The sequence below is a fragment of the Dreissena polymorpha genome, chromosome 2 (genome assembly GCF_020536995.1).
Source record: "Dreissena polymorpha isolate Duluth1 chromosome 2, UMN_Dpol_1.0, whole genome shotgun sequence".
NCBI classification, from domain to species: domain Eukaryota; kingdom Metazoa; phylum Mollusca; class Bivalvia; order Myida; family Dreissenidae; genus Dreissena; species Dreissena polymorpha.
This window is the reverse complement of record NC_068356.1, coordinates 92,403,229-92,547,407: the sequence shown is the minus strand read 5'-3', so window position 1 is coordinate 92,547,407 and position 144,179 is coordinate 92,403,229. Positions and strand designations below refer to the sequence as shown.

Genomic DNA, 144,179 nt, shown 5'->3' with positions numbered 1-144,179 from the left:
TCAAATGAAAAATATTTCATTTAATTTAATAAAATGTTTATTTAAGGTGTCAACGTGTTTTATAAAGCAACTGTATATTCAATTATTTCGGCATTAAAAATTTGGCTTAAATGACTGCTCAGTATGACAAGAGATGACATAGAGGTATCATAAATTGTGTTTAATGACCACATGTGGTTTATGCAGAGCCCCAAGAGCCCCAGCTGGCTTTATGACACCGTGTTTTCTTTGTCTGGACAATATCCGATCATAACGAGATAATCGGTTTGTGATGAAGAAAGGGGCATTCAAATACATATAGAGGTTCAAATCAGCTACTATATGTTGCATATATTAAAATTTAATGGTTGTTTGTTTTCATCCTTATTTGTGTTCGTTCATTAAATTAAAGTTATTATGAAAGAATCTCTATTTCTGGGTATTTTTATTCTAAAAAATGGTCGCGAAGATGTGCCTTAACTAAAGAAAATTGTGAGCAGTGTTAAATATTTCAATGCAAATAAAATGGCGACAGCGCTTTTGTTTTCACCGTCGTCAAGGGGCATGTAACTCTAACTGACGCAAGTGCCCGGATGTTGCGATAAGGTCAATATCACTGATTATGAGGTGTTACCATGGTTATTATTCATTAGTAATTTGTCAATCATTTAATCAGGAGAAAATTAGGTATTTGTGACAACATACTTCTTTCGTTTTTTATACAAGTATGTCCTCTTTATCTGAAACATAACACATTTTATACTTTTTCAAATAGTTTCATTATAAATGATGTGTGTTGTACTTTTTTGAGCTCCAAATCCACTGGTAATTGCTGCTGTGCCTTGCTGGAAGCCATCTTGAATACCTCAAAGTAGAAGAGTATTCAAACGTCGGAAAGAAAATAAATTGTATGAAAGGAAGTAGTACTCAAACTTTCAAAGCATGCACGGTAAGTTTTGCATGTAATTGCTATTTAAACATATTCTTAACAATGCAATTTTATGTTTTTATTATTTTAATTGTATTTATTGGCGAATTGATGAAACATCTTTCTGGGAAATATTTCTTTGATGTTAATCGCACTTTTGCACACGGCCCTTACAAGAAAAGTCTTGGTTGAAACTCAAAGGTTAAGAATGGAGACCGCCGGAAAGGTGAAGTGGATTTTTTATGTAATTCTTGCCCGTTTTACTCAAAGTCATGAAATTAAGACTAATGTATTTTTATTTTAACTTTCATATCTTTGAAAGAGCGTTGCAATTGTTATGAAGTTCTTTTGTTTAGTGTCACTTTTCGACAATGGTTATTGACACGATTTACCCAAATATACCGAAATACACCCCCAAATACACGATTTATCAAAATACACACAACCACTACCGAAATACCGAAATTTTGACTCATTATGTCGTGTTTGTCCATATTTTTATGCCACCCTTCGAAGAAGTGGGGGTATATTGTTTTGCACATGTCGGTAGGTCCGTCTTAGCTGAAATAATTCGCGTTCAGAATAAATCTGAACGCTGAAACTCCGGTCTGTAAAAACCATAACGAAAAATGAATACAATGCTATTATATCAAAATGCTTAATATTGCAAAATAACATAACCAACTCATAAAGTTTTAGTTAAGAAGTCCATTTTTACCTCAAATAGCGTCGAATTGAAGTTAAAAGGCATAATTTGTTTCAGTTAAACTTCTGCTTAAACCACAATACAATCAGTGACCTCTCGTCATGTTATGAAATATTTAAATATCAACCAATCAGAAGAAGGCATTACAATGTAATAGGCTGCGTTATCGATTAAAATCTACCTGCGGGATACAGCGGGCACAGCGATTGGAATGGAAAATGTGAGTAGTGTGTTGATTTAAATTGGTCAGGCGTGCAAAATTGAAAGATTCATTACATAATTCTTACGGAACATTATTGAGAAATGAATTATCTACACAGGTATGTAAATATTATTGCAATCCGTTGATATTAACTGTCTGATATCGGGGCTTGAATGTTGCGCACCAAATTCCTTGCGCATCAATATAGACAAAGAAGGAAAACTTTCGCTATTAAAAAGATAGAGTGGACTATTGACGCCAAGAGTCTGCCACAGCAAAAATCATCAAAAGACTCTATGGCGGCAATTTATATTGACTAGGTCCGTCTGTCCGTCCACAAGATGGTTTCCGGATGATAACTCAAGAACGCTTAGGCCTAGGATCATGAAACTTCATAGGTACATTGATCATGACTGGCAGATGACCCTTATTGATTTTGAGGTCACTAGTTCAAAGGTCAAGGTCACAGTGACTCGAAATAGTAAAATGATTTCCGGATAACTCAAGAACGCTTACGCCTAGGATCATTAAACTTCATAGGTACATTGATCATGACTCGCAGATGACCCCTATTGATTTTCAGGTCACTAGGTCAAAGGTCAAGGTCATGTTGACTCGAAACAGAAAAATGGTTTCCGGATGATAACCCAAGAACGCTTACGCCTAGCATCATTAAACTTCATAGGTACATTGATCATGACTGGCAAATGACCGCTATTGATTTTCAGGTCAAAGGTCAAGGTCACAGTGACTCAAAACAGTAAAATGGTTGCTGGAGGATAACTCAAGAACGCTTACGCCTAGGATCATCAAATTTCATAGGTATATTGATCATGACTGGCAGAAGAGGGGGTATATTGTTTTGCACATGTCGGTAGGTCGGTCTGTCCGTCCACCAGATGGTTTCCGGATGATTACTCAAGAACGCTTAGGCCTAGGATCATGAAACTTCATAGGTACATTGATCATGACTGGCAGATGACCCCTATTGATTTTGAGGTCACTTGTTCAAAGGTCAAGGTCACAGTGACTCGAAATAGTAAAATGGTTTCTGGATGATAACTCAAGAACGCGTACGCCTAGGATCATGAAACTTCATAGGTACATTGATCATGACTCCCAGATGACCCCTATTGATTTTCAGCTCCAAGGTCAAGGTCACAGTGACTTGTCACAGTAAAATGGTTTCCGGATGAGATATCAAGAAAGCTTACGCCTAGGATCATGAAACTTCATAGGTACATCAGGGATTTCAATAGACGCAGAATCCTGCGTTTTGACGCGAGCAAATTAAAAATGACTCATTTTTGACGCAACCCTTTTTTCTGCTGTGCGTCATTTTGACGCGTCGAAAAATTGACCCGTGCATCAGTCAGTTAACATCTCGAGTTCCATGGTAATAAATCCCGCTGTGCTCCTAATTGAAATTAATGTTTCAGTATTTGAAACTCGGTCTATAATCGAGGGAATACCCCGGGCGTTGTTTATCTTATCTCATCTCTTCCAATACACATGTCACTGTCTAAAGAGTGCGTGCCCACTAACTGGGTAATTAGCAGCAGTGATTACGTGATAATTGATTGACCATCCGATAATTGCAGGTTTTTTGCAGACTTTTCAGACGACACGGTTAAAGAAAGACGGCAAAATTAATTAAAGTAAAAACCATATTGATCAAAGGTCTATTTATTACGTAGATCCAATAGTAGATCTACAGTAAGTCCAGCGAGTTTTGTCAGTTGTTAATCCATCGATAATTACGAGTAACACCCATCTTATATAAACTGGAATCACAGTTCATTTTTTATACTAACAACTAATAATACTACACATAAACATTGAGAAATCACATTTTCTCGATAAGATATAAATTATCCGAGTAGAATTAAATTGCTGCGTCATGACCTTCGACATTGGAAATGGCGGATCAACATTCAACCCGCGTTCATTTCAAAGCTGGCGATTCAAATTGCAAGTAATGGCGATTCAATAATGGAGAAAGCATTAACTGGATTTAACAAACATTTGATAAGGTTTGTAAAACCCGATAACAACAAGAAAAATTTGGATTATTAAAGGAAAACTACTACAGGTAAGGCATTCCAAAGTGTACATATTTCGGACATGTATAGTATTCGGATAAACAGTAATAGATGTTCCATGCATTTAGATTGTGTTTTGTTAGAAAAGCTATCATAGGGGTGATGATAATATAATGACGATAAATATGTGATGAAAAGGTGCTACCGGTACATATCTTAAATTATTTAAATGTGTTAAAAGACTTAAATGTGTTATAACTATAAGTAAGTATATTTAATGTACCAATTCATTAAAATATGTTGTGTTATGTATCATGGTATTGTTATTTAATAAAGAAGTATTACTTTTTAAGATATTGTGTTACTCTTAGAGCATATTTTTATCTAAAAATTTGAATAATACAGACAAAAACACAACACGCTTCAAAATTGACCCCACCATTTTTCAATTTGACTCCTCAAAATTTTAGTCCAGGGGTCATTGACTCCTGGTTTTTAAAATCTATTGAAATCCCTGGTACATTGATCATGACTCGCAGATGACCCCTATTGATTTTCAGGTCACAAGGTCAAATGTCAAGGTCACAGTGACAAAAAACGTATTCACACAATGGCTACCACTACAACTGACAGCCCATATGGGGGGCATGCATGTTTGGCAAACAGCCCTTGTAGTACTTTTTTTAATCAAGTGAAGCAATATTAAGAAAAACATGGTACATGTATCTTAAAAATTAAAAACCTAACCTAACCCTATTAAACCCTAGGCTAACCCTTATCAATCAATCTATACTGTCTATCAATCTAGACTCTAACTCCCCTTGCGGGTATTATTGACAGTTATTATTTTGCAGTATCATTGTTTCTTAGCCATTTCAGTGGGAATAAAATTTTGCACCTTTGGACAAATTAGATGCTGCATTGCAACTATCAGCAACCCTTTGGGTTATAAAGCTGAGAGTTGAATTATTGTAACTACCTGAACGGTCCGCATGTTAAACTAAAGGGACCTTTTCACAGAGTTTGTCGTGTATTTAAGTTTTTCATCAAATGCTTTAAATTGGTAAATGTTCACATTTGAACTTAAAAGCGCCAGTTAAAAACTATAATATATTTTTAAAGTAATCCTTAACCGGGCTCGAAACACTGACCCTTGGACTAATAGTCGAGCACCTAAAACACTCTGCCATCTGTGCAGCCGCTCATGCACTTATTGGTGTGTTTTATATAATCAATCCTGGTAATGTCACAAAATATAACAATTATAACAGAACTCTCCAAATCATTAAATTGTGCGTGTTGTGATGCTTTATAATTTTCAGGGTTTTGCATTGTTAAAAGATGCATAATGGATATTTTACAACAAAGTAAATGTTCAGTATTATTCGTATCCTTGCAAATATTATAACTACAATTAAAATTTGCAAATCTGAAACTATTTTTTAATTTGGTCAAAACATAAAAAGGTGCCTTTAACAACTCGCCCCTTATTAACACGGCTGTTTTCGGAGAAAACCCGATGTATTGTCATAGCCAGCTGCCGGCGTCGTGCTAAAACCTTTACATTTGCTCTTAAATCAAAGTGCTTCCACCTACAACTTTGAAACTTCGTATATAGATGCACCTTGATGAGTTCTAAACGCCACACCCATTTTGGGGTCACTAGGTCAAAGGTCAAGGTCACTGTGACCTCTAAAAAGATTAAAATCTGACAAGCTTTCAATTATTTTAAAATGTACCCACAGCCGAGCGTTGGCACCCGTTATGCGGTGCTCTTGTTTTATAAGGACTCGCCCCTTATTACATAACGACTCACCATAGCGAACATTTTGATAGCAACTTGGTGTACCATTATTTATTTTATGTAGTCTGTGGTTGAACAAGTTTATGAAACATACGTCGTAATATATTATTGTTTTTACTTGCATTACCTAGTTTTTCTTGAACGCTGTGGGCTTTCATGAGTACCGGTATAAACATATAGCTTTATTCTCAATATATGAAAGTCAAGTCATCAACTGGGAATTTAATAATCTACTGAATTATTTTTGAATTCCTGTTTGAAGTATTTCCCACTCCAAACTGCCATGGCAAATCAAAATCTTTCTTATTATAGCAGGAACTTATGTATATCAATATTCAATAATCAACTACATACTGTGTATACCCAATACAAGTTACTAAAATTGAACAATTGAAAGAAATGGAGATTCTTACATGTATGTAACTATTTCTAGCATACTTAATTAGAACTTGGAAAACTTCAACTAAGCTACTGTAGATATTTGAAATTTCCATTACACAAACAGTAGACTTATGTGATTATATAATGGGTATATGCAATTGTTTATTGTTGATAATTCTTTTTTTAGCCAATCACATGTCGTGCCGCTGTAGCCTGGGAGGCAAAGAAGCCACTCTCCATAGAAACCATAGAAGTTGCCCCTCCCCAGGCTCATGAAGTCAGGATTAAGGTACAGTACTAAACAGTGTATTACACTCAAAGCTCCAAATAAGAGGCGTATCTGCGTATTTACGTATTGAAAAAATAAAAAAACGCATTAAACATCGGCCCAGTACGTAACAAAACCAATACAAATCTTGGTACATGTACGTATTTTAAATCGATTAAAGTGCGTAGCCAGTTTAACCAATAATCCAGTTGAGTTTTTAGTGTAAGTTAATGTTTGAATCAGAAGTAAGTCAATCAAAATAAGCTTGTAATAAAAATGGCGGCCCATCATTTTGTGGATAAAAAAAGGGACGTTTTAAGGGACCAGCGGCGCCTGCGGGAATATTTTTAAAGAAAGTCTGTTCATACTGTCATTTTAAATTCATTCTGTTTGCATTTAATAATATAAATAACAAATAATAATATTTCTAGATTAAACACGCCATTTACTTTTTCAGCTTTCTATGGAAATGGAAAATACACCTAAGTATTCCTAAATACCCATTATGGCTGAAACAAAGGAGTAAAATAAGCTTTAACAATAATATCAGGGGGTGAAATACCCTTTAGACTAAATCCTTATCTGGAGCTCTGATTACACTCGGTTTTTCATCCTCGAATTTAAATTCAAAAGATGGTGTGCATTATATATTGATAAAAGGCAACCGTTACTGCTAAATTGCCAAAAATTCATTTTGCCATCGTAAATATCCATATTAGATGCAATGTTTGTTTGTTGTGTTTCTGCATATGTTAGGGGTTTTAAATGTTTGAAATGTGCTTTAAGTCCATATTCCTAAAGTGCTTCCAGCTGACAAAAACAGGTCACCCTTTCTTTCCTTGTGGTTGCCTTTGATGTTAGTTTCAATTATCAAGTAAGATTCCCATGCATATTTTTATTCTATCCACAGAAACTTTAGTTAATGAAGAGCTTTTCTCTAAATGAAAATAATCCATAAAAGCAGAGGGCGTCGTCGCTGATGAGCCTGTGTGTACTGCACAGTCTAATTTGGGAAGACACTTTACACAGTCATGTGCATGAAGCCCAGTTTTCCAAGAAATATATGATAATGCACCTGCATTATAGATTCTTCACACTGGGGTCTGCCATACAGACGCCTACACCCTGGATGGTCATGACCCGGAGGGCAAGTTTCCAGTGGTTCTTGGCCATGAGGGTGGGGGCATTGTTGAGAGTGTTGGAGAGGGCGTAACCAGGGTTGCGCCAGGTAATTCAAGTAGATTTTTTTCATGCAAACAATTTCTGCTGTTTGCCAAACTATTTACTGCAGTCATTTGCAATAAGGATTATTTCCACAAAATATCTCCATCTTTCCGTCTAAGGACTTAAGGACAAGGACTAAGTAAATTTGATACTGTCATTTCAGACATTGCAACTAAAATTAGAATTGATGTGTCAAGGACAACTTTTTAAAAGCTGAACCTGGGGTATTCAGAGATTTTATCATATGGAGAGTATTTGAGAAGACATTGCCAGGATGACACCAAGTAAAACAAGTAGATTGCAACAATCCAAAGTTTACATGTTAATGTTTGTAGGAATACTTTGAAATGGAAATTTGGGCTAGTCATAAGTGTTGTCATAGTATTGTCTATTTACTCCGTCATAAGTGTTGTCATAGTATTGTCTATTTACTCCGTCATAAGTGTTGTCATAGTATTGTCTATTTACTCTGTCATAAGTGTTGTCATAGTATTGTCTATTTACTCTGTCATAAGTGTTGTCATAGTATTGTCTATTTACTCTGTCATAAGTGTTGTCATAGTATTGTCTATTTACTCCGTCATAAGTGTTGTCATAGTATTGTCTATTTACTCTGTCATAAGTGTTGTCATAGTATTGTCTATTTACTCCGTCATAAGTGTTGTCATAGTATTGTCTATTTACTCCGTCATAAGTGTTGTCATAGTATTGTCTATTTACTCCGTCATAAGTGTTGTCATAGTATTGTCTATTTACTCCGTCATAAGTGTTGTCATAATATTGTCTATTTACTCCGTCATAAGTGTTGTCATAGTATTGTCTATTTACTCCATTTGATTGTTTTATTTTTTCAACATATTTGAATTTTGCAAGAATTGTATTTTGTTTTAAATAATTGCAACTGCAAACAGATCTGTTATAATGAAAACCAAATATCTCAGAAAGATAACAGTTAAGTGGAATCCGTTGTCTGAGGCAGTTTATTAACATGTTTGACATATTTTTCTGTTTTTGATAAATACGTTTGTCTTGTCTGAAACCCTTTAATGTTTTGAAAATAATCTAACTGTAGGTACATATTTATCATCTTCGGTATTTTCACACCACTGAAAAAATATTAAAATGTTTACTTTTATATTCACAAACTATTACTTTTGCAGGGTCAAATGAATCTCTGATTGGTCATTGATTATCTCAGCTTATACACATATTTACATGTATACTTAGCAATTTAATTTAATGATCTAAGTTTCAAGGTTGTAAAATTGTCAAAGAAAAGGCTTTACAAATTTTATTTTAAGTTTTGTATGTTTGTTTTCAGGTGATCATGTTATTCCACTGTACATCCCACAGTGCAAAGAGTGTAATTTCTGCAACAATCCGAAAACCAACCTGTGCCAAAAGATCAGGTCTTGGAATTATGAATTAAGCCATGCTGTTTGAAAACAGGGCTAAATGGATGTGCTTAACCCTTTCAGTGCGGGAACCGAATTTTGAAGGCCTTTGCAAACAATTTGGATCCAGATGAGACGCCACAGAACTTGGCGTCTCATCAGGATCCAAACTGTTTGCTATTCTGATAGTATTCTTTGAAAAAAATCGAAGAAAATGCTAATTTTGAAAATTCAGCAGAGGACATTTTAGCAGACTACAAATTTCCCAGCATGCACAGGGTTAAAGTCCGCACAGGCTAATCAGGAAGAACACTTTCTGTTTTTATTGAATTTTTGTACAATGGAAGTCTCTTCTTAGCTAAAATCTAGTCCATGTGGAAAGGATAGTGCCAGATTACCCTTCTTCACTTTCCACACATGCATTAAGCCCTGTTTTCTCAGAATGAGTTTTTTTTATAATGACCATAAATTTATAATTTATAGATTGCCAAAATATCTTGTTCAAAATTGACCCGGATTCCAATTAGAAGTTATGCATTATTTACAAACTACCTAAGAAACACTCATGTAAGAAAATATTACAAACTAATCATTTTGTTTATGGATTGTTTAAGATTGTGTGTAATTGACATTGCATTATAATGGAACACCAAAGTTACAAGGCCAAAATGCAAAATGATAACTGCATTAAATTTTGTTCTTAAAGGAAGTTACATTTTAATCAAATGAGCAGTATGGAATTTAATTCTGTTTTATTTACAAACCTTTTAAAATGTTATAACATCATACATTCCAGAATTTTTATGTCCATATTAGGACATTCCATGAAAAATGTCGGGACATTTGACCAAAAAGCGGGACACTTAAAACAATCTATCATGCCACCTTTATTGTTGTTAGTAATCAGTATTTTATGGCAAAAACTCATAATATCTGGCCAGTGTTGACGATAAATATGTTTTAGAAGTTCATGAACACAAACATTCTCCATTTTCTGGAAGTACACACGCATGTTCTTTATGCCGATGAATTCATAAAAAGAAATGTGAGCAATGCCTCTATTTGACATCCAATCTAGACAGAGGCCCAAAATTTACATGTTTAAATCGTTTTAACGCGATGTGCAAGCATCTAGCATTGTTTTTATTCAACCAATCATCAATTAACTCTAAATTAAGATTGTTCAATATGTTCTATTTTCTGAGAATCAGTCGAAAATGAAAGTAAATTTATGTGAATCTTCAATGTTTATCGGTCAGCACTCAAGTTGTTTGATATAAAAATTGTCATTTTGACAGGTTTTTTAGCCTTAGGTGCTATTAGACACATATCCCGAAATAGTATATTTGGACTTGATTGTCCATTAAATACAAAGTTGGCTTTTATTTCACTATGATGCATCTAATGATAGCAATTTACGACCCTATCATTAAAGCTCCATAGTTTGAATGCCTGATACAATCAACAATTTGCTGATAATTGATTGATAAGGTGATAAATTTCAAAGGCTTCATTTCCAACCCTAAGACACTGATTAGCAGCTAATGGCATAAAACCTGTCCAGACTGCAAGTTTCTGGCAGACTGCTATGGTTTTATGCTGGTTGCAAATAGCCTTTGTCACACTTATCTGAGCTGGAAACTGTTTACTACTTGCCAGGGAGACCCAGGGTGCTGGTGTGATGCCCAATGGGACCTCACGGTTCACTTGCAAGGGGCAGACCCTGTTGCACTTCATGGGCTGCAGCACGTTCAGCGAGTACACTGTGGTAGCAGACATTTCTGTGTGCAAGGTAAGCAGGGTTTTCAATTAAGCAGAATTTTGCTTTTTGATGCAAGCATATTGCTATTTTCTGACCTTTGAACCCTGCAAATTATCTGCCTTTCATAATTTTCAGGCAAATATAAACAGAAAGCTAAATAAATAGTATATTGAATATCATCAAAAGTGCTTTTTGAATTGTTTTTCACTCAAATGTATGTTAAGGTATATTTTCAGACCTTATTAGAAATATGCAGAAAGAAAATCAGTCTGGACTTCTTTATTTTGCGCCCTTAAAATTTAATTTAACCCCTGCGCATGTGAGGCACTGGGTCATTTGACTGATGTTTTTCAAAATCTATTGAAATCCCAGGTGAGACATAAATGAGAGACACTGGATCAATTAACTGAGTTGATAGATCACTAGACTATGAATACGACAGTTGAAGGATCCATTTGCGTTCCAGCCTCATTATTTGTGTGGAGGTTTTCATGCAACTTTTTCTACTGCAGTTGTCAGTTTCTGGAATAAATATGTGAACCAAGTACTGGTATACCAGCTTACCCATGAGGAGTGTAAGGTTTACTGACCACCTTGATATAACTAAAATACTGTTAAGTACAGAAAAAAACATTATAATTAAACAGAAACTATGCATGTTATCAGTTTAGTTTAAATTTTGATTGATAGCATTGGAAGCCAAAGACCTATTAAGACACTACCAAATACTTGATGTCTGAAGGGAAGATCATGTAAACTTTCCGAAACTAAAGATTGAAACCATGCACTCCTGGTTGCTAGGCAAACCCCTTACCCAAAACACCACTACGGCTAGTATTCAATCTATCTGTATCCGCGTCTGTATCCGCAAAATCATAATACGGACGCTATATTCCATTTATCCGCATACGTCGAACGTATCTTTCTTTTTTGGGAACAAAAATATATGGATAAAACTGAAAATTATAATTGAGATACTTATTATGAAGGACAAGCATGACTTTAAGTAGATATAAGGTACAAATTCTGCCTGTAAAAGAATACAAATGGTAAATACCTGAAACATCTTCAAGTGCCTTGGCTATGCTTTTCCAAACATTTGAAGTGAAATCAGAGTCCTGATATGCAGAACTGCGTTGGTTGTATAATTTTCCACGAATTTGATTAGTTTTTCAGTTGATTTTTTAGATGACAGCTTCCCTGATCATGCTTAATTCTGTCCGTAACTTGTCCGCATCCGCATTAGAATGCTCACTTGAGCGTTCTTTTGCCGACGCCTATTGGGCATGCGGATATGCGGATGAATGGAATAAGCGCAGTGCATTTCAACTGGTTCTATTTTTTTGCGGATGCAGATATACGGATGCGCATACGGACAGATGGAATAGTAGCCTACAGCAAAATTTTTTGTCTAATAGTGAAAAGTATCGGTGTTATACCAATTGTGAAAAATAAGTGCGAAAACCCTGAAATTGTTTTTAAAAAAAATCATTAAATCTTCAGATTAAGAATTATGGGTCTTTTAAATTGCTTCATTTACATTCAATTTGGCTTGCAATGTTCAGTTTCAGTGCTTGTTGTCCCCTACCGGTTTCACCGGAGGGGACTTATGGTTTGCGCTCTGTGTGTCCGTCAGTCTGTCACACTTTTCTGGATCCTGCGATAACTTATAAGTTCTTGATATTTTTTCATGAAACTTGTAACATGGATTGATGACAATAATGACATAATGCACGTGATTTCATTTTGTTCCTACGTCAAAAATTCTGGTTGCTATGGCAACAAATATGGAAAAAAAAAAATATAAAATTCAGACAATGGTGGAATTTCTGACAATGGTGGAGCCGGTAGGGGACATACATTGCTTGGCATTAGTCTTGTTTTATTATGCTCCTCAAAATAAAATTTCGGCGGAGCATATAGATGCCAGTTTGTCCTTCCTTACTTGCTTCCTTACTTCCTTCCGTCACACTTTTGCTATCGTTTCTCATAGCGCCTTCAATACTTTACCAATCGCTTTCATATTTGGCATGTAGGTACCTTGCATGGACCTCTACCTTTTGATGAGGTAACTGGGGTCAAGGTCAAGGTGACTGAGGCTAATAATAGACTTCCTTCTGTCACACTTTTGATACCGTTTCTCATAGCGCCTTCAATACCTTACCAATCGCTTTCATGTTTGGCATGTAGATCCCTTGCATGGACCTCTACCTTTTGATGAGGTTTGAGGTCACTGGGGTCAAGGTCACCGAGGCTAATAATAGATTTTTTTAGGTGTTTATTAACACATACATTGACAAAGCGCATCATCGGGAGCATCCATCAGTTGCACTGATATTCTTGTTTGTTAACTTGCAGATAATGCCTTATTGGAACAAAATTTTCCTTTCTATTAGAAATTGTTCAGACTGCAATCTGGAATTTGTTGTTTTTCCTCTATTGAGAAAGAACATTTACAGGTACTTAATAAAGAAGAATAAAAAATTGCTGCACTATAACCGTGTATCGTTTACACTTTGTGACTGTTATGTTTGGTACACTGTTTAACCACAAACAGGCCATTATTCCTCTTATAGCAATTGATAATTGCTTACATGCATATCAAGCCTTTCATAAATATATTTTTTATGCCCCCAGTAGGGTGGCATATAGCAGTTGAACTGTACGTCAGTCAGTATGTGTGTATGTCAGTATGTGTGTATGTCAGTATGTGTGTATGTCAGTATGTGTGTATGTCAGTATGTGTGTATGTCAGTCTGTCCGTCTGTCCTAAAAAAACTTTAACGTTTGCTTTATTGAGGATAGAAACTTGATATTTGGCATGCATGTGCATCTCACGGAGCACATTTTTTAGTGTGGAAGGTGAAGGTCAAGGTCATCCTTCAAGGTCAAATGTCTAATATATGGCGTCTGTCCGTCCGTCCAAACACTTAAACATTTGCCATAATTTTTTCACTATTGAAAATAGCAACTTGATATTTGGCATGCATGTGTATCTCATGGAGCTGAACATTTTGAGTGGTGAAAGGTGAAGGTCAAGGTCATCCTTCAAGGTCAAATGTCAAATATATGGCGTCTGTCCGTCCGAAGACTTTAACATTGGCCATAACTTTTTCAATATTGAAGATAGTAATTTGATATTTGGCATGCATGTGTATCTCATGAAGCTGCACATTTTGAGTGGTGGAAGTTAAAGGTCAAGGTCATCCTTCAAGGTCAAAGGTAAAAAAATAATAATAAAAAAAAATCAAAGCAGCATTCTCATGAAGCTGCACATTGTGAGTTGTGGAAGCTCAAGGTCAAGGTCATCCTTCAAGGTCAAAGGTCAACAAAAAATAAATAAATTCAAAGCGGCGTTCTCATGAAGCTGCACATTGTGAGTGGTGGAAGTTCAAGGTCAAGGTCATTCTTCAAGGTCAAAGGTCAACAAAAAAAATTACCAAAGCGGCGTTCTCATGAAGCTGCACATTTTGAGTGGTGGAAGTTCAAGGTAAAGGTCATCCTTCAAGGTCAAAGGTCAAAAAAATAATAATTTCAAAGCGGCGCAATAGGGTGCATTGTGTTTCTGACGAACACATCTCTTGTCTATAACTACTTGTGAAATAAAATTAAATCATTCACCAAAAGCAACAAATACCTCTTTATATTAGTATGTTTATATAATAGGGATGCAAGAGGTTAACTGGTTAACCTAACGAAACAACCAGTAAAACTGGTTACATTTTCAGGAAAAGGTTTAAAGATTTTTTCATGGAATAATTTATTGATTTTCCGTTTTGCTTGCGACATACTGCAAACTTGCGCTGGTGACCAGATTAAGCAACATGCAGCACCATCAATGGCAATAAATAACGTGTCACAAAACAATGTGGAGTAATAAATCAGTACCTATGATTGTGGTTACAAGCAAGGGGTATGTTTTGATAATTGGCACTATTTTGTTTTAACATTGGTTCAAGTTATGCGATAACTTGCAATATTGAAGATAGCAATTTGATATTTGGCATGCATGTGTATCTCATGAAGCTGCACATTTTGAGTGGTGAAAGGTCAAGGTCAATCCAAGGGAAGTAATAAGCTTTTAAGGGAGATAATTTCTAAACCTGCCAAATGATATATTGAAATTTTATTTTAAAGCGGCGCATTGTGTTTCTGACAAACACATCACTTGTTTTAATACTTTATTAAGAAACTGATATGTTATAAACGCAAGCAATCTCAAACTATTTTCATTTCTATATAGTACATGTACGAGCTGTATGACATTTTTAACGTTTACTTAACATTTTTACTACTTAAGGTTTTTCGGTGAGCGGGTTTATAATGGGTCACGGCAAAAGGTTAACCAGTAAATGTTTTTGTAACCTCTTGAATGTATAACATGACCTTTCATTTTAGGTGAATCCTGAAGCCCCCCTGGACAAGGTGTGTCTTCTAGGCTGTGGGATTTCTACTGGATATGGGGCTGCCCTTAACACCGCCAAGGTAATGGCCCATGAACATTCTCAATGTTTATGCTCAACTGAGAATATAAGAGCTGGAAGTCTACTACTCTGAGTATTGAGAATATCAGCTCATAAACAATCTCAAATCTTAGCTATAAGAATATGCAAATATTGCTCCTAAAATCGGGCTTGAGTCAGGCTAAAAACTATTATGTGAACACCAAATTTATACACCTCATATAAATAAACAAATGAAAAATAAAAGTGGTATTAAAAAAATTAAGGTTCAACTATTAGAGCTGGATGGGAAATGAACCAAGTGTTGAGATTTATTCTAAAATAATACAAAAAAATCAATTTGGTACTTTTTGTGCCATTTGGGAAAAATATGTACTTTTGTTTTATTGGGAATGGGCCCCGAATTTAAAGCAAAAAAAAAACACTGGTCATTTACATGAGTAAAGAATTATTAACATACTTGCCAAAAAAAATGTATAATGCAATATTATCATATTGCCTCTGGCAATTTATTAATGGCATTCACATATAGGTTGTTGAATTGATTGAAAAAATACCTACAATGCTGTTCCTCACTGTGAGGCTTTACAGCAGCAGGAAATACATAAAGAGAGCTTGGTAAAGGCTGTTATTTCTACAAGACCAACAGTCGCTTTCATCTGGCCTACAAGAATAGGAAGAACTTAACCAATCTATGTAGAAAGGGTTAATATTATTTCTTAACCCTGTCCCACTCCAGGGTTTTTTTTGGCCCGATTTTATAGCCGAAATTCGGCTATGTTCCCAATCCCAAAAAGTATACTTTTTCCCAAAATGTGGCAAAAAATTCCCAATTTAAAAAAAAAAAAAAAAAAAAAATTTTTTTTTTTTTTTGAGAAGTCTAATGTGTATTTTATCTCAATTTTAATTCAATTACATATAACAAAGTATTATATGATTTCGTTCTTTTAATTTTTTAATTTGAATGATTATAAAGGGTTATATCAAATTTAGTATTTGCCTAATCAGTGGACTTATCGTGTGGAAAAAAAGGCTAATTAATTTATTTTCCCAATTTCATGAAAATGCCGATAAAATTCCCAATTCCAAAGCCATGGGCTATCTTCCAAAAAAGTGGAAAAAAAACCCTGCACTCAGAAACTCAGTGAAAATGGCTATGTGTAAGCAGCATAAAACCAGAATAGCCTGCAAGTAACTCACAGTCTGTTCAGGTTTTATGCTGTTTGCTGCACATCAGTATAGAAGGGTATGAAATAAGGCCTTTAAAACTTGAATGTAGTAAGTATATAGTAAGGTCTTTAATGAAATTTAATTTTCTAAAGGACTACAAAAGCGTCTAATACTTATCTAAGTGGGAAAGGGTTTAGTTTGTTTCTATCATTAGGTGGAGCCAGGCTCAACATGTGCTGTGTGGGGGCTAGGGGCCGTAGGGCTGGCAGTTGCTGCGGGTTGCAAGGCGGCAGGAGCCAAGAGGATCATCGGGGTCGATTTGAACCCAGACAAGTTTGAAGTCGGTAAGAAGCCATCTGAGGGGTTCTTTTGCTTCCTTTATGACGTGACCTTTGTTTAACTTGATGAACAAATGAGTCGTTAATGTTTTAAAATAGAATAAAAATAAGTCGTTAACTTAAAAAATTGTGAAATTGATAATGTAATGTATTTGTATAGTAAAAGATTGTTTAACCCAATGACAGTGATATAAAACATAAGTTTGAATTGTAAAGAGGCAGTTTTTGATAGTTTTGAGCACAAAAAGATACATTTTAATGTTTCACAAAGGCAGTATTGTTAAATACTATGGCCTTTGTTTTGTTTTTTTTGTGAAATGTCCGTGTCGAAATTGTGAAATGGCCGTCAACAGACATTCAATGGGATGGAAAAAAAAATCCCTGAAATGGGTCTTGTTCATAGCAGTATTTTTACAATTTTGTTGAACGATACTCTTCATATAAGCCAAGTTAATACCAATAGCTAAATGTTATTTGCATGAAAATTGATAAACGGCTGAGTATAATCTGCGGAGGATTTGGTTTTTTTTACAGTTTGTAAAGAGATAATAAAATTTTAATTTCCAGCCATAGCACGATGTTTTCATTTCAGCCAAGAAGTTTGGCTGCACTAAATGAAAATTGCTGACATTGAATAATCTTTTGTATCAACAGATTCTTAAGAGCTAATAAAATTTACATTTCCAGCCAAGAAGTTTGGCTGCACTGAATTTGTGAACCCAAAGGAGCATGATAAGCCTACGCAGGCTGTGATTGTGGAGAAGACTGGGGGTGGATGTGATTTCACCTTTGAGTGCATCGGAAATGTAGCCACTATGGTACGCGAGTTTTGAGTGCTTTTTTTCTGGTATGGTGATTAGTTAATAGAGGGTATACTGGAGTCAATTTGTTGGTCAGTTGGCAGAAAAGATTTTTTTTAAGTTTGCGGAGCGGACTTGATCAAAATTTTTAGATGATGAAATTGAAACTTCAAATAGGTCATCACCATCAAGTGTAGATGTGCGAATAGCTTTTTAAATACCCATTGATTTAAACATTTTTAAGTTGTTTTTCCTGAGGACATAGCTGACCAGGCAAGGTGTGGGTGTATGCCACATTTGTGACAAAGGTCTAGTGACTTGGTGTGTAACTGGCATACTAGGATACAAATGTGAAATGTGGAAAGTATTTTAGACATAGAACTGTTTGTAGTTCTAGCCAACTGTCATTAAAGTGTGTTTTTAAAATCTGAAAATGTAAAACTTCATACTTTATTTTTGGATTTTGAAATATTCAATTATGCCCCCGGTAGGGTGGCATATAGCAGTTGAACTGTCCGTCCGTATATCAGTCCGTCCGTCAGTCCGAAAACTTTAATGGTCATAACATTTTCAATATTTAACCTAGCAACTTGATATTTGGCATGCATGTGCATCTCACGGAGCTGCTTCCATTTTTGAGTGGTGAAAGGTGAAGGTCAAGGTCATCCTTCAAGGTCAAATGTCAAATAAATAGCGTCTGTCCTTCCGCCCGAAAACTTTTAACATTGGCCATAACTTTTTCAATATTGAAGATAGCAACTTGATATTTGGCATGCATGTGTATCTCATGGAGCTGAACATTTTGAGTGGTGAAAGGTGAAGGTCAAGGTCATCCTTTAGGGTCAAATGTCAAATATATGGCGTCTGTCCGTCCGAAAACTTTAACATTGGCTATAACTTTTTCAATATTGAAGATAGCAACTTGATATTTGGCATGCATGTGCATCTCATGGAGCTGCACATTTTGAGTGGTGAAAGGTGAAGGTCAATTTCATCCTTCAAGGTCAAGGTCAAATTTTGCAATATTGAAGATAGCAACTCGATATTTGGCATTCATGCATATCTCATGAAGCTGCACATTTTGAGTGTTGAAAAGTCAAGGTCATCCCTCAAGGTCAGATGTTAAGGTCAAAGGTCAAATTTTGCAATATTGAAGATAGCAACTCGATATTTGGTATGCATGCGTATCTCATGGAGCTGCACATTTTGAAAGGTGTAATGTCAGGTGAAATGTCAAGGTCATCCTTCAAGGTCAAAGGTCAAATATATGGCCTCAAAGCGGCGCAGTAGGGGGCATTGTGTTTCACTAACACAGCTCTTGTTATTTTTTACATTGTTGACAATTATTATTTATAGAATTAATTTGTTTGTTAATTTAAAATACACTGCAATAAACATTTTGATGCAATCAGGCTATTAAAACGAACAACACATATTTTTTGGGGGATTGTAAATTTCAACATTCAACATGTAATGTCTTCAAAAAGTTGCTTTACCAATGCAAACCATTTCAGGACAATGTCAAAGAAAAAAATGTCTAGCCGTTTGTTTTGTATAATAAGATCAATGCTCTGAGAAAACCGGGGTAAAATGCTTGCGCTTTAAGTGCCATCCCAGATTAGCCTTTGGGGACTGCACCGGCTAATCATGGACATAGTCCTCCTTTATAGCTTGTCAGTTTTTGGAGAAAACCCGAGGTATTGTCATAGCCAGCTCGTCCGGCGTCCGGGTCGTGCTGAAACCTTAAGATTGGCTCTAAAATCAAAAGTGCTTCCACCTACAACTTTGAAACTTCATATGTAGCTGCACCTTGGTGAGTTGTACACGCCACACCCATTTTTGGGTCACTAGGTCAAAGGTCAAGGTTACTGTGACCTTTAATATATATATATACAAAAAATCTTACAAGCTTTCATTTATTCAGAACTGCAACCGCAGCCGAGCATTGGCACCCTCTATGCAGTGCTCTTGTTAAAGAAATATAACACAAAAGCAGAAAGTGTTTTCACTGATTAGCCTGTGCAGAATAAAAAGGCTAATCTGGGACGACTATTTAACCACATGCATTTAACCCCGTTTTCCCTGAGCAAGGTTGTTTTATTGTTAAGAAAAAGATGTTAAGCTACAGTAAGTTTGGTGTATTTGAATGATTGTTCATTCAGGACGACACTTCGTGCACATGAATTAAGCCTTTCCTGACTAGCGTCTAGAAAAAACAAACAGCGTGGACCCAGATGAGACGCGGCATGATGCTGGTCTGCGCTGTTCGCTTAAAGGAATTTCTGTTTAGAAATATTCTAAATATAGAAAAGAATGTACTAGACATCCCTAATTTTGGAAATAAATTGATCCAATTTAGAAGGATGGAAGAGTCCACTAGGCATAAATGTGTTAAGCCTTCTTTTGCACATGAATGATACGAGACTTAAATGCAATTCTCTCATTTCAGCGAGCAGCCCTGGAGGCATGCCACAAAGGCTGGGGCGTGTCGGTCATCATCGGCGTGGCAGCTGCAGGCCAGGAGATCTCCACCAGGCCATTCCAGCTGGTCACCGGGCGCACCTGGAAGGGGACAGCTTTTGGGGGTGCGTGAAATTAGGGGTTATTTGTTTTGAAGGTCACTGGGTGTACATGGAAGGGGTCAGCTTCCAGGCGTGCATGGAACTTAAGGGTTATTTGATTTGAGGGTCACTGGGTGTACATGGAAGAGGACAGTATTTGGTGGTGCAAGAAATTAGGGGTTATTTGTTTTGGGTGTCACTGGGTGTACTTTGAAGGGGACAGCTTTTGGGGGTGCGTTCAATTAGGGGATTTTTAGCTTGACTATTATATATGAAATATATATAGGGGAGCTATCTTACTCACCCCGGCGTCGGCGTTAGTGTCTGCGTGCAAATGTTAAAGTTTTCGTACTACCCAAAATATTTTCTTTCTACCTTCACATATTGCTTTCATATTTTGCATACTTGTTTACCAACATGACCCCAACCTATAAACAATAGCAGACAACTCTTATCAAGCACTTTGTCATAATTATGGCCCCTTTTCCACTTAGAATATGCAGCAAATGTTAAAGTTTTCGTACTACCCCATTTATTTTCATTGTCCCTTGACATATTGCTTTTATATTTTGCATACTTGTTTACCTACATCACCCCAACCTATAAACAAGAGCTGACAACTCTATCAAGCATTTTGTCATAATTATTGCCCCTTTTATACTTAGAATATGCATATTATTGATAAATCTATGTTAAGGTTTGCGTACTACCCCAAATATTTCCTATGTATTTTGACATATTGCTTTTATATGTTGCATACTTGTAAACCAACATGACCCCAACCTATAAACAAGAGCAGACCACTGTATCAAGCATTTTGACATAATTATGGCCCCTTTTACACTTAGATATTTGAACATTTTGCTTAAATTGCTATAACTTCTTTATCTAGGACCACATTTTATTATTACTTTGACAAAACAACAATTACCTGAATACCACAATGGATTGCACCCAAACAATACCCCACGCCCCTACCAGAATCCCCCCCCCCCAACCTCACCCCCCCCCCCCCCCAAAAGAATGTTTTTTTTTTAAACATCATCTAATAAATTACCACATCCCACATTATACCCTCCTCTCACCCCACCCACTCTACCCCCCCCCCCCCAATTTTATATTTTTTTTAAACATCATCTAATAAATTACCACACCCCACATAATACCCCCCCTCTCACCCCCCCCCCCCCCCCTACCCCCCAATTTTTTTATTTTTTCTTTTTGAAAGATCGTCTAATAAATAATTGAATATGAACAATTTCCCCATGATGGCTTACGTTATACTGTCAAGCACTCGAATAGTCGAGTGCGCTGTCCTCTGACAGCTCTTGTTGTTTTGGGGGTCACTGGGTGTACTTTGAAGGGGACAGCATTCCAGGGTGTGTTTAATTAGGGGATTTTTGTTATGGGGGTCACTGGATGTACATGGAAGGGGACAGTATTCGGGGGCCAGTTGAATATAAGGTATATTTTGCTTTGGGGGTGATGTCAGGCCCTCTAAGCTTTTGATCTAATAAAAATTAGTTTTTATGCCCCCAGATTGAATGATATTGTTTTTGGCCTGTCTGTAATTGTATGTGTCTGTCTGTCATTCTGTCCCAAAACTTTAACCTTAGTCATAACTTTTGTAATATTGAAGATAGCAATTTGATATTTCACATGCATGTGTATCTCATGGAGCTGCACATTTTGAGTGGTGAAAGGTCAAGGTAATCCTTCAAGGTCAAATTTATGGCTTTGAAGCGGCACAGTAGGGGGCATTGTGTCTCTGACAAACACATCTCTTGTTTATTTTTATTTTAGGCTTTTGTTTCTTACACATTATATAATGTACTTTTGTGGGGATAATAACGTCTTGACACCAAAATGACAGCAGCATTAAAAAAAATGTTGATAATTTTCACCAGTATTTAATAGTTTGACACTCTGATTCAGCAATTTTAACTCACTGGTATTTCCTTCCAAAGTACAATCATAAAATAGACATGTTCACCTTATTGATAATATTCCTTACAAATAAATGCACATGAATTGTTTGGTATATGCCTTACCGTTGAACCATCCTCTGGGAAAACAGGGCTTAATGCATGTAATACAATGTCATCAGAGATTTGCCTGTGAAGTACGCGCAGGCTAATCAGTGGCAACACTTTCCCCCATAACTTAATTTTTTGCTTAGAAAAGACTTCTTTTAAACGAAAAAAATAAATACAAAAAACAGAAAGTGCCGTTTTAGATAAGCCTGTGTGAACTGCACATGCTAATCTGGGGCGAAACTTTAAGCACTTGCATTCAGCCCAATTTTCCCTGAACAAGGCTAATTTAGGTAATAGTCCTTACAAATTGTTGCAAATTAATGGTTAATTTCATCCCTATGGGTGCAGGCTGGAAGAGTGTTGACAGTGTGCCGATTCTAGTAGACCAATACATGAGGGGGGAGGTGATGGTGGATGAGTTCGTGTCGCACAACATGCCTCTCGGTGAAATCAACGAGGCCTTCGACCTCATGCATCAGGGAAAGAGGTACAGTGGGTTATTGCATGTTGTTATTATCCCCCGCCATAGGCAGAGGGATATTGTTTTGGCGTTGTCCGTCCGTCCTGCTGTCTGTCCGTCCGGCACTTTTGTGTCCGGAGCCATATCTTGGAAGTGCTTTGGCGGATTTCATTGAAACTTCGTATGAGTATATATATGCATAAGAGGATGATGCACGCCAAATGGCATTGTACACCATCTGTTAAAAACTGAGTTATGGCCCTTTGTATCTTGAAAAAATGCTTTTTACTATAGGCACTTTTGTGTCCGGAGCCATATCTTGGAAGTGCTTTGGCGGATTTCATTGAAACTTGGTATGAGTATATATATATATATATATGCATAAGAGGATGATGCACGCCAAATGGCATTGTACACCATCTGTTAAAAACAGAGTTATGGCCCTTTGTATCTTGAAAAATGCTTTTTACTATAGGCACTTTTGTGTCCGGAGCCATATCTTGGAAGTGCTTTGGCAGATTTCATTGAAACTTGGTATGAGTATATATATGCATAAGAGGATGATGCACGCCAAATGGCATTGTATACCATCTGTTAAAAACAGAGTTATTTCCCTTTGTATCTTGAAAAATGCTTTTTACTATAGGCACTTTTGTGTCCAGAGCCATATCTTGGAAGTGCTTTGGCGGATTTCATTGAAACTTGGTATGAGTATATATTCCCCGCCAGAGGCAAAAGGGATATTGATTTGGCGTTGTTCGGCTGTCTGTTCGGCCGTCCGTCCGTCACTTTTGTTTCCGGAGCCATATCTTGGAAGTGCTTTGGCGTATTTCATTGAAACTTCGTATGAGTATATATATGCATAAGAGGATGATTCACGCCAAATGGCATTGTACACCATCTGTTAAAACCAGAGTTATGGCCCTTTGTATCTTGAATAAAATCCTTTTTACTATAGGCACTTTTGTGTCCGGAGCCATATCTTGGAAGTGTTCTGGCGGATTTAATTGAAATTTGGTTTAAGTATATATCCCCTGCCAGAGGCGGAGGGATATTGTTTTGGCGTTGTCCGGCTGTCCGTCCGTCACTTTTGTGTCTGGAGCCATATCCGTCCGTCCATCTGTCAGTATGTTCATCTGTCCGATTTGCACCCATCCTCAAACAAAGCATATGTTGCGGGGGATATCAATTCTACGAATTTGCTTGTTATTCATTGTTTTATATGGGTAACTTAACCCTATGAACTAAAGCAGCACCAAAAAAGGTAGAGCAGAGGATTGCACGTAATGTTTTCTTCCTAAAAAATTACTTGTTTCTAAAAAGTGTACGGAGTACAGTGCATATAATGTTAATGAGCCTCACTCTGGCAAAAACTGGGTTTTTGGCATGTGGGCTAAGAGTCATCCAAGATAAGCCTGTGCAGTCTGCACAGGCAATCAGAGACAACACTATTTGTCTAAACTAGATTTTGCTAAGAAGATACTTTATTTAAAACGTAAAATATCACAAATGCAGAAAGTGTTCTCCCTGATTGGCCTTTGTGGACTGCACATGCTAACCTGAGACGACACTTTACTTACATGCATTAAACTACGTTTTCCCAGAGCAATGCTAAGTTTCAGTGAGGATATCCGGCATTTTTGAATCAGGGTTCGCACAGTGCTTGAAAACGAGTCCTAGGCTTGAAAAGCTCTTGAAAAAAGGTTGGCCTTGAAAAAGTGCTTGAAAAGTGCTTATTTCATGTAAAAAAGCCTTGAAAATGTTTATTTCTGCTCAAAACTACTTTTAGCATCGCTTTAATTATAACCTTAAATTGTTCTTAAGGGAAATATTACGAAAATTTATCATAAATTCCTTTGCGCAAAATGTAGTTTGAGATTTCTGTTTGAACCATGTGAATGGATGTTCGCATTTTCCAAGCTTACTTTAGAATTTTGCTTTATTTTGTTCAAACAAATGATTGTTGCAAATGGGCTTTTACTTTGTTATTAAATTACTCATCTTGAATCATGACAGGATACTTGCCAATCCTTAAAACCTTCAGTTTTAATATTTTAAACTGACCTGTAGATGCAGATAGGAGATCATCAAATGGAATGTTAGTCCAACATAAAAATATCACTCAAAGTGAAGTTGATATTCATGGCTCTGATTCAAGCACGAAAAAAACGATTCTTCTTTGTACATTCAATGATTTTTGTCTTTGTGTATTTCAGCATTAGAACAGTGGTGGCGCTACAGTGACTGCTTCAATTGTGAGAGATTTGCAAGACTACAGTCGTATGTTGCTTTGTTGATAGCTGCAGTGTATGTTAAGTAAAATTGCGAAAAAATATTTGCTGATTTTTTTCCTGAACGTGTGAATACAGTTTATTTTGTTGACAATTATGATTGTTTATGTTGATTTCAGTATGTATATGTTTCATGTGTTGTTTTGCAAAGAGATTTTCATCACACTAAAAAATAATATGTACCAATGATTCCAAAATTGAAGAGAAATTGAGTGGTTCTTATTTAAAATATATTTTTTACAAGGCACAATGTTAATAAAGGTTTTGTTTTTAACAGTGTTAAAGTGCATCGTTTTAAACTAAAAACACCAGTATGTGTGAAAAGTTTGCTTGATAGATTCTTAAACATGTGATTTTATTTTATGTATGGTGATTGATTTATACAATGTGGGCTTGGTTAAATGGATGTGTGATTGATTGATATACCCAATGTGCTATTTCTGTAAAGTATGTGTAATTTATTGGTTTATGAAAAATGTACACTGTTTAATTCCTATTACATGTAATCCTATCACAACATTTAACAGTGTAGCAAGCAGTGTTAGATGTATTCTTTGTGTACTGGTGAAAATTTTGAAGTTTCATAATATGTATTATGTTTAAGATACTTTTGTGTAAAGTAACATCAGTATAAGTTCTACTGGTCATTAAAGTAAAATAGTTTTAAAAAAAAGTGTTATGTTTTATTCATAGACACTTCGTTATAGATATAGAATAACTCTTTCCAGATAATGTTCATTCCAAACTAATTGCAACAGCTCATCTAGAAAAAAGAACATGCATATTATACCGAGTCTTCCGAATCCAAAACTTAAGTGTTAGCATTCCTAGGCATAAAAAGGCTATTCAAGCAATACCTAGCTATCAATTCACAAAGCGGTTAAGGGATAACTCGACAAGATGTATACTCTAGCGAGTAAACATGTGAAATATATGGTTTTATGATGTGAAATCATGTTTTAAGCAGGCCGCGTTTATAAGTTGTTGGTTGAAAAACATGAACACCAGACGATCCAAGTAACTGTACATAAATATAGTGAAACATAGTGAATACGCTCACAATGTTTTTGTCCAATCTTTAGGAAACTTACTTAAATCATTAGGACTGTGCTCTGTGAAAAATGGGTTTAATACATGTGCGTAAAGTGTTGTCGGCACTTTCCTCTTTTAATATATTTTTCATTTAAAAATGTCTCTTCTTAGCAAAAATACAGTTTAGGCAGAAAGTGTTGTCCCTGATAAGCTTGTGCGGACTTCATAAACTGATCTGGGATGACACTTTACGCACATGCATTAAACCCCCTTATCACAGAGCGCGGATCATTTGTTCTAATGACATGCAATTAATCGACAGCCCGACCATGTACAGTCCGCCCACATCGGCATAACCATCCACTCGATATGACTGCAAAACGACATACCAGTTGCTTTCAATTCATAAATTGATTTCTTGGTATCCGCGAATTACACCATACTCGATGGCATTCATTACATTCCACACATGCCTGGTTGATAAATTAAACTGTAAACTTTAACGTGACAATAAAGAACAAGACAAGATAATCTACATGTTCATTTATTTGTATAATAACCTGTGCGATGTTGATAGTCCATGGTTACTGACATATTAATGTTTTTCTTGTGACATGCGCTCAATTTCACTTCTTTGTCCCGAGCCGAACTTGGATTTGGGGAAATAGTCTTTGTCCCTTGGTCTGTCTGTAACACGTTCGTGTCCTATCAAAATATATCATACACAATTTGACAGATTGTCATAGAATTTTCCTCACCTGTTAAACAGATAGTCGGTTAGAAGATTGCATGGCTCGGTTACGCCGTTTCAATGTCAGTGTCAAAGATTAAAGCTTCCGCTTTTGTGTCCATTCCATAATTATCTTCTTTGCCATTTGACGGATTTTCATGAAATTTACCTCAAATCTTAAGTGCAGTGATACAATTTGCAGAAGACCTGCGTCAGTCACTCGGGCTAAAAATCAAGGTTGTACTTCCAGGTCAAAGGTTTGCGGCTCCATTGTGATGTGTGCTCCATATTGTGTACATCATTTTAACGCTGTTTTCAGGGAACTTTGATAAATAATATGTTTGATTCTTAAAGACGATACACAGGAAGCATGAGCAGGTTATGAGTAGGTTATGCCGGCCTGAGATCAAGGCCATTCTTTATGTTTAAAAGCTAGAGTCTCAACTTCATGATCGCTCTATATTTCGAATCCCCTTTGGAATGTTTTCATGAAACAATGTTAAGGTCATCGAGACGATGTACAGACGGTATTAGTAGGTCATGCCTACTCAATGTCAACAGTGCAGACGGTATTAGTAGGTAAAGCCAACTCAAGGTCAAGAGTGCAGACGGTATTAGTAGGTCACGCCGAGTCAAGGTCAACATCACACTTAAAGGTCAATAGTTTAGGCTTCTTTATTTTGGTATACGCTTAATATCTCCTGCATCAATTGAAGGATTTTCATTAAAAATCAATGTCATTCAAAAGATCTTCAATAACATTTACTCAAAGTAAAGGTCAATACATGGAAAACACCCCTGTTTCTTGAAGTGCATTGATAAAGTTTCTGCTAGCAACAATACACTTGATCGATGTCTAAGGCAACAATACACTTGATCGATGTCTAAGGCAACAATACACTTGATCGATGTCTAAGGCAACAATACACTTGATTGATGTCTAAGGCAACAATACACTTGATTGATGTCTAAGGCAATCATGAATCGGTATTTTGCTGACTGACCCATTGACTGACGTTGAAAAAAAGGTCAACTCTCTTTGCCAATTTAACATTGAAACTATACAAACACGCAAACGGCATAGAGATTGAGCGATAACAAATTGTTTTATATCATACTCCTTTCAATGAAGTTTCGGGATTTCGATTATGTCAATAATACATTTTCTATTAATTGTTTTCGCACCCCCGCTCGGACAGCAGGTTGTGTCGCCTGTAGCCTATGCTCTCCACCAAGCGAACGTCACAAAGCTTTTCGGAGGAAGATCAAAACTAATCATACCGTAGTTAGATGGATCTTTGATTGTGATTGAAACGCTCTCGTTAACGTTGGTGTTAATAAAGTTAGCTCCGACAGACACGCCAAACTGTTCGCTTGACGTGTAAAATATTGCCTCAACGTCATTATCCTCAGTGAAGTTCTTGGTGTACGATAAAATTCTTGACCCTGGTTTAACAAATTTACTAAAGTGAGCCATGGCGTAGAACATGGGCTGCTTGTAAAACTCATCCTTCTCGGCATCTACGATTACAGGGCTGTCGGCAAGATTGTTCTGCCAGTTGGGTCCGCCGGTGCGATCCAGGGCGAGGTTCCAGTCCACCCAGCCGCTCACGCCGTGCGCCAGGTCCTCAAGGATGTCCCGGAAGTAGCGCTCCCCGCGGTACCAGTTGCCCAACAGCACGGAGCGATCCTTGTTCACCAGGTCCTGCTCGCAAGCCTCTGTGTTTAACAGGAAGTACTTATCACCGAACTGTTTGTATGTCAAATCCAGGGCGCTGGTTGGTACGAACAGGTCCTCGTACCAATGGACCGCGATACCAGCTACGTACTTGGCCGACGCTGGTTCCTTCAGAACCACTTCCGCCCAGTACGGCAGCCACACGCGGTCGTCGTCGAGAATCATTAGCTTCACGTGACCTAGCCCAGCCGCCTCAAGTGCCGGGCCTAGGTCACTGGCAATGAAGTCCCTCTGCATTTCCGGCGTCCAACCCATACACTGAAACGGGAAGTTGGTAATCATACCGTCGCTGGGCTCGTTCTGTGCCGTGATACCCCATATGTCGATGCCATGGTCTTTATAGGCTTGGATGAATTTTACAAAATATTGTGCCCATGCTTTAAAGTACGAGCCTCCTGGGCTACCCTTGAGGGTTCCCTTTCCGGTCATGTTGTTGTTGGTTTTCATCCACGCAGGGGCGCTCCAAGGACTTCCAAACAGAGACAAATTGCGCGGGCTTACCGACATCGCGTCTTTAATAGCGGGGATTTTGAAAATTATGTCTTCTTCAGTTAATGAAAATTTGTCCAATGAAAGATCGCCATCTGTATCATCGTACGAATATATTTGTTTTGAAAAGTCACAGCTTGCCATAGGGACTCGACCTACTGTATACCCAATACCTGTTGATGAAAAGTAAGAGTTTAACAAATTATTACGCGTGTTTTTCGACAAGCTATTCATTGTTATGGTTGCCGCGTCCGTAAACGCACCGCCAAAACCTAAAATGGTTTGAAATGTTTCGTTTCCTGCCGTATACACATATTTGTTTGGTTGGAATTTTCCAAATGACCCCATTGTGTAGTTAAGTCTTTGCCCGTCTCGCGAAGACGTCCAGGAGCTGAAATACATGATGGGGTTGACGGGAGGCGGAATGCCGTCACTTCCGGCGATCGAGTCACAGTAGGTTGCGTTACAGACACATACGACCGAGTCCTGGTCGAATTGGAGGGGTGCGCACGGTCTGTCATCGGAAATGTCATCGGAAAACACAGAGCGTATCACCAGCAACAACACTGCATAGGGGAACGTGGAGCCCATAGTGGACCCTGCAATAAGACACATTCAATATTATCATGAATATAAACAAACAATATAGTGACGTGGGTAATCTTCGAATCGAAGTGCACATTGCGGTGTTCAGTTTGGGCCACTCGTTGTTTCGCACTTTAGACCTATGAAATACAATATCGACAATGCGATAACACAAAACGAAGAAGTGAAATCACGATCCGAGAGCACGAGATCAAAGTGGGAGGGGGCGAGAACTAGATGGAAAATTCCATCGGGCCGCTATGTCGGCAGCGGGCCGATTATAGATGGCTCTGCCGTGTTTTATTGTCTAAAGAACACGAGATCATAATGCTATTGTGATATTAAAGGGACCGTCAACCGCGATTGGCGAAAAATTAGTTTAACTGGTATATAACATTACTTGAAAAAAAGTAAATATTTTCAGTATATTCGGTAATAAAATTTCGCGATGTGAAATCGAAAGTACATCGCGAAAATAGGTGACATAACGATATACACAATAAATAACGCAAGAAGATTGATCGTTATATATATATATATTATATGTACAATTTACCACGCATGCACAATTTGCATTCCTTGGTTTACCACGTGACGATAATGATCAATCTACTTGCGTTGTTTATAGTTAACTGAAAGTTACCTGGTACCTGTACCCAGTAAAATGTATTACCGAATATACATGTACTGAAAATATGAAAACTTTACAACTTTTTTCAAGTAATGTAATATACCAGTCGTGATATTTTAATCAATATAAACTAATAATTGTAAAAAATACGGTATTTGAAACTTTTCTTTACAACTTCTTTTTTCGTCAATCGCGGTTGACGGTCCCTTTAAAGCCACACAACTTACTTGGCATAGTAAATTTAAGTATAAATAAGAAACATATTTTATCTTTGCCAATTAGAATATATCTCTTGGTTACAAGGTAGAAATCCGTCTTTTTGCGCTTTAAAACTTAAAAATAATCGCGTTTGTCGAAATGGACGTATACGTCTCGAAATCTTACTTTCGGTTTTAAAAGCGGTACCGTCTGAAAAACAATAAATTACTTGCTAACTACCCGTACATAAGACGTATTACATGCAGTGTACTCTTGCTGCGAATATGATGTGCATTTGCTGCGTACATGAAATGTACTTAATTCATGCTTTTAAATTGGTACGCAGCATATACACGGCAAATACACCTGATGTACGTTTGTACAAAGTACACTTTTCAAATGCAAATGAGCTCTGCAGTGTACTTAATGCCGCGTACATCCTGCATACTCTTAGATATGCATACACGGAAATACACTGGTAAAGAGGCTATAGGCTATAGATTTAATTTTATCTATGCCAATTAGAATATATCTGGTGGTTACAAGGTAGAAATCCGTCTTTTTGCGCTTTAAAACTTAAAAATAATCGCGTTTTTTTTAAATGGACGAATACGTATAAAAATCCTACTTTCGGTTTTAAAATTAAAAAAAAATACTTGCCAACTAGGCTATAGATTTAATTTTATCTATGCAAATTAGCATATATCTGGTGGTTACCAGGTAGAAATCCGTCTTTTTTGCGCCTTAAAACTTAAAAATAGTCGTTTTTGTCGAAATGGACGTATACGTATAGAATCCTACTTTTGGTTTTAAAATTAAAAAAAAAATCAAATTAATTACTTGCTAACTAGGCTTTAGATTTAATTTTGCACACTTTCATATAGCATCTATATGTATTGATTAACATGTATTTCATTTCAAGGTGTGTGGCTTTAACTTGACAACCTCTCCTTCCCCTTCCATGTGGCAGGCGAGTAAGTTTGGTAAACTCTCTATAATTTGGAAAAATGAAAAAAAAAAGTCATACAGGCAACTCGCCAATAGGGGGTCACACCAATAGGGGGTCACTATTGTGTATTTCAGGAACAGGTATGATCAAATAAAAAACAATTGTTGCATAGTGTGTCCCTTGAATATATGTACAATTTTACAAATTTGTGAAAAGATGCTCCAACTGTTGATCTGACAGGGGAGATTATGCTGTAAATAGTGATCCTTTATTGGCAATAGTGAGTGCTTTTGTGTACACCACTTTATTATAGCTAATGTTTATTTAGTTTCAATGAAACCTTTTTAAATCTGAAATATGGTTAAATGACAGCGTTATAAACTGTTTATTGTATATTTTTTGTGATCATATGATATTTTTTACATTGTCGTACTTTCATTGGTCATTTTTGCAAAAAATCAAAAGTTAACTGCGGCAAAATAATTATACTGAAAAATGATATAATAGCATTTATTTTAACATCTTGTCATATATACACAAAAGCCAAAAAGAAAAAAATCTAATGGAAATATTTAACATTTTTTGGCATGTGATTCTCTATTAGCAAGTTGATAGTAGATTCGGAAAATAATGTTTGCATACTTTTCAAACAAGAGGAATATTAACCCTTTGCATGCTGGGAAATTTGTCGTCTGCTAAAATGTCGTCTGCAGAATTTCTAAAATTAGCATTTTCTTCGATTTTTTTCAAAGAATACTATCAGAATAGCAAACAGTTTGGATCCTGATGAGACGCCACGTTTTGTGGCGTCTCATCTGGATCCAAACTGTTTGCAAAGGCCTTTAAAATTCAGCTCCAGCGCTTTAAGGGTTAACGGAATGACGGTGCGTAAATATGTAAACAATATCGGTTCGTTTATTGACAATCATCCAATAATTAAGCGTTTGCAACACTATGTCGATATAGTAATGTATAATCGTGCATACGAGTAGTTTTGGAACAGTGAACGACAAATCGTACATATTCAAATTTCCACCTCGTCGCGATTGCCGTCAATTCAAGGAAAGAAAAACGCATAATTATGTGTTTACTGTTCCGATCTTAAGTGAATTTGTATTCGACATCTGATCGGGTAGTTTTTGTCTTCGGACGGACAGGCGGATATTCATGGTGAATCCAGTATACGGCATTTCGCAACTTACCTTTAATTAGAATAGGTTAGTTGAACGTTGCTGGCATAGGTTATATCCAATTAGTACCGATACATCCCTTGGTTATGCTAGGCTATAATACTTAACCGGCTGTAAAAAAAAATCCGATAATTGTTTCAATACGCCACTTGACCGGCAAAGCGGCGTACAAGGTACACACAACGACCAAGGCTATGCAAAATGTGATGGAGGGTTCATCCCACTGATAGTATGGTAAACAAACTGATCAGAGATAAAAGAATAATAGGTTGGTGATGTTGTGGTTGTTAAATCAAATTGTAAATAAATACATTATAATGTGCGTGTTATTCGAACTTAAAATATAATGGTCAAAGAAATAGAATGGCGTCTGATTTTAAATTATACAAGTTATGTTAATTAATACACTACTAAAAGTAAAAAAATAATATTTACTTTCAATCGCGTTATTTTAGTTCGTAACTACGTACACAAAAATGTATGTGTGTTCGCGGGTGTGCGTTTCGAAGTGTAAGAGGTCCATTGGCATGATGTATGGACCCGGACAGTGTCCCCGCACTCGTAGCTTATTAACATAATAGACTTAGGAAAGTTGGGACGAATAAAGAATTACAGCTGAATTGTCTAGCTTGTTCTTGTTTACTGAAAGATGTTCAATTGTGGTGTTGTCTTCTGTAGGCGGAATGCGGAGTACCCGGAAGACACCCCACCTCTCCGGTATGGTGACTACCAACTACGCTCACATACATCGGAAGCGGAAACTGAACTCGGGCATTTAGGTGAAAGGCGAGTTTACCATCGAAGATAATTGTGTACTGTTGAAGTATCTCACCACTACGAAAAGCGGCTACGCTTTTAGTTTGCAAATATTTAACGTGGATAATATACATTAAACAACTTCATTGGCGAGAACGCAACAGTGGCATATTAAGAACCGCATAAACGTACTGGGAACGCATACTGATTTCCGCAAATTCTTTAGACAACTATGCAAAAATTCTCGGAGTTTATACGGTGCCTCTAGCACGTCTGTACCGAGTCCCTCTTACATTCTTCGCGTTTCTAACGCATTGGTGGTTTGGTCAAATGATGGGTCAAATTCTTTGAGTTTATACTGCGACTCTAGCACGACTATACCGACTCCCTCTTACGTCCTTGAAGCGAAATTTCGGCGTCCTAGCAAGGGTGCCAAAGAACGCCGAACCACCGTTTTTCTTTTAACCAAACTCGCCGCCTTTGGGTGCCTTTTTATGCGTTCCTACTACGTCCCTACGTTTTCTATACGACGTCCATAGCGATCCTAAAGGGTCCTGGTACATTATTTACTATGCGCAGTTTACTATTTGTATACAGTATATTTGCGGTTTGATAACTTCCGATGGGAAGTTTTTTCATTATCTATTAATCTCGATTAAAACAAGATGTGTGCTCTACGCATTACATGGCGAATGACTGACACAGAATGGAACTGAAACGAGTCATCATTTGCTTTTCAAACAACGAACATCTTTAAAAAGTAATCGTGACTAAATCTTACCGGCTTTTCAATTTCCTGTTCAGTAATCTCCCTTAGACACTTCCCAAAAAAGAAATACAACCAGCTCTCCTGCAATTTTATTTCCGTTATTTAAGAACACAATACCAATACAAGTTACGCTATTTACTGTTATTTGTTGAGAGGAAATGTAATGTTACTTAGTGTGGACAGTTCAAAGCTCCCACTTTAGTGAATGTAAACCCTGAAGATAAGCATTTACTAAAGTGTCAACGTTGTAGCGAGTAAGGGGAATAACTTGTCACATTTGTTAACCAGCGAGTGTGATTTTTCTCCCTTGTATTGTTTGCAAGACTGATAACCAGCCCGATCGCCCAAAGCACTACTGAGCTGTTGCCATTGAAGCGTCCAAATATCGCACACTTGGTGCAAATCAAAGTACTGGCAGTACTGGTGTGACGATGCTTTTGAAGAGGATGGATATAAAACATCAATTTAAGTTTATCTATATCACCACAATTGTGTATGTTGATACGAACATTTGGGTACGATAAAAAATTTGGGTACGAACATTTTGGGTACCAAAAAACATTTGGTACGAAAAAAATTTGCGTACGAAACATTTTTGGTACGAAAAAAAATTTAGGGGTACGGGGAAGTAGTACCCGTGATAACTTGACCCATTGAGCGAAACTGAGAGGCGGGTCACATTCTTGTTCATTAAGTATGGCAATACATTCATGATGATTCTCGAAAGTAGGTATGAGCACATAGCCGGACCATGTGAGCTCAATCGTATGAGCACTTGACTATCCGAGTTCGCCCACGAACATATGGATAAGTTAACTAATAGCGAAATGACCTTATACATGTATATGCTGAAATCTAACAATCGAACGAAATATCAAACATGGTATGTACACTTAGGTGGTTGTGTAATTTCTGTTAGAATATCGTATTCAATATGTAAATTTTAAATGATTGTGCCCGCACTTGAGTTTGTTGCCTTGTTTGAGTCTATACGCGCCTAGGCTGCACCCAGTGTGTGTATTTGTGTTTTTCCAAGGTAATGAGTTACCTCCGCGCTGAGGCTGCATAGTGTTGGGACCCGGAGTGTGTCCAGCACTCCTACCTAATAAGATTAGATTGACGACAGTTGGGACGAATTTTTAATGATAGCTGCAATTTCCAGCTATTTGTTTTGTACTGAAATACTTTTTAATTTTTTATATGATCAAATGCTGCAGGGGATGAGATTTTCAGGAAAAAAACAACTGTCAGGAATGGTGACCACAAAACATACAAAATAAAACATTGCGCTGGGAGCGGGAATCGAACCGGTGTCGTAAAGGTGAAATAGCGAACGTCCTTACCACTGCGCTAGCGGGACGGACAATTACGCAAAGAAATGTTGTTTTATCTATATATATCATAGCAGTGCAGCGTTTACAATTTGCAGGTTCGAATTTTAGACATGTTTTCATTCGCAATTTATTTACTAAATCGAGAACAAATATCAAACAAACTAGAGAAAATATATAGTTGTTTCATTGGTCCATAAAAATAAAATGGGTGTAAAATTACTAATTTGAAATTAACGTTCTGATACACTTATTGAATCTGTTTACCCAGGATATGCTGTTCTATTAATATTTACCTTTATCAACACGAACGACAACTCTGCTAGGAGAATGTTATCAATGAAAATCAACGAGCAATCTCCTACGCAGTGGCGAATGCCAAGGGAAGTAACTGAAAAATCGAGTTATCTCAATCGGACTGGCTCGGTCTTTTACATAGGTCGCCATTGTGAAGATTTTTTTTACTGGTTATCAAACCTTAGACGCTGCTGTTCCAGCATCGTCAAAAAGGCACCATATGACATTGAAATAAGAAGGCACATGGTACCTTTTTGGACCAATGGGGCGATATTGACATATCAATGTTTTCCGCTTTTTCACTGCAAAAGTTTTAATAGAGTATCTGCAAACTTGTTGACATTTTTTGTGACACCATGGCTTAGTATCATAAACATACTTAAGTCAATATTATGATTCAATTTTGAGTGTTTTTTCCCAATATTTGAGGTGAGTTTGATTAACATGCTCAAGTTGGTGTTCACTAATTTATATGTTTATTTTTGAGTTTTGAGCTGAGGCTTGAGATTGTTCGTGTGCTTACCGACATTCTCAATACTCAGTGAAAACTCAAATCTCATCTTCTAGGGCAAGCTAAAAAATTGAGACTGTTCATGATACTGGGCCCATGATTGATAAGCAGTCTCGTCTAATGGATCACTTCTGAAGTAAAGACTATGACGACTACGCCATTGAGGCATTCTGTTTAATTTTTCCAAATGATACCATTGACAGTGTTTTTGTCTTGAGTATTTTCTGTGCCAACGTTCAACGTTTAAACCACAAAGTAATACACCCTTCACCGATCACCGATCAATGTAACACAGAGTTTTAAACGAGCAAATTTTATGACAACTTGGCACTCTGCTTTTGAAATCGTCTCCACAGTTTGACATATAACTGATTTTAATGGCTGTCATAGAAAAGTACAATCTATAGATCCGATAGTGCTTTATTTAAACACATCTTTGTTGGAAATGCGAGCGACTAAGGAATAGCCTTCCGTTAACAATACGTAAACAATTTAAGATTATGCCGAGCAGCGTTTTGGAAAAACTGGGCTTAATGCAAGTTCGTAAAGTGTCGCCCCATATAAGCCTGTACAGACTGTTCAGGGACAACTCTTGCCGCCTACTGGAGTCTCGTAAGGAAGAGAAACAAATGTTATAGTCTGTAAATAGGACTATATTGGTCGTTGTTGGTTCAGGTACTGCTTTAAAGTAGCATGGTAACTCTACATTGTTACCCTGGTTCGGAAAATACGCTTCCAGGCACCCGGCAATACTCTAGGTTAGTTTTTAGTATATTTTATCAGGAACGAAACTTTCCACTTTTATGTATTTTTTCATTTGAAGGAAGTCTAAATGAAATTCTAGTTAAGGTGGTTAGTTTCGTCCCTGATTAAACTGTGCGGAATGCAGGGTCCATACAATAACCGAAAAGCACCGAAAAGCACTCAATTTCTCTATATATATATGCAATATATCGTTTTTAGTGTATGTTAACGAGTTTAATTAGTAATAAATGGCTATATGACTGTATGTTTATACTACATTGTGCCCAAAATGGTAAATATCGGCAATTACCGACCGAAAAGCACTTCATGTGGAAACCGAAAAGCACTCAATTTCTCGCTATATATATGAATATTTGCGTTTCTATTGTGTGTAAACGGATTAAATTAGTTATAAATGGTTATATTTCATGCATATTTATACTACCTTGTGTTTATTATGAGGTATTAAGCCCCAAAATTGGATAAATATCGGCAATATACCGACCGAAAAGCACTTCATGTGAAGACCGAAAAGCACTCAATTTCTCGCTATATATATGAATATTTGCGTTTCTATTGTGTGTAAACGGATTAAATTAGTTATAAATGGTTATATTTCATGCATATTTATACTACCTTGGGTTTATTATGAGGTATTAAGCCCCAAAATTGGATAAATATCGGCAATATACCGACCGAAAAGCACTTCAAGTGAAGACCGAAAAGCACTCAATTTCTCGCTATATATATGAATATTTGCGTTTCTATTGTGTGTAAACGGTTTAAATTAGTTATAAATGGTTATATTTCATGCATATTTATACTACCTTGTGTTTATTATGAGGTATTAAGCCCCAAAATTGGATAAATATCGGCAATATACCGACCGAAAAGCACTTCATGTGAAGACCGAAAAGCACTCAATTTCTCGCTATATATATGAATATTTGCGTTTCTATTGTGTGTAAACGGATTAAATTAGTTATAAATGGTTATATTTCATGCATATTTATACTACCTTGTGTTTATTATGAGGTATTAATGCCCAAAATTGGATAAATATCGGCAATATACCGACCGAAAAGCGAGACATTTGAGACCACAATATTGTTACATCAGGTGACATGTCTTTACATCCCCTACCCACAACACGCCGTGTTAAGACTTCGGACGTATAGTCCGAGAATGGCTGAGGCGGATAGTACGACTTAATGCATTTTTTGATTACTGCGCTTACCACAAAGATTAGCTCGACGACTGACCAAGTGTATAGACCTATAACACCTTTCAACAAATTTGAATATTCCGCCTTAAGTATTCTGTCATCGGCGAGGAACTGATCAGATTTGTAGTAACTTTCGTTTTCAATAAGTTCAAGAGCAGATAACAATCTCAACAAAATATGTTGCTCTTCACTACCATTCAAACATTTTGAAATAGATCTAAACAGACAGTTGCCGTCACCGATTGTTTTTATAGGTGTGTAATGCCCTATCATTGCAGGATGAAATTTGTGCAGAATATTGATCGCCATCTTGTCCGCGTCTGAAGACGGGAACGTAACATCAGTCTGCTGTAATCCCACATTATACGCATCTAATAGTTTCCTTTCCGACTTAGCAGCATTTATCAATGCATTTTTCTTTTTTGACTGTAATGCGGCCCGAAGTCTGTAAAAAGAGGGTGTCCCGAAGAGTTGACTAAATTTCTACAGCTAACATTTAATCAAGCGCGTAAACTTCTCAAAAAACGATATTTCCCTATTTCCGTTCACATTTTAAAAATGTATGTATTAATGGCTTACTAACGCTCGATTGGTCATTGTCGGCTCGGGTACTACCTACATGTACCCGGTCGATATTAGACTGTACCCCAGTTGTATTTCCCGCCCAAAATCCGATGTCGTAAAACGCGCTAACGATTATCTTAAATAAACTTCTGTTAAAAGAAACTGCATCAACATGAGTATGAGTTACTTAAGAGTACCCGGGGTACATGTAAGTTACACCCGAGCCGACAATGACCAATCTAACAGTAAAATACCCAACAGCGGTATAATGTTATAGATTTATTTTTGCATTAACATTAATTCAAAACATTTTTAGTTCAAAATGTTATTCACGTTAAATAAATACATCAGTTCTTCTGTTCATTTGCATCAAATTAAAGGTTAAAGTCCGATTGTTTTTAAAAAAACTGCTATTTTATGAATATATCAAGCATGTACACTTAACAATAATGATGTTTTAAAATTTTGTGACGTGCGCGGGCCATTGAACGTTGAGATAAGCAATGTTGCGAATTAAATTACACATAATTAAAAACTTATTTATTGTAGGATACCGATTACACGGAGCTTGATTACGCTGCGAACTAGAACTATGCCGCAATGTATCTCCAATGAAAGATGTAACATTAATTCAAGCACGTATACTTAACAAAAAAAAAGATATTTCTTTATTTCCGTTATCAGTTTAAAAATGATGGTATTAAGGTGTTACTAAACAGTAAAATACCCAACAGCGATCGGGATTAATGCACTTGGCCGCTAGACGAAAAATTTTATACAACTATTCTGGGCAAATTTCACTTTCAATAAATACATCAGTTATTTTTATCAACCAAATTCCTGTTGTGTGCTACTGTTTCTTATCAGAATTATATATATTACAATACACCATCAGACCCGAATGAATACACCATTTATCCCAAGCAGGTAAATAACAATTACTATAATAAAACAGTGGAAGTCTACACGGTGTATTAGCAACCTGCTGTGGTGATCTTATCAGTTCAATACACAGGAACATGGCTACTGTACTGGAATTGGATTTACAGCCAAAATAACTGTTTTCATTTCAGTCTACACTGTGTATTAGCAACCTGCTGTGGTCATCTCAATACACATGAACATGGCTACTGTATTGGAAATATCGGATTTACAGCCAAAATAACTTTCATTTATTGCTGAAGTGGTGTGCACTAACAATTGATCCACCTCACCGTTGCACTTTTTTTAATACATTAATTAATTTCCTGAGTCGGCGCTGCGCTAATAAAGTGTGATGGTGGAAATTAAGAAATAAGATATATTTTCGCATGAAAACTGAATACACATGATACATGGATAAAATATATATAAGACACATTTGAATCTTTCATTTCTCCAAAAATTAGCACGTAGTCACATATATATAAGATAGATTAAATACCATAAAACAACATTTACGTATAAGATGATATACACCATGAAATGCTTTTCGGTTGGTACATTGCCGATATATTTATAACTTGCTACCTGTTTTTTATAAAAATATATATTATATTCGATTTTTAACATGAATGTCTCAGTCCTCTAAACCGAAAAGATCCGTAACATAAAATAGTGTCTTTGTGTCGTATGAACGAATCTGCACTAAAACTAAGATTAGATTCACATCGTACATCGAATAAATAATTGAGCACATGTAAATCAACAAAACTGTACATTAATTCACACGAGCCGCACTGTTCGGACATGAATGAAAGGCGTCGATCATAACACAACTTCTCATCATTATCTGGAATATAATTAATTGAAGGTGCGAAAATCTATTTCCAAACTGCTTTGTGCTGATTAAAGAAGCGTACCGGCCGTTCGTTCACAAGTTGTTAATGATGACTTCAGACATTAAAATTAAGTTTCAATATGAAAAGACTTTGACTAAATAAATATGTACATCTTTTCAATCCATTAAAATCGGCCCTTATAGTTAACTTGCATGTATATATAGAGAACTTGAGTGCTTTTCGGTGATTCTCTGCTGTCGCGGGAGTGCTTTTCGGTCGGTATATTGCCGATATTTAACCAATTTTGGGCATTAATACCTCATAATAAACACAAGGTAGTATAAATATGCATGAAATATAACCATTTATAACTAATTTAATCCGTTTACACACAATAGAAACGCAAACATTCATATATATAGCGAGAAATTGAGTGCTTTTCGGTCTTCACATGAAGTGCTTTTCGGTCGGTATATTGCCGATATTTATCCAATTTTGGGGCTTAATACCTCATAATAAACACAAGGTAGTATAAATATGCATGAAATATAACCATTTATAACTAATTTAAACCGTTTACACACAATAGAAACGCAAATATTCATATATATAGCGAGAAATTGAGTGCTTTTCGGTCTTCACTTGAAGTGCTTTTCGGTCGGTATATTGCCGATATTTATTCAATTTTGGGGCTTAATACCTCATAATAAACCCAAGGTAGTATAAATATGCATGAAATATAACCATTTATAACTAATTTAATCCGTTTACACACAATAGAAACGCAAATATTCATATATATAGCGAGAAATTGAGTGCTTTTCGGTTTCCACATGAAGTGCTTTTCGGTCGGTAATTGCCGATATTTACCATTTTGGGCACAATGTAGTATAAACATACAATCATATAACCATTTATTACTAATTAAACTCGTTAACATACACTAAAAACGATATATTGCATATATATATAGAGAAATTGAGTGCTTTTCGGTGCTTTTCGGTGCTTTTCGGTTATTGTATGGACCGCGGAATGCACAGGCTAATCAGAGACGAAACTTAACGACATGCATTAACCTCAATTGTCCCAGTACATGGCTCGTATAACGAATAACTACACTTGAGGATACGTCACTGTCTATGTCTGCTGGTCTTCATATTGTTTTGGCTGACCATCGGCAGAGCGACACCCATTCAAGCAATCACAACTCGTGTCTTCATTCTCGGACATGTTTGGATACACTTCACAATACCAGGCTACATGTCACTAAAATTGCTGGCTGCAAAACCTATGGAGATTCATCGCAGGGGTTTCTGTTTATTGCTGTAAGCAATAACCGGCTTTCACTTTTTGTTTATACCATGTGATGAAAATATCATCTCATTTAATGCAACACTCTTTTCAATAGTAATGCCTGTACCATTTCCAAGGCATTCATGGCCATCTGTGTCATGGGTAAATGTGTATACAGTCTTTCTGAACTTGCTCTTGTTTTATACTCAACTAGAATAATTGCTAGATAGAAAAACGTAAGAATTACTCATAAGCATGTAACAATGTGCTGGTAGGAATGAAAGTATTTTGGTGTGTTAAAGGGATCTTTTCACGGTTTGGTAAATTGACAAAATTGAAAAAAGTTGTTTCAGATTCGCAAATTTTCGTTTTAGTTATGATATTTGTGAGGAAACGGTATTACTGAACATTTACCATAGTCCAATATTGCCATTATATGTATCGTTTGACGATTTGAAAACCTAAAAATTATAAAGCGTTGCAACGCGAAACGATTGAATAATTTGGAGAGTTCTGTTGTTGTCGTTTAAATTTACGAAGCTACGAAGATTACTTATATAACGTATAAAATACTTGTACTGTGTAAACTCGGCGGAATAGCCGAGAGGGTTAATGCGTTTTTACTTCAGACTAACTCTAGGACTCCGGGGGTCATTGGTTCGAGCCCTGGTACCGGCTACTTTTTTTCCTTTTTTTAATTTTATTCTTGATTTTTTACTGGAGCTTTTAAGATCCAATGTTTACATTTATCAATATAAAGCATTTAATGACAAACTTCAAAATATGCCAAAATCTGTGAAAAGGCCCCTTTAACGGTATAGAAAAAACTAAGATGAACAGAAATATACATCAAGGTTTTCTTAAAGGGAGGTAAGCGTGCTTACACGTGACGTGTCAATTTATCAGAGTTCTTCACCTGTATACAGACGAAACACTCAAATAGTTTAGCCAAAATCCACGGAAAACATACCGATGTGTTTAAACGGCATCAGTTCTTGTGTAAGTAAAGTACGTCCATTTTACGGAAAATGTCCGTTCCTTTGTTACAAATTCATTAAAAATATTTTGATTTTCAAACTATTAATATTTTAATGAAAAAGCACAAAAACATCTTTTAAATTAAAAAACAAAAACATGGCGGGAATGACAATTGATTTTTTTAATAACTATTTTCGAGCACCAACTAGAAAGAATCGACTGGATATAAGTGAGATTCAAATTACACTTAATCAGTTAGCTATACTTAGAGATTGTATACCATCCTCTGGATTCTACAGTAGCTATTTAACACAAGAGGGTCATAATGGGTACAATTAAGTAAGGGTCGATTGGTCGTTGTCGGCTCGGGTACTACTTACATGTACCCCGGGTACATTTAAGTATACTTGCATGTACCCCGGGTACGGTAAATATACTTAAACGTACCCGGCCGATATTAGACTATACCCGAGTTTAATTCCCGCCCCAAATCCGATGTCGTAAAACGCGCTACCGATTACTGTCATTACGAAACAAACTTCTATTTATTTATTTTTCTTGAACATGCTTTTTGAATATGAGTTTCGATCATATAGAGGCCATTTAATAGAAAATTGACATAAATATAACCATGATTTTTTAAGCCGACAACGACTGATTTAGCGTTAAAATTCCCGGGGACGTTTTAGTGTATTTACCGTACCCGGGGTACATATAAGTATACGTAAGTGTACCCGGGGTACATGTGAGTAGTACCCGAGCCGAAAATGACCAATCGAGCGTAAGTAAGGACAGCGACCAGCTCTGATAGCTGAATGGCTATTACGACCACATTGTCGATGATATATTATTGTTGCTTACATTTGACAAGTATGATAAAGATGATCAACACGCTAACCGGTAATTGTTGACGACTCTGATATCCCTGGTCTGATTCTGCTTGTTCTCGACAAATTCCTAGAATTTAATGTCAACAATATGAATAATGTAAATATTGCAATAAATTGAAGTCTTTATTATGTCAGTGTCCCAGTTTAAAATCGCAAATAAATGACAACTGCTCAGGTTTATTGACTGTAATCTGGACCATTTTTATGTGGTTGAAGTCACACGCTTATCAACCTGCTCTAAAAGTTTGATAAAGGTCGATGGAAAATAAATCTAAATAAGAGTGTAAGAAGCACATACTCCTTTTGGAGCATTTTTATCATAAGAACGGCAATTCTTCTGGTGTTCCTGTTATGTTATGTTATGTTATGTTATGTTATGTTATGTTATGTTATGTTATGTTATGTTATGTTACGTCACGTCACGTCACGTCACGTCACGTCACGTTACGTTACGTTACGTTATGTTATGTTATGTTAAATGTATGTTATGTTTACAGTTATGCTATGTTATGTTATGTTAAATGCTTGTAATGTTATGCTATGCTATGTTAAATGCATGTTATGTTATGTTATATTATGTTAAATGCATGTTATGTTATGTAATGCCATCTTATGTCATCTTATGTTATCGTATGTTATGTTATGTCATGTTATGTCATGTTATGCTATGTAATGTTATGTCATCTTATGTCATCTTATGTTATGTTATGTTGTATGTGTTATGTTGTTATGTTATGTTGTGTTATGTTATGTTATGCTATGTTATGTTATGTTGTGTTATGTTATGTTATGTTATGTTATGTTATGTTATGTTATGTTATGTTATGTTATGTTATGTTATGTTATGTTATGTTATGTTATGTTATGTTATGTTATGTTATGGTCATGCAAGTTTGGTAAAGAATGCTTACAATGTTTAGTTTGCGTCCGTCTTACCAGACGGCATACACAAGAGAGGTTCCCTTAACTTAGTATTCAGGTGATCTTAAAAGGCTTCTCTTAAATGTGTATTTTTTGTTGCATTAATTCTAAGTCAGATATCTTTTTCTCAGTGAAAAAACAAACAAAAAAATTGTTTATGGCTGATACATTTACCTATTTGCAGTAATCAATCATGCCCGTATCTTATTTACTTTGTTCCTATTTCAATTCATTTAAATTATATGATCCAATTCTAATATCAACGACGAACACTACGCTACTCGGGTATTGACGTAACAAGATGTGACAGCAACAGTGCTATGAACGAGTTTTATTTGTACGATATGCAAGCGTTCTGTCATTGTGGTATTTCTGCCCTGGCCTTTTTAAAATAAATTTTACCGATAAAAATGAGACAATTGAGTGCAAGAACTTGTAATGAAGTTATCCGATAATGCTGTCGTTAATTCCAGTTCGCCTGTTTCAGACCTTTTTCACCTTGGGCGGTTTAAGGGCACACGTAGCGGTAGAAAACGAGTTGAAGTCAGTACAGGGCCACGGCGGAGGTTTAGAACGGCATCGAAACCTGTTATTATCTCGATTTATGTTGTGTGTAATTTTAAAAAATACAAGTAGTCTTTTCATCCCCGACTGCGGACTTTGCGATTTTGCACAAAGTCTGTCAAATTAAAATGACAACTTGGCTCAGCTGTTGACCTGGTTACGCCTTGCCCTATAATAGACTCAGATGACATTTCTGCAATTTGCTACACTGCACGCACGTGTTCATAAGTTTAATAAACTGGTTACGACGTAAACATCTTTTTCTGTTTTTCAATTTTTAATTATTCGAAAAAAATGTCTGCTCTCGATATATAAGAAAGAATAATGTGCCCTCTTCTCGTATGGAAGTTTTGAATAGAAAATTCCTTCTTATTATTTTATAATGACTGTTTTATTTAAATAAATAAAAAAGAAATACATGATTCAAAATAAATCTTTTTTTGTTCCATGAAACATTTTTTAAATACGATATGCGAAATGCATCAAGCTTATTTTTCGTATTATTTACAACTACCGGTTCTCTGTTTTTGGACTGTAAGAAACAGATTTTGTAATTACATCCAAACAATAATACACTATCAATCTAAACAAAAGAAACACGATCAAATGTGGTACTGTGTAAATGATCCTTTGCGGCAACATGGTGTTTTTAGTAAAGATACAAAACACAGTTCCAGATTGTTCACTCTTCCCTGTTTGTTAGCGTTTTGCATTAGTTTTATCCAATAAACACACAATTATGTTAAGAATGTAAGCCGGGCTCTGGGAAAACCGGGCTTAATGCATGTGCAGTCCGTTTCAACGAAAATCAAGTCTAGACGGAAGGGGACGTCCCAGATTAGGCTGTGCGGACGACACCGGCTAATCTGTGACGACTAGTAAGCACACGTATTTCGCCCCGTATCCCAAGATCGTGATTCATTTGTAAATTAAATTTTTCTTAAAATATTTTCAAACGATATGTAAACAAAATTAGACAAATCAAAGAACCTCACGCAAAATAAAGAACATCATTTATATAGACTTGTTAACGAACATACATGAACTAGATTTTAAAAATCCGGTTGCAGGCGTTGTTGTTTCTTTGCCCCACACACTTATGACACAACAATATTGGGGAATACCAACAACATGATTTACCTCTCTATCAAACGGGAACTCAAACCATAATTACTCGTCCAGCGGCTTTGCCCGACCCCATTAAGGCAGTCCGGCGCTTTCGCATTATTTCCCATAAGAAAAACCAGATAGTCTATTTGTTCCGCGCGGACAATCTTAATACGAATGTCATAGAGTTGGTCTTCATTCCGCCCATATGACAGCTGTACTAGATTTCAATCCCTGCTAGAGACCTTCCAATTGAGCATTTCATGATTGGTTTCAATGAGACGGGATTTTGGAACGTTTTACAGCGTTTCGTGAGTCAGAAAACCGTCCGGCGTGGTTTAACCATTAAAAGTTCAGCCATTTTACATGCAAGACATTGCTGGCATAATTAAATTTGATTTCGGGTGATTTGATCTGATTTATTCTGATTTTTTGCTTACTATTCAACATACTAATATCTTATTTTGCCTTAAGCACGTGATGTCTACAGAACATTTTAATTCGCGGCCTAAACACCAAGGGGTAAAGACGGTGACCACATTAAAGGGGACTTTTCACGTTTTGGTAAATTGACAAAATCATATAATGGTTTCAGATTCGCAAACTTTCGTTGCAGTTATGATAATACTGAACATTTACGATGCTCTAAAATATCCATCATAGGCATCTTTTGACGATTTAAAAATCTTAAAATTATAAAGCGTTGCAACGCGAAACGATTGAATAATTTGGAGAGTTTTGTTGTTGTCGTTATATTTTGTGATACTACGAGGATTGCTTAAAGGGGCCTTTTCACAGATTTGGCATGTTTTGAAGTTTGTCATTAAATTCTTTATATTGATAAATGTAAACATTAAATTTTAAAAGCTCCAGTAAAAAATCAAAAATAAAATTTAAAAAAGGAAAAAAGGAGCCCGCAGCAGGTCTCGAACCAGTGACCCCCGGTATCCTGAAGTAAAAACGCATTAGCCCACTGAGCTATCCTGCCAAGCATGCATAAGCTGCGTATTTTATACGTTATATAAGCAATCTTCGTAGTTTCACAAATTTAAACGACAACAACAGAACTCTCCAAATTATTCAATCGTTTCGCGTTGCAACGCTTTATAATTTTTAGGTTTTTAAATCGTCAAAAGATGCATATAATGGCTATATTAGACCATGGCAAACGTTCAGTAATACTGTTTCCTCACAAACATCATTACTAAACAGAAAATTTGCGAATATGAAACAACTTTGTTTAATTTTGTCAATATACCAAACCGTGAAAAGATCCCTTTAAATACCGTATAAAATACATCTCTAAATGTATCAGGACGGATGGCCGAATGGTCTAAGCTGTAGATTTTGACTCCAGGAGTCAGTGATTCGAGCTCAGTTGAAGGTTACTTTTTTCTTTCTTTAATTTTATTCTAGTTTTTTTTAATGGAGCTTTTTAGAAACAATGCTTACATTTATCAATACAAAGCATTTAATGACAAACATCAGTACATGCAAAAATCTGCGAAAAAGGTAATACGAAATAAATGATCGTCAAGTATACGGTATAACTTATTTCATTTTATGGACTTAAAGGGATCTTTTCACGCTTTGGTAAATTGACAAAATTGAAAAAAGTTGTTTCAGATTCGCAAATTTTCGTTTTAGTTATGATATTTGTGAGGAAACAGTAATACTGAACATTTACCATGGTCTAATATTGCCATTATATGCATCTTTTGACGATTTTAAAACCTAAAAATTATAAAGCGTTGCAACGCGAAACGATTGAATAATTTGGAGAGTTCTGTTTTTGTCGTTAAATTTTGTGAAGCTACGAAGATTGCTTATATAAGGTATAAAATACTTCAAGTATATGTACTCGGCGGAATAGCTCAGTAGGCTAAAGCGTTTTTACTTCAGGACTCTGGCAGGACTCCAGGGGTCACTGGTTCGAAACCTGGTCCGGGCAATGTTCTTTTCCTTTTTTTAATTTTATTCTTGATTTTTTACTGGAGCTTTTACGATCCAATGTTTACATTTATCGATATAAAGCATTTAATGAAGAAGTTAAAAAATGCCAAAATCTGTGAAAAGGCCCCTTTAAATCCCTTTTCATCGATTTTGCTTCGTGTCAGATGTTATTTTATATATTGAAAAGTCAGAAATCAAACAACCATTTTCTAGTTCGTAGTTCTAGGCAGACAATTGTGTTCACTGCCGATTGAAGACAAAATCCATTTGTATTGCCTGGGTAGTTGTGCGTATATTTTGAATGAAACACGTTTTGACTGGGTAGGAAGTTGGAGTCTTCGAAGTTCATTTGATCATGTCGAGCCTTCGATGTCCTCAAGCCATCTCTTCAAGACTTATCTCCACTTCAGGATGTCATTTTTTTCCAAACGGTATTAGGATCTTGATTCGTCAATCGGTCAACTGACGAAATACACGAAAATTAATACCTAACAATTAATAATGGTTACACACTAACACATGACTCACTCATTCGCAGCGTATCACTCACTATACATGCATGTCACAAATTCGACAAGATATGGACTTAACTGATTCATATTAGCAACAAAGTTTATCCCATTTATGCCTAGCGTCTAGAAAAAAGGCCTTGGCAAACAGCGTAGACCCAGATGAGACGCAGCATGATGCGGCGTCTCATCTGGGTCTGCGCTGTTTGCTTAAAGGAATTTCTGCAAGAAATATTCTAAATAAAGAAATAAATATACTAGACATCCCTTATTTTGGAAATAAATTGATCCAATTTAGAAGGATGGGAGATTCTACTAGGCTTAAATGGGTTAACAATCAAATCCACATGACAATCCACCGTTAATGAGTTTATCAAAATAGGTAGGACTTATTTACGTTAATTTGTTTAAGGCAGCTATTAGATGCATTAAAATATCATCAAAGCCACATGTGTCCATGCGCCCTAATCAGTTTATAACGAGGAAGTGCGTTGCTATTATCTAGATTATCTCGTTCACATGCTCTTTAAGGGGCCTTTGCTTTATAAGGTATTTAAATTAAAGAGCGTTCTTGCGTGATGTAACTCGTCATATGGGATTTATCTTCCACATATGAACACGCTGTTACATTGCTCATTGTTCATGAATTCTTAATAGTAACATTTACAACTGCAGAGGTCTTGCGGCGCTTTGTGAGTTTTATTCCGTAAAAAGCATTATCGAAGGAAGGCATTGTCGTACCCAATGGTATTTGTAATTGAATGCAGTCTTCCTGTTATACTTCGAAGTTCCACTTATGTTTATATGAATTTTGTTTTATTATGGCTGAATTATAATAAAAGACTCGAATGGGGATTTCATACATTTATAGTTTGTACATGTTGTATGTCTGCGATATATATATATATATATATATATATATATATATATATATATATATATATATATATATATATATATATATATATATATATATATATATATAGATCCTTTAAAATCAAATGTGTACAGTGTCTCAGATTTTTATCACATATTTGACCTTCCCAACATCTCAAACGTGCAATATTTGACTACATTTTAAACAATTTAAATAACTTGAGCGCACTTTAATTAATGATATAATCACATGTACCACTTTCCAGATGAGAATTAGTAATTTTATAAAAAACAAAACAAAAACATTGTACGATATCTAAAGCACATTACTGTATGTTGAGTTGTCTCTTGTTTTTATTTATATGTTTTGTTCACGTGTAATTGCGATGCCATTTTTGACGATGCTGCGAAGCATCGTCTCAGTTATCATATGAAAAAATTCTTCACAATGGCAACCTATGTAAAAGACCGAGCCAGTCCGATTGAGATAGCTCGATTTTTCTCATCGGCATACCTCGCTGATTATCATTGATAAAGGGTATAGGAAGCTCAGCTATAAATAGGACAGCATATTCTGGGAAAAGATTTAATAATAGTTTGAAAACGTTAATTTTAAATCAGTTATATTCAATCCATTATATGTTTATAGATCAATGATACAACTATGCATTTCTGTATTGTATTTGACATTTGTCGTGATTTAGTAAATAAATTGCAAATTAAAACGTGTATAGTTAACTTTCAACGCGATCATGAGTGTAAAGAAAACGAATTATTTCGAACCTGTCATTTGTAAACGTTGTAGCAACTATGGTATATAAACAGCATAATAGCCGTATCATATCTGTGATACTCGCTCTTCTGCGTGCTTTCTCATTTTGCATATTTTATACACTTTTCAAACATAAATTACAGAGCCACATCAGTGCACATACTATGTTTGACAATTCATTCGTTTGTTGGATATTGTTTGCTGTTTTAAACACATATTAGGTAATATCGCGGAGATTTAGTTAACCTTACCATGTGTTCATGGGCGAACTCACGTATTCAAGTGCTCTTGCTATGTGCTCATACCCACTTTCGATCGGGAATCATCATGAAATTATTGCCGTACTTTACGAACAAACATGCCTAAGCTTATTGAATTAGAGAAAAAAAACAATAATCAAAAGAGAAAAAGTATATGTTCATGCACATGGGGTTGTGAAATCCCGTCCGTACACACAGCATCATTAACTTAGGAAAGGAAACAACGAAATATAAAGTTTCGTGTGATATACATGTGAAATTAAAGAGCATGGTGTAATTAAAGAGCATGTCAAGTTTTGAATTTATATGCTGAAACGTAATGTTATAACCCACAAACGTTTTACTGTAACAGACAGTTTTTTAAGATAAGTGATACAGAAAATACACGTCGAATACCTTTTTAAAGATATTTCTTGTTATATTTGATCGAGAATGTAACTCGCCTCCCAGTTCCGCTGAAAGGATCAAGTTTCCCACGGGTACGTCTTCCCCGTTCCCCCAATTTTGTTTTCGTACCCTACATTTTTCGTACCTAATTTTTTTCGTACCCATGTTTTTTTCGTACCCAATTTCGGCTCGTAACCAAATTTTTTTCGTACCCAATTTTTTTCCTACCCAAATTGATTTCGTAACCAAATCTTTTTAAGTACATAATTTTTTTGGCCTAATTGTTGTACCCAAAATTTTCGTACCCATTTTTTTCCTACCCAAAATTTTCGTACCCACATACACAATTGTGGTGATGTAGATAAACTTAAATGAATGCTTTTATATCAATCCTGTTCAAAAGCATCGTCACACCAGTACTGTCAGTACTTTGATTAAATATTGGTGTTTGTGTGCGCGGACAGTTTAGAGATTATGTTTGCCATCGCTAAATGGAAAACAAACGTATAACTTGCTTACATGAGATGGTAATACGATGCATAATACATCATCATATTGTATTGTATTGTATTGGTTAAACGAGCAATCGGTGTATGGGCACCTAGCATCTTATTGAAACAATAGATAAAGCTTCCTTTGTGTGGCATTAACAACTAGGAAACGTTCACCATGGCAAGATATGTCTTGGAAAATCGCAGATACGTCCTGTTTAGGCCGTCGTAGTTACATCCCAGTGTGTTCATTGTGTTAGGCCACGCGGTTTGTCCTCTTTACATTGGGCGCTCCATATCAGTCCACACATTATTTGAAAGTCTTTTAACTTTCGCCAACTCTTGAATCTGACATTGCGAGACAAATCGTCCATTCACAATTTAAACGGTCAGTTTTACGTGTTCCATTGTCATGTATAGATACTGAAGTCCGTTCACATCAGATCGGATCAGATGGACGTGCATGTGATGTCAGAAATCAAATAAAATTCCTCTCCATTTAACTGTACGGTTCTTCAATTGATAAGGTCGCCGTTGCGTAGTTGATATCTGGTTTCTGCTTAGCGGCCGGTACGACACAACTCTGCCCTTGTAACACACCTACAGACCTTGAATTATTTATTATTCGTATTGAAGAAAACAAACTCGTGGAGAATATCGTTGTTGTAAATGATAATAGTAATGCTGAATATTAGTGGAGTAAAATTGAACATTTGTCTTAGTTATTGTATAGTATGACACTATATTTCTGCGACACTAACAATACATATTTTGTAAATTGACATCGTTGTTGCGAGGCAAGTGGTAATTGCAGGATAAAGTGGTTCCGCATATGTAAATGTAGCGCATATGCAAAACGAGTTTGCCCAAGTTTATGCGGCGACTTCAGTATTCGACTTTACGTTGCTAACTCTGTGTTTGTTATGTGTTTATTAATATATTCAGGAAGCATGTGAGTTTTGGTGGTGGTCACCATACCGGAAAGGTGGAGTTTTCTCCGGATACTCCGTCCTCCCGAAAAAGCAAAAGACCACGCCAATATCAAAAACAAGAGCACCGCATAACGGGTGCCACGCTCGGCTGCGGGTGCAGTTTTGAATAAATGAAAGCTTGTCAGAAATTCTTTTAAAAATCGCAGTGACCTTGACCATTGACCTAGTGACCCCAAAATGGATGTGGCATGTAGATCTTCTCAAGGTGCATCTACATATGAAGCTTCAAAGTTGTAGGTGGAAGCACTTTGATTTAAGAGCCAGTGTTCAAAAGCTTAACGAAATGTAAAGGTTTTAGCACGACGCCGGAAGACGAGCTGGCTATGAGAATACCTCGGGTTTTCTCAGAAAACAGCCGAGCTAACTTATACTGTCCGTAAAAACAAATGGCTGACAATTAAAGTAACTATTCAAAATGTGTCCCAACTGTCGTGAGAAAATCAGTTTATTCGGTAGGAGTGTAGGGAAACACTATGGCTCTCCAAACAATGCAGCCTCTGGCGCGGAATAATCTCATAAACTTCGAAATAAACACACACAAACTAACATGACCATGCATGAAAAAAGATATAGAACAAAACACAGCATGTTAATGTAACAAATATTTATTTCGTTTGAGTCATATGAAAATATGACAAGCATTGTGTATTTTACATTCAGTCACACATTGCTTCCAGTAGCATGGACACAGGTGGGTAAGTTCGCCGTGCATATAATTCAAATAAGGTCATAATTATTTGTATAAAAGCTATAAAACCAAATTCTATGTACACAAAGAGGGAAACATATCTATAGCACTTGAACTAAACATAACTTCTGTAAGTTTGATTCTGTTTTGTAAATACCTGTCTAGATTTCAAATATATGCATTAACTCAGTAACAGTTACAACAGTTTGTTTGAAAAAAAAATGTGACAAAAACTTTGTAAAAGCAAGAACATATAAAAAGCGTCATGTTCATGTTCGAAGTTTTCGCTCTTAAGCTCAATCATGTAAGTTTGTAAAGTAGTAAAATATAATTTGGCCGTGATCTGTGATAAAGGGGTTTTATTTTGCATGTGCGTAAAGTGTCGTCCCAGATTAGACTGTGCAGTTCGCACAGGCTTATCAGGGACGACACTTTCCGCCTAAACTTGATTTTTGCTAAGAAGAGACTTTATTGAAACGAAAATTATCATACAATCGGAAAGTGTTGTCCCTGATTAGCCTGTGCGGACTACACAGGCTTATCTGGGATGACACTTTACGCACATGCGTTAAACACCCTTTTCACACAGCATGGCTCAATTATAACAGTTCTTAAAAAATACACCAGGACTTCGTTATTACTACTGGCAAGAATTTAGGCGCTAAAAAATCAAACATGTATTCTCCCTGATTACATCCTACCCGATTTGTATGCTAAGAAAAAAGCAGCAGAAAGCAACAGAAATATTGTTGGACCAACATTAAAACCAAAAGTTATTCACATATCAGCAGTTGTTCATTACCATACTGCGCAATAAGAACCGTTTTCCCGTGACGTGGGTCAATTATGTCGATTCTACAAATTTTATATTAAAAAAAAACACAACAAAAGCACTACACATCATTGAGATCAAATCTTGAACAATAAGGTTAAATCTTAATTAAGTATGAATATTCTACATAAATACCAATAGAAGTTGCGGTCGAGATTTGAGGTTGAAATGGATTTTTAGCCGCAAACAATAACGATTATCAGTACCTTATTTATTTGGAAACATGTGACATTTTTAAATAATCATTACAGTTAGTATTTAGCAAATTTATAAATTTTACATATTAAGCTATTGCACTTAATTGAGTGAAAATCAAAATAAATGTCTACGAGTACATTATACGTACATTATGCCGAACAAAGAAACATTTTGAACGAAAATGTTATATCTTTTTAACTCATACAAAACATGTATATTGTCATGTATATTTGTCAACAAAAAAGAGATTTTTGCCGTATACCCATCAAATAGCATGATAATGAAATAATACAAAACAACGTTCACCCTATTTTAAACCATATTAATGATGTCTCATTTATTGCTTTTTAAGTGTCATATTCAGTTGTAAATAATGTAAGTATACAGAGATTTACGCAACACATATATATTGCTACTGAGGCAATTTGTCGTTCGACAATTGCGATAATCAACTCCAGCAGTAACAGTGCATTTGGAAATAACACAATTTTAAAATAACATACACACATAAGTGACAAGCAATATGATATGTATCTAAGTTAAAAAAAGAACAAACATATTTATGATATTGCTATTGATTTTGTTTTGAATGAAAATTGTAGAATGTGTGTATTTACAACTAGTTAACATTCATATGTGACAAAAGTTCTGAAAGTTAAGAAAATTCGTGAAAAGCGAAAGTACACCAGGATTGCTTGATATTTAAACAAGCATTCAATGACGGTAAACACGATTGTTTCTACTTCAATATACGTCTAAATAAAGTCAGATAGTCAACGTTATAAAAAGTAGTTTTTAATTCATCCAGATTACAACAACCGGTTCCTACATATAACGCTTTGGAAACAATTCATGATTGTCCGGAACTAAATTATTCCTTTGTTATATTTTGAACTTATTACTTCATAGAAAATCGAGAACAAAAATGTCTAATATAATGTTCAAATGCCATGTATTATGCAACGAGATTTCTACATATTATGCTGCAAGATTTCAGAACACATTGATGTAAAAGTTCTACCCTGTTTACACCCTGATTGGTTATAGATGTTTATGTCGCAAAATGATGTCAAAACCATAACGAATACGCTGAGAACTATAATATACAAAACCCTTAGAAGACATATCAGTTGTAAGTTGTATTAACAGAATTGTAAGTAGAAGTTTGAAATCTAATTTCTTCAAATCAATAACTTCCATCCACAAAACAAAACAGTCACACCGAATCGTTCAAAGACTACACACTACTGTTGCAGAACACTCAAACCTTTAAAATGTAAAGCTATAACTACTTCTACATCAGTCACACATTGCAGTCACACTAAATTACGAACTAACAATTATGTCAGTATTATTGAGTATATGTCGGTACCTTTATGAATTTGCAATCGCGCAAATCAACTTTATGATAATTATACAAAATATGAAAACTGGATGGGAATATTTACAATTACGAGATTATAAAACTCTAAAACATATAATATTTGTAACAAATCAAAATGTGAGCTTTCTTCTACAAAATATAATCTGATACGAAGAAAATATTGGTAGATATGAGGCATAATTGCCTGTCGTACTTCAACTATCTGTACACATATTTAAAGATCCCTTCAAAACGCAGCTTTTTCTGAGGAGTTTCAAGACCCTTCCTAGAACTTGGAAATCGGGTGAGTGATGTTTGTTCATCGATTGTGCACTTGCGATAGCACACTCTTGTAATATGCCACTGCAGTTCCATTTTTAATCTCCTACAATTTCCGTCCGATTAAATTCACTTAATGCTTAAGTGTGTTAAGTATCGAATACCCTGTTTATTCCGACTACGTACTCGTGTTACCCTCTTAAATGTGCATCTGGGTTTGTATATGTGCACAAACACAATACATTTGTGTGTAGCAGTCCATTCTATGTCCCCACATTCCATGTTCTAGGTCTCACACTGTAATTGAATGTCACCATCACTGTGTGTGTAAATTACGCTGTTTGAAGTCAGTAGTTCAATACAGAATGCGACGCCCAGCACTGCAAGCTATGTAAGTTGGAGAACACATCATATGTCTTCTAGAACATGTGCAGAAATTGCTCCATGGCAACCTGTTGAACAACGCAAACACAATTGCCTGACTCCGAAATAAAATGTCCGAACACTATGGCATTGTGAGCGCGATTTCTGTGCAGTTATAAGGAGATGCATGATAACAAGAAGTTGATGTCTCTAAGATTTCTCTGGACTTGCAGGAATTCCAACAGCCTGGTCATTTCTGTTTCCGGACAAGGCAATCTGGGGTTGATAGTAGTACTGTGGATCTGAAAGAAGACGTAAGACCCAACTGAAATGGTGTTGCTGTTGCTATTTATGTTGTTAAACTAAGAAACCACTGCAGTACATACGTATACAGATCTAAGTCTTGGTGTAACATATAATCTTGCTGTTTGATATAACAGTTGATAAATGATCAACAATTTATTAAACAATTATTTTCTTTAATAATAAGACAGTTGATGTCTGGAATCAATGTCATTTATAATTTTTAACAAGAGCACCGCCTTGCGGGTGCAGACCGCTCATCTATTTTCTTTTTAAAGGTGAAGGGACTCTCATTTTCAATCACAAAGGAGGGAGGATCGGAGTGAAGAGGGGTGTATAGTGTGGGGTTGTGGACATTTATTACATTATCTTCCAAAAAAGCGAAAAAAAAAAAAAAAAAAAAAAAAAAATCCGGGGGGGGGGGGGGGGGGGGGGGGGGGGGGGGGGGGGGGGGGGGGGGGGGGGGGGGGGGGGGGGGGGGGGGGGGGGGGGGCGATGGGGGGGGGGGGTTTGGGTGCGATGGTTGGACGGTATTTCAAACATAACCATTTTTAAAAAAAAAATGGGGGGGGGGTATAGTGTGAGGGTGTGGTGGTAATTTGTGAGATGATCTTAAAAAAAAAAAAAAAAAAAATAAAAAAAAAAAAAATTAGGGGGGGGAGGGGGTGGGGTGGGGGGGGTATAGTGTGAGGGTGTGGTGGTCATTTGTTAGATGATCTTAAAAAAAAAAAAAAAAAAAAAAAAAAAAAAAAATAGGGGGGGGGGGAGGGGGGGAGGGGGGGAAGGGGAGGGCACGGGGGATGGTTTGGGTGGAGTCTATTGTGGTATGTCAGGTAAGAGTAGTTTCATCAAAGTATCAATCAAATCTAATCATAAATAAAGAAGTTATGGCAATTTTAGCAAAATTTAATAATTTGACCTTGAGAGTCAAGGTCATTCAAAGGTCAAAGTAAAATTAAAGTTGCCAGGTACAGTAACCTCATGATAGCATGTAAGTATTTGAAGTTTGAAAGCAATAGCCTTGATACTTAAGAAGTAAAGTGGATCGAAACACAAAATTTAACCATATATTAAAAGTTACTAAGTCAAAAAAGGGCCATAATTCCGTAACAATGACAACCAGAGTTATGCAACTTGTCCTTTTACTGTACCCTTATGATAGTTTGTGAGTGTTCCAAGTATGAAAGCAATATCTATGATACTTTAGGGGTAAAGTGGACCAAAACATAAATCTTAACCAAATTTTCAATTTTCTAAGTATAAAGGGCCCATAATTCCGTTCAAATGCCAGTCAGAGTTACATAACTTTGCCTGCACGGTCCCCTTATGATAGTTAATAAATCTTGCAAGTATGAAAGCAATAGCTTTGATACTGTAGGAATAAAGTGGACCTAAACACAAAACTTAATCAAATTTTCAATTTTCTAAGTATAAAAAGGGCACATAATTCTGTCAAAATGCCAGTCAGAGTTACATTACTTTGCCTGCACAGTCCCCTTATGATAGTTAGTAAGTGTTGCAAGTATGAAAGCAATAGCTTTAATGCTTAAGGAATAAAATGGACCTAAACACAAAACTTAACCAAAATTGTCAATTTTCTAAGTATAAAAAGGGCACATAATTCTGTCAAAATGCATGCCAGAGTTATCTAAATTTGCCTGCCCAGTCCCCTCATGATAGTAAGTAAGTGTACCAAGTTTGAATGCAATAGCATTGATACTTACTGAGAAAAGTGGAACTAAACGCAAAACTTAACCAACATTTTCAATTTTTTAAGTATAAAAAGGGCACATAATTCTGTCAAAATGCACGCCAGAGTTATCTAACTTTGCCTGCCCAGTCCCCTCATGATAGTAAGTAAGTGTACCAAGTTTGAATGCAATAGCATTGATACTTTCTGAGAAAAGTGGACCTAAACGCAAAACTTAACCGGACGCCGACGCCAACGCCAACGCCAACGCCAACGCCAACGCCAACGCCGACGCCAAGGTGATGACAATAGCTCATAATTTTTTTTCAAAAAATAGATGAGCTAAAAATGAAGAAACAAATCTTAGAATCAAACAAATGTGGGACGTTTCTACGAGCAATATCAGAACTTGTATTATTTGACAAACATTTTCTGCAATAGCTCAAAACAACAAAATCAAAAGAAAGAAATCATTAAGTTATTAACGATGTCAATAACCCAATAAATAAAATCAAGACTTTTCAGGCTGCCTCTAAAGGCAATGAAACTGGACACCATAGCAATAAATCCTGGATAATCCATTTACTCAGTTTGTGGTCCATAAAACCACAGCAATAAACGTGAGAACACGTCCCAGAAACCGCTGTATACATTTCAGGGAGGCTAATATCTCTCCAAAACAACCAAATTATTCTTATGCAGATTGATGTAATTTTATGTCGTCTGCGCGAGTTATTTATTGTTTCAACTTCCGGTCTAATCTCGTATGTCATCGAATCCAAATATTGCTAGAAATGATCTCTTTTGTCTTGAACAATTTATTTTGATTTCTTGGTCATGCATTGGAGATGATTGTAATTATATTTCAAAACTCGCGTTTTCTGATGATATTTATAAAATAATGGTCATTTGATGTCCATGTTATTTATTGTGTTGGCATGTATGGTTCAAAGTACCGTCCATTGGCAAATTTCTGCAGAAATGTCATTTAATGATTACTTTAAGCATTCGTCGGGATACATACCCAAAAATATATCTTCATACAATTTGAAAGTGTTTAAAGAACGATAACAAAGTGAATACAAATAATAAGTCAATATTTTACGTAAGATTAAAGGCAGTCATAATGTTTTGTTTTAAAAGAGTTTAAGTGAAAAAAACATATGGTATCGTAAACACTAAACACACAAAGATAACTTAAGTCAATTGTATTGTGTCTGTTCTATGGTGTTTAATAATACGTATTGGTCGCTGGTAAATCCGGCATAATTCAGCACCTACCAAAATCGTAATGGTCATTTTTTTTTCTATTCTAGTTGTTCTACATTGCATTTTTTAGTTGGCTTATGATACCAAAAACACGAAGTCAATTATATTGTCATTGTACCCGAGAGAACGTACAGAGCATGACGTATCGGTTGGTTTGCGAGAAATTGTCGCGCAATGAAGCCCGTTGGTGTGCTTAAAGGACCTCAGCAAATAGATAGAGCAGTCAAACAGTAAATGATTATAAATGGTCGGTCTTAATAAAATCATACTATGCTTAATGATCAAATTGTTAGAAACATGAATTCAACGCATATTAGATTCAGTTTCGTTTGCAATATTTCATTCCATGTCACGTCTTGCAGTCATATGTGATTAACTCCCAAGTTTAAGCAACGATAGAAATAATAATATGGATGTATGCTGGATTAACAAAGTATATGTTTTATTTCGCGAACATTTTTTTTATAAAACATATGAGCATGTTTTTCATTTTATCTTGATTTAATAACTGTATTTATGATTAACTCCAAAACTACGCTCAGTTTTTGTGTATGAAAATAGTTTACTTTGCATGGTACAAGTGGAAGTTAAAATCAAAGTGCTGAATAAAAATACTGGATTCATGTGTAGTGTTTTTGTTGTTGTGATACTTTGTTTGTCGAGGTTTGTACTTACTGATGATTCCGCTGGGCCCGTACCTGACCGCCCACTGTGGGTCGTTGTATGGAGACGTGGTCTGGTACTGAGTGTACGGTACGGACTGGTAATAATCCCCAGTGTTACCTGCAACACACGACAACCAAACACCATTAATAGTACATCCGGAAATGACAATTATATCAATAATAATAGCATTTCAGAGCGCTTGCATTTAAAGAAATCAAAAAGCGAATTGGACAATTGTTGGTTCCCCTGCATTAGTTAACATTAAAACGGTGTTGCTCAACACGATGTTTTTGGATTTGATTTTCAATTATGTTTAATTCTGTTCTTAAAGAATCTGTAAATACATGTGAACATGGATTGGGCATGGATGTCTACAACTGTTTTACAGGGCACTTTATATTTGTATAATTGTGTATGCACGTTTAGTATAAAAATGTACTTAAAAAGTGACGAACAAATAGTTGGCTGTTCATACAAGACACTTATAGCGGTGTTTCTTCGCCATATATTTTTCATTAAGATGTCTGTCGACAATAATAGTAGAAGTAGACCATGAATCACACCGATGCAGTACAGAGCATTCCGGAACAAACAAAACAAAATTTCCTATTAAACCGGACGATAAAAATGATTGTTTGTATATATAACCTTGGAATGGCAGAAGTAAAGTAATTATAGTAGTTTGAACAATAATATAGTAACCATTGAGGTTAGTTATTTAAAACAATAAATGACTGTCATAAAACACAATAAATTATATATCTTTCTGTATACAAATGTCATTATACTATCGCACAACAAAAACAATGTGTTAATTTAATATAACATGTATATCTCAAATTGTCTTTTGACATGTGGTTTGTAACAAAACATTATTGAAAGTGGACCAACGAACAAAACAGAATAAAACAATAAAACCTGATATACTTTATCAAATGTCATTTTTTAACAAACCAATTAGGAAATGTATATGCTTTTGTTGAAAGAATGACAAAAACGTACCGTCTTTTTAAATCGGTAGAAGTACAAAGCAATTTTAAACAAAGACAAAAATCCTGTGTCAAAACGCAATCTTTGGTCGTTCAATTTATTGACTCGATAATGAATGCAAATGTAATTTCTATTGTTTTAAAAGAAATCGTACCAAGCAAGAAAACACACAATGTAATTGTTGATCATGACAAGCAATTTGGCGATATAAAAGTAGGCACGCATTTAATTCTTATTATTATGCATTATCATTTTGACTTTTTTACGTCATTAGATTATCAAATAATTTTTAAAGGACTATTTTTTTCAAAGTCTAATCATACTACAGATTAAACAATTCATAACTTAATTCATATCATCAATGCACGACTGTTCGAATTGAAATGGAATGGTTTTAATGCATTTTACTTACAATCGCCACTTAGGTTTGAGCATTACATAAAAAATTATGAACGAAAAAAAATGAATTAGCAATTTAATCGGAAATCATTAAATGTACCAATATTTTAATAACTGGTACTTTTGGAATTTAATTTTAACCAATATTCCTATAAAAAAATCAACACTTATTTTCTGAAACAAAATGAATTGACAAAACCAAATTTTTCGCAAAACTAATGTAAGAAAACGCTCAGCAAATAAACGCTAATTAAGTCAAAACTATCTTGCTGTAAAATGATACAGCGTATTGTAATTATCGTCATATTTCAAAAATCTTTCTTGAATTCCTCTCAAACCCTTGGTAGTGAATTATTAACATATTGTCGCTATCATAACTGCCGCATGGTCACAAATAGCGAGATTTCGATCAGTGAGTGCATTATCGTTGACACATCCCCGATCAATGCGCGGAATATTAATTTAGCAATTTGTTTTTCTTTCGTCAATGTTTGTCTTTGTCGGGCAATAAACAAACCATTTCTACACTATTATCGCCCAGTCCTCCACAATGCGGCCTTATCACATGCTTTTTATACGCAAATTGATTTTAGGACACCTCAAGATGAGCTACAAGTGCTGATAGACAATAGTATTGATTAGTCTAGGACAGACGTGAATGTAATTAAAGTTAGTCTAGAACTTTCTTGTGTTTTGTGGTATTTACTGGAAAGTCATGTTTGTTGCGGAAAAGCATGTCTCTTATATACAAGATAAAACGATAAAATAGCTCAAAAGTACACGAATTAAATTGTCGAATGCTTTATTATACGTGGGCGGATTAAAGTTAGACTCGAGATTCCTTGCCTTACATTTGTATTTTATGAGAAAATATTTATTAATACACACGTGCTTGTTCGGAAGAGTAAAAAACTAACAAGATCCACAAAGTTACAAACGCAGAAATAAAATGATAACATTGAGCTAATTCTTCCAATCAGCATAATTATGTGAGTTAAATATCAATTATACTTTGGTTGTCTTATTTTTTCGCTATCTTACTAGAAAACACAATCTTCAGACCTAACGCATATTTGTGACACTATCACATTTACTGAAATATATGATATGACAAGCGACTGTTAATGTTAACATGTTACATGCACGCGACACGTTTTGTTGTTTTCATTTTGCCAATTGAAAACGTGTTCTTGACAATTAACGTAGTTAAAAAAAAATGTGTCGTAATTAAATGTCATAATGTGTATGACACTGATAAAACTCGCCCACGAAATACTTAAACTCTATTTCAGACAAATGATTTTTAGACCTAAATGCATTTTTAAAATACTAAAACCATTTATGCCTAGCGTCTAGAAAAAATGCCTTGACAAACAGCGTAGACCCAGATGAGACGCCGCATTATGCGGCGTCTCATCAGGGTCTGCGCTGTTTGCTTAAAGGAATTTCTGTAAGAAATATTCTAAATATAGAAATAAAAATAGACATCCCTAATTTTGGAAATAAATTGATCCAATTTAGAAGGAGGGGAGAGTCCACTAGGCATAAATGGGTTAAAATACTAAACCACTGCCGATGATGTTGTTGTTGCTTTAGTTTTATTTGAGAAATCATATTTGTACATTTAACACGTACGTAAACGCAGTCTAAAATATCTAACAATTCGGGAAATTCGCTATAAAACATCACCACCGTTCACATCAAACGCTTTTCCAGAGTTTCCAATCGTCCAATCTGACGCGTTTGCTGACAGAATTGCGGGCAACTGATATGCCATGCTCCGAAGCCCCGACAGTACAAGATACGATACAAAAATTGCAAGAATAAAACCAAGTAAATTGCCCGCATAATCAGTTAGAGAGAAAAAACAATGTTGCATTATTGCTATTTCAAGTTGCAACGAATGTGTATGTAGTAGAAATCTTAATTGAACAAGCTTACGCCAATGTATTCTGTTTGTGTGTGTAGAGTTAAGACCATTATGATTACATAGGTAAATGCATGTCGAGTAAATAAATACTTATTAGTTCTGGTATACAGCCTATACACGTTTTGTTTATATAACAGTTTTAATTGTCTATGAAACAAGCTGAACATTAATATCTCAAACACTTCACACAGAATGCTTAAAAGTCCCATGGCTGTACCAGTTCTATTTCCAGTGAATTTTTAATCGGACTGAAGCATTAAAAAGACATAACCAATAAACTGAACGATTACAATGTTAATATTTGATTTGTATTGCCTGTGAATGTGTTTTCTGCCGTCACAGCTGAACAAAACACAGAAAAGTTATGTAAATAATAAATAATCTAAGACATATTTGTATAGAGTAGCACTTAAAACTTTAGTTTGACGACCAAACTAAACAATAATATGTTGAATATGGAAATATTTGTGTTAAATTGTGTCTATATGAAATTTTTGAATAACTGTGTAAGATAACATCAAATGGGATTCAGATGTTCAAAGGCACAAACCGCGATTTAGTATGGAGAAGTTATGAAGAAAACATCATTATAAAGTATATGCAATGTGAAACATCAGATGCACCGATATGCGAGAAATATTATAATAGAATGTGGTCCACTATTTATAAAATGAAACAAGTTGCCAAACAGTGAGACAATCCTCACATGTAATAGAAAAGACACAAAATACACAACAAAAACACACAATTGTATACAACTTGGGTCACCGCATTGGCATAAGTTTGCGTGTCATAATTAGTGATGACACAATTATAATCACTTCAAGCCCAATGGACCGGTAAGCGGGGAGAAGGGATGATATCAGTGTTTCCATTCGCAGAGTTACAATTGACATCTTATATCATCGATTTCTAATTTACGTGTTAAGCAAGGAGCATCAAGCTAATCATTCGACAATAAATCTTTCGGAGGGTCCTATCTCCTGGTAATCGTACTGCTAAACAAATACGTTCCAGTTTGTGATCAGAACAGTTCTAATTATAAAATGAACCAACTGATGCCGAGAACCATGATCTGCGTTTATGGCTCCAGTGCTCCAACTGGAACTCATCGGGAACTCGCATGTCCATAAAATACGCATTTAATCCAAATTATTTCTAATAATCTATGCTTCAAGTTACGGTGGCAGGTTTTTACAGACAGCTTTAAACTCGTCCGCCCCTCTTGGGGAATGATGTCTTTCAGATTACAACTGCGTCACTACACAGACCAATCGTTGTTGATCTTATCGCGTTTCTGTCTATGTACGCTTTCCGCATCTTTTCAATTTTAAAATAACTACTGTTACATAAAATTGTCTAATGTCATGTCATGGAACTTGTTTCTAGAAATTTTATGTGATTATGTTAATTTTTATCACAACAATATTCTTTTAAAATCTGATAAATATTCGGTCGTAGGTAAACAGACATCAATTAAATTAACGAATCGGAAGAAGTTAACTACAACGGAAGTGGTAAAATGGTTCACATGAACAATAGTTTCAATAAGCATACAGAATTAAACCCATACAATAGATATGTGAGAGGCTTTAATCGTAATTTAATCAAAGTTAAACTCCAGTCGCATTAGCAGAAGATCATTCTTATCAGTACTTCAAAGTCCTTTATTCAAGGTAAGTGCCCGATCCCCATACAAACAATTGCGGATCGGTTACGGGAAAAAAATACATGACAAACTAAAACATCAATGAATACATCTTAATGAATACAATCTTCATCATTACATGCTTCTAATTTAAGGGAAATGCCCATACATATCGATACATAGGCAGAATCACACGACGAACACAAACGCCAATAAATAAAATTTAATAAATGATATCTAAACCCATTTATGCCTAGCGTCTAGAAAAAAGGCATTAGCAAACAGCGTAGACCCTGATGAGACGCCGCATGATGCGGCGTCTCATCAGGGTCTGCGCTGTTTGCTTAAAGGATTTTCTGTCAGAAATATTCTAAATATAGAAAAAAATATACTAGAGATCCCTCATTTTGGAAATTAAGTGATCCAATTTAGAAGGATGGGAGAGTCAACTAGGCATAAATGGGTTAAAATAAAAATTAAGCAAATACATACCTGGCATTGAACCTGTGTATTGAGCAGCTGACGATACTTGTGGGGTGAGGACAATTGATGGAACAGCCGTACCCACAACCGAGTGGTTTGTATACACGGCACTTGTATACCCCGTAGTACCTTGACCTGACGAGAGAAATGTGTAAGATGTAAAATACTGAATATTTGTATATTGGTTATTGCTAGAAACATTAATTTGGAACACGTTAGTAACCTTTTTCCACAATTTTAACGTAGTTAGAACAAACAGTACCAGACCAACATAAAAGTAAGTGTTATTGAAAACTATTCTGAATATTGCGTTATATTGTTTACAATGCACATCATATTAGGCAAAAATAAACACACTTGCCAAATGCTATCATGTCAAACTGTTAAAGCTATTATTAGATCATTCAAGGACCGTGTTCAATATCATAAACGTAATTAATCGGAACTGGACCGTCTGATTATTTGCAGAATCTTCATTAATTGAAAATATGCCTTTGTTAGTAATCGGAACATAACACTTTCATTGGCTATATTCACCCGATACAAAAATTAAACGCGAACATGTAACCATCACTGCATGTGTGCGATAGAAACAAAATTGCGCCTTGTTTAGCGAAGGCTTCGAATTGCATTTCCTAAAATCGAACTCTGGTGGACGTTTGCAGACAGCAGATCCGTTTATCAAGTAAAGAAATACGACTCCTTTCCAGAGCGAATATCGGCTCTTGCAATTTACTCAACAAGTCGGGCCATTCCATAAACATTTATCTCTTTGATGCATCTTTTACCTTCACAAGGAGACCATGATTTGATTCGCGAAACATTAGTATGCTTTCAGTAGCTCGAAAAACCAGGAAAGGTAGTCGGAAGCTAGTCAACGGCAATTTAGCTACAATGTCAATTGTTTATACGGTTAGGCGAGGCAATTTGTTCAGACCGGAAAACACAAACGAGCCACAATGACGCAAGTCGATTACCAACACGAGCACGAGCCACAATGATGCAAGTCGATTACCAACACGAGCCACAATGACGCAAGTCGATTACCAACATGCAACAAAATACTACACACACAGCGCACACACATGCATGACGATTTTACCTTCTGAGTAAGTTAGTTTTTTGGAAGTTTGTCCCAATTTTATTTTATACGTTGGATGTAAAATAAAACTAAACGCCCGCATTGGTAAGCTTGTGTTATCTCTATGCATAAACATATACACATGAAGAAATTTTCTCTTAGTTTACCGCTAAGTCTGAAATGTGAATGGCATACTTTGAAAAAAAATTAAGTCTGAAAATAAGCAGACAGGTCCGACATGATTTTGGTGATTCTTACTTGAGAATTGAGCAGGGAATGACGGCAAAGGCGTGTAAGTCTGACCTAAGGTCGACTGCACGGGCGTGAGTTCGGTTAAATTTCCATTTATCGGGGTCCCGGGCTTTGGGGAGGGGGTGTGCCCCGGGGTAGGTGTATTAGTGATAACCGTCTGATTTACATTCACGGCGCCGCTCTGGCTATTATTTGAAGCTGCTGAAAAAACGGAAACAGACCGCCGTGTACGCGTATGGCTATAAGAAGAAAACAATGTGGTTACAACAGATGTGGATTATGTAAGGGTGACGCAAGAAAGTTTTGAGACATTTTGACAACATACATGCAAGTACATGATCGATACACTGGTGAAACCACAATGAAGATTAAGCAAAGAAATAAAACTACTTTAATTTGGCTTTACTTCAAGTATTGTTTTTTGTTGTGTCTTAAAAAACTACATAAATTGGCTTAAGTTTTTGTTTCTTTTCACGTCTTAATGTATGTTACTGGACTTTGTGCGTATATCAAAAGCACGGTTTGGCGCTTCCTCTTCTAGGACTGTCAAAGCATTTGCTGCTGACACTCGGTCGTTAGCGGTATAAATTATACGCTAGATGTTGATCGAGTATAACCTAAGCATATCACGTCTGACTTCTGCGTTATCTTTAAATTAATACGCGATGTTTAAGATTGTACGTTGATGCCTTGACAGACGCTAGAGCCACTGATGACTTTTCCAGGAGCGGTTTGTAAATAAAGATTCCAGAATGGTATGTGAATGACTTTGATACAGTCTGATATGTCTTCACATTTTGATAAATTGACGGACTATTTGTCAGGCGGACGAACGCGGAGAGGATTTACAGCACTTGTTCTATTTTATCACGTGGGGCTCGGTATCTAATCGGTGTCGCAGGTTCGAATTTCCCAGATAATATATTTACATGTGCATCAGTTGTTGTGAACGTAACTTATCATTCGTAACGACTTGATTTATTAGTCTTTAACAAAATAATGGAATTAACACATCCTTGAATCAGAAACTACGAGCATGAACAGTTAAGTTTGGCCTTTATTTTTCAAAGAAGTTGAACGCCATTTGATATATAAAGGTAAATTGGTATGTTCGAACACTGATATGATATTTTTCATAACCTACATGTTTAACATTAGTTTTGCATGTCGAGACAATAAATTCTGTACATTTGGACGTACAAAACACTTACATATTTAAGTGCACTTCGAGCAAGAACTTGATTAAACAATACGTCGCGTTTCTATAGATTTGTTTCTTCGCAGTCTCATATCGTCACGCATAGCTTACGTGGATAAAAGCGGACATCAACTTTGTTCATTTCATGGTATGACTCCGAATCACATCGCTCGAGGAGACCGTTTGAAAACTCCCTCAAGCCAATTAGAAACTCCTTAAAATGTCCACGGAGAAATTTCCGACACCGCGGGAGGTGCTAAAGACCAGCTAGATGGTTTGCAAAACTCTAGTAGGGTGCAAGGAGCTCGACAAATGGCTGGCGAACGATTGGGAATGAGATCTAAGGCTACAATAGATTGTCTTAATGTACAAGTATTCCGCAAATTCAGAACACATATGGTTGTCTATTGAAATAATCATTCCGTGAGTACCGGTTAAAATAACTAATTTCCTGTTACAAATCGTAGTGTTTCCGTTTTGTGTCGCATGAGAACTTGTACTGAAGGTAGAGTAATAGATATACTATTGTATGAGATGGTTTCGCTCCATTATCAATTCGAGGATGATACTTTGAATGAGATCTCATTTCCAGTTACAAATCTCGGTGCTTCCGGAAGATGTTCCCTCGATGATTGTATCGGGTACCTGGTACATATACCTTGGACTGGTTTCCAGTCTTTATATCTATTTAGCACAATTTGTCAAGTTGTGTTCATTGTTTTAATAAGCATTTGTTACACGTGTGAGTTATAACTGTAAAGAACATGAAAAAGCATAGAACATAATTATATTGTTATGAGGTAACACAAAATAATAAATTACAAAAAAACACTGCAAGAAAGTTAACACAAACCCTGATCTACATGATTATATTTCATTTGTTTACAACGCAACACCACTTGTATTTGATTTCTTGATTTAGATAAAAATGAGTTTAAATAATTCATGCACTTAAAACAAATGTCAAAGCTCCAAATGCCAATTAGAATTCTGCTTAAAGTATACACAAGCTTCTATTATTAAAGTGATTATAGAGGCCGCGTGTTTAATAATAAAATGATGCATTTTATACCGTTGTGTAGTAAGGGTGATCGTGTTTTGTTCTTTCAATATTCGACAAGTTCTATTGCAACTTATCATATTATAACTTACTTTAAAGAAAAAATAACATAAAATGTGCAACGAACAAAATGAAACTATGGAAATATACTACCAAACAATGGCAATTCTATGCCCTGGTTTCAGTTTATTCCCTTTCTCGAACGTATGTTCCGCTATGGACAATTCCTTTATACGAAGCCTCAACATTAAATGCCGTCGACGAAACATATTAATAATTAGATGGTTCAATGACTGGCTTTTGTTAAATATTATGAGCAAGCATTACAAGCGTTACAAGTACCCATAACCCTCAATGTTCAGTGGGTTACCTTCGTATTCTGAGGTCTGGGTATCGGACTGGGCGCCCGGAACATCGTGAGGCGAACTACCGCGACCGGACTCCAGGCGACCTAGGCCCCCAACTGAACAAGCCGGCAAACAAAACGTGATTAGATGCTAGGTAGGGGGCAAGTTTGGTGGTATTGAGCTAAGGTGATACTGAATGGGTAGTCTTCAGGAGTTATTGAACTCAACATTGTGTAAAGGTGGACCATCTAAAATACTCGGGTTATTGTAACAGAACAAATCCAAAACAAATCAAACGGCATGAGTCGTAAGCAAAGACTAAACTAATGCAAAACAATAACACACTGAACAAGAATATGGCTTTACATAAATGTTATCAACACATATGTGCAATAAAAATATAATAAGTTAATAACATAATAAATGCAAAGGGGCTTTAGAAGTAAATACAAACACAACATTCAATATATAAAAAATACATTTCCCCATGCATAAATTTAAAATAAATTGACTACCAAGCATAGTTAAAAAAAATCAAATTTGGAAATGATTCAGAATTTTACATACGAAATCGATCAGAACTTATTATGAACAACATGCAAAGTCAAGTGGAAACGTATATAATGATACCTTACTTCTGTTTGTAATGCGAACATAAGCTCAACTATTATAAATTCGTAAAATCGGTGAACATTCAATCATTCATTCAATTGCTATTCAAATACTATCACACCAGTGGCATACGTACTTATATTTTGCCTATGTGACCCTTCGCTGCCGGCATGTGACCGAGCCTGGTCCTCCAGGCTGGGAGAGGAGGCGGCGTACTCCTGCTTGATTGGAGGGTTGGCCGACAAGTAACTGGCGTAGGGGGGCGGATGGAGACCGTGGGCGTAGAGCTGACCGTTCACGACTATGGCCTGACCCTGCTCCGGCATGAGGACGCCGTTGTCCATGCGGCCCGACTTTGGATAGAAGAACTGGAACAAAGTCGGTATCAGATAGTAACAAAATGAAACTTGCAACTTGATTAACTTAGTGTTGTATAACTTTATGGTGGAAGCAAAAAACGCAGTTATCCACGCGCCTGGATTTGAAAAGGGACCATGGATAGAAGAACTGGAACAAAGTCGGTAAACAAGAAAATGAAACTAATAACTTGATTAACTTAGTGTTGAATAACTTTATGGTGGAAGCGAAAAAACGCCGTTATCAACGCGACCCGATTTGGAGGATTTGTTGATATAAGAACTGTCACAAAGTTGGTAACAAATGAAAATGAAAATAATAAATTGACTTAAGTTTCAACAATTATTTTCATTCAGTTATGTTATACTGTTCTATCCCCTTCTACATAGATCTTTCAGTTCGCATTGTGATTGAAGAAAAAATAACATAAATGAAAAATGGAACAGATGAAAGCGAACTGCAACTGTTACATCTACGTGCAAGAGGATAGATTAGTAGAACACAAATGAAGCAACATTGTTGAAACTTGATTGAACACTATTATGTAGCTGATGTTCATGATGAAATCCAAATGCTCCGACAACAAACTGTGGCTGAGTAAAAAACAACACGAGTATACAATTCATATTCTGTCTTTACTACACACCTCTTAGTGTTCACTGCGTATGTTTATTTGTAAGAAACTCATACAGTGTAGGCATATGTAATCCATTATGCAATTTTATCAGTATTATTGATTAGAAGGGGATTGATATATAATAAATAAGGAAGCGAACTAAATGTATCCGTGTGTTTTGAGTAATACGGGTTTGTAACTTTTAAGACATAGACAGCAGAATAAACTTAAGGGCATTATGTGACTTTGTAAAATCAACGCATTACACCATCAAAATACTTGCCGCATATTCCCATGTGAATTGTTAAAGTATGGGTTAGTTTAAATGTATCCGTGTTATTAAAAATAATTAAATAGTTTGAGAATATATCTATGAAACGAATTAAACATTTAAAATGTGTCGGTTTACAATTAAATTGCAATATGATGTTCTAAATGAAGGTTTGGAGCAATATAAAAGGTATCGCAGCATCAGAAAATATTAATACACTCAAATTATCTGACTTAATAGTACGACAGGTAAAATGAACTGCAAAAATCGGTGGACAAATCAAAATAATGTGTTATCTGGTGAGTACTTGAAAGCCAGGAAAACGAAATAAATTTCATAAATTGATGCAATTATCTTTCTGAAGTAATAAAAAGAAGAAATGCTGGTGACGAATAGCAATGAAAAGGTAATCTTTATATGTTTTGTTAATGCAATGTGTGTTTAAATCACAATTTTATCACTTTTGGAAGATATTTAGTTGAAGTTGTTAAAATCCTCTAAACGTCTCGAAAATCAGTATACTTTTTTTTTAATGCAACGCTTTTTATCATGTGAGCCAGAAACGAGTTTAGAATTTAGCATTTGCAAAATACTTAAAACTGAAATTTTGAAATCCAAAATAAATAAAAAAAACACATACACATATAGATGTTGTGTTGAACTTACACTTGTTAAGTTCTTAATTTTAAAACCAGCAATATGTTTACTTGATTATTCGGCTCAATATGAAAGGAAACCTGTTCAGTATAAATATATTTGGCCATATTTTGTGTATATATTTGAGTATTTAAGTTTTGTTGGACGCAACGTCATTGATCAAGGGTTAATACCTTTCATGTTTACCCTTGTTTTCGAAGGCAAAACTTGAGAATTGCAGGAAAAAAATCACACTTACATCTCCCATGTTGTTATTATTTATAATTTGTTGGTTTTCATCTAGTTTTCCATCATGCCCGTTTGAACCTGAAATAAAAAACAAAACAAAAGCGTTAGTGTATTCATAAAACAAATAATACATGCTTTTTATTTGGATTGAAGACTTGTTGTTGAAGTTTGACAGTTCTTTTAAGAGACTGTCGAAATATTGTACGACCCAACGTCCAATTTCCGGTGAAGCGCGTGTTTTCCTCGATCACGTGGTTCGCACGCGAGATTGTCAGACGAGAAAATCGCCTCAAACATCCGGATATTTATTACTGGGAGGAATGAACAATCGGTTTTCCGGATACCGTCGGCAACATAAATGTAAAATGGTCCCAGCAAATCGCGGCTCCGGTTACGCGCCCGCCAGAAATGTTCAGCACGCAAGCGTTACTAGCAATAACTGAATTTGTAGTCATTAATAATATCTGTTCTGAGTAAAATAATACGACGAATCGAAATTAATGTCAAGAACAATGATGTAACCCGTAGAGCAAGCGGTCCTAATGTTTAATACATAACACCCAATATTTGTCGAATTACGAGCTGATAGTTTTTGTGATGGATACATCAGTACGTAAGTAAGTATTTGCTGTAAACACTTTTTGAAAGTTCGCATCAATGCTATGTATTCTTAATTTGATAATATAAATATGAAAAAATATGGAGAAAAAATATAAACAGTTTCTTTTTTGTTAATTACCATGGGTTGAGATTGGATTGATCGCAAAACAATTTGCATTGGCATTTTTGCTTTTTATTTATGTTCCCTCCGATACATATGAATTTATGTTTTATAAATAGCGAATAAAAAAATCCTCAATCAGAATGGTGACAGGTCTGTGCAGATGATGGAGAACTGAAGCGAATTTAAACAAAAAATCGCAACAAATTATCAATTTAAATGCAAGGAAGGATATATTGAAAAACGTGTAATTTATTCACGAAATAGCCGGATTAGAACCATCGTTGAACCACCTATGGGACGTTACCTTTTTTCAATTAAGAGCTTTCAAATGGCTAAAATAATGACTGAAATGAGGTGTCGGTGCGTTCTATCAATGGCACCGTATCAGGACTCACTGTTCGGATAATTGGTTGTATTCTACCCGCGCGGGATTAGGCGCTGATTGAGCGAAAGTCGCGAAAGTCGATTCACTCCGCCATTGCGCACCCGTTTATAAAATGTGCCGCTTTGTACGGTGATTCTATACAGGTTGGTCGACATATCCTATTAAGGTGTAAATAATTCAAGAGATCGTTTCTGGGATCAGACTCACACGGAAAGGCCCTAAAAATCAATGCCCGCCCCGCTGCGGCTCTGCACGACGTCGATAGCAAACATAAAAATTAATATCAATCATAAGCCCATATTACTTCATACCGGTATTGGAATTATTGCGCGGATATTGGCCTCTAAGACGAGTCATCTTAGAAACTTTTCTCTGTGGGTCCCACGTTTAATTGAATTGTTACATGTATATGCATTGTACATGCGATAACTCTATTGGTTTTAATTAATTCGATGATGTTTCTCGTGAATAACCTTTGTACAAATAAATAAAGTATTTATGTTTAAGACAAGTATAATAAATACAAAATATAACAAATGTTTGTGTTAAAATTTTCACAGCAATCAAACGATTAAAATAGTGTTAAAAAGATGAAAAAAGCTACTATAAAACGGACGCCGCCCCCCCCCCCTCCCCTCCTCAAACCCCTCAAACAAATCTTACTCGACCTTCAATGGACAGTGAACAATATCAACGGACACATGGTAGCTAGCGTCGGTAGAGCTCAACAAAAGTAAACAACTAACACAAAATAAATCAAACTCCAATATCCCATAATATTATAATCTATTAATACCCCTACATGTATTTCATTCACAAAACGATCGTTTGTTTTCAGATCAAGATAACAACCAAACAAAACCAAACAGCAACCCTCATATAACAATAAAACAATATACATGTACTAACATATACTAAGTAAACCAAAAAATATTCAAAACTGCTAAGTTCCTGGGAAAATAAGTACCCACCATTTTCATCCACTAGTTTCCGTTTCGTGCCCGTGTTGCCGTTGTGGTCGGTAAGGGACGTTGTCCCCTGTAGACCCATGATTGCGTTGATGGAGTAGGTGTTTCCCTGACCGTTAGGGGACCCGTGAGGGCTCACGGCGTCCGACAACGGCGAACCGCCGTCGTTGCTTTTTCCACGTGCGCTGTCCGAGGCACGGTTTCGTACGATTCTATCGAGGAAAGACGCAAGGGGAAAATAATTGTAATAGTGTAAAAAATATGAAAATAATTGTAATAGTGTAAAGAAAAATAGTTTTAACATTGTATAGTAAATGAATGGCATATGTATTTGTACATGTGTCAACATGAGTCCGTTCACTTATGTTGCATCGATCCAATGTTTATGTCAAAGTTCATTTAGGGCAGTTATTTAACAGGCAAATCAACAAATAATATGTAAAAATATCCATATTTCACAAGCGCGAATAATCTAGGTAATATTAAAACATTTAAATAGCAGAATATTGTCCATTCGCATTTTATTGGGCTAAACATTTATGCCACAAGCCAACACTAGGAATCTTTACTAATTATTTTATTTTATTTTTCTTCAGAATTGTGTAAATAATGGATTGTTTGACAAGACAAATTCCAGTCTAATGAAACAAAAGCAAACAAAACCCTACGGACTTTGCGGTGAATTAGATTGCTAGCGGTATTTGTTTCTATATCAGCAGCACAATGCAAAGTTAAATGTTCCGGTGCAAATACCACACATAACATCGCTCAGGTGTGGTGTAAACATTATTCCGAGACTGTATGCGAATTCGATTTCGGTAATTTACTGTTTAACCCATCGGATTACCAGCTATTGTACGCGATGAATAGCTGTAATTAATACACACGGCGCTTCGGGGGAGAGACCGATCCCCAAGGAGCCCTCGGTGCGTTCGGCAAAAAAGATCCCAGTATCGGCGTTGCTTTAGCAATTCACGGATGCTTCAGATGAGAAAAACACAAGCATGTTCTAAGCATTTCTCTTTTCAAAAGAGCAGGAAGGTACTGTTTCCCCGCTCGAGTTTCCGATCGCTTGTAGTGAAATGGTGTTGGAAACCAGCAAGTGTTAATGCAATGTCCGTGTATCGCCCAGCGGGGGTTGCGGTAATACTGAGTGTCATTGCCTCCGAGAAAGGGCTCTGCTCTTATTGCGGTTGAACGTTATTTTACTTGAATTGTGGTACGATCGCCAATCGAAATAGATTGACTTACTTTCAATTCAACTTAAAAACGACCCTATTCAAATGTGTTATATAGGTACTTATGTAATTACATACGGAGAGATGTGTCTTTAAGTTAATTTCGCATGTGGCAAAATGCACACACATTGAAAGGTCACTGCTATCAGCAAAAATATTACTTTGAGCAGAACATTCAAATTAAATAAACGCATTTAATTATTGCATGACAAAGGGTAAACGTGAGATGACTAGATACAAACTTATGTTTTTGGTAACACACAAAAAATGGAATGAAAATGTTAATTATAAGAACCTTTAACGCTTGTCATAAACACGCGAAGGAATTTCAAGCAAGCGTTATGGTCAACAAGTGAGGACTTGGATTTTTTTCTATTCCTTATTGACTGTCATCAGTTGATCTTTGATGTGTCTTTCCGCTTATCGGCACATCTCGTATCATTTACTTGTTGTTGAAAAGTACTACCTATCGTTTTCCCGTTGTTTTCAGGATCAGTGTATTCCTTAAAGTCATTCAAAAAGCGGAAAAAGCGGTGAATAGAAATCAGACAATCTCGAGAGGGCTTTGCAATAGGGTTTGCGATTTCGCGACACCTTCAATTAGGCAAGAAAACGAGCGATAAGCGTACAAAAGGAAATATTTTCTTTTGTTTTATAATGTACGCTCATACCTAAATTCATGAAAATTGATACTAAATTTTACCTCATGAGGTTAAAACAAGGTGAGTTGTTAGAGTAGATTGGTGATAAGATAAAGGGGAAACAAATGGCTTTGCAAACTATTCGGTGTACCAAAGGTTTATTTAAATGAGGCTAAAACATTTTATTGCCATAAAGACAATCCTTTCAAGCAATTGACAGACAAAAATAAAACATAACTTCTTTTAAATGCTTTCGACATGAATGTTCTTTTAACAATTAAAACCGTTGGTGTTGTTAATCGGTTTTCTGAATACATCGAAAAACTTTATTTTTCGTGAAAATCAAAAAGACTGTTTTTCAAGAAATAAAGTTAAAAGCTGTATTTTCAACTAATTAATACTTTAGATATTTATCAAGGAACAAAATAGTTACTATCGAAACAATATATACTATGACACTAGTGTTCCACTAAACATTTGTTTGTTTGTTTTTGCATTAAATTATGTGTTGCGAAAATGAACATTAGTATTGTCTGATTAAGTGACAAAATAAATGTTTATCCGTAATGTTAAAGTAAGCCGTGTCAGAGCAGAAGGACTTCAGGTCATGAAAATATTTATATTAAATAACACACACATACACACAATTATTCCAATGAGTTTAATGTGCATGGGACAGACGTCATAAAGCGCATATATCACTTATTACAAGTGTAAGCTTATGACATACCGATGGTGTTCATAGATTTCACTTATTTTTGTTTTATTGTTTTGGTTTTGTTCAGCGTGTGCATAAAGGTAACGTGCTGATGTTTGCCTGTTAATTTTATTTTTACCAATGTGATTGCGCCTCTAATTTAACGGTTTGTACAAGTCCAAATTTCATCAAAACGTCTAGCGACGTAATCAGGACCAAGCCGACAAGTATTCATTAATTGATTTACATTTAATTGACGACATTACGAGTTACAATACCAAACGAGCTCGATAATGCTAATATAATGAATGTATCGCCATACGCGGTCAGGCTGCGGATGATTGGGCGCCAAAGTAAACAAACCGGGTTGGCCCTAAAACGCTCTAACAAAACAACATAAACGTTATATTCACTCGCAGCCGGCGCGGCTCATTACCGGGGCAGTGAGGGGAGGCGATGGGTAGCAAAGTGTGGTGGATCGAGTGTCCCGGGCATGTAATCGGACAAGGCGACACATTTCACGGCCCGCTGGCAGCTTCGATAACGTAACTTGGTTGCGCACGGCCTACCGTGTAGCTTCATTCATTTATCCACTTGCGCAAACAGAATATTTAATTCAGATTTCATAATACATCAGTTTGTATGTGTGTTAACATGGAAACAAACTGGATAGTGTGACACGGAAGGCAAACAAACATGAATTTAACGTTTTAATCACCGAACAATATTGAAGCATAGCAAGTTTCATACGTCTAGTTTCTGCATATAGGCTGAAAAAGGCGTGAGAACTTCTAGTATATTATAGTTGTCATCGATTCATGTTGAATTTATAAAATCTAAAGCGAATGAACTCTATACCTGATTCATCCTACGTATATACACGGAATACAACTAGATTCTTATTTATATGTGTAGCCTAAAACCATTAAGCAAAGTATAATTCACGTGTGCTTATCTGACTTTTCAAAACCAAACAACGTGAAACGGTTGTATGCCATAAGGAGTGTTTGTACTAATTGGTCATGTAAATGCTAACTTCATAGCAGTCTTTTTGAAGTCATCCATATTAATATTAGATATAACAATTAGGCTCATAATAATAACTCACAAACATTCAAAATAGCATATTTCCAAATGTCAGACTAGAGTAAATGCCACTATAAAAGTTTCGCAGAATCTAAGGTCGTTCCGCAAATACCATGCACGGCTTCCTCTTCAATAGTATGATTCGAACAGAATATTATAAACAATTCGTCAAGCATACCGACACTGTAGACTGCACAACCGAATAATGCTTTTGTAAAAAGGTAATTAATGGCACATGTTACATTACAAATAAAACTAGGTCACAGGTATATAAATATGACAAGTCGGTGGGAATTCATGCCATGACTCTGTTGTGATTGCAGTAATATATCCATCAAATATATTACACGTTCGATGTTATCACTGAATTAAGCAAAGTATGGTGCGACACTGTTTTTCAGAAGAACAAAAATTGGGACTAAATGATGTATTGAGAAACTTTTGAAATATAAGAAAATATTGTGAAACTTGCCTTTCGCTTTGCTTCATGGAATTAAATGTCATGAAAATTATCAAACTTGCGATGCGAAAATCAAGCAAACCCAAAGTTGTTTCTACAGATTGATGGTAGATAAAAAAAATCAGATTTTATGCAAAGTCATGGGTAGTTTTTATAGAATGAAAAATCGGCCAAACCAGCGTCAATATCAGTTCCGGGGAGAAGCTATTTCTGCCAGGTGTTGGGTCACCGTTGCGTAAAACATGCACACAAGGCGGCCTCAAAAGCCCGGTTTCCACCTCATTGGCACCCAATCGTCCCCGTCGGTCCGACTGCGGTGTGATTAAATTGAGTCTGAGTGACGGATACTCGATGACAATAGCCGTAACATTGGTGCAAGATATAATTAAACATCAATGCAGTCTTCGAGCACTAACGGGCTTCTTAACTCCTAATTGGACAGACGGCAAACCCCGTTAAATTGTCTTATTTTGACGCTTATTGGCACACAGTTATTTTATTATTCGAAGACTCGATTGATTCCACGTTATGTCGATATGATTCAATGCAAACGAAGACCGTCGAGGTCTGGAAATCTGGAAATGCGTTCTCGTCTTGATGTTTGTTAAATTCGACCCCACAATTAGCAAGTTATCCTATTTATTTGTAGTCGGTGCAAATAAAAATGAAACATGTGTTATACGTGTAGCTAATGGCTTTAACAGAAAGAGTTTGTTAAACGATGTTTAGACGTATATGAAGATAATTAAGACGGATCAGTTGCAAATAATGAGAGGGTTTTATGTGCAATTTGTAACGCGTGTATTAGGTACAAAAACTAGTACTGTAAGCAAGAATTTCATTAAAAGGAGAATTAATAAGAGAGCAATAATTCAAATATACTTATGTTCAACTGAGTGCCTTTTATTGCAGTCTTTTATTATATATATATATTATATATAAAAAACTTGTACTTTAAACATTGATTATAATTATTATCATTATTATAAGTATTGCTATTATTACCGGTATTATTATAATTTATTATTATTATTATTATTATTATTATTATTATTATTATTATTATTATTATTATAAAGTTTTCTTTTTAACAAGAATTGCGTTTTCTTTGCAAATGAAAAGAAAATTAACCGAACACAAAACTTAATTGAAGAAAACAGTTAACATATACACGTAAAGCAAATAAATAGAGAATACTAGGTCGGTGCCGAATAAAGCAAAGTTTATTTTGCGAGGCTTAGAAAATCTGAACCACGAGCCTAACCGACCTAGTATTTGATTTATCCCATCAATTTTCTTAGTCTTTAATTATTTCTTTAAAAATAGAATAGGAAAATCGAACTACACAGAACTGCAGCTTTAGCGTGAAAGAACATGCATTGACGTGTTAATAATGACGTCACGAGTACGCGCATTTAATATTTGTAAATAATGTTTGTTGTTTTTTTGCTTTTTGAGTTGCATTATGTGTTAAAAATATATTACATCTTGGTATCAAATTGTTTCTTTTGTTGAATCTGATTCGATTTTACTAAAAATGATTACTTTATAGTTGATTCCGAGTAATAAGACCATTCTCCGCCGCGCGTGACAACTTTATTTCAGCATTGCCGAAATTTATTTCACAGTGGTTTATTTCGACAATGCACGTCTGATGATGGGATAAAAATAATTGTATTATGTGATATTCTAACACAAACGAATGCACCATCTTCATCCTAACTACCACCAAACACACTTAAATCAGCGACCACAAAGTGCTTATTGCTATTAACTCCTTACTGATTAAACATTTATAAGCTACCACCATCAAACAATTCAAACAAACTAGTACTTATTATAGTATTGACGTGGAAAAAACAAGGCATATATTTACGAAGCTAACCTTGACGTGGTTTAAACAAAATTAAAGCAGCCCAATAACCACACTTCAGCAAACTACAAGCAGCACCAGTAGTATGGGTACGGGCAAAACTACGCACCTGTTAATGGAACTGACGCTGGGCACGTTGTCGCTCGTGCAGACGTTCTCGGAGAGCAGACGGTCCCTGATTTCCCACGCGAACATCGTGGGGTTCTCCGCCTTGTAGCGCGTTATGGCCTCAACCACCGCAGGAGTGGCCACCTTCGGCTTCGAGCCGCCTATAACTCCGGGCTTTATGGAGCCTGTTTCGTAATATCTGCAATGGCAAGATCGGTCATTTATCTAAGCTACATAATGCTTATGTATTATGAACGATGACGAATTATTTTGTTCTCCTTATGATGACGGTTTTAGAATATTTCGTAATATGTGAAACAACGAGATTGGGCATTTATCTGAGAGATTCAATGATACTTAAATGATAAAAATAGACTCGTGTGGTAATTTATTTTAGCTTGATGTTGATTATTAATTTTAACGAGGTAATATTTCGAGAAATGATGTACTAAGAGCTTTGTCTAGCGTGTAACGACTTAGAACTAACGTATACTACAAGCTTCCTTTATGCAGGTCACAGTAAAATGTGTGACTTTTCCCCTGTTTAGTTTCTTTTCGAGTATCGATTTCTTTTTCAATAGAAAGCAAAACCCTGATGCAAAGAAAGGTAATACGTATGTCTAAAAGATGTATACATTAAAATCTTTTTAAATTAATATGGCGTCAACCCAGAATTCACTGCATCTTCAACCAGTTAATTAATGAATGTTAAAATTGGGTGGTTGGACGACTCGGTCACAAAGAGATAACTGTGGTCGGAAAGAGATAAACATGCCTAAAAGCCCAAACAGAAATATGGTTGATTTAACATCGTTTTATTTTATATACATAATCGTATTGTTGCAAATGCTATTACAAACTCGTAGCCAAATGCCTATTGGACTTTTCATATTTGTCATCACCCTCTATTCAGTTACTGCGAAAAAGTACTGATGCAAGCGATATCTGTGAGCAGCTTTGCAAACTGTTACTGTAAAACTTAAAATATTATCAAGCATCTGCGGTGCGACCACGTAGAGCTTCCAATAAGGAGAAACAAAGGCCCAGTTCGATTACAATCGATGACTAACTGAGTTAAATTCCGGCTTGATACATCATTAATGCGAGCCAACTAAAGCTCGCAGCGAATAGTTTAAAACTCACAAACTGACCGTTTGTATTGAAGTAATTTAAATGCCCAGACCTAATTGACCCTTGATCGTGGACGCGATATGGCGATATAGAGTTTGAAAATAAATGGTCGGAACTTTTTTGTGAAACGGGAAAAGTATAATCAATTGACAAAGCAGTATGCTTAATTAATGAAACACAAGACAACGTTAAAACTCCTCATATTGGTAATTGAGCAAGCAGTAAATGATAGAAACCATTGGTTCCATTCAGCAGAAATTGCTGTGCATTGCTTGCCGACGAAGCAAAAACGACATGAATAAAATGTTTCTGAATTTTGACAAGGTATATTTTGTAAACCAATACAAGCAGCAGTAATCCGAGAGAAAACGCCAGGTTCAATAGTTCCAATAATTACAGGTTTTGAAACAAATCCATCTCGGTGACCACAAAGGCGCGCGGGTGGCAATAGGTACACGGCGGACAGAGCGCACATTCATGGGCGCACGGCGGGTTATGCGATTTTGTTTCAGTAAATTTTGGACACGCAAACACCGAGGGTAGTCCGTTCTACTATTGCTTACATGATGAACGTTATTTCTTACATGCTGCACGTTATTTGTCTTGTTTTTCTTTAAACATTATACTTAACGTTCCGCTCGTGTTTTAATGACCAAACTGCACGGCCTGTGCGGGTTTGATGCAAAACTGTATATAATGCAAAAGAGACAAATCGATTTGAACTACTTGTTTGAGTCGACGAAAGTGTTACAACTTTTCAAAAGCTAGCTAGCACTAGCTTCACGTTCGTATAAGTTACTTATGACTAACCAAAGGAAAAGCAATTGCACGGAACACCACAAGACTACAGATAAGAGAGAACAATAGTTTTACATTAAACGCCTAAATATGAACCTGTTCATATTGATTTGCGTTTGAAGGTGTGTCAGGATTAATGAATAAATGTTGTATAAAAATATCATGTTTATTTAGCACAAACAATCCACATTGCGGCATCATTCGAATAGTAATACAGTGTCAGTGATTCAATTGATTGGCCATGATATTGTACTTGAGTCACATGACATCACGTCAAATTTTTTTCCCCACATATGTTGTAAGCTGGAGACAAACGAATTGTAAGAACAGTATGTCAAGCTATTGTTATTAAAAAAACAAAAATACTATGTATTTAAAATTAAATTATAAAATGCATACTTTCATTTTGTAATAAACAACTTAAAAGTTGATTGTAATAAAATTTTGAGACTGCAAAATTAAGTATATTAAAAAATAAAGCACACAACATATACTAATAAACTTGTCGACCATAAATAGCCTATTGAATTCATCATCAGTTGGGACAACTACCGATCAAATGCAAATATATGTATATACATATGACATATAGTTAATTATGAAACCAGCATCGCGTACGGTGTTAGTACTTAACCATCTGGATAATAGGCGTAGCGACATTATGATGTATGTGGAAGACGCTAACGGTCACATAAATTTCACGTCGAGTTCAAATCAGAAAGATTTGAGATATTAATGTAGCGCACCCCTAATGATTTCCCGCGATTTATTTTACGATCATTGCCGATCTTCAATGATCGGTTATTTCCGAGAAATGCATTTTATTTTTTTCAAACTTCGAACTTTGATATATGTTTACGTAATTCCTTTAGAATACATTATTTTCACAATAAATTTTGACTTTGATCCAAATATCATCTCAAAAAATACGATTTCGCGATTTCTTCAAAGATCGACGAGCCTTTTTACCTGTTAACTTATGGATATATACTTAAAGGTTGCACAAATGTGTCGTAGTCGTGGCCGAGAGTTAAGGCGATGGACTACAAATCTTTTGGGATCTTCCCGCGCAGGTTCGAATCCTGCCGACATCGCATACTTTTTGCGACGCGTTTTATTTCTTTTGTAACGTAATCTGATTCAATATAGCATATAAGCTATGTTTATTGTTAAATACGTTGATTTTTATGCAAATCCTTCAATTTCTAAAATTAAAACAACGTTATGGCTAAATTGGGTGATTTACTGCTGAAAATACGAATGGTGCATGTTGCATTTTTTTTTTAAAGTAAACGGTAAATCTGTCTATTTCTTGGTATTTTTTGCTGTATATAGTGTTTCTATTAAAAAAACTACGTTTAAAATATAACTTATATGATACTATTTTGAATTATATGACACTTTGTTTTTAACCGACCCTATTTTAACTTGGCTGAAATCACTTACATTTCATGGCGCTCTTCCAAAGATAAAAATGTGTAAAAAATAAATGTCTGTAAAAGAATACTTATTTCATCTTCTTTAAACTTTAAACACCTTTACTGCATCTGTACACACCAACTGCCTGCCCATATTTGGAAATTTGAATGAATTATGGAACTTTTATATACTCCAGGGGTGAACATAAACTGGACAAAAGCCGAGCGTTGGGGTGGTTTTGAAAAAATCGGTAGATTTTTTTTAAAAGCATGCAAAGCCTACCTACACATTTGCATGTAGTTCAGTGAAATGATGCTGATTAAGAAAATAATTAATTAGATCATATTTGGATATGTGCCCATTAGGGGTGCGCTACCTTAAGAACACATGTATAGAAGAGGACCAAGTAGCCTTTAAGGTGAGAACATTTTCAACAAATAAATGGATGGTATTGAAATCATTTTTCAAATGTTGCAAGTTATGTAGTACTCAAGAATCAGCAAATGAAAGTTATCAATCAGTACAATTTTTTCAAGACAAAATAGTAATTAAGAGACACCTATTTAAATGAAGGAATCCAACTCACAAAGCAATCCGTTAGTCTTTTATCTAAGGCAAGTGTTCGATTTGCGATGATTAAAACTATGAACAGTATAAGTATTTTTTGTTAATTACAAAAATTCATATGAACACAAATATTGACAAATTCATGCTTATATAGTCAACTGAAAGTACTCATTATGATAACTGAAACCGCACATCACGGAAATGTGAATATTGTATTAAAATATGTTCACACGAACGAAATATGATATGACAAGGTTATAAAAAAAATAGTCTTCATTTAAGAAGAAATCATAGTTTACATTGAGGTTTACATACTACGGAGATAAAACAGTGTACGAGCAATCGTTGCTATAGCAACATAATATTTTACACCTTTTAGTATCCTTTGTAGATGTTATCGTTCTATCAACTTCCATTTTTGTACTACAATAGCTTTCATAAAAAGAAAATGAATGTGTAAAATTACACAATTCATAAAGCCATATTTCAAAATATAGTAAATTGCAATTGATAGGTCTTCATTTACATATGTGCCCTTGTGTGGCAAACGTAAATACATCACTTATGATGATGCCCGCTTACAATAATGGGTTCGAAAACATCCTTTTATCTTCAGTTCATAGAACGACATAAAAAAAAACGTACCTGTATTATTCATTCCTAATATTTCGTAAACAGGAACAGATGGCCATGCTGTCAAAATCTCCAGTTACAATATGTGAGCTTTATTTTACGTGTGAAACATTGTTATTCAGATCTTAACATATAATGGGTATATATGTATACATGTATATGCAGATATAAAAAATGATACATCTAAATTTAATGTGTGTCACTACAAAGCATGCGCAAGAAAGAAGAGATTCGAAGACTTAAATGTTATAATAACACAATATAAACTCGAAAAATTAAAACAAGTCTTCGTTGCTCTTTTTGTGAATGCAATATTTATCTTCAAATTTAGATCGAATTCAAATGAGCACTTCAAGCTTCGGTAATTAAATGCAATAGTATCACATACCAAGCAATTCTGTATTGATATGAACTCAACAAAAAAGCGTTTCCATGTTAAGACCGATTTAGTCCCTAATGTAAAGCAAAGGATTCATTTTAATTACTACCATGACAAACATGTTTTTGTTGTGAAAGGTAACAAGTATTCTAAATAGATATTGCTGGAATAAAGTATGTTTTCCGGATATGGCTTTAGCACAGAAACTGCTATTGCAGTGCAACACGCTATATCGACAATTTAAATAAGTGGCATAGATTCTTTGAAACGAACATCGTGTTCAACACCCGCAGAATGTTAATGTTTTCGTTATTTTACTTTACATAAAGTTTTAAATACGTCAAATCAACTTTATTAAAAGAAAAAACCATAATCAAGATATTTAGTCCAAAAGAATACCGTCCACAGTTTATATTGGAATTATATGCCTTAAGGAAGGCATATTCCAAGTTGAGTAACTGCAATTCGCGTTTGGTTGCACAAACCTATGTTTTGAAAGTACCCTTTCCCACTCAAAAGCAAAGTGAAAATCACTATGTGTAAACAACATTAAACCAGAACAGCATGTGAGTAACTCGCAGTCTGTTCAGGTTTTATGCTGGTTGCTGCTCATCAGCATCTAAGGTTTGGAAATGAAGCCTAAGTTTGAAACTTGAATCTCGTAAGAACGGGTCTTCAATTAAATTCAACTTTCTAAGGCACTACAAATGCGTCAATATACGTTTCTTAGTGGTAAAGGATTAACGAAGTGTTCGTATTGTATGAGCGCTGGAACCGGATTTTGAAGGCCTTTGCAAACAGTTTGGATCCAGATGAGACGCCACACAACGTGGCGTCTCATCGGGATCCAAACTGTTTGCTATTCCGATAGTATTTTTTGAAAAAAAAATCGAAGAAAATGCTTATTTTAGAAATTTAGCAGACAACATTTTAGCAGACGACAAATTTCCCAGCATGCAAAGGGTTAAGGTGAGTAATTGATGCGTTTGAAATATTAAATACAAGAACCCCGAGAAATTTCAGAATAATCTTGGTGGTAAATCTTATACTTATTGACTTTACAGAATTAGTTTTTACACGACGGCACACACTATCTCACGAATAAATTGAGGTGGCTTTCAAACGAAATTTTCAATAACTCTTAACGACAAAAACACATGTGTCACAAACATGCAAATATAGAACAAAATGATAACGCACTTTTGCTCGCCATACCTGCCGAGAATTTTGCTCACACAACCGTGCGAGACGCGCAGCTGCCGGGAAATGTCACATGGCCGTACCCCCGTGTGGGCCAGCTCTACGATCCGCTGCCGTACCACATCCGGTAACGGCCGGCCGTTCACGAATACCCCACCCAGCTGGTTTACCCCGCCATGACCTGCAAGGATAAGAAAGCCATGTCAGAAATGTTACAGTATACCATTGGAAAAAGCTATATCTGCTGAACGTATCTTACATAACATTTCTAAAATTAGGCATACTATGTATATCTAAAAATATTACAGGTGATGATATTTCGCCAACATTTAAAAAAATCTCAAAGAGGAAAAAAAATATTGCCAAAAGACCACGACCCAAGTTATAAAACCGAACAAAAAATAAGTTTACTTTACTGAATGCCCCAAAACTAATGCTTTAATTTACTTAAAGTATGTCTCTTCAATCATATGCTTTGTAGCTAAAAATAATGCACAAATTTTGAACAAACTTCAACACTATTTTTTTAATATTCACTTAGGATGCGTTTAAAATATTGATAGTCATTAGTGGGTAATCTCATCCAAGCAAACTAGAGACGGCTATGTACATCGCTTTTTTTCTGTCAAAACTTTGTGTCAGGTATTTCGAACTCATGGCATCCATTATAAGTGTTCGATATACGAACTGTGCACTATATTAAAAGACACCAATAAAACTAATTGTCATAATGACGCGTGAATGATGCATCTGTTCTATTTGGCAGATAATCAATCTGGAACCGAATCAATTCTATTGATCTAACACTGTGTTTGTAAATATTGGAAAATATTGATACCTTCCTACACATGTGGACTTAGATGTTTGCATGATTAAATAATATTAACATAATGAATAATACAGTACAACAAATCTAAAAAATATCGATTATTTAATATTTGAAATGACACAGATAATAATATTAATAAAATAACAATTCTATAGAGGTCCAACAGAAAAAACGTAAACTAAAACTAATAATAATAATGATAATAATAATAATTATAATAATAATAATAATAATAATAATAATAATTATAATAATAATAATAATAATAATGATGATAATTATAATAATATAGAAGTAGTATCCTGCGTCACAATGAAAAAGGAAATACACAATTATCTAAAAAATTTGATTTACTGTATTAGAAAAATACAAAAAAAATCAAAAAAGAAAACTCTGTTCATATTTAATGAGTGACCGGTTAATCATGGTATCAACATTCTCTCTACAAAGTAACGCCACGTTATTGTTAATTAAAGGAAGATATACACGGAATATTCTCATCAAACAAGGTTCAATTACCACATGCAATCAACCATTTAAATAACATAGAAGAATGGGGAAAAAATCTGAACTATCAAGGTTATAAAAGTAATGGCAAGTTATTTTTCTTGTATTTTGCCTTTTCGGATTTTCCGAAACTCATTGTAAATGTAGTTACTGAAGTGTTCCAGTATTCTTTATAATTAATACTGGATTATAAGAAAAATACATCACAGTAACGACATACAATTTCCTTATTTTTTAAAGCAAAACGTACAAAGCCACGATGGCGAATAAACTCAATAAAACTGCAGTAGATTTCATTTTAATTTATACCTCACAATGTATTAAGCTTCCAAAATGTTCATCGGATTTGTAAGAAACTAAATTAAGAACGATTGTTTGGTTGATTAAGTATGTTCGCGCGTTTTGTATTATGATATGGAATGTGTTCCCTTAGCATTGGGAATAAATGTTTTAGGCAATAGTAAGACATTCTGACCCTTGAGAACAGTAGACAAAGGGCAGAACCATAACTGGCTTCGACGACCAAACTATACACTATACATGTTGCAGCATCAACACAAAATTCTGAAGTTTTAAAGTCTTGTCTTTGAAATAGAAACAACGCATCGATTTTTCCCGAAGGAAACACTTCCAATATCCAAAACTATTCAACAACTTGCAAAACAAAATTAACAGTAACAAAGCAAGAATCCTCTCTGCAAAGCAAAGAAAAGCAATGCGTTCGGAAAATCTAAATCCTAACCAATACCTACCGTCCATGAAATTCCCCTGAAACATATCAAATCCGCGGGGGTAATGGTGGTAGGGGCTGAAGGACGTGGGCGGAGGGTAGGGGCCCCAATGTTGCTGCATGGGGGCAAACCGCTGGTCCATAGGCTGACCCTGGGGATAACCGGCCATGTGACCCGACATATCAAACACTTTCTCCATAATTGTCAATAGCGTTAATGATTGGTTGCTTTGTATTATATATCAGTCCTTTGTAGATTTGTAGGTGTTTTTTTTTACTACACGCACGCACATACGATAGCACAAGTGTTTCAATAAATAAATAAATAACAAATAAATAACTTAAAACTATGACTAATAACCAACACGTTTATCTCCAAGTTCGCACTAAGTCACAATATCCTTACATAGTCCATTTTGAGAATTGACTTAAAATTCAAATTTACACTGAGCATTTTTTCCAACGACAAGCTTCGAACCGTCCCCGTACGGGTTCAACGCACAATCACTCTGTTAACAGTCACGGTACCGCTGATTGGAAGATCAAGATCTACTGAGGTTTAATACTCTTGTGTTTTATTTTAAACAATCAGGTAGTCTTTTCAATACCCTGAATGGCATGCGTAAACGCTTCAAATGTGAGCATTCAGGTAGCTGTCCCGTAATTTACTGATAGTCTATATGCGCACCGTAAGAAGACTGAAAATTGACACCTGAACGTCAGCCCTTACAATTGGCTTGCTAAAAAGTTGAATCTCGAGTTGACACCGGCTGATAGAAATGTCAACGAGAAAACTCACTAAGAAACAAATGCTTTGCTCCCTTATCCGTCGCTTCATACTTTATTAATGGTAACAGCATTAACACCGTCTGTGATAAGGTAATGGAACCGATTTAATTTCTTTGTACACTGGAATGAAATTTCCCCCAGGTATACGTTTCGCATATGTAAGGTAATTGACTTCTGCGAATACGACCGTCGCGACGTCAACGTGATACGCATGCTGAGCAGTAACCGTTGAAGCAAAACGGGGTGGGTTGTGCAATAAATGGTAGAAAGTGAGGGAAAAAAAGCAGAATGTAAACACTAAAGTCCAGTTTCTTTTCGCGTAACTGACATGCTATTAACATTGCCAGAAAGTTCGACGTTATACGATGTTCAAAAATATTACACTGAAAAAAACACAACAGTTTTGCCAATTACAACTAAATTTCAAATTAAATTAATTTAATTGCAAATCAAATTGTTAAAATAATTTTAACTGCACTTTATAATAATTAAATAAATTTTCATTTATGACCAAAAATAGTATATCTTAATATATATGTATGTATGCATTACCCATTATGACTCTGAAATGTATATGTCCTTGTTAAACACCTATTGAACACGGACAAATTATGTATACAAATTTGAAGTAAATTTCACAAACGAATATATCCTGAATGTCAACGAAGGCGAACATATCAAATGAATGATGAGGCTCGATACCATCTCACTTTCTACCATTAGCGTCCACAAATATTAAAGCATCAAACCACTTTTAAACATCAAAGAGCAGACAACAAATGTGCCTTCGGAACGAATTGTTGCTCATAAAACTTTATCATAGACACGATGAATCATTCGAAATTGGTGTTCATAAAATCATATTCCTTTGTACTATTTCCAAGATTGTTAATGGACAAAATTCTTTGATATCTACTGAGACTACACAAACGCTTTTTTATAGCTCACAGAAAGGAAAATAGTAAATAAGAAAATACAAAAATTCAAGATACTAAACTTGTTCTAAATTGCAAAAAATTGAATTTATTATCAGGCAATATAAGGCCAACAAATGAGTCTTTAAATACGATCACATAAACTGAGTGCTAAATGATTATGCTGGTTAGTTGTTGTTTTTTTCCATCATAAATTTGTAAATTATAAACAAATATACCAACAAACAAACTATTTGGTAAAATAATAAACACTGGTTACAGCAATTTCAGTTTCATAAGAGAATGTCTATTTTTGTAGGATCATGATAAGATATTCTAGCTGCAAATTACTTTCACAATGTCATAAAAAGCAAAGATATACGAAACTGTATCAACTGTGTACAATAGCAAGTTTGAAAATGTGTGCGCATCGTTTTGAGAAAGAGACATTAAGTAAATGAAACTTGTCTGTCAACGTTTAATATGGGAAGGTTTATTACCTTCAAAAAGACAAGGGTCATTGTTCACTCATTTCTTGTGGACAAAATATTAAAATGACCCTGACAACAGGGACATGATTGATCGGCTGGAAGCTGATGGTCTTTATCATTCTGGTAATAAATTTTTATATAAAATGAAAGTATCATAAAAACCATCAAACAATACATTTCGTTAAAATTGTTATTGTGAATTGTGTTCAGCATTGTTTTAATGAAAATAAAATTATAACAATGCTACAAATTAGCAAACAATTTTTAACTCAAAACTAAACTGTACTCAACATTAAAAACGTTTTAATTGCACAAGTCAACGGTCTTTCACGATACTTTCCTATGATTCAAATTAAATGAATTGTATAAAACGAATTCCGCAACATGTTAATGTTTACATAGTAACTGTAAAAAAAAACGTAAATGAAAACGAATACTACGATTTCGTCAATGAAAATGTCATGCCTCTACAACAAATGCAAATTCATATGAAATGTTTACGTATTTGTCCAAACTAGTGTAACGTTGCACGTCGTTGCGCAAGACTACCGCTCGTTGTAGAATCAAAAGGTCGATTAACTGCTACCGAAGTGGGAGGAGTCATTGTGGATGGCATGCAAGCATCAGAGATTGCAACGCTGCCTCCGCCATTATCGCTCGCTTTCAGTATAATTCAGCGTCCAATGCGCAAAGAAAACAACAAATTCATCGCACCATTTACTTACTTTTACAGGACTGGTAATAATCCACGACGTTGAAATTAGGCGTATGATACCGATAGGGATTTTGATACTCCATAATCGCTGACATATCAAGGAGAAAGTAATATCCCTCGTAACGGGGAATTGGAAGTATTCAATAAACAAAATTATAAAAAAATAACACGAATGTCCGATAATCAATCTTACAACTATTTTAAAACAACCCTTCTCATCATATTAAACACGGCGTTGCTAAGAAAATTAACTTGACGCAGCTAAACCAAACCCCGTACAACAAAATAATGACATCCTTCAATGCGCTCGATAGAGTCTAAATCATAACCCACATATTTAAAACTCAGTCAAGCAGAGCCATTTCAATAACTCGCCTAAAGTAGAAAAAAATCATATATCATAATGAAATATCATTAAGATAGATGCTGGCATGGAACACGGCTCGGGTCATTGGCCAGTGCTGGTGTCGATAACTCGATACGCTGCTTCATCGATTTTGATAGGGCGGCCTTCAGAACTTTTACTCTCTTTATCAACTAGAAAGTCGCGCCCACTTTGTCAAGCTCACAACTGCTGTAACCAATTCCGTATACGCGCTTATTTTAACAGTATTAACTGTCAACAGGTTAATGGTATAAGAGAGCAAAATATTGAAAAGCATGAGAAACACGAATGAATGACTGGCAGTTTTATATCCATTTTAAATTCTTTAATTTTTATAGCAAAGCGCGTATGTATGTCCATATTAATTTCAATTAACGATAAACTGATATTCAGATATAAAATTGTGACTTTATATCAAACCATGCAAGAACACGCAACAACCGTAAAAGAAAAAAGTGATGATGATGATGATGATGATGATGATGATGATTGTGGTGATGATGATGATAATGATGATGATGACGATGATGATGATGATGATGATGATGATGATGATGATGATGATGATGATGATGATGATGATGATGATGATGATGATGATGGTGATGATTATGATGATGATGGTAATGATGATGATGGTGATGATGATGATGACGTTTATTATGATGATGATGATGACGGCTATGCCAATGACGACGACGACGATCATGATAATTAGTTTTACAAGAATATTATATCAAGAAAATTTGCGTAAGAGATAACAATAAAGCTATTTTATTCCTCTGATTTTGGTACACTTCATTCGTTGTGCATTTAAATATGGCCCCCTCCTATCAGAGTTACGCAAGACGACTTGGCAACTATAAGCATGGCTATTTAAACTCGTTCTTGCGAGTCTGTTATGAGACACTGTACATATATATGAACAAACAAAGATTACTTAAAACTAATAAACTGTAACATGTTTAACATTTCTATATCATAATCGGTATAGAACAGATGCAGGTCGATGCGAAAATTTACATAAGACTGTTGAATAGTGTTAGTAAAGTAAAAAAAAGAAGATAATTTTGCCATTCTATGCTGTTTTCTATAGTTCGTGTAATTGATTAAAGACGAATTAAAGTAAATTAAATAATACATGTGGAAAATACTTAAGCTACGGGCAACTTGATTACTTGGATTAAAATGTGATTAGTATATACGATGAGGATTTGGACAAACTGGAATCAAACACATATACACATATGTATTTACGATTTTGTTTTGATGCAATGTTTCATGGGTCTTGAATATTATAGGTATACATATTACTCATATTATAATTGCCTATAAAAATATAGCTGGATGGTTATTGTTTTTGTTCAATACGCAGTTTGTCAAATTTGATGTGGATTGTGGTATTATTTGCACTGATAACCTTGCGAGAACAATGGTAGACCACAATTTAGCCAATCAATTCAAGTCAACATTATGTTTACAGTCTGTTGCTGCTTTTTCTTAAATATTTACATCGCGGAAATTCGGTTGTGAAAAGAACTTAAATCCTCATCAATATCATACAAATAACAAAATATTAATGTTGTTGAATCGTTATATACCCACACAAACGACATAACAAGTCTTTAATTCGAAACCATTTTCAAATGATCCGTATGGGAAAGTTTATTTCAATGGCGGCACATCTGGGCTCAACTTGGAGCAATACGAGAGCCCGGTCCCGGTGTCAGGGTTGAAATGGGCTCCTGCTAAGAGTCCATACCAGCCCATACATTCACAAATCTCCTCTTTCTATACGAGCTTTGGGGGCCCTCATTTATATGATAATTATCGACTCGCCGCTGAAGGTGTTTCAACCTCAACAGACAACGAGCCGATATTAAAAGTGAAAAAGTCATCAAAGATGAAGTCCTTATAAATATTCATGCTGATTTTGGTAATTTTGTCTCCAAAGACAGGGTCATCTACGGTATATTGAAAAGGTGCATGATACCTTTGATCTGTTTTAGACCGGTTTAGAAGTGTTTTTAGTTTAAATATCTTTGAATCCGATTGTTGAGGAATGATAAATTGATTCCCGTGTGCATGGCAAAACCTTCACATAGTGTGCAGCTGATGAGAGCAAGATCATGTGTACTAAAATAACTTCCAAGCACAAGACACGCTTTTAATTGTTTCATCTCCTTTTAAGTCTCGATCGCCTGCTTTAACCCTTGGCATGCTGCGATATTTGTCGTCTGCTAAATTGGTGTCTGCTGAATTTCTAAAATCATCATTTTCTCAAAGATCTATATCAGAATAGCAAACAGTTTGGATCCTGATCAGACGCCGCGCTTTAATTCGTGGACAAACTAACTCTACTTATATAACTAATTCGTTTTAGGAGGTTCATTATTATAAAGTGTGTCGCTATTACAAGCACTTTTTAAAAGAACAAAAACAGCGATTAAAAAGTTACAAAATAAACAAAACGTGCAAATGACTAGTTCATAAATGGGCCGCGCTCTGTAAAATTGGGGTTTTAATGCATGTGCGTAAAGTGTCGTCCCCGATTAGCCTGTGCAGTCCGGCAGGGACGACACTTTCCGCCTTAACTTGATTTTTGCTAAGAAGAGACTTTCTTGAAACGAAACATATCATTAAAGAGGAAAGTGTCGTCCCTGATTAGCCTGTGCACAGAGAGAACGGCCCAAATATTGTGTTGTTGGACGGACTAGACGGTACCATTTGAGACATCATACTCACACTCGCATACCATGTGCGGTATTCTTTAATTGAACAATGTCAAAACGAGAAAGTGATTCAGTTTTTTTAAATGACTAATTGTCATAATTAAAGGCAATTTAGTATCAACAGAAGAAAGTAATGCTTTCTAAATGGGGTTTCAACTTTCAATTAAATTTCGGTAAGATATCAACTTACATTCGAAGCATGCGCTTCGTTTTTGATACTTTGCCACTGGTGACGAAGACATGACATTACTTATTTGGAGTTTAAATATGCTCTTACATAAATATAATAATAAACAAAAGACATGATATATCAAACCAAACAAATACAAACAGAATAGTGATATTGATTTTTACATGTTTAGTGCATAAAAGCCACTGTTTCGCTCAAACAAAAGTTCAGGAGTGTATACAAGCATGAACAATAGAAGCCACCACTATTAAATAAATTTACTGATGTGGGAAAACAGTAATTAAAATTGTACTAAACTCTGAATCGATCGACAGGTTACAGCAAGGTTGCGAACGCCGGTGTCAATGTTTTGACGTTTTAACAATCGATAGATCACACAAAAATAACATTGTCAGAAATATCCGATCTTACGTTATTCAATCTTTGTTTCTCACCATTAAGAACAAAATTAAGCAACTTTATATCAAAGGTCAGAAGGAGGCATCAGCACAGATCACAAAATGACTAACCATTAAACACATGAAATAAACAAAGATGGATCGCAATCCGACAGGATATATTTTCCACATTTCAGTATATAAATAACAAATGTACATATCTTGAAATCAATTTCAATTCAAGACAAAAGGCAGCCGCTTTAACGTTGTTTTTATCAGTGATCAATTTAAGCCACAGAAACAAAAGGCAAGTCGTTTGACAGAAGATTTAGATTTTCAGTAGTCGATACAAGGGTTGATTTGAATGTTATATTCAGTTATGGACCGTAAAATGGCCCACACATAAACCCGGTTCGCACCGAACGACTCGGGGCCGTGTATTTAATGCACACTGGCACGAAACCTCGCCATTATACTTGTTTAACTCGATACGCTGCAGCAATCTGATAGCCTGTCCGTTTTCGCAGAGAAAAAAATCAAGACGACCGAGGGTATGGCATAGTCTTCTATCTTCGATCTAATGATGAACGGCAGTTTCCGTCACCTGTCAGTCGGACAAGTACCTGCTTTTACATAGATTGCAAAGCAATATATAAATCTGTCCGTGGACATTTCAACGCCGTCACTTTTCCAAGACTCTTCTTTTGAAGAATTCCATTTTAAGCCATGGAATAAAACGTGACACAAAAAATAGGAACGAGCATTTTGTATCTCGTTAAATCTATGTTACCAGACCACATCTAGCGTTGAAATTTTGGCTGTTGCTTTAAGGATCACTGTTGTTTTCTTTGGTTAATTTTAACCCATTTATGCTTAGCGTCCTAAAAAAAGGACATTGCAAACAGCGTAGACCCAGATGAGACGCCGCATAATGCGGCGTCTCATCAGGGTCTACACTGTTTGCTTAAACGAAATTCTGTAAGAAATATTCTAAAAATGGAAATCAATATACCAGACATCCCTAATTTTGGAAATAAATTGATCCAATTTTAAAGGATGGGAGAGTCCACTGGGCATAAATGGGTTAATTCACGAAATATTCGTTGATTTTGAGTATTTTTGTGGCTTTAAGTGATTTGCTGATAGTTAAATTATGTCCGGCTAATTTTAGATGTCCTTTATTCCATATGGAATTGTACATTTAATCTTAAAAAATTGAAACGAAAGATATGTTGATTTTAACAATTTGTTGTTATATAGTACACATTATATGTACCGTCCCTGTTCGCTGATGTTTCGGCTAAATATGTTTTCGAACACGTTTCATTTTTTAAGAGTAACAGTAGATTGTGTTTGTAGTGAACATGGAATATAATGGTAATACAGCATGCACTATTGAGGCATATTTAAAAATCTATCAAGCAAACATGTATTTAAAAACATAACAAGAATCTGAATAAAATGATAGTTTTAATATATTATTGAATAATGCATGTCTTGTTTACTATTTTCAGTTTGATGACTGAACACAAATGTCTGCTGTGGGTTTGTTTCGGTTTTAGATGGCAAATACATTTTATATTTAAACCAGCCTCAACATGTGGATAAATAATACTTGTATATAAGGAAATGTCTAAAGATAACAGACAAGATAAAACCTTGACTGAAGTCATACAAGGGTTAAAGATAAACACACTCTGCAAAACACACAAAAACTGTATTTTTACAGTAGTCAGCGCTTACAAGTGTAGGCATTGTTCTTCATTGTTTCTTCATTGTGGCATTGTTTTGTCTTAAACACTGTGTTCAACATTAAGCCGATCGAGCGTATTTGTAATACGTGAATCATCGGTTCCGCTAATTTTAAAATGGTTATCTTTCCATTCATTCTACCTCATCCTGAAGCACACGAATAATTAGACAATCGAGCATCACTACAATTTGCTGTTATTTGATCCAGAGGACTGTAATGTTACCCCATTCATTCAGAAGCTCGTGGCCCGCTCTTTGCCAGACCTTCTCTACTCAACCAGTGCGAGCAGTCGGTGCACTGCCATTGTCGACACGAGTAAATAAAGATGTCAGATGTCTCCCCTATCATTACTTACAACGCGATCAACAATCTGGCAAAGACAGCATGAAAATCGATACTGGTATTATTTTATTAAAACGGTGATTTTGGGAAAAAAGTAAACCCGACAGAAGCAAAACGTTCCTGTTTTTTGCCCGGTATTTACTGTAAGGACAACCCCCGAAACAAGAAAGATGTCAATGGTGAAACAAGGCTGCTATTATTCGACACCAGAATGTCAGACGAAGGGCCAAAAGGTGCCGGAGAAAGCTGGTTAAGGAAACGAGATACCCCTAAAATGACCGTTGGACGGCAAGGCTAATATACCACCAACACGAACTATCAGAAGAACGTTTTATCGGAATGAACCAATTATCAGTCTTGACATTTTTACAGGCTGCTATGATGAAACAATCAAACAAAAAGACACATTTAACATACAATTACATGCGCATGAAAGAGTTAAGAAAAATCTTTTAGTGTTTCTGCTATTATATTTTAGTATAAAAAATAGCATACTTATTGTGACCTTAATACTTTTGTAGTATTAACTGTAAAGTGTATGAAGGTATTGTTTTGTTTTTCATACATTTTTATTGCTGATTATTTCTACAGATATTAGTTAGATCCGTGCATGTGTATTGAAATGAACGTAATGTAAGAACAGAAGATATAATGTTGATTTAACACGTAAAAAACTGAAAACTTGTAATTAAATTATTTTTAGTTGGCCCAAGAACAGATAAAATCACACAAGGAATGCGTGTTTGTAATGTATCGTCAATTTTTTCGGCATGTATTTATTCCAGTGTTTGATAGCATCGAAACTGTCAATGAAAAAAATCAGGAAACACGTTTTATGAACCTTATATTTGACAAATATTGTGATACTTTAACACACATCCAGTAAATTAGAGAGCTCGTTAACGACTTATGGATGGTATTAAAGAATCATAAATTGATTTTCCTGGCAGAGCTCTTGAGGGCTTCAGCAAGGCCTAACGTACAAATCTCCCATGTTTGTCAGCGCTGCATCTAAGAGACATTGGTAGCAGAAACAATTAATGCCCCCCTAATTTAATACGCTTCAACATTTCTGGTATTGAATGCGATAATTCGGTGTCCATTTGTTTAAGTAATTATCAAATGGTGTTATTTCCGATGGCAGTTTCGGAAAGAGCAATGAAATTCTAAAATATGCACGACAAAGATACATCGGCCTGGGGCGAAATGAAATGTCGTTTCGGGTTGTTGCTACTTGTGGACTGGAATTTGAGAAAAATTTGTACAAATTGAGAAATTGAGCCGTCTAGATGAAGAAAGCAGGAAATTCTTTGACATGGAGCGAGTGGTTGCAATGGCGGAATGTTGCAATAAGGGTCATAGTGCACAGAGCGAGTGGCGTGTCCAATCACGTGACTGTCTTTGCGCATCATTGTAATGTCACTCGTTGTGTTATCAATCAAAGGATTTAGAAGTAAAGCGAAAATGGAAGAAGGCGGAACTATAATTGATTGCAATATAATTAAATTTGATTTAAAAGTAAAGTTTGCTATCTAACTGATTTGTACAAAATATATCACAAGTTTAAAAATTACCATCTGATATACTTTGTATATACATAAAAGCTTTGTTTAACATTTATATGTGTATGGATTCTATTAACAAAAGTGTAACATATATATATATATATATATATGTATTTACATATAAATAAATCTAAAAAAACTGTGTATAATTAACGTAAATCAAATAATAATAATGATATGGGTGATGAATAAAAAATTATTATTTACATACAAATATTTGAATGAAAGGTGTATTTTTGGAGTACACGCTAAGCAATTAAAATTTAAATATGTATATGTTTTTATTTTAATAGAGCAGTGTCAATTAAATAGCAAATTACATGCATTATGGCGTAGGTTAACATTACTCCATGAGTTATGCGATTGTCTGTGTAACAAAATGAGAGCAATTTCATTATCATCTATTTTCAAAATAATAATTCACTTAAACTGCTTTTGAAGTTGGTTTATAAACTTTATTGTAATAGATTTATGACCTTACATCAGAAACATTTACATATTTGATCAAATGAAGCACCAAATGCAGTGGCAATACATCAATTTGAAGCACAATTTATATCATAAAGACTGAACTACAAAAAGCAACAAAAATAGTTTTATATTACATACCATTGTATCGTATGTACAGATGCACAAAACACCGGTTGTTGTAAAAAAATATTGTAATTTCAAGTCACAAATAAACGATAATTAAGACAATTTTTTGCATTTTGACTTTTTTTTACATTTAAAATGACGTAGATAAGTTACCTAATATTCGTATTATTCTGAGGACCCACTTAATCCTTCTAAACTGTATTCGATTTAGAAACAATTCATATTATATTATTTTGTATTATAATGTTGTGTAATTAAATATGTTCTCCGTTTTTTACGCTCCATCTCAATTTATCAACACGAAACGTTTAAGAAATACTTTAATAAGGAACATTTCTAAATAATTAATGAAACTTGAAATAAAAATTAAATAATAGCATTTTTACGTAAATGATGTTCTAATCCTAAATAGCTCTATTGAAAATAAACTGAACTTAATGTAACCGTCGTTTGTTAGCTTTAATTTATATTAGAAGTAGTCAATATAGTGAGATCCTTTTGATTTACCCATAAATGAAGTATATGAATGCACGTCAAAAAATTCATTCGCTTAGCGATAACTATTCGTATTCTAAAATGTGTACGAACAATCTTGATTTTTTGTCGCACACGGACTCACAAATAGCAGCGAAACAGACAACTTCAATCAAAATACAATAAAATTAAAGCTTAGTAGAAATCGAATTGAATAGGCTCAGCTCTAAACCAACTATTGTTGTTTACCTTTGATTCGCCCAGCTTTCCTGGCGAAAAGATTCGCGCAATTCGCTTGCTGGAATGCGTACATGCCGTATGCCGACGACATCGCCGGCAAAGAGCTGTACCGACACGGCGTCATGTCGCTCAGGCCCATGCCGACAGACTGATAAGCGCATGAATTGTTGAACTCGCCATGATTATATCCGAACCCCTGTTTGTAGTGCCCCTGGTACGTGTACGGCACGGAATCACCGAAATAGAGCATGTCCATGCTGATCCGGGGCTCGATGACGTAAAGAGTTTAATCACTTCGAATATCTAACACATATTTAAAATAAAATATTAGATGAACACCTATTCACGTAACTTGATAGCAGACGAATTCACAACGAAATATGTTAATATTCTGTTGAAAGTTGCATAGAAGTTCGTTGTAAAACTGACCGTAAATGCTAAATATCTGACCATCACAACGGCAGTGTACGTTACTGTTTCAAAAACCTAAAGACGTTAACAAGCTTAGCGTTAACCATTGACATCAAAATCTGTTTCTTAATTATGCGCGTTTTAACAACCGTTTTTATTGTCTTACGCTGATCTTATAGCTCCCGTCCAGTAAATTATACAGAACTATTTATCACGCGAGCGTTTTGTTGAACAACAATATAATTGTGGAAAAAAGTAGTTGATCTTGTCAAAGTAGTTAACGATGTAACTTTAACACTAAGCAAATGCATATAGTAAACGCTTAGCATAAATGTCCACCTGTCAGAATCTGTAACTAATTAGAACTGCCAGTTTCATCAAGCAATCTGTCGCTGTTCATTTAAATGCAAGACACGTTTTAACTTTTTACCTTACAGTAATGAAATAATTTGCTTAAGTTTCATTTCTTAATAAAATACTCATTAGAAGATAAATAATAGCCTTACACAGTTTAAATATACACTTGTTCCAGAAATTATGGTCGACGGTTCAAAGTTCATCGTATATTCCAGTCGCTTTTGTGAATCAAATGCTTCAATGATGTCAATAACTGAGCAGATTAGTGTCAATATTATCGAGTTCAGCGTCTACGCATTCAGTGAAGCCTCATGTCGCGTTTCAATTGAAATAACGTATCCTCTCGCCAACTAACTTTAATCGTCTATGTTCTTATGTATTTGTAGGCAAGAAAGACGCATTCAGTGCATTTTCTCAAATCTTTCTTAAATCTCCGTGTCCAGTTACTAAGAAAAACAAGCTCGAGACTAAATCTAGAATATCTGCGAATCTGAATAGCGTTCATATACACTTAAAAGCGCTTTTAAAGCACAGCAAGTTGATCGGCAAATTGCGAGGAGAGAAATCGCCGCCATCGCTTTGCTGTTCTGGAAACGCAAGTTACGCCCAGCACTATTCCGGCGCAGAATCAAAAATGCTAATCTGGTAATCGACACCCACATTCGGGATAGGGATATTCGTCCAATGCCAGTCTTGCTCGTAGAGTTCTTCGTATGGAAGCCGGTCAAATCAAATGTCTTGCACACAACCGCGGAACTTTCATCTTGCGGTCGTCCAAGAGAAAATTGCCTTTTATGTGAACTCAGATGTTAACAACCGGTTCACTTGTTTAGTTATTCTGGCCAATTTCTCATGCTGTCATAACCGTCAACATTTCGTCCCAGCCCCGCGTATTTAAAACGGGGATTTATTGTAAAATATCCTCATAATAAATGAGCTTCGGTGGTTTATTTCATCAAAAAGTCAAGAGTGTATGATGGTGCGAGTCATTGTTTAGTGAAACATAGCAACATTTTATAACTTTTTCCCCCGTCAAGTTTATCATTTATTCAGAACAATTAGCGTTTATCTTTATTCTTAAATAAATCTTTTAACAAGTTTTCACTGCAAAATTCATGTTTCCGATGAAACTACTTATGTACTTCACACAAAAAAACCTCTTATCAATGGATTTTTATAAATCTGAACGAAAAATCATTATTTAAAATTCCGTTGCACGAATTCAATAGTGAATTTAAACAAAATAACAGCCATTACAATCATCGTCAGTCATTATCTCCTATCTGGAAATATCAATATTTTAAAATCGTTTCCATATAAATTTTCCCTTGATTGTCGGCATACAAATGAGGAGAACTCATAAAATCTGATTCTTGATTAGCTGATAAGCAAGTTATGACTTTATAGCACAGCCGTTTGCTAAACGTGTAAATAATTGATTTGAATTCGAATTGTTTCTGTGCGACTGTCGGGCTATTTATTGGGGCTATAAATATTCCCGTGCACGCCCCGTGCAGCATTCTAGCCAGGTAAATGTCACCCAACGGGGCCATTATCCTCTTTGCATGGCAGCAACGTTCAGAGTGACCAAAAAGTCCACAAAGGACACGCCGTGTGAACGTACAAATATCATGCGCGATGTCGCTAATAAGCTTGCATATATAAATACATTTAAATGGTTTATGCTTCGTCGCGTACGATCATTTTAACTGTTTAATCAGAGATGCATATTAGCTGCAAATCTGGTCATGACTGTTTGTAACGACTTCGTGCATAGCATTGTGAAACAACACTCTCGCTTGTCCACGTTTGTCAACCAACTAAACTTTGCAGGCTTTTTTGAAAATAATATAACAGTCGGTAAAAAAGTTGTACACCGGATAACACATTAGTGATTTACAACGTAATCATTAAAAACAAGTGTATACGTTGACATTAAATGTAAAAAAAATGGTTGTTTTTCTCATAACAATTCAAGACCACCTACATCAGGAATTATATACAGCAGTATATTAATTGTACAGTTCTAACATATTTCTCCCTTCCGTATTCCGCATATTTTCAAAGCTTAACAGCAATACAGTACAGATCAAGACCACACTTTTTTGACATCTCAAATCGATGTTAAATCGCAACGTTAAACACATGTTTTAACAACAGTAAAACATCGAGAAGCCGTTAATTGTTGGGAAGAAGTAACATGCTGGATGGGAACAATGTGTCGCATCTAGTTCAGAGTTGATAAATTAAGTGTTTGCGCTAGAAATCAGGTTGAATATTGGTCTAATGAGACTTGCAGAGAAAGCAGCACATAGCAACATCTCCGGCGAAGAGGTGACATTAATTCTAACATCGACGATTGAATATACGGGTCTCCATTAGTTAATCTTTACAACCCATTGTCAGGAGGCGATTGCTATCGGTAGAAGACCGAGTCCTAAGAGAGCCGTAGATTTGAACCAAACAAGCGAATCTTGCCGGGAGGGACTTAACGCCAATCAACAATTTTCTCGTGCAATCGTGTTTGCGAAGTAGAATACCATCGCAGAATGCAATATGTCATTGCTGATTTCATTTACACTATTTTTATCTCGAGGCCAATACCGCATGCCGATAGTAAAACGTGACACTTTCTCTATGTTTTACGAACCCGAAGGACTAATTCAGTTATACAATGAACATGCAAAATGTTTTCATAAATCAAGCCTTTATTGCGTCTCGGTGCAGTGTTCGATACTGAATCTTAAGTGAAGATGTGTTCCGTTTGAAAACGCGCTTTATTAAGTTTTAATCGTCTGTCGTATATTTCTTTTAAATGGACGCGCAGATGGGTGAACAAGCCGAAATACCCGGAGAGGATGCGAGTCTTATTAGCGCAGCGATGACAGTCGAAACGATATTCACATCGATCCCCGCCCCAATATAGCCCGTTGCCAAACAAACATTTCACAGCTCTCTGAGCATATTCAGAATGTGAACAGCATTGTAAAATTTCAAATATGAGTTTATTCTGGCCAATTACGACAACAAAGTGCCTAGGCGGCCAAAGAACAGCGCTTCTTACCGGGCATTAGGACGGTTCACCGTACACACTCAGACTTCGCATTAGTTTCTGATGACACTGCGTCACATGCCATTGGTCCAAGAAATTACATTATATTATGCAGCGCCTCGGCGGAAAGACAACTTGGTTTTCTTCTGACCTCGGGCGGTATTAGGACCATACAGGACTGATTAGATTGTTTTGCATTGGAAAACAATAGAAACCAGCGAAATCTAATAAAGTGCGAGCAAAACCAGAGGACATTTGTATTTCGAGTGAACCACTTGTTCGTCGGCATTTTTAAAAGGCGACTTCTGTTGTGTCAGTTGGTGTAACATATTTTCGAGTGATTTAATCAATTTTTGGGGTATATCAGTCAACAGGGATTTTTGGAATGAAAATAGTTATCTTGAATAATTTTATCAACTGTTGTTTAATTAAGTTAAGTATACGTAATACGGTTTCAGGGTTCTTGTGCAATCGCATTTAGTCATCACCACACTTTAAAGGTATCACAACTCTTCAGTTACGTATACATTTACTTTCATGTAGGTGTTCAAAACCGGTTTAACCTGCACACATTTTACTATGTATCACGTATAGAATCTGTAATTCTGTATTAAACGTATTAAAATGACAACTTCATTTTCAATGTGTACATCAAACGCCATTTCTTTACAAAAAAGCAGCAAAACGCAACATTGGGCATGTAATGATGAACATCGGTGTAGCCCACAAAATAAAGTTGATGAACACATTTGCTCATGGATCTGGCCACGACTTTTGTGTTTTGCAAGCGTTTTAGCACTTCACGCGCTTTGAACACGTTTTGTGACGGGATTGAGCTGTGAACCACGGCTCACGTCTCATGTGCAAGTAGGCAAGAAGAGCTGAAAGGGGTTGGCGTGTCTACTGACTCCGCCCACCTGGCCCGCCTTCCGAAATGCAAGCCTAGCGTTATTGGTTATCGATACTCCCAACGAATGTACCATGTGAGCATTGTATAATGGCTAAACAAAACAATGCATGTAGCGCTCTTTATGTACTTGTTCTAATGAACATATATACTAGTATATGTATCTATATCATTTAATTTTTTATAAATGTAATATGTCATCGAGAAACTTTACTACGTCTGAAACCTTCGTAGACGATGCCGTCTCAATGATGTTGAAGATAAACGGAATACATAAACGGAAGAAAATGTTCACTTTGTAGTGGTTAACATTAGTTTTACTGCTTTAATTATTTGATCACTGATAAAACTATAACACCCACAAAATGACGAATGAGAAATTTACAACTACAAATTTCGGTCGTTTATTTGTGTGTTGCCCATTAAATGTTTATTGCAAGCGTTAGGCACATATCAAAGATGGCTAGCGTACAAGCGTTTGGTAGGTGCAAATAGTGGCGTTCGCTTCAACCAATGTAGTAGAACCGTGGCCAGTGTTCCACGTTGTTACCCATGTTCGAACCCCTATAGACACAACGAGCCGTGTAATAGGTAAAACCACTATTTGAAATAATCTTGTCATTGTCCTGACGTATGCATCAATTTGCGGTCAGCAAATTGTTGGTCACTTCACACGGTTAAATTCATATGATTTTATTGCATTTGTGTAATTGAGACATGAGATTAAAAGATAGATGCGACGATTTAATGCGTAATTTATGGAATTGTGGTTATTCAGGTGTGTGTTTGTGCACGTGTATCTGCTATTATTATCGTATATGTTTATATTTACATGTACTCTTGTTAGCACTGACAAGATACCATTGCAGATCCGCTTCGAGCTCAATAAACCATACACGAATACGAAATATTCATTTATTTACGAGTTATAACGTAATTTGTGTATTTACTCTCAAGTGTTTTAATGTGAATGCTAAAGAAAACTTATATAGTATAGTATAGTATAAAGTATATAAATAAAAAACTCTCAGTTTGTCATCAAAATAAAATACGTCATCAACAAACTACTTCGCCGAAAATTTCGGACATAATTTTTAAAATGCAGAATAAAAAATACATATAATAGTTTTTATACCAACAGTTGTTTTTATAATATAAAACTCAGCATGTTTGTCTCATTTTTTATTTAAAAAAGAGAACAATTGTAAAGGGGATTGTTTTTGGCCTCAATTAGACATATGAAAGCCATGTTTCAAGGTTTTTACTAGAAAATAGATACAACGAATTTGACAAAAACATTCCTAAAACAGTTAAAATTTTCATCGAGGCAAATATCCTGTTCGTTGAAAATATTAATAGAACACGGGATAAATGGCTTCGTTTTTATGGTATAATATTCATAAAGAACAACTTTCCACTGCGTTTTCTCAGGATCTTTAGTGATTTAAGACTCCCACCTGCGCGCTAAAAACCAGCGACATAATTTATTTTCCCTAAAATTTAAAAAAATCAACTCCCTCTTTTAAACGCTCAAAAAGAAATGTTTAGTACCCCTCCGTAATGGTCGTCCCCTCCATAGAAAGTAAAAGCGCAGTCAGTTTATGGCATGTTTATTGGGTAAAATTAGCATAATTTGGTAGTTGTAGGTAAGTCAGAGTCTTTGATTTTCACATTAACTAGTTGATGACAATATTGATAACAACCGTTTTCTCAATTCATATCAACTTAGCTCGCTGATTTATTTGGATTTTTATTAAACTCACTCTAATCGTAGACCAAATCGCAAAGGTTGTTAAAACTAAATTGGCATCATTACACGTGTTTGCTAAAAAAATACGCCCGTAGTAAGTGTTGTTGTTACTGATGATAGTGGTCGAGCTAAGCGATTTAATCAGCTAAATATTTTTTCTGAAACCTTTACTCAACAATTTATATGGGAAAATGAAATATTATTCTAGGGCAGTGAACTCATTACAATGCAGAGGAGCAATCTTTTTTTCTCATGAGAGTAAAGAAACAAAACAACTCACGGGAGATAACTTGCCATTTAAAAGGAAACATATTTTCCACATTAGCCTCCCTTGAACGAACAATTGGACATGCGCGCGGTTTTGAATATGAACACAGCTTGACGCCACAATTAAAGGGATCTTTTCACGCTTTGGTAAATTGACAAAATTGAAAAAAGTTGTTTCAGATTGGCACATTTTCGTTTTAGTTATGATATTTGTGAGGAAACAGTAATACTGAACATTTACCATGGTCTAATATAGCCATTATATGCATCTTTTGACGATTTTAAAACATAAAAATTATAAAGCGTTGCAACGCGAAACGATTGAATAATTTGGAGAGTTCTGTTTTTGTCGTTAAATTTTGTGAAACTACGAAGATTGCTTATATAAGGTATAAAATACTTACAGTATGTGTACTCGGCTGAATAGCTCAGTAGGCTAAAGCGTTTTTACTTCAGGACTCTGGCAGGACTCCAGGGGTCACTGGTTCGAAACCTGCTCCGGGCAATGTTCTTTTCCTTTTTTAAATTTTATTCTTGATTTTTTACTGGAGCTTTTACGATCCAATGTTTACATTTATCAATATAAAGCATTTAATGAATAAGTTAAAAAATGCCAAAATCTGTGAAAAGGCCCCTTTAATAATCCTAATTAAAGAACGAGTAATTATATTGCTTCAGTCTGTACATTTGGTGTCACTTTTCTATCGATAAAGACATGTACTGTTCGAAACAATTTTCAAAAGCATCAATATGGATCATTGATTCAGTGCTAAGCGATTAATACCGTTAGAAAGCCGGCCATTCTTCGCGAAGGAAGAAGGTCGGCCCGACCGGATGTCAATAAAAACTGCAAATCGCCTTATAGACAAGAAAATCCAATTTATTTTGGATTATTGTCGAATAATTGGCCGTATACGAGCACAGTGTGACAGATTCTGAACCGGTTAAACCGTTGATGCCAACGAAGTCGTAGTTAATCGAGCACATCTTGACACTTTTCTCGTCCGCTGACTATGAACTGAGATGATACTCACTTCAATAGAATTTGTAAGCATAAAATAATTAAGTTTCAGTATCCAGCTAATTAAATCTGAGACAAAAGTACATTACTTCAAAATAAATGTTAATTTTAAAAGTAAACGACCCTTTACTGTGGTAGACATGCGCAGAGCTACATGCGTAAAGGATAAAAACTAATGTGTTACAGTTCCGCATTGGTTTCATATCTCGGAAGTCGCGACTTCAAGTCATTAGTGAATCTTTTATTATTATGAGTAATCAAATGCAGATACATGTATTTGAAAATAACCGTCAGCTTACTTTGTTATATAGTAGCATTTAATTGCATGAATATGGTTCGTCCACGTCAACCACTGCAGTTTGATTCCGGTTTTAGTTCGTAATTCAAAAATATACTATATATAATTGTACGAATACACTTATTTTAAACAAACTGTACAAAGATGTTTTCAGTTACATGATCTGCGAACGATGACCGTGCAAAATAGAAATCTAATTGCATCACTCACATTTATTAAACATAACCTGCTGTTTGCACAAAACATAAAATTACAACTGCATACAAAAAGATTAATTAACATTGTGTAACAATAACTCCGTTATGACAAACGATTTTGAGATCATGAAATATAACGTGGCTAATGGTAGTACAACATATGTTTCAATGCAACGGTCACATTGCGGTGTATTCATAACTCGACGTTATTGTGCACTGTTCAATAAATGTTATTCAGTTAGCACGCAAACGATAACTTGTGTGACAGCAGTATTATTCTCTCGTCGAGCTTCATTCACATATGAAGATAAACTATTAAAACATTCATTGAGTGGAGGGTAATTAAAATCTAAACAAAATGGCCAGAATGTCACAACAGTTTACCAACAGGACGAATTCAATTATAACAGTGCAACATGAATGTAGAAATGTATGTAATTAAAGTGACGTCCAAATGACGTCAAAATACTGCAAGATGTGATTGATTCATTCCATGTTTTTACCGAAGGCTATACGTCACCATATATGACGAGGTTATTTGAGGTTTTTAACACCGCCTTTGTCATACCAATATGATGGTTAATGCGATGGTCATTAATTGCCTGTATTGTCTATACAGCCATAACCGTTATGATCATTTGCAAATGGTCCGTCATTTGTACCAACAGTTATCATCCATTGAGATTTTATTAGTACATGTAGCTGGAAAAAAGCAAATGTATACATGGGCCGTGCTCTGGGAACAACGGGCTTAATACACGCGCGTGAAATGTCGTCACAGATTAGCCTGTGGAACTTCAAAGGTTAATCTGTGACGACACTTAATCAGGGATGACATTTTCCGCCTTTAAGAAATTTTTCGTTAAACGGAAGTCTGTTCCGACAAGAATCCAGTTTCGGTGGAAAGAGTTGTTCTTGTTTAGCCTGTGCGGGTTTCAGTGCCTTATTCTGAACGACGCTTTACGCACATGCAATTATCTAGTTTTGCTAGAGCGTGTCTCATATCTAATATCAGCTGTCCAATGGAGTCTTGTTCTAAAAAAACTGGGCATAATGCATGTGCGTAAAGTGTCGTCCCAGATTAGCCTGTGCAGTCCACACAGGCTAATCAGGGACGACACTTTCCGCTTTTATGACATTTTTCGTTTAAATGAAGCTCTTCTTAGCAAAAATCCAATTTAGGCGGAAAGTGTCGTCCCTGATAAGCCTGTGCGGACTGCACAGGCTAATCTGGGACGACACTGTACGCACATGCATTATGCCCAGTTTTCTCAGAACGCGACACAATTGAAGACATTTCTTATTTTACGGCGATGTCTAGAATGTTTTTGTATTGTATGGAACCAACAAATTGTTCTTTAACTGATTGGTTGGTTATTTGCGATGGTGTTGTTTCTTGTTATTGGTCAAGAATACACGCTTAATACGCGAACGCATTTGGAAGAAAGAATTAGGATAATGTGCTCAAAGCAACAACAAAAAACCAATACACCGTGGTCGTTTCAATTATTTGAAAATCTTTAAAAAATGTACGTTAACCACAAAACTCGACATCAATCTTAATGAAAGGTCGTAGCATTTCGCCGACTGCCATATGCCACTGATAAAGTGCCGCTATATCATCAATTACAATAGTAAACGTAAATGTTAAATGTAAAATTCAAAAAGCCGGTATTGAATTGTAAAGAAACATTACGGAGGGCCCTCGGGCACAACATGTTATAGAAGCACATCTTGTTAGCGAACTGTTTACTTTTAAGATCAGCAAGATAACTAAAAACACGCGTAATAGCCGGAAGCAGTAAGGGTGACACTTAAACTGGTCTTTATCGCGTTCTCTTGAACCTGATCAATGAGCCACTGGTCACAATCTAAATGTTCCCTAGCTCAATAAAGGTAGGCCGCGCTCTAGGAAAATGGGGCATTATATATGTGCGTCAAGTGTCGTCCCAGATTATCTGGGAAAACGGGGCATTATATATGTGCGTAAAGTGTCGCCCCTGATTATCTGGGAAAACGGGGCATTATATATGTGCGTAAAGTGTCGCCCCAGATTATCTGGGAAAACGGGGCATTATATATGTGCGTAAAGTGTCGCCCCAGATTATCTGGGAAAACGGGGCATTATATATGTGCGTCAAGTGTCGTCCCAGATTATCTGGGAAAACGGGGCATTATATATGTGCGTCAAGTGTCGCCCCAGATTATCTGGGAAAACGGGGCATTATATATGTGCGTAAAGTGTCGCCCCAGATTATCTGGGAAAACGGGGCATTATATATGTGCGTCAAGTGTCGCCCCTGATTATCTGGGAAAACGGGGCATTATATATGTGCGTAAAGTGTCGCCCCAGATTATCTGGGAAAACGGGGCATTATATATGTGCGTAAAGTGTCGCCCCAGATTATCTGGGAAAACGGGGCATTATATATGTGCGTCAAGTGTCGTCCCAGATTATCTGGGAAAACGGGGCATTATATATGTGCGTCAAGTGTCGCCCCAGATTATCTGGGAAAACGGGGCATTATATATGTGCGTAAAGTGTCGCCCCAGATTATCTGGGAAAACGGGGCATTATATATGTGCGTAAAGTGTCGCCCCAGATTATCTGGGAAAACGGGGCATTATATATGTGCGTAAAGTGTCATCCCAGGTTAGCCTGTGCAGTCCCCTATAATTTATGTTATTAAGTTATTTTTTATGTTTACGCATTTTATTAAATAATCTGTCAATGTATCATCATATGTTACAGATATGTTTATTTCGGATTTATAGGTCATTTAAAGCCATACCAATGATGCTCAACTTATGTCACATCCATAATTTTAGAAATATAATAATTGCTCTAATCGTGCCATTAACGTGCACTTAAGCACCAAGAACATTCGTTGCTTTCGCGAAGGTGTGTATTAAAAAGTATACAGATATATGCAAGAAATGTATAAAACAAAATGTGTGAAAACAACACACTATACAACGTCAATCAGAAAATAAAATGCTGCAACTTTTCATCATGGGATTTTTGCGCAATTTTGAATTGCGGGTTTTAAGTACGAAAACTAGCTGGTCTAGCAATTGGAGATCAATGGGTTGTCTGGTCAGATTTCATGTAAAATAATTTAAATAAGTATCCGTCTCCGTGGTAACCCATGACGTGAAATGAAAACTTAGTAATTTTAGTCAGCAAAAACACCACAGTAGATTGCGATAATTTGGGCTTTTGAAATACTACCATAATTGGTATAAAGCAAGCGTCCGGACGACTATGCATTCCATTCCGCCCATACGTCAGGCGAGCCAAACAGCCTTTGAAAGCGTTTGTCGGATTGAAATGTATTCACACCTGGGGGGTTATTTTACCCAGACGCAAAATCCTCAATGATATTTTAATGAAATGCAATCGCCTGTAATGGCGTTTTAATAAACCCACTTTCAGGATTCAACGCACGAAAGGACGACGTGAAATGGAGTCAAACAGCATCGCGCGGCATCAAGCATTAATCACGTTACATGCAATCCTCTTTTATTCAAAAGGGAGCCCTCTTAAATATGAGTCCCCCTGAACTGAATTGACTGAACATAAAAGCCAAGCTTAATTTGTATAATTATTTTGTTTTAAAGTTTAGTTGATTGGTACTAATGTAACGCGATGATAGATCGACATTTTGCTCTTGTAGCATTGAAAGCACACCAGCCCTATTGTAAACATGTTCATTCCTGATAAGTGACAATTTTCAGTCAAAAGAGGTTATACAAATATTGACGAATTAACCTGTCCATGTACTTGCATGACTTTAAATTGAATATTCCTATATATCGAAATAATGAAGTAAATTTCAACTATATTTCAATACTCGAAAAAGCCTTGGTGATTATGGCTTGGCTCAATACTTGTTCATTACTGGACAAGCTACCAATATGAGTCGCGTTCTGAAAACTGGGCATAATGCATGTACGTAAAGTGTCGTCCCAGATAAGCCTGTGCAGTCCGCACAGACTAATCAGGGACGACACTTTCCGCCTAAACTTGATTTTCGGTAAGGAGGGAATTCCTTGAAACTAAAAATACCATAAAAGCGGAAAGTGTCGTCTCTGATTAGCCTGTGCGGACTGCACAGGCTAATCTGGGACGACACTTAACGCACATGCATTATGCCCAGTTTTCTCAGAACACGACTCATATAAACCTATGGGATTTCAGGGTGTTAAGAACTTCACCTTATCTTTTTAAGAACGAGTTTTGTGAATACGAGCTCAGAATGGATTGATTTACATATTAAATATCATTATCTTTATCACAATTGATAACATTTAGATCTTGTGACCTGGCTTTGCTAAGAAGCAAGAGGGCACAAAGCATCTGTAACGTCCACGTCTGTTTTACGCTCCAGTACTTGGACACCACACAGCGCACTGGACTCTATCCAGGCGACCTTTAACCCTACACCACACAGCGCACTGGACTCTATCCAAGCGACCTTTAACCCTACACCACACAGCGCACTGGACTCTATCCAGGCGACCTTTAACCCTACACCACACAGCGCACTAGACTCTTTCCAGGTGACCTTTAACCCTACACCACACAGCGCACTGGACTCTAGCCAGGCGACCTTTAACCCTACACCACACAGCGCACTGGACTCTATCCAGGCGACCTTTAACCCTACACCACACAGCGCACTGGACTCTATCCAGGCGACCTTTAACCCTACACCACACAGCGCACTGGACTCTATCCAGGCGACCTTTAACCCTACACCACACAGCGCACTGGACTCTATCCAGGCGACCTTAACCCTACACCACACAGCGCACTGGACTCTATCCAGGCGACCTTTAACCCTACACCACACAGCGCACTGGACTCTATCCAGGCGACCTTTAACCCTACACCACACAGCGCACTGGACTCTATCCAGGCCTTGGACACCACACAGCGCACTGGACACTAGCCAGGCAACCTTTAACCCTACACCACACAGCGCACTGGACACTAGCCAGGCGACCTTTAACCCTACAAGCGTTGCACCAACATCATGTAATTTCATGCCAAAACTAATTTAATACAACCTAAGACCCTATTGTAAACAACCAAGAGAAAAATGCTCGTAATTGGAGACATAACAGTTCAAATATTTGTCCAACAGTGCACTTAAATACAGGCTGAATGAAACGCCGTGGGGATTGGATTTCGGATTTAATACAATTCTTTTCGGTTTTATTCAAATACAGCTATTGAACTAACAGCTTAGGCTTAGAAGCCGACCACAGGTTTTATAATCGGTAAGCACTGAATGGAAGTTGCTTGACACGCATTCCATTTATTGTGCTTCTTATGGTACGTGTACATTGAAATTGTGCATGTATATAGAGTTGGTGCATGTAGTGATGTACATTGACTTTGGGCTTGATTGAAAGGCAAAAACATGAGTCGCGTTATGGTAAAACCGGGCTTAATGCATGTGCATAAAATGTCATCCATGATTGGCCTTACAGTCCGCACTAGCTAGTCAGGGCTAACAATTTCCGCCTTCACCGGGCATTCGTTTGTAAGAGACCTGCTTTAAATGAAAAATTCCATAACAGCGGAAAATATCGTCCCTGAGTACAAAGGCTTATCAGAGACAACACTTTGCGCATATGCTTAACCCATTTATGCCTAGTATCTAGAAAAAGGCCTTGGCAAACAGAATGCGGCGTCTCATCAGGGTCTCTGCTGTTTGCTTAAAGAAATTTCTGTGAGAAATATTCTAACTATAGAAATAAGTATACTAGACTTCCCTAACTTTGAAAATAAATTGATACAATTTAGAAGGATGGGAGAGTCCACTAGGCATAAATGGGTTAAAGCCCAGTTTTCCAAGAACGCGGCACATACGGTAATATACTCATAGCGACAAACGTTGCACACGCAAACAATTTACCAATGACTCCAATTAGCTCGTAAAACTGTTGAACAATGTCGTTTCCATAATTTGCGATTTAGATAAAACCGTTGGTTAGGATATCCATACTATCAACGATGATGATGAAAATAACAGATAACGCTTGTGTTTTAATGTGCTTAATATGCCACGGTAGCAGATGCTGTCTAAAAGTACGTATATTTCACTTCAAATATAACGTAGATAATAAGTAACTGATGGAATGCGTCATACTACACACAGAAGAGAGAGAGAGACACACAATTGACGAAGATTGAAGATCATGCCACAATTATTTTTTTTATCAATGCATCATTTAAGCTCTATGTATAAAACATAAATAAGTTAAAGAAAAGCCTTTGTTTACCGTGAAAGCGTATACAAGTAAATAGCGACACAAACATAAGACTTGTCTGTAGCCTCGTGAACGGTATGCGACGTGCACTCGTAAACACGATACCGTGTATTGACACTGTCAAGGTCTGCTAGGTGCTCACCCAAACATTGCACAAGGTCTTGTCTGTCGTCCACAGGCGGAGGAGGTTCCGGCTGGTCGCCCATGCGATAAGGCGACCTCCGCCGTGGTGGAATACATGGCGCTCACAAGAGCAGTACAACTACCAGGCATGTTACAAGGTCGGTCCGTGTATTGTCTGTTTGATTGCTTGTTTGTCAAGAACGCGGATGATTTGTCAATCAAGTGCAAATAGGGCGCGGATTGTTATGTTTGCTTTTTTTACCATCAGAATGTAAGATTTTTTTTTACAGAAGAGTTCTATTGCTATTTGATGAAAATGCTTGATGGCTTCGTCACAACGCGTTTAGTCAATGGAGTGAAAAGCAGACAGACTCTTGATTTAATCAAACGATAAATCCATTGAAAAATGTATATTTACATATAACATGCAGTAAAGCATTTACATTTGATACAGTACTGACGAAACATTGTGGATTACATGAATTGCAAATAATTCTAATTGACAACAATCCTATTTTTTAAGTATGACGCATGAACATATAGGTGCACGTCCCTATTATTCTGACTCCGAAGCAACCGTGAGTTAATTGATTACATAACAAAACACATGCCGTTCCTTTTTGCAAACTACTTCCACGAAAAATGGTGTCTTTGATGACAAAATGTCATAAAAAGGATTTAAAGGTTTGAGAAAAAACAATCGCGATAAATTGTGCCATATTAGCTGACTGATCTTAACAAAATGGATACAATAGTTTTAAGAAATAAACTACCACCACATTGAAAGGGACTGTCAACCACGACGACGAAGAAACGAAAAGTTGTAAAATACCGTATTGTTGTACAATTATTAGTTTATATTGATTAAAATATCACGACTGGTATATTACATTACTTGCGTTGTTAAGTTTCCATATTTTCAGTATATTCGGTATTAAATTTAACTGGGTATGTCTACCAGGTAACTACCAGTTAACTATAAATGACGCAAGTAGATTAACTATAATCGTCACGTGGTAAACCAGGAATGCAAATTGAGAATGCGTAGTGAATTATATATATTTTATATATAAAATGATAAATCTACTGCGTTATTTATAGTATGTATATCGTTATGTCACCTATTTTCGCGATGTACTTTCGATTTCACCTCGCGAAATTTTATTACCGAACATACTGAAAATATGACATTTTTTCCAGGAATGTTATATAACAGTCGTGAAATTGTAATCAATATAAACTAATAATTTAAAAAATACGGTATTTTAGAACTTTTATATTTTCGTCATTCGTGGTTGACAGTCCCTTTGAAGCATATGTTGTGTTGCCAGTTTTTGTGGTGGTTTTCTCGCGCAAACTAAATGCTAATTCCAAGTGAGTGACGGATTGCCGCCACAGATAGGCTTGGCCAATTATGTAAAATTGAAACGCAGTGATTTGTATTCCTCGTTTAAGCAATTAAAATAACTAATGACATTGCATGAATCGGGAATATACTTTGTCATTACACACATCAAAGGTAGGGTGTATCCGTCTTCCATATAGGGCCCAGAGATAACAGCAGGACTTTTCTTTAGAATCGCTTGCAATTCATTAAACCGATATAAATTAAATCTACTGGTTTTTCTGTGTGCGTTTTTATGTAATTACAACATGCTAAAAGCCCGTGGGAAGCTTTTTATCCGGTCATCATGTCGGGATGTAAGTTTTGGGTGGATTAACCCTGTTATGCCATCGGTTTTATATCATTATGACGCTCTATAACTAGTAATCGTTTTGTGTGCATTAACGATTAAGAAACGATTTGAAAACCATACGAAGTGGGACGTTTTGAACTTTCTAGATGTTTGTATTCAAGCTGCCATATTAGACAAATATCACACAGCTTCTTGATAGAGATATACCGATATTGTGATTAAATGCATTCAACCACAAGAGACTCTTTGAGACTAATCATCTGTTTGAAACTAACCATCGTTTCGGTTTGTAAGTACACTAAACTATAAACAGTGATGGTTAATATGAAATAAGTCCCGCCACATGAAAGTATACTAGGCAATTGAATTAACATATTTGTAAGATACGGTGTCAAACTTTGATACACATGTTATAGTTTAACGTTAACTTCACGGACAGCGAAAAAGGTCATGCGAAAATGCATAATTGGAGATCAATTCAAAAGAACAGCCCATATACATTTTAGTCCGCGTTCTGATAAAACGGGGCTTAATGCTTATTCGTAAAGTGCCATTCCAGATTAGCATGTGTGGTCCGCGCGGATGAATCATGACGCTTTTATGGACTGTTATCGTTTAAATGAAGTTACTTCTGAACGAAAATCCAGTCTAGGCGGAAAGTGTCGTCCCAGATTAGCCTGTACAGACTGCAGGGGCTAATGTTGGTCGACGCTTTAAGCTCGTGCATTAAGTGCCCTTTTTCCAGAGCGTGGAACATTTTGAAAATAAGACGCGTCCAGTATAATTCTTCTCTGCACATGCGGTGTTGTTTTCTAATGTGTCACTGAATAAACTGCCGAGTTGTTTAACGAGGGTGACCATTGAAATGTAAATGATGAACTCGGAAGCTTTGAATACCCTGTCGGTAACCTACTTACTAACGTCCAAGCCTATCCAAGGGGCGAATAATAACTACTGAACATAAGGAATATTAAACTTCTTACAAGAAGGTAATAATGTATGTGATAAAACACATTAAAACATGTGTCATCAAAAAGTCACCTCCACTACCAACGTTGCTTTAATTTTGTTCGTCGCCTGTCTAAATTAGAAGTTGTAAATAATAATATTAGCATAACATTCTCTTCCATTAGCATACATCATCGCTATAATGGCTTCTTAAATTTGGTAAACAGAGCTATTAAACCCACATAAAATGTATATTAAATACACATCACCCATATCAGTGTGTGAACAGACTATTACAAAGAGGAATCATGTGCCCTGTGTTATCGTACATCCATAAAATTGGTTCCGTTTGAATACACGAGCTGTATTTTAATTGAAACGTAAGCTAATTTGAAGAAAGAAAAACCAAATCTGATGTTAATATATCATCAAAGTAACCACTTACGGTCGTTCATGACAGTGCGAATTATGTATTTAAAAGCTTTTGAGATTGTTAAGTTCAGATATATGACACGATATTTAAAGAATATAAGCTACTAAAGCTATCGATGCTCGAACTTATGTACTCCAAAATCTTCGTAGTTGTGTGTATTTTGTACTACTAAAACTGCTTGTAATTACCCTAATTATATACATGTAGATGCATGCGTAACAGCCTCCGAATTATCACAGGCAAAATACACGAGTGAAAACCGCGTTGCTTTAAAGTTTAATTCATAATACTTTGACATCATAATGCTCATCTGGGTCGAAACTTCCATTTTTATGGGTTTTTCGTTTAAAGGACGGCTCTTAAAGAAAATCCAGTTAGGCGGAAAGCGTCGTCCCTGAATAGCCTTGGCGGAAAGCACATGCAATAACCCCCGTTTTCCCAGAGCGAGGCCCATTCGTTTTTCAGACTGTGTACACGAGAAATAGCTTCCCTCTCAAAAGTTTAAAAACAATTTCAAAAATGTACACACAAAAATATGTTAACACACTGTCGATTCAATTCAGCAATTTCTTTCATTATCAAGTGTTCAAGTTAACGCAGGGAATTAATGCTCGCCTTTTAAAAACGTAGAGCATTATTATTTCATGCGAACATTAGTGGACAAATTAAGGCGACATCAAACGCGCCGCCATTAACAACATTCATTACCAAGTTCTATATCTCAGTATCGGAAACCCAAGATGGTATAACGCTGCTCAATACGTGTCACCCGGAGGGTCTTGTCATGTGAGAAGAAAATAGAGAGCACGATGTATTATCCACCATTTTTTTTCACAAGAGACTCATTGTTTGTCTGGGACAAAAAAAAATACATCATCTTTCTTTTTAAGAGAAATGTGGCACTGGCGTCAATTTGATGCTGACGATTCAAAATGACAATTGAAGACCAGTTGTAGAAGTATAATTTAACACGAGCGTATTTTAAGCGCTCTTTTCTTGCATTTTTAGTAAGCACACTATAGATATGCTCACGATGTCTAGGATCATTATGACAACCACAGGGATGAAAATAATGATCAACAGGCCGATCCTGCTATTTTGTATCGTTTACTGCCCATTCTTTTTCTGTTGCTGCTGTTGTTAATTGTGATAATATGTATCTTGCTTTAGCTGCTGTTGTTATTGATGTTCTTGTGGTTGTTCTTGATGCTGATAATGATGACGATGATGATGATGAAGATGCTGCTGCTGCTGGTGATGATGAGGAGGAGGACGACGACGATGACGACGTTTATTATTTTATTATCAATATTTATTTTTATTTTTATTATTATTTATTTTTCTCGACCATTATGATGTTTAACATGATGATGATATAAATTATAAAATGTTCAAAACAAAAACGCACAATGAGTGACACAAATCACATTGCCGGCGTATATATGCACTTTAAAAAAACCCTACTTTTTTGTGGGTTTCAACAGAAATCGGCCTTTGTTCAAACAAGTAGACGAGTTTCTTTGATGGCCCGAACTACCGATCACTTATCCGAAATACCATCACATTTACAGCTCGACATTTGCAATTATCGACATCCAAATATTGACGCAGGTAGAAATGCGTCCATTTGAGAGTAAGCAGGCAATCGTCGTCTTGTTAGCGATACCATCAATGCCGAAATTGCATTCTATTTCAAGTTATAAAAATAATGGTTGAAGTAATGTTTTCTTATGCGAAAGTAATTACATTTTACCTGTCGTACAATAATGTCAAACATGTGGCATTAATTGAAACTGAAAAACAGTTGATAATCAAATGGGTGGTTGAACGTTTTAAGGCCAGTTGGGGTGCACACCATATAAAACATTTAATTTCAAAAGACTACATAGGCATGCTTAAATATACATATACTTAATGTAATATTGACTATAGAACAATTACGTTATTTACTCATGAAATCAAACGAGCAAGAATACCAGAGAAACCAAAGTCTTTAAAAATATAATCCAGTGTATATGATGTGACTACACAAAATTCTTTCAAAATGTACCTGCTGTACAAATGTACACGCATACGTGAAGTACACGAATCGGTTTGAAATACGCTCTGTCTTATTTGTGCGTGTAGTTGTCTCTCTGCGTAATGAAACATAATGACAAATACGTATGGTTCTCATAGGCTGTCGCGACACGATATTGTCCTATATTATGATGTGCTTTCCATGATTTTTTCTGCGACAAAATATGCTTTGTTGTAAACGTGTCTATTATTATCACTCGTTGCTTCTTGTTATAACAAAAAAATAAGTAACTGAAAAAACATGTTGTAAACAAGTGGTCTATGCCCCAGCCCTAAAAACGATAGCGTCTATGCAATGAATTAAAATTTACCATGACGACTATTGAACAGACCAAATGCACTCTGTTGACATTGTTATTTGCTATTGTGCAACATATGTAAAAGGGAAAGACACCTCGCCGCATTGCGTCAATGAATGAAAAGTTGTCTTATTAATTAATAACAAGCTTTCTTTAAGTACAGATCATGTTTAAAAAGAAACCGCATATCATATTAAAGATCTATTTAAACACGTGGCCTTTTCGGTGTATTGATAATAAGGAAGAAAGTACTGTTTCAATATTAGCTCAATTGAATAAAATGAGTTAAAAGATGGTGTTATAATTTATTAAATCCTTCAACATCGCAAATAATGTATCGTTGTCAAAGCTAATCGATGAAAAGCCATTTTCACGATCGGCAGCATATTTGCCTAGACTAATAACAGATAAGTGTGCGGTAAACCACCCTTTACACTTTAGTAATATGCCGCATGCATATATCAAAAACGTATTCTAGATATTTCATAAGTTGAAAAAGTTTATTTTAGCATCTGATATATAAATACATTTGTAATTATATTCGTGGTTTGTCTATGTTAACACGTGACATGTCATGTTTTTCCATCCCGAATAAAAGTATTGTTAACAATGGCTGAAAAAAAACCATGGACGTTCAGGGCTCTTAAATGCGCAAACGCAATCGTCTTGCACGCCAGGAAACCCGACCGCTAAATCTTTTTAAAGAGTCCATTCATCCGCAAACATTAACCCGGTCGGAGTGCCGAAGTGGATGGTTTAAATTCCATTACCACTGATGTGCGATAATTGGAAATTGGTGTCCCTGAGATGGCTCGAGGCATCCGCGATTGTAACGAGAGGTCCAGTAGGTGTCAATTGAAATGAAACTTGAATATGAGAGCTTGAAGCGTGGGTAGAGAGGAGTTGGCAAATGCAATTCGAAATGTTCACATTCAATTTCACTCATCAAAACAAATATGGTCATTTTTTGTCTTCTCTTCGTATTATATACGAGGAGTGACTGTGGCTAAGCCCAGAGGAATTTATAGTTGTAGCTTTCAGAACAAGTAACTGAAGAATTAATAAATGAATGAATGAATAAATAAATGCCGCGTGGAGAAATGCCAAATATATGCAAGCGTATCATACATACCAGAATTTGTATACGTAAGTAATTGTGAATTATCATTCTTTACGTTAACAGCGGTGTTAATATTACCATGCACACGATACATTCTTTATTTCGTGACAGTAAGAAGCAACGACCGCGGGAATATACATTAAGCATTCCACGTATCCAATGTCAAAATGTAAAACTTTGGCTTCTGACGTCAGTGACTGAAAATGCAATAATACGAGATTTTAATACACTATTATTCTACCATTGCAAGACATACAAATCGTCAACCAGAATGGACCCCTACCGAATAACGTTGCGCATGTGAAAAAGTTGACGCTCCCCAAGGGTGCGTTCTAAAGGATCTCTCGCTGTCCAGTCCAATAATTATCAACAGATCTAACACTTACTGCCGAAGGCGCAATGTCACCTCGCATCGGTTCAAACCGTTTTAACCAATGGGAATGACTTTTATTTTAATACGCATGTCTGATGTCAACGGAAATTGTGTCAAAATTAGCTTGTGAAATGCCTACACTGTTATTTTCTACGATTAAGAAGAATTATCCATTTTAAGTGGGCGATTATTCTTTCAAGGGTAGCGCGTTGTGTGGGAATTACGGCATGTTCTTTATATGAGCGATTTTTCCGAAAGTTTGAAGGCTTACTAGGCTACAATATATCAGTTGATTGGCGAACAACAGTGGTGGATATATACGGGTGTCAAAACTATAGGAAGCGCATTTGCACCTGTTGAACTTTTATTCCGATTCTCACATGGTCACCTCTTAAAACCGCGCTGTTTGCACTTAAACTTACGGTCTAAATAACGCAATGTTATAACAGAAAAAATGTGGTCGTTACTTAGCCGGTTTTTTTATAAATGGATGAAGACCGAGCACGATAATATGTTACAACTAAGGGCCATATAAAAAGTACCGCCATTTTATCATCTGTAATGGATCGTTCAACAAACGTAGACTTCAATCATTTTAGTACTAACAATTCGTCATTATATACCGGTACTCAAATCCCATTCTTTTTTCAACACTTAAAATGACTCTTCATATGTTCGATAGCGGATTGACGCCCACGCGTTGTGTGCAATGCATGAGTTTTTAATGTACAACACATTGGCAATTTACGAAACCGTGTACAAAACAAAAACATCGTGATTTTTTCACGAGAATGCGGATGCTTTTGAGAATCCACCAATCAAAAAATGTGACGAACACAATTATCCAATGGCCAGAACACAATTATCCAATGGCCACTACACTGTAGTATTTCCTGTTTCTAGAAAAGCGCATAAAAACCTTACAGAATATGCAATTACTTTTGTTTTCAATTTGGAACAAAAAATCAACGAATTTGCATGAAAGATGTGACAGAACATAAATGTCGGAAAGTGTCGAAAAAAGCTAAAATTAAAACGCATGTGTATGTAAAAGCGTTGTTTCAATAATTTGTAAGAAGGCAAAGGTTGCTGTTTCTATGACGTATGGCATAATTAAAATTGGAGTATAGCCAACGTGAACATTGAGAAACTGTGTAAACTGAAGTGACTCATGGACATACAATTGATGATGATGATGATGATGATGATGATGGTGGTTGTGATGTGATGATGATGTGATGATGGTGGTGGTGGTGGTGGTGATGATGATGATGATGATGATGATGATGATGATGATGATGATGATGATGATGATGACGACGACGACGATGATGATGATGATGATGATGATGATGATGATGATGATGATGATGATGATGATGATGATGATGACATAAATGGTGCGATCAATGTTGGTGAAACCCTTAAAAGATTTTTTATGACTGATTTGTCAGAAGTCCGTAGAGGAACACATCGTTGAATAATTCACAATCGACATCCAATTATACTTTAATTATCAATTCATGTTAAAACAGTTGATACATTTGACATAACGAATGTATTCTACTCTGAGTCATTGTGGGTGATGTATCTTGCCTTTGTCAGCCCGTTAATGGTTTTCAATCCAGTTACATTACACATAAAAGTTGATCTCAAAATCCTATGTAAATTAAAACTCCACTGTCTGACAAATGCTGAAGTGGCATGCATTGAGTTTAACGGTTTAGAATTCCATAATGGTTTTAACGGCGTTGATATAGACCAATTTTAAATCTGTGTTTACGAAGACACAGATGGTTTTAAAAAATGGTTTAAAAGTCCCAGCGTTCTATAAACGCTGTTTTGATTAGCATTTATTGGCTATAAAATGAAAAGCTGTGTGCATATTCGCGGCATGCATTTCATTGTGTTTGAAAGTTCATGGCCAAAAAAATAATACGTAAACAAGTTGCGATTGATAATATCAGACAGACAAAGTTAACGTATTTTCGGGGCAAAACGAACGCAAAACATTATGCAATGCAATGATACTGATGATTTATTTAACACTTAGGTAACATCTGGTAGCAGATTGCAGACGTCAAACGTACGAAACTTCTGAGCGAAATGCCAAGATGTCACCATCTTGACCCTTTGTGCCCAATTTCCCCATTCTTAAACTCCACGGGGCTAGTTAATATAGTCCGAAATGTAAAAACCAATTTAAATCCATTCATTATAAAATATAATAGTGACCATTATAGCGATTAATTAAGCATTTTAAATTATATCAAAACAAACTGTCCACTTTCCACTATCGACACATTTTCAACCGAATCTTGTTTATCCATTGAACATGCCTTACTCCTTAATTACTATAATTAATTTACGACAAGGCCAATAATACATTATATTTTGAGTTGTGACATTGCTTCTAATGGGGAGCAACGATCAAAACCTGCTTATGTACTCGTTACTTTTTAATTGCTTATTCAATTATGTATGTATGTATGTAAATATTGATAGTTTTGTCACCGTCGTAGTCAGCTTTTTTTTCATCTGCATAAATCTTCGTTAAATTTCCACAGAATAAAAACATCGCAAAAACATCCTGTGATTTTAATAACCTGTACTAAGCCTGACATAATATAATTTGCAAACCTATGGAAAACGAAAAAACAGCAATGAGAAAATAATAGGATTTACGAATGTTGACACCTCCAACTTCGTCATGTTGTTTATATAACGCTTCACATGTTCGTTTAAATGACACGGCGTTATTTCAACCATTTAACTCGCTTTAAACGGATATTGGAGACTTTCAAACAAAGCATAAAGTATAAAGTTTCTTTGTTTGTGTTTGCACTTTTATAGCAAAAGGATCAAATGATATTATATCACCTCTGACATAAGACCATAAGCGCAAAATCAGATCGCATACAAATGCAAGTTTGCTTTTAAAAACTGTGAAAAACAACACATCCTACAGAAAACCTTAATCATCATAATACTTAAGTGTTACACAAAATCATAAAGTAACTATAAAACTATGGGGGAAAACATCACAAAGAAAACCAGAAAACATATATAATCATGTTGCTGAAGTATTACACAAAATGAACAATAAAACATACATTTTCCTTAACTGGCCATCTTAATAATGTTCAACACTATTTTTGCAATAAATTCTCGACACTAATTTACATGATTTATCTGAGTTGCTTGCAGCAAAATATAAATCTAGTCGTCGTATTTCCAAGCATTACATGAAAACCAAATAGAACTCTATGTGACTCTATGTGACCCTGTAACCCAAATCTTCCCAGCATGTATTAATTTTTATGTTTTCACAAGCAAAAAACGTATTTAAAAAACGAAAGTGAGCACCCCATCTTAAAGGTAAGTAAATTTGCAATAGTGACCGGTCAAAGGCGTCTAAGATCCTACATCTATTTACCTATGTCAGGGACATGAAACAAATGACCTTGGTCACCGGGTGGAATCGTGCACCGGTTATTGCGGAGTTTTGATCTAATCAGCGAAATAAACTTAATGAAAAGCATGACAAACATGCAATGGTAGGATGGAAAAAAGCATTATTTCATTGTTTCGGACTTATGAATCCCAGATCAATCTAAGTTTATGTTTGAATATAGGTCTTACGTTTTCACCAAGAAATCAGCCGTGTCAAGATACACAATAGTGTTATCCTCATACACTTTATAAACATTATGTCACACAGATTAACACCGATTTTTTTTACAATATTTATTTATGAACAAGTCAAATTTAATCATGTCAGAAAGCCAAATTTTTCCTAGTTATTAAAACTTATTTCATCAAAGTATGCACTAATAATGTATTAATATGTTACAAAATGAGTGTATATTAAACCGTCTTTATATACAGTACATCTTTATCAAACTCGTAGACGCAATGCTTGAACTTGTCAGTTTAATCGTTGTGTTCTCTCTGTTTTATTACCAGTGCGCACGATTTTAATGTTAAGATAATCGATCACTCTCTGCAGCATTTTTACCAATGTACATTAAAAACATCGCAAGCGGCTATACTAATAAATGTTCGTTCTGTTTCCACCAATATCTTCTTACAAACGTCAACACTGTCAAGTTCACGTCTCCAATTTATCCATATAAATCCGAGCACAAGCCCCGCAGCACACACATGAGAACCACTAAGTGAAATAAAAACACAGACCAAAACAGATATAATAAAATTCCGAATTCCCTGCATTGTGCATATCCCCAGAATATAGCTTCAAACAAGCCATAAAGCTTATCGCATTTTTTATCTCAACTGCTTCAATGCGATCACAAATGAGAGAGTAATTTTGGTGTGTTATGCTTCGCGTGAGATCTTTTGTACACTTAAAGCTCCGCCGTTCCAAAGGTCTGTACGCTCTACTAGCCGTCCTGAACAACGTCATGCCTGGCTTCGACGCAACGCCGAGACTTTCAATTGTTTTAACCCTTTACCACTCAGATAGGCATTCCGACCGTTTTAGTTCCGTATAAAATCCAAATAAATTAAAGACCTTTCTTAATAGAATAAAGTCACTTACAATCGACAAAGTTAACCCAACGACGATTTTCACGTAAGAGGTTTCAAAGAGCATGGAATATATTAAGCAAATTTAAAAAGTCTATGTTTACTGCATAAAGCAGGCAACAATTTCTATACGTCACTTTTTAGAATTATTAAGATTGATCAATTTGCAATGCCAACTGCCAAAGACTACCTGTATGTATGGTATGTAGAACATTGATTGCAGGAGCAAACAACCCATTCATTTTCTTATTTTTTTTACACTGTTCCATAGGCACCACAATAAGCATTCGATGAAACAAGTTTAACAAGTTTCCATTTTTTATTTTGAATTTCACGGAAAACAAATCACTCAAAGTTCATGCTTTGCAATAACCAAACATAGTATTTGCCTAGTTTTAACATCGAACAAAAGTTAGCACATTCATAAAGTTTTTATTTTACTAGTATCTACTGTGCATGTCAAAATAGTGTGAATTCCGATGTATTGTTATTTTGACAGTCTCATTATTAAATAGATCGATCGATATGCGATAAGCAAACAACATACATTTTGTAAGCGATGTGTAGGTCTTAATTGTGGACGAAACACCGACGGCGAAATAAAAACACCAAAGCGCTGAAATCGAAAAACGGGACACCAACGTTGTCATACGTTCTATAACGTAAACGTGATGCATGAATGCAAGATTATATGCCATAACTCAATAGCCGTATGCCTAAAAATTGTTTATAACAGTTTATATAGGTTTTATTAACCGAACATATTCAGAATAAGTTTATATTGTAGTATACGAGTATACACTGTACATATGTAGGTCTAGAAAATATCCAGGTAAAATGGAATCAATAAAACAAGTTTGTTCAGAAACTCATAAAGTATGTAGTTTCAGGAACTTTTCCAATCGAACAATATTGTTATTTTTTCATCTTAACCAGTTATCAATTGGTAGTCCAAATATAAACGATTTAAGAACCACTTTAGTCAATACACTAAATGTATGTTGAGAAATATGTGAGGTGTTGCATTTACAAAGAACACTATCATTCAAAACGGTTATTATAAAACTCATCGTATGTCTATGTCATATAGAGGTCTCAGTATGTTTGTAAAAGCATCGCATCGAATCATCACCTACAGTCCTATTTCAACCAGCACAAAAAGCTGTTTCCAGCGACAAACCAAACACAAAAGGACCTACACCGAAGAAGCAGTATGACAGGAGCGAGCTCTTCCTGACACTTGTTAGACACGGGAATGTCCTGTCCTACAAACTGGTAACAGGCCTTTAATTGACCTTGTTTCGCATAGCAGCCTGTAACTGAATACCTCGACCCTCTGTTGAAGGAATACTTGTAGAGACCGTGCTGTTTAGTTGAGGTTGAGGAAGTTTCAACATTTTGCAGAAATTAAGTTTAAAAGAAGCTGGTTAGAGTACTCTGTAGGTCATTTTACATAAGTCAAGTAGATCTACCATTAAAGTTATTTATTTTAAAAGGGTGATAGTTTCGTTGATTTCTTAATATAAGTGTTGTTAGTGGTATGTGTTGGACTTTGTTAGTGACTTATCAGCCGTACCTTTACCTCCATTTTCGCTGTTCTCCTCGCTGTCCTCGTTGTTGTTGTTGTTGTTATTAGCGCTGATGTTGTTGTTGTTTGCGGCATTCGACTTGCTCTTTCCTCCCTTGCCAGTCTTCTGTGGCGTCTGAACCGATTGTTGTTGGTTTTGTTGCTGTTGCTGCTGCTGCTGAAGTTCAAACTGAACCTGTTGCTGATACTGCTGAAGTTGTGCCTGTTGCTGCTGCAACTGCTGATGTTGTTGCTGCAGCAGTTGTTGGTGTTCAATGAGATGCTGCGGTAGCATCTCGATGATGGCGTGGGCCGGAAGTAGGGTGGCCGTCTGCAGCTGCTGCAACTGGTGAGCGGAAATGGAGACTGGTTGGATCTGAGAAGGAGCCTCCAATGGAGGCGGCTCGTGTTTGATTTCAATGTCAGACGAATGGGCACCTTCCCCGTCCTGTTCAATAACGATACGTATCGGACGCCTAGATCCGCTCGCATCTTCTTCGTCTTCTCCTTGGTCTCGGTCACAGTTGTTTTCGTCGTCTTCGTCGTCGGGAATGTCGTCGTTGTGGATGGCAGCAGCTGCGGCGGCCGCCACAATGTCCGTATGGGGCACCGACTGTAACGTCGTCATCACCGACATTGGAACGGACGTCAACGCCAATGCATCGGCCGATGACATTATGTAGTGTTCCGACGCCGACGTCAATCCCGCCGTCGACGGGATCAGAACGAGACCTCCGTCAACGCTCATTTTCATGATAAAGCTCGCCGTTTTGTGTATTTACCGTTACGAGATATTGTCAACTATCAAACTGGCATTAACACAGCTGTCCAACAACACACTTGTCACTATATTCCAATCAAAAGCCCGTTAAGCACACGTTATTCCTTACACGGTACACATGTACGAGTTGTAATTAATAAAATACCTAGCGCAGCACATGTTTGACAGCATGTAATTGTATATATCCAGAGTTGCTCAACTCTGACGAACACCGATTGACAAGAATACTTAGAATATGAAGTCAGAACACCGTGAAGCCGAAGTATTACTGAACCGATACCTGCGAAGGTTCAGTCAGCCATACAGAAGTTTCTCAGAGGTAGCCTCCCTGATCCGTGTCGTCACAAGCAACAGGACACGCCTTTCGCACCGTGTATTCCCACAATCTCTTGTCGGTAGTCACCGTTAGAGGTCAATTTGTAATCTTTTGGTCCCGAGAACTCTGAAAATAAAGCGCAGAAACATGAACGCCACACTTTTAGAGCGATCTTTAAAGAAGTTAAAACAGGTGTTTATTAAGCTATACCATATACGCAACTTACAATAGTTTTCACCTGCCATTACTGTTTACACCGAGCGGCGCGTTCTGATTGGTGGATATTGTCGTACCGCCATTTATGCTTGTCATCAGCCATTTTGCCCTCAGGTAACTTGAATCGCGATGGTTTATTGTGATATACTACATTCCAACCAGGTATAGCGAGCTAAATTATTCTGAAATAATATTTATAAAGGGCCTTCTGTTCGGTGAATGTACTTTATTTTGAGAATGCGGCCATTTTGGTTGGGATTTCTTGAGCTGGGACAGTTTGAAGCCGGAGTTGTTTAACGCATACAAGACGTATTCAACCGGGCCAATTCAGTGGAAATGTTTATAATTGTCGCTAGCTGCAAATGTTCTCACGGAAAGACAAAATTGATTTTCAATAGATCGATAGGTTCGACCTAGTTTATATTCATACATTCAAGGCTTAATGCGCAGGCTGTTGTATTTATAATGAAGGCGACGGATTCAATCCAGTCGCATTGTTTTGTATAAATTTGCTTAATATAAATTATTATAATTTTAAATATTGACAGCAATTTGTCAAGCAAAAGTAGTTTTCCAATGTATTCTTATGTTGTTGTTTTTTTTTAAGTCACACGGTTTTAGAATCCCCTATAAATGCACATTTGTGTTCAATATGTGTTATTGCATATACATTTAATTAATACTGGGGCATTCATAAACATAAACACACATTTATTTAAATGTTGCCAACTTGCCATAAATAAACTTAAACTGATTTGTCAATATGCGTTAACGTTTTGTGTCCAGTTAAAGTGCGAATTTCATTACAATAATACAGTTTCACAAACCTATACCGAACCAATTTCAGGACACCAACATGTTTTTGTATACAAATACGTGCATCTATGTAAAAGCCTGCTTCGTGATACTAGTTTTGTTGTTGTTAGATATCTGTTCGTGAGTGTTGAGGAAATATGGACATATACGATCACATTCTGTCAAACAAGTGCATTTTACATATCGTTAAAATTTATGACAGGCTTTTAAATAAAATGTTGAGACTTAACAAATTATATGTATACATATATTTTGTGCAATATATTGTGTTCAAAATTTTATTGTCTGAATTGCCAGAAAAAGTTTAAGGACGAAAAGGGTTTTAAAACAAGACCTTAAGAATGTTAAAAAATAATTTAATTACAAAAACCGTCAACAAGATAACTTAATAATTTTAACGCATGTGGTATGCATTAAAACGTATCAAAATTCCTACGAAACACTTCAGCCCAATTTTGTATTATTAGCGCATTTTTTGTACATAAAAAGAGATTAATAACACAATCAAAATACCATAAAATCGTTATATTAATCTCATAATTCTACTTCTTTTTATACCATGTTATATAACTTTTCGCATTAGCTGTTAGCAAAACAGAAAATTGTTCTATTGTGCTAAAAAGCTTGCCCAGCTATAGCTCCGCTTTAATATCCAATGCGGATCAACGGGTAGTGGGGGATTTAAAACCTTGTTAAATATAATTTAATGCCATACGAACACATCTCGGTAAAGTATTTATTATGCAAGACGCAGTCATCCTATTTGTCTTACATTAATAACTTGCACTTCTGACACTCCTTTGAACTCCCACGCATTTCGGCAAAGATCCGCAAACTCATGTCAGAACTCCCGTTATGATGTGGGTGGTTACTTTTTTCATTTGCTTAACAAAACTGACAACTCATAGTTTCTGTTTGTTTGTTGCTGTTGTTTTACGGGAGCAAAGGTCATTAAACCCAAGGGAGCAAAACCCAAAATAAACATAAAATAATAATAATATCCGCCGGTCCTTTTTTACTCAGAATTTCAAATAAATTTTAGGTGTTTAACTTGTTTTAAACAACGTCATTTTGCGCAGTTGTTTTTTCCAAAGCGTTTACACTTTGCATACATAACTTAAACTATCAAATAAAGACTGGGTTTCATATGAAGACCATTTCCAAGGCCAACACAAGAGTTGATGCACAGCCTTAGGAAATCCCCAAATGCACCATTTGCATAAGCCTTTGGCCCGTCGTGCAAGTACCATGTATTGCAAAGTGACGTCGCCAATCCCGACCGTATTGTAATGGGCTGTTTTGCGGTCGAATAGAGCCCCCAAAACGGTAATTTATAGTCATATCAGGCAGTGAAAACCTTATTTCAATGTTGGCGCATTTGGTCACCACCACTTGCTGAATAAATTGGCAATTTTCTTTAGCGACTGTATTCAGGTGTGCTATTACGGCGAAAATGAAGTGAAAACTGCTTTTGTCCGGATGGCCATTGAAACCCGATCGGCATTCAGGTTGGTGTAAATTCATTTCTGCGGACCCTTTCATAAACTAGTCATAAATTAACTGTGTGTTCATCGGATCTCCCATTTCGAAATCGCTTCGCAAATTGAATAAGGTTGAAATTTATAAATATGAGGCCAAAAAGACCAAAGACGTCGCAATCCAATTAAGGCACGCTCTTGGAAGTATATTTTATCAAAACTAATGTAAAACGTGCATTCATTTCATACAGAGCTTGCATATTTGGGAGTAGTTCAAGTATTTTATGCATGCCTTTGAAAAGTATATACAGGCATTGAACTTTTTTAATGTCAATGTTCCCTCCTTCACGTATCATTACATTGACCATAGAACGACCATCTGTATATTTGGAAATGAAATGACTACATTTATAACATATCTTCGCTTTCTTGCTTTGTTTTCTGATAACCGTTGCAACGCAAACACTTGCGATCACATTTTTTTGGCAAGATGTACTTGTTTTTAACCAAAGACAATTTAAAACAAGAGCTGTCTCCATAGGATGACAAATGCCCCCGATAAACGCCTTGATAGAAGTTATGAGCATTTTTCGAAACCTAAACGCGGACACTAAGTTCAATGTCAAGGCCAAAGGATTCAAAGTTTGTGTGCGTATGGAAAGGCCTTGTCCATATACGCATGCATACCAAATATGAATACTACATCTGAAGCGACATAGAAGTTATGAGCATTTTTCGAAACCTAAACGCAAAGTGTGACGGACAGACAGAAAGACGGACAGACAGACGGACAGTGCGATCACTATATGCCCTCCTTCGGGGGCATAAAAAGTGTGCATCAACAGTTAATCAAACAGCTATTCATTTCATCGACATTCTTTCAAAGTTCTCCGTTTACCTGGACGCGTCAACGTAAACGCGTTAAACCATTTTTGCCTGGCGTCTAGACAAAAAGGCCTTGGCAAACAGCGTAGACCCAGGGTCTGCGCTGTTTGCTTATAGGAATTTATGTTAGAAATATTCTAAATATAGAAATAAATATGCTAAACATCCCTAATTTTGGAAATAAATTGATTTAATTTAGAAGGATGAGAGAGTCCTCTAGGCATAAATGGGCTTCATCGACATTCTTTCAAAGTTCTTCGCTTACCTGGACGCGTCAACGTAAACGGGTAAAATATACCAAACGTATATTTCTAATACGTTATACCAATAAATTAAACGGTGAGCGTAATACACACGCACATATAAACGATAGCTGTGACACTGACAACAACGTGTTAGAAGGCAAGAGACCTGTGGACTCTTAATTCATTGTATTGTCATGCAGAACAACCTCATTAACCGTGAATTTCTTGAATGAAATAGTTTGCAGCAGTGTCGGTAGTACTACGTACAGGCTTCAACGCCTGACCAGCCAAGTGGCACCAACCAAACAAGCCACACAGACGACTTCGATTAGTGTTCCGTACTCTGTAAACAGATCAACGCAATCCGGTAACGCTCGAGCGATCGACTTCAGTTTTTTGCGCGAACAATAGCTTTAGTGCATGCTAACTGGAGCAAACAATTTTTGCGACAAAATGATGGGTTTTCCCCGTCAATGTGACCGGTATTTCCGCGCAGATAAAAATAGCGCGTAACGTCTGACCGACCTTGCATGGTTCCAGAGACCGCTTGATTGGTCAAGGTGCACGCGACGACTTGATTTTTCGAGTGCACTTAATCGAGTACCAGAAATACGACTTCCTCGTCTGGTAAATGGAACAGCGCACTACCGAATGTAGAGCTACTGAAACTTTGAAAAAGTACCCAAATGCATACCTGCTTTTACAATTATTTGAGTCGCGTTCTGGGAAAACTGGGCACAATGCAAGTGCGTAAAGTGTCGTCCCAGATTAGCCTGTGCCGTTCGCACAGACTAATCAGGGACGACACCTTCCGCCAAAAGTGGATTTTTGCTAAGAAGAGTCTTCATTTTAACAAAAAATGTCATAAAAGCGGTAAGTGTCGTCCCTGATTAGCCTGTGCGGACTGCACAGGCTAATCTGGGACGGCATTTTACGCACATGCATTATGCCCAGTTTACTCAGAACACGACTCATTTGTTTTGGACGGCGAAGAAGAGCTGATATCGTTTTACCACTGAACTATGTTAAGAAATTATACCGCAAACAGTCATAATGTTGATTAACATAGTATCGTTTGTGTTATATGTGACTTATTTTATTGATACATAATCCTTTATGTATCCATCGACAAAAACCACGAGCGGTGTTATGGGTTAATCGCACGAAAATTACTTATAATAAGTGACTTTAACTTAAACAAAGGTTTTCTAGTTTCGTATTTATATAGGATACGTTTTTTCTTGCGATATCTATTGGTGCTGGATCACTAAAGTAAGATATGTCAAAACTTTATCTTCAACGAAGCTCTTTCATTTTAGTCATACAAAATAGCAAGGCATCATGGCTAGTATATGAGCAAGTTATTCGGGGATCATGTTTAGCTTTGATGTGCTTGAAGATAATGTCACAGCTTGGATTAGGTAAAAACACGGATGTACTTCAGGATAAGGTCCCATCATGGATGTGCTTGATGATAAGGTCAAAGCGTTTATGTGCTTGAAGATAAGGTCACATCATGGATGTGCTTGATGATAAATTCTCATAATTGATGTGCTTGATGATAAGGTCACATCATGGATGTGCTTAAGGATAAGGTCACAGCTTTGATGTGCTGAGGATAAGGTCACAGCATGGATGTGCTTGATGATAATGTCACATCAAATATGTGCTTGAGGATAAGGTCAAAGCTTTGATGCGCTTGTGGATAATGTCACATCATGGATGTCCTTGATGATAAGGTCATAGCATGGATTTGCTTGATGATAAGTTCAAACATGGATGGCCATTAGGATAAAGTTAAAACATGGATGTGATTTAGGATTAGATCAAAACATGGATGTGCTTGAGGATATGGTTGAAACATGGACGTGCTTTAGAATAAGGTTAAAACATGGATGTGCTTTAGGATAAGGTCGAAACATCAACGTGCTTTAGAATAAGGTTAAAACATGGATGTGCATTAGGATTAGGTCAAAACATGAATGTGCTTGAGGATAAGGTCGAAACATGGATGTGCTTGAGGATAAGGTCGAAGCATGGACGTGCTTTAGGATAAGGTTAAACATGGGTGTGCTTTAGGATAATGTTAAAACATGGATGTGCTTTAGGATAAGGTTAAAACATGGATGTGCTTGAGGATAAGGTCGAAACATGGACGTATTTTAGAATAAGGTTAAAAAATGGATGTTCTTTAGGATAAGATTAAAACATGGATGTGCTAAAAGATAAGGTCGAAACATGCATGTAAGAGGATAAGGTCGAAACATTGACGTGCTTGAGGATAAGGTCAAAGCTTTGATGCGCTTGTGGGTAATGTCACATCATGGATGTCCTTGATGAAAAGGTCAGAGCATGGATTTTCTTGAGGATTAGTTCAAACATGGATGCCCATTAAGATTAGGTTACAACATGGATGTGCTTTAAGATTAGATCAAAACATGGATGTGCTTGAGGATATGGTTGAAACATGGACGTGCTTTAGGATAAGGTTAAAACATGGATGTGCTTTAGGATAAGGTCGAAACATCGACGTGCTTTATGATAAGATTAAAATATGGATGTGCATTAGGATAAGGTCAAAACATGATTGTGCTTGAGGATAAGGTCGAAACATGGATGTGCTTGAGGATAAGGTCGAAGCATGGATGTGCGTTGGGATAAGGTTAAACATGGGTGTGCTTTAGGATAAGGTTAAAACATAAATGTGCTGTAGGAGAAGGTTAAAACATGGATGTGCTTGAGGATAAGGTCGAAACATGGACGTGCTTTAGAATAAGGTTAAAACATGGATGTTCTTTAGGATAAGGTTAAAACATGGATGTGCTAAAAGATAAGGTGGAAACATGCGTAAGAGGATAAGGTCGAAACATGGACGTGCTTTAGAATAAGGTCAAAACATGGATGTGCTTTAGGATTAGGTCAAAACATGAGTGTGCTTTAGGATAAGGTCATAGTATGGATGTGCTTGAGGATAAGGTCAAAACCTTGATGTGCTCGACGATAAGGTCAAAACATGGATGTCCTTTAGGATAAGGTAAACAATAATGTGCTTTAGGATTAGATCAAAACATGGATGTCTTTGAGTATAAGGTCAAAACATGGGCGTGCTCTAGGATAAGGTAAAACATGGATGTGCTTTAGGATTAGGTTAAAACATGAATGTTCTAGAGGATAAGGTCACATCATGGATGTGCTTGATGATAAGAACACCGCATGGATGTGCTTGAGGATAAGGGTACAACATGGATGTGCTTGAGGATAAGGTCACATCATGGATGTGCTCGAGGATAAGGTCACAACGTGGATGTACTTGAGGATAAGGTCACAGCATGGATGTGCTTTAGGATAATATCACAGCATGGATGTGCTTGAGGATAAGGTCACAACATGGATGTGCTTGAGGATAAGGTCACAACGTGGATGTACTTGAGGATAGGGTCACAAAATGGATATTATTGAGGATAATGTCACATCATGATGTGCTTGAGGATAAGGTCACAGCGTGGATGTGTTGGACGATTTAATGAGACCTAGAGTTATGTGCTTAATAAAAACCGGAGAGATCGAACACTTAACGAGAACAATAAAAATAAAACCGCGATGTTTGTTTAGAAAAAAAGATACTGAGTTTCAACCGGTGAAGAATGCAACTTGATTTAACTGTAAGACGTATAATATTAAAATGAAAATTGTTTGAAATATAACGTCCCTAAAAGTATTGTCATTGTGGACGTACAAGCGTTTCCTTAACTGGTGTGCGTTCTTTATATATGTTGGTATCCAATGTGTAGACAGCAATTAACTTTCTTGTATTTTATGTAAGATGACTATGAGCATTATTTGATTGTAAATCAACAGAGCTTTTCGAAGAATTTCGAAGAACAGACCTTGTTTTTTATGTCCAATCCCCTTATTCGAATAAAAAAGCAAGCGCTGTATATTTTAATAATACACACTTTGTGACTTACTTAAAATACCAATAATATATTGTCCAGACATTTTAAATGATAAATGGTTTATTATTTTCTTTCCATTCCATAATTTTAACTTAAAAACCTCCAATACAAGTATAGAACTCAAAGTACACATGATGCATATAGATGATCTGGTTCGTGTTGCACTTTCAGGGTTCAAAAAGAAACTAATGTTCACAAAATCCCTTACTCCCCTGATGGGAACCACTTCGGAATTCGCGGGAAAACTAATTGCTTCCAGATGATAAGCAGGCGGTATACATAGCAACAGAGCAACAGATCCCAAAGAAACCCTTTGTAACCTGTTTCCACCATCGTTACGCAATATTTACATGTTATGGTTTTATTCCCGAGTAAAAACAAAAGCAACAGATCAACTTATAAACAACCCAAACGCCAAATAAGCTAAAAAATAATGCAACTAGATAACAATCTCGTCTATATATACCCAGATTACATGGGTGGCTAATTTTCTCAATGGATTTCCCACACTTCACGGATCGCCACTCAAGCACGCGGTTGTAAACAAAACACTGAAAACGCGCAGTTTGTGACTGGCACTTTTATTTAGCAGGCGACAACGAACAAATCAAGTGATAATATCAATATCTAAGCAAACCATAACTAATAATAATAGAAACATGAACTTACCTAACGAAAATCCCTTTGCTTAGTCCCGCCATAAATGTTTACACCCGAACGAAAAATCACATGAGCGGCCCAAACGATTTTTCTCATGTTCACGAGAACCACGTGGTTTAAATGAATTACTGGTAGGAAGGGAATAGAGAAGGAAGTTCATCCAAGGTGTTTTGATTCAATTCAAATTGTGCAAACAAAATGTGTGTTTAAAGACAAATCACCAAATGGAAGTGTGTGTGTTTACGTGATAATATTTTGAAATGCATGTCAAACTTTAATTTTTTTATTTCTTTATTACACAATAACAAAATATTAAAGATATCGAGTTTCAAAATCGTAATGAAATACGAAATACTTGAATATATTTTTTTTAAGTAAGGTCATACTGGGATTTCACAATATAAACATTTACATGTTGTAACTTGTAAACATACAATTAAAAGATCGTTTTCACAAAAACAGATATAGCGCCATTCGAACACTTCTCTGAATCGAAAAATAGCCATTAGGTGCGCATGGTATAGCTAAGACTTGTGCACGCGATAACTATGAATTGTGCACGCGATAGCTATGACATGCGCAAGCGATAGCTTGGACTTGTGCAAGCGATAGAAAGGACTTACGCACGCGATAGCTATGACTTGCGCACGCGATAGCTTGGACTTGTGCACGCGATAGATAGGACTAACGCACGCGATAGATAGGACTTACGCACGCGATAGATATGACGCGCTCACGCGATAGCTATGACGCACACACGCGATAGCTTGGAATTGCCTACATGATAGCTATGACAAGTATGTTCAATAAGAAAATCAGATGTCATTACCATAAAATTGACAACTTGCATCAGTATAGGCATAGATGTCATTTCGACAATTGTATTGGTCATAGCTAGTAGGTGCTAGTGAAATAACTATCGCATTCGCACGTAACAAAGACCATACCAATGTGTTAAGTGCTCTAGTAACAAAGTGGCTAACTATTCGAAAGTTTCATTTGACAATTACTGCTTGCGCGCGCGTTAGACTGGGGGACATACAAAATGCTTATTATTATATTTATATTTGTTTGTGTATACAGTCAATATTTGTGGCCTAAAATATTTTGAGTCTCATATTCGTGCTATGAGTATTTACTTGTAAGGACAACAACCACGCCGTGTAACAGATTGTACTGCAGCTATAGAATAAATTTTGGCGATCATGTTTTGCATACTTTAGCATTTTTTTTCATTAAATATGTATGGAAATTGAGTTATGTTGGTATTAAGTACATTTTGCTTTCCTTAATGTATGCGGTGTTGAATGAAACGAATTAATCCATCAAATAGTTGTTTCATTCATGTCATAAAGTGTCAGTACATGATGGAAGATTATTGTTTATTCTAATCAGATAAACTTTTTTGGACGGCCGGAGTGTAATAAATTGTATCTTGACCTGGCCTTCCCAACAACTCATCTCACCGTAACAAAAATTAAATGTTTTTATATTTGTTGTGTACGTTAATGTAGACGTCATGTGTATTGTATCGTGTTAATAGACGCTAAAATAATAATAATAATAATAATAATAATAATAATAATAACTTTATTTCATGAAGAATTCACATTAAGAAATAATTTCTTTTTTACAATGTGGTCTTCAGTAACAAAACACAAGTATATATTTTGAAACATGCATACGAACATACAAGGGAAAAAAGAAAATGAACTATACAGTTAAATGTTATAATAACTTCCTTATCAATTCCGACGACGTCGACGACGACGAAGACAACGACGACGATGATAATGATGACGATGATGATTATGATAATACAAAATATGCAAAATATGATACAACAATCAATCTTTCAAAAATTAATCTTTCAAATAAATCACATCAGACACATCACAACAAAGTATTAACATAGAAAAATTAACAAATGAGCATACATATATATCAATGATTTGTTTGTAGGTATTCTTTAAATTTTATTTTGAATGTAGTATTCGAAGACACTTGTCGGATGCTTATTGGAATTGAATTCCATATGGTTCGTGACCGAAACGAAAACGCGAAAACGCTATCCACTCCTAGATATAAAATAGATCATCAAAAACAGGCACATTTTGTGGGACGGTTCACGTAACAACAATATGGCATATCTTAAATTGCAAGCATGTAGTCTAAAGCCATTATAACCAGTTAAAAATATTTTGTTTATGTTAACTTTAAGTGAACACCTACACGTATGCCAAGTAGGTGTTGAGTTTATATATATTACGTTTACTCTTTGATCCCATCCCTGCCATTATGATTTTGAGCAATATATTCATCCATTAAAATGATTTACTGACTGCCGAGTTTGTTTGCGACCGTGCCGTGAATTCTAAACGATGAAAACGACACTTTTATCTGTCGATATAAACCCGAAATTTAATATGACATTTATATAAGCCTATCGTCATCTCTGTTTGTTAAAAGTGTTATTTAACTATTATATATTAACAACATTAACATTAAAAGGAAAAGATGAGGGCGATGGCACTTCGTCCTTTCGCATAATTTCAATAACATCCCACGCGATTGTTTTCAATAGTTGGCTTTTTTAAGAATGTACACTTCATTTAGATTATTTTTGGCGATGATAAAAATACATAGTTAAGTACATATAATGCCTACTTTACCTTAAGTTGTTCAAACAAATTGCTCAAGTTCACTCAATATTTGTATATAACAGAACAGAACAGGACAGAAAGTTTATTCATATAACTTGGACATTTCCAGTTCATCGTTGCATATACAAAACTGACAATATATAAGCAATAAGCACATGCATAGTAATGCGAAAGTGACCAAAATAGTACATAAATAGGTGTTAAAAATGCACTTAGGCCATCATATTACTCAACGTTTGCATTCAAATTAATCATTTCTCATTTTAAAAGCATTTTTACAATATATCGCGAGTTTATTTATGACTTTGGTTTTAGTATTTAATTTTTTTAAGTAAGTAAGTATTTGTTAACAAAAGAATACATATATGAATACTAGGTCGGTTATAATAGAATTTGTCAATATAAAAATGATTGCGTGAATAATTTAGACCTATTGATTACAAAAAGGACTTTGTTTTACCAAGCTGAGGGTGACATTTAAACAGCACACTATGCGCGTTCGGAATGTCTGAAAAGTTACAACCCATTTGAACTCCAATCTATCCTTCGAAATTTGTATAAAAAAGTTAATATCGCATTCAAACAGTGTGAAAAATGATAATATTGTCTTCGATCTGTGTGAAATGAAGAGAATCTCTTCAATAATGTGTATACAATGAAGATAAACACTTCAATAATGTGTATGAAATGAAGATATTCATAATCACTTCAATAATGTGCATGAAATGAAGACAATCTTGCCTTCAACCAGTGTGAAAAGAAGATGATCTTGCCTTCAACCAGTGTGAAAGGAAAATACTAGTGTCTTCGAACTGTCTGAAAAGACCATATCTCATTCGAAATGTGTGAAATAAAGATACTACTATCTTCAAAGTATGTGAAATGAAGATAATATCTTTTTCACACTATGTGAAATGAAGACAATGTCACCTCCGAAATGTGTGAAAAGAATAGAAGGTCGCCTGCGAAATGTGTGAAATTTTGATAATATCGCCTTCGAACTGTTTGAAATAAAGATAATGTCTCCTTCCAACTGTGTAAAATGGAAATAATGTCCCATTCGAACTTTGTGAAATGAAGATAATGTCGCATTTGAAATATGTGAAATGAAGATAATGTCGCCTTCGAACACTGTGCAATTAATATAATATGTCTCCGATCTGTGTAAAATGAAGATAATCTTGTCTTAGATTAAGTTAGAACTGTATAAAATGAACATAATCTCGCCTTCAAACTGTATGGATTTTATATAATCTTGAATTCAAACTGGGTGAAACGAAGATAAAATTGTCTTCAAATTGTGTTAAATGACGATACCCCGCCCTGGAATTGTGTTGAATGAAGATACTTCCGCCTTTAAAGTTTGTAAAATGATCATAATCTTGTCTACGGACTGTGTGAAATGAAGATAGTCTTGTCTACGGACTGTGTGAAATGAAGAAAATCTTGTCTACGGACTGTGTCAAATGAAGAAAATCTTGTCTACGGACTGTTTGAAATGAAAATAATATTGTTTACGGACTGTGAGAAAGGAAGATAATGTTATCTATGGACTGTCTGAAAAGAGCATAATATTGTCTAAGGACTGTCTGAAATGATGATAATCTTGTCTATGGACTATGAGAAATGAAGATGATCTTATCTACGGACTGTGTGAAATGAAGATAATCTTGTCTATGGACTGTCTGAAAAGAACATAATCTTGTCTATGGACTGTCGGAAATGAAGATAATCTTGTCTAAGGACTGTGTGAAATGAAGAAAATCTTGTCTACGGACTGTGTGAAATGAAGATAATCTTGTCTACGGACTGTGTGAAATGAAGAAAATCTTGTCTACGGACTGTGTGAAATGAAAATAATATTGACTACGGACTGTGTGAAATGAAGAAAATCTTGTCTACGGACTGTGTGAAATGAAGATAATCTTGTCTACGGACTGTGTGAAATGAAGATAATCTTGTCTATGGACTGTATGAAATGAAGATAATCTTGTCTACGGACTGTGTGAAATGAAGATAATCTTGTCTACGGACTGTCTGAAATGAAGATAATCTTGTCTTTTGACTGTCTGAAATGATGATAATATTGTCTTTTGACTGTCTGAAATGAAAATAATATTGTCTACGGACTGTGTGAAATGAAGAAAATCTTGTCTACGGACTGTGTGAAATGAAGATAATCTTGTCTACGGACTGTATGAAATGAAAATAATCTTCTCTACGGACTTTGTGTAAAGAACATAATCTTGTCGACGGACTGTATAAAATGAATTTAAATTCACATTCCAACAATGTGATATGAAGACATTTTAAAATTGTTTTTAAGTTGGAGTTTATAGCATTTGAAATCAATGAGGCGTGTGCTTTTTTAACATTCTGAATATGAGATTTCCTTAAATCAAACATTAGAATGTATGTGCAAATTTATGAAAACACACTACGAAAATAAAATTTAACAGCTTCGTTTCACTTAATATACGAATTTAAAAAGGTTTTAGACATTGTCAAAGCGACGCGAACGACCAAAAATGTCAACTACTGACACTCGAATCTAGTTATTCGCACTAAATCACGCTGTCACACGACTGTTTCAGAGTTTATTTCGCCATCGATGGTGTTCGCGAACGCCAGGCAATTTACGCATAGTTCATTAACATTTTGAAGCGATGGAAATGTATATGTTAGGGAGTGACGTGACGTTCCTGGAACGTACGTTGATTACGTGGCGTTGCGGTTACCGTTAGACAGGTTATGGACGAAAATGTGTCGTTGTATAACACCTATGTTCCAACAACCAAACACGCTACAACGCCCCTCTTGCGCTTTTATTTCATGAAAAATACGTTAAGATCATGACGCGCAATAACAAAAAATCATACACGGCTTCATTCGAATACATTCCGATATTTAATATGAGTTATGCATGAAGGAACGAAGATTAGGAAGCTGATCGATTGTTTTATCGACGGCTAAAAAAGATTGTCGAAGATGTCATGTGTTACAGCTAAATGGAGAGGGATTTAAGAATAGCACACAATTTTTTTGAACACATCATAAGATCCGCTTCATGCGAAAATGTGTCTTATGCCATGTGTAGCCAGTGTAGCTCAAGACGATCCTTCGCGTCCGCGCAGTCTGGTCAATGGCTTCTCTTTCCACTATAAACTCACTTAAGGATTCGTAGTTTCATCAGCGGACAGTGTTTAGTTCCTGCACAGACTGTGCAATGCGCACGCTGATCTTGAGCTAAGTTTGCCGCAAATGGCATAAGATCCATTTTCGCATGACGCGGGTCATCAAGCGTGTATTGTTAGAACTTAACTCACTACTTTGCTTGGAAAAAAATACACTCAGTGTGTCTTTATTCTGTGTTTTGTGTGTGTATGTGTGTGTGTGTGTGCGTGCGTGCGTGCGTGTGTGTGTGTCTGCATTTAAATCTATTTGTTGATAACAATACTGTTTCGTTCTATTTTGCCTTAAAATATTGGTATTCTTGAAGCTCCGTCATCGTTCTGTTCTGGTCGGTTTTAAATTGAACTCTGTTAACTGATCTCTTGTGGTATTTTAAACATTTATTTCTTGTTTTGTTATTGTGTTACCTGTGCTTTCTTCTGATAGTTTGATTTGTTTAAATTTCTTTTCGGTTCCGCTTTGATTTTTGTGTTATTTTTTCTGCTTAGGTTTCCACTATCTTTTCTCGTTTATTACTGAATTATAGAATTATTTACTAACACGAGAAGTTTGCATAAATACCATTCTTATGTGCGCGTAGAAGTCATACGTTATGCATAAGTAAGTAATATTATATTTGCGAAGAACTGAGTGATTCGCGTAATTAATGATAAAAGTTCATATAAATTCGCGACATTAGAAATGAAGTACCATTTTAGTGATGTAACCGCTGAGACGAACGTTTCTATAAGGGAAGGCTGCTTGTGTAGGCCTACATTAAAAGAGCATGTATTATGTGAGTGGGAACATAGAGGTTGATAAAATCTAAATTACGGGTTTAAATTACACTACTACGTATTCGAGATTTTCGCCATTAATTATCTAGGGTTATTAAATGACGGCATTTGATACGAAGGTGACGGCACCTATTGCATTTCATAGTTGAGTGTATATGTTGGTAAACGTGTGAGAATGGGCTTAAAAAGTTGTTTACAGGCGTATCTGTTTCTATGGTATAATTGTTTATACTTTAATACTATAAATGATAAATAGGATATACCGTACTATGTAAAATGTTTATCCAAAGGCATATAATACCGATGGCAGCGAGCTCAATATCAGTTCACATTTATTAAAGAGATTTCTTCATCCGGTTTGGAACACAGCAAGAGATCTAAAGGACTTAAACCATTTGCATTTTTTCCGTACCAGCCGTAAAATAATGTGAACGCGATACAGGTTATT

At 35.9% G+C, this 144,179-nt stretch overlaps 4 protein-coding genes across 10 annotated transcripts in view; 1 reads left to right on the top strand and 3 right to left on the bottom strand.

Annotated features, from left to right (window-relative positions):
* The window catches only part of LOC127868078 (prefoldin subunit 1-like), a 14,767-nt gene extending 13,837 nt beyond the window's left edge, over positions 1–930 (bottom strand). The window contains exon 1 of the mRNA XM_052409680.1: positions 782–930. Coding sequence (XP_052265640.1) covers positions 782–835 — 54 coding nt within the window. The 5' untranslated portion in view covers positions 836–930. The remainder of the gene's footprint in view (positions 1–781) is intronic.
* A 38-nt stretch (positions 931–968) lies between these two features.
* LOC127868073 (alcohol dehydrogenase class-3-like) lies at positions 969–25,482 on the top strand. The gene is made up of 11 exons (XM_052409674.1): positions 969–1,133; positions 6,230–6,331; positions 7,397–7,538; positions 8,856–8,943; positions 10,588–10,720; positions 15,089–15,175; positions 16,538–16,667; positions 17,349–17,479; positions 19,911–20,046; positions 22,407–22,545; positions 24,735–25,482. Exons 1-11 carry the CDS (start codon positions 1,050–1,052, stop codon positions 24,760–24,762), a joined length of 1,200 nt encoding a protein of 399 aa, XP_052265634.1. The 5' UTR covers positions 969–1,049; the 3' UTR covers positions 24,763–25,482.
* An 887-nt stretch (positions 25,483–26,369) lies between these two features.
* LOC127868069 (lysosomal acid glucosylceramidase-like) lies at positions 26,370–41,528 on the bottom strand. Of its 4 annotated transcripts, none has more exons than XM_052409670.1 (2): positions 41,426–41,528; positions 26,370–29,397 (listed from the first exon to the last, which is right to left on the bottom strand). In XM_052409670.1, exon 2 carries the CDS (start codon positions 29,387–29,389, stop codon positions 27,791–27,793), a length of 1,599 nt encoding a protein of 532 aa, XP_052265630.1. In that variant the 5' UTR covers positions 29,390–29,397; positions 41,426–41,528; the 3' UTR covers positions 26,370–27,790. The 4 variants fall into 4 exon arrangements, with proteins under 4 accessions (XP_052265630.1, XP_052265631.1, XP_052265629.1 ...); XM_052409671.1 differs by lacking the exon at positions 41,426–41,528 and adding an exon at positions 41,385–41,407; XM_052409669.1 differs by lacking the exon at positions 41,426–41,528 and adding an exon at positions 33,889–34,040.
* An 11,362-nt stretch (positions 41,529–52,890) lies between these two features.
* Positions 52,891–137,203, bottom strand: LOC127868058 (paired box protein Pax-5-like). Of its 4 annotated transcripts, none has more exons than XM_052409643.1 (12): positions 137,110–137,203; positions 127,757–128,970; positions 86,404–86,569; positions 80,263–80,460; positions 74,162–74,370; positions 72,092–72,159; positions 70,089–70,320; positions 69,364–69,456; positions 66,742–66,936; positions 65,412–65,537; positions 59,962–60,069; positions 52,891–56,326 (listed from the first exon to the last, which is right to left on the bottom strand). In XM_052409643.1, the coding sequence occupies exons 2-12, from the start codon at positions 128,499–128,501 to the stop codon at positions 56,235–56,237; spliced, it is 2,232 nt and encodes a 743-aa protein (XP_052265603.1). In that variant the 5' UTR covers positions 128,502–128,970; positions 137,110–137,203; the 3' UTR covers positions 52,891–56,234. The 4 variants fall into 4 exon arrangements, with proteins under 4 accessions (XP_052265603.1, XP_052265604.1, XP_052265605.1 ...); XM_052409644.1 differs by having other exon boundaries at positions 127,763–128,970; XM_052409645.1 differs by lacking the exon at positions 66,742–66,936.
* Between the last annotated feature and the right edge of the window lie 6,976 nt (positions 137,204–144,179).

Coding starts and splice junctions, on each gene's coding strand:
- LOC127868058 (XM_052409643.1), bottom strand. CDS start 128,501: ATGAAAATGAGCGTTGACGGAGGTCTCGTTCTGATCCCGTCGACGGCG. Junction 80,461..86,403: donor GTGAGCAAAATTCTCGGCAG/GTATGGCGAGCA, acceptor TTGCCATTGCAG/ATATTACGAAACAGGCTCCA. Junction 70,321..72,091: donor ATAATAACAACATGGGAGAT/GTAAGTGTGATT, acceptor ACTTTGTTCCAG/TTCTTCTATCCAAAGTCGGG.
- LOC127868073 (XM_052409674.1), top strand. CDS start 1,050: ATGTTAATCGCACTTTTGCACACGGCCCTTACAAGAAAAGTCTTGGTT. Junction 1,134..6,229: donor GAATGGAGACCGCCGGAAAG/GTGAAGTGGATT, acceptor TTCTTTTTTTAG/CCAATCACATGTCGTGCCGC. Junction 7,539..8,855: donor CGTAACCAGGGTTGCGCCAG/GTAATTCAAGTA, acceptor GTTTGTTTTCAG/GTGATCATGTTATTCCACTG.
- LOC127868069 (XM_052409670.1), bottom strand. CDS start 29,389: ATGGGCTCCACGTTCCCCTATGCAGTGTTGTTGCTGGTGATACGCTCT.